Source organism: Peromyscus californicus, unplaced genomic scaffold (assembly GCF_007827085.1).
Source record: "Peromyscus californicus insignis strain IS unplaced genomic scaffold, ASM782708v3 Scaffold_14__1_contigs__length_90479793_seg_2, whole genome shotgun sequence".
Classification (NCBI taxonomy): Eukaryota; Metazoa; Chordata; class Mammalia; order Rodentia; family Cricetidae; genus Peromyscus; species Peromyscus californicus.
Genome location: NW_026294436.1, coordinates 57,384,187 through 57,527,340, shown reverse-complemented (window position 1 = coordinate 57,527,340; position 143,154 = coordinate 57,384,187). Strand labels below are relative to the sequence as shown.

The 143,154-nt window shown below is 43.1% G+C and overlaps 4 protein-coding genes, 1 long non-coding RNA gene and 1 pseudogene across 12 annotated transcripts in view; 2 read left to right on the top strand and 4 right to left on the bottom strand.

The window, feature by feature from the left end:
• Positions 1–46,378, bottom strand: part of Dcaf8 (DDB1 and CUL4 associated factor 8) — a 48,396-nt gene extending 2,018 nt beyond the window's left edge. The window contains exons 1-15 of one of the 5 annotated variants that reach the window (XM_052737653.1): positions 46,184–46,347; positions 45,190–45,262; positions 30,938–31,123; positions 30,782–30,836; positions 30,475–30,551; positions 23,503–24,155; positions 22,412–22,552; positions 20,037–20,131; positions 15,201–15,311; positions 8,003–8,075; positions 7,461–7,518; positions 6,850–6,957; positions 5,426–5,556; positions 1,275–1,394; positions 537–653 (exon numbers count right to left, since the gene is read on the bottom strand). In XM_052737653.1, the coding sequence (XP_052593613.1) occupies positions 537–653; positions 1,275–1,394; positions 5,426–5,556; positions 6,850–6,957; positions 7,461–7,518; positions 8,003–8,075; positions 15,201–15,311; positions 20,037–20,131; positions 22,412–22,552; positions 23,503–24,155; positions 30,475–30,523 (1,656 nt within the window). In that variant the 5' untranslated portion in view covers positions 30,524–30,551; positions 30,782–30,836; positions 30,938–31,123; positions 45,190–45,262; positions 46,184–46,347. The other 4 variants (XM_052737652.1, XM_052737655.1, XM_052737651.1 and 1 more) reach the window with 4 other exon arrangements.
• A 10,864-nt stretch (positions 46,379–57,242) lies between these two features.
• Positions 57,243–64,872, bottom strand: Pex19 (peroxisomal biogenesis factor 19). 3 transcript variants are annotated; one of them, XM_052737647.1, is made up of 8 exons: positions 64,777–64,872; positions 62,900–63,009; positions 62,315–62,480; positions 61,655–61,740; positions 61,294–61,455; positions 58,747–58,923; positions 58,484–58,528; positions 57,243–58,390 (listed from the first exon to the last, which is right to left on the bottom strand). In XM_052737647.1, the coding sequence occupies exons 1-8, from the start codon at positions 64,844–64,846 to the stop codon at positions 58,304–58,306; spliced, it is 903 nt and encodes a 300-aa protein (XP_052593607.1). In that variant the 5' UTR covers positions 64,847–64,872; the 3' UTR covers positions 57,243–58,303. The 3 variants fall into 3 exon arrangements, with proteins under 3 accessions (XP_052593607.1, XP_052593608.1, XP_052593610.1); XM_052737648.1 differs by having other exon boundaries at positions 57,243–58,323; XM_052737650.1 differs by lacking the exon at positions 62,900–63,009 and having other exon boundaries at positions 64,777–64,871.
• Positions 64,873–64,945: 73 nt separating this feature from the next.
• On the top strand, positions 64,946–65,565 carry LOC128109471 (uncharacterized). The gene is made up of 2 exons (XR_008217823.1): positions 64,946–65,093; positions 65,411–65,565. It is a non-coding gene; the product is annotated as an uncharacterized LOC128109471 (long non-coding RNA).
• Positions 65,566–72,369: 6,804 nt separating this feature from the next.
• Copa (COPI coat complex subunit alpha) lies at positions 72,370–120,591 on the bottom strand. Of its 2 annotated transcripts, none has more exons than XM_052737643.1 (33): positions 120,432–120,591; positions 114,310–114,423; positions 112,984–113,057; positions 110,661–110,741; positions 108,502–108,578; positions 107,378–107,487; positions 101,752–101,861; positions 99,251–99,350; positions 97,799–97,934; positions 96,821–96,903; positions 92,745–92,895; positions 91,779–91,845; positions 90,680–90,755; positions 88,675–88,757; positions 87,374–87,513; positions 86,734–86,819; positions 86,492–86,657; positions 85,455–85,617; positions 85,214–85,360; positions 83,922–84,111; positions 83,708–83,803; positions 81,076–81,164; positions 80,766–80,889; positions 79,235–79,324; positions 78,952–79,061; positions 77,827–77,904; positions 77,594–77,662; positions 76,595–76,731; positions 76,149–76,335; positions 75,954–76,064; positions 75,523–75,684; positions 73,625–73,819; positions 72,370–73,391 (listed from the first exon to the last, which is right to left on the bottom strand). In XM_052737643.1, exons 1-33 carry the CDS (start codon positions 120,469–120,471, stop codon positions 73,332–73,334), a joined length of 3,702 nt encoding a protein of 1,233 aa, XP_052593603.1. In that variant the 5' UTR covers positions 120,472–120,591; the 3' UTR covers positions 72,370–73,331. The 2 variants fall into 2 exon arrangements, with proteins under 2 accessions (XP_052593603.1, XP_052593605.1); XM_052737645.1 differs by having other exon boundaries at positions 86,492–86,630.
• LOC128109528 (60S ribosomal protein L35a-like) lies at positions 113,438–113,891 on the bottom strand (annotated as a pseudogene).
• Positions 120,576–137,073, top strand: Ncstn (nicastrin). The gene is made up of 17 exons (XM_052737646.1): positions 120,576–120,782; positions 122,083–122,187; positions 126,710–126,833; positions 127,213–127,334; positions 127,767–127,912; positions 129,654–129,804; positions 130,108–130,217; positions 130,417–130,569; positions 131,127–131,231; positions 131,371–131,448; positions 132,762–132,934; positions 134,118–134,220; positions 134,330–134,425; positions 134,731–134,818; positions 135,054–135,208; positions 135,491–135,703; positions 136,283–137,073. The coding sequence occupies exons 1-17, from the start codon at positions 120,698–120,700 to the stop codon at positions 136,403–136,405; spliced, it is 2,130 nt and encodes a 709-aa protein (XP_052593606.1). The 5' UTR covers positions 120,576–120,697; the 3' UTR covers positions 136,406–137,073.
• The last annotated feature ends 6,081 nt before the right edge of the window (positions 137,074–143,154 follow it).

The following is a 143,154-nucleotide window of genomic DNA, read 5'->3' as shown; positions in this document are numbered from 1 at the left end:
AGGGTGACCTGTTACTCCCCAGTAGCTAGAATTATAGGTGCTTACTACTGTGCCTGGCTCAGAATTTTTCTTAAAGGCCAGACTGTAAATATTTGTGGGCATATGGTCTCTGTTAGAACTGTTTAACTCTGCCTCTGTACCATGAAAGCAGCTACAGATAATACAGGGAACGAGTGTGGCTGCATTTTCAATAAAAATTTGTTTGCTGACCCCTGCTCTCAACCCCTTTTAAAAAGCATGAAAGTTAACACAGGTCACCCAGAGCAATCATTATTTCTTTTCTACTCCTCCCCACCCCCTCCTGCCACTGAAACTGTAAAGATAACCCACTGTATATATAGTGACAGAGAACAAAATCATACAGGGCCTCCTTTATACTAGTTGCTCTAATAGAGATAAATAAAGGCCAGTGGATAAGACACCCAACCAAGACCACTCCATTCCTCTTTAAAGTAGTAAGGAAGTGTGCCGTGAAACTTTCTAGCCTTCTTTAAAGGCACATAGTCCTTGGGAACTCACTTCCAACTGAAGCTTACCCGATGATGGCGTCTCTGTCTCAGGTGATGCATAAGGAACCAAAGCATGTGACTATCAAACAGGTCAGTGTGATGCAAGCTATCTTCATCCCGTTCTCGCTTGTTCTTCTTAATCACCTGGAACCCAAAAGAGTTAGAAGTGATAGTAATCAACAGGAACCCTGGGCTTCATCAACAGGACTGGTGTTGCTGTCTGCATATGACTGTAACCCAGCACTGGAAGGTGGAGACAGGAGGATCACAAATTCAGGGCCAGCCTGAGCTACTTGTTAAAAGCTTGTTTCTGAAAATCAAGAGCTAGCTAGATTGTAGCTTGGTAGTAGGGCATGTGCAAGGTCCTGGGTACAATCCCCAACACTGTGTGTTTTGGGGGGCAGGGGAGATAAGCAGACTGTGTCTTTCATCCCAATAAAGCACTCCTTCAGAAACCATTAAGCTGGTGTAGAGCTGGCTTAGACTAGGAAAGGACGCTCGAGGTCAGTCAGTGAGAAGGTCGGACACTTTACATAAAACAGCGTTTTCCTAAGGACGCCTCCTAACTACGAAACAGAAGCACTTCAGAGCTGCTCTGTGGCTCCCGACTGGCCCCACAGAGGCAGCGAGGGGAAAGGAGAGGAGGTGTTAGATCAATGCCTTTAAAGAACTGAGCAACAAGGTATTCCTTCTTATGGCACTGAAGAATGGTAACAGTTACAGGCACTGGTTTCTACAAATGAAGGCCTTCAGTCAGTCACTTACATCCTTTAACCCCGTCAGCTCAGTGGAAGCTTCAGCTGTGGGTGCCCAGATCTTCACATCATGGTCCAGGCCACTAGTGGCTAAAACAGGTAGGTGAGGATGGGGTTCGAGACAATTTACCTGGTTTGGGAGGAAAGAAAGCAGAGGCTCAGGAGTATATGGGAGTGGAGTTGAAAAACTATGGTGCCTTGAGCCAACAGTTGCCCTTGATCTGGGCTGAAGCAGGACCACCTACCTGAGACTACACCAAATAGCTCTGGCAGTAGAGGAGATACAAAGTGGCTATAAAATCAGCCTACCTATCATTTCCAATATAAAGATGAGGGTAGGCTGCATCCCTAGACATAGCCCCAGGAGGTGAATGATAGGCCATGCGTATTGCAGCTTCATAAGATAATGACCTCATTCACTCCAGATTCTAAAGCTCCAACTTTTCCGAGGCTGGAAAAAAAGTCTTTCAGTGGCTTTCATCAGTGACAATTAAAAAAAAAAAAAAAAATTAGGAAAGCAGCAGCTGCCCCTGTACTTCCAGAGAAAATGGAGAACAATTATATCCACTTGGTGCTGCTTACTAACTGGAGGATGGGGAGGCTGAGAAGAGGATGAACTAAAGGGGTGGGGGGAAGGGAGGTTTGTGTCTTTGTGTTTAAGAACCCTTAGCACAGAAGGCAACATCCTGCTATCTGCCCTAGGGGCATAGTAAACTCGGCTACAGGGAAGCACTATGTAGTCATGCAGTTTCTCCACGGAATCAGTTTCAGTCACCCTCATTCACTCAACAGGAGAAAACCAGTGGTTGGCAGACATCTGGTCTCAGACAGTTTCCTTTTGTCTAAAAACACCCATGCCCTCTGCTGTCTAACTCAAAAACATGAGCTTCCTTACAGGGCAGGGCAGTTCCCATCACCACCGGAAGAGCCAGTCCCAGATCTAGCTGCTAAAGCATTTTTAGACATTTAGTCAGATGAGGAACAGATAGGAAAAGCACCCCGCCTTGCTTCTGCTCTATAGTCCAAGAAAATAAATCCCTGGCCAAAAGCCTCTTCTAGTTCTCTGTGGACGAAGCTTGGCTGCTGGGCCTGCACACTCAGACCACAGCTAAGGAAAGGAAAGGGGGGCACAGAGACTAGAGACTTCACTTCCTTTACCCCGAGTTTACAAAGAAGACAGGCTCAGACGGCCAGATCTAAGTCTGAGCCTAAGAGTAAGAGAAAGCCTGGTTCTCTTCTGTGCTGATCTCCCACGGGAGCTCACTGCAGTTTGTGAGGCTGTGTACTTGGGAGCCTGAGCAAGCACTAGAGAACAAACTCTAGTACAGATGTTACCAACAGATACTTGACAATGCACACACCTCAGTCATCCATTTCCTCATGAAATCTTGCTAAAGACCTATACTCTTGAGCTTCCAACAAGAGGATAAAATAAAATAAAAAAGCATAAAGGAACAATTCTTTGGGACTTAAGCCTAAGGACAAAGCCAATGGCAAGAGGACAAGAGAATAAATGACATATAATACCTGAGTTGGAACCTGCAGGGGAAGCTGACAGAGAGCTTCTGGGCCAGGGGACCTGGTCACCTCACCAGACCTGTCAATAATGCTTGAGCACAGAAAAGAACTCAGGCCTTAGAAGACTGGGCTGGGGGATGCAGGGAATGGGATAAAGCACCAAGTGCTCTTCGGGAGAGTAAGGCGTTGTTCCTTGACATCGTCTCCCACTCTTGTCCCTGTGAAGCCGAATGGGTCAGGAGACCTAGGCAAGGTGGGCAATAAACTCTAAGATCCCTCTGATGCTAACATTCTACTTTATTTCTTTTAATTTTTATTTATTTATTTATTATTTATTTATTTATTATTTATTTATTTATTTATTTTGGTTTTTTCGAGACAGGGTTTCTCTGTGTAGCTTTGCGCCTTTTCCTGGAACTCACTTGGTAGCCCAGGCTGGCCTCGAACTCACAGAGATCTGCCTGGCTCTGCCTCCCGAGTGCTGGGATTAAAGGCGTGCGCCACCACTGCCCGGCTATTTATTTATTTTTTAAAGATTTATTTATTTATTTATTATGTATACAATGTTCTGTTTTCATGTATCCCTGCAGGCCAGAAGAGGGAGCCAGATCTCATCACAGATGGTAGTGAGCCACCATGTGGGTGCTGGGAATTGAACTCAGGACCTCTGGAAGAACAGCCAGTGTTCTTAACCTCTGAGCCATCTCTCCAGCCCAACTAACATTCTACTTTATGATACAGAAGGCTTTATCATCTATATCAAGCCTGGTGACCTCCACTGCTGAAAGGTTATAACAAAAAACAAAACTATCTTAGAGGGAACCAGGTAAGAACCTCATGGATAATATATTCGGCTGACATAAAGGCAAGAACAAGTAAAGAAACTCTTCAGGGAGCAGCCACTCCATCTCTTAGAACCATCCCTTAGAACTCTAGCCTGGGACCCACCCATCCCAAGAAGATACTCTTTCCCCCTGAGCACTGGATTAATCAACAAACCCTGGTACTGGCTGAGCTGAAAGCAAACTGGCCAGCAGAATGCTTTTGGAGAAGAGACAAGTGTTGGTTGGGGAGAGGGCATTTTATGCCTGCATCTTTCTAGAACAGAATGCAAGGTAATAGTTTATGACCAAGAAAGGACTTATGTGCCTATTGCAGAATTTTCATTAAGATTCCAACATTTGAACCTGTTAACTACAGGTGACAGGAGGGACCTTTGAAGGAAAGAAAATACAAGCAGAGAAGAGGAAGACACACCTTGAACTTAGAGATTCCTCTCCTCTTATATTCAGGCTACAGAAGCTTTATATGTATGTCCTAGGTTCAAAAGATTTAGAAGAAACAAGAATAAAATACGAAATATCCTCCTAAGTAGACCAAGAAAACTGCAAGAAGGAATGGGATCCTGATGTCATTTTACACTCTAAAATCGCTCTCTGGTAAGCCTTATCAAGTCATAGCGGAGCTTAGAAGGATGAAAAGGACGAGAACTTGGGTAATTAGTAAAGTGTAATCTTTCAAAATGTCTCTCCTTTCTTCAGTGGCTCAAAAAACCTTGTTATAGCAAGCTATTTAGAGCCAGGCGATGGTGGCACACGCCTTTAATACCAGCACTCAGGAGGCAGAGCCAGGCAGATCTCTGACAGTTCGAGGCCAGCCTGGTCTACAGAGTGAGATCTAGGACAGGCACCAAAACTACACAGAGAAACCCTGTCTTGAAACTCTTTCCTAATGCTGGATCTTAAAAAACGAAAAAAAAAAAAAAAATATATATATATATATATATATATATGTGATTATAATATATATATATATATATATGATAAGCTAGATACATCATAAGAGCTGACCATTCTTTACTCTTTAACCTGATTTTTATGACTCTTTCTTGAGCCATTAACACAGAGGATGCTTGCAAAACTCAAAAGGACAGGCAAACAATGATATGACCACATTATCTAGTAGGCTGTTCAGCTGTTCAAGAAAAATATGTATTTTATTACATTTGCTTTCCTTTCTACATATATACAGGTACATTATGTGTATTTATATCCATGACAATAGGTGTGGTACTTTCTCCCTAAATACAGCATGCATCTGTTAAGTACAAGGATATTCTCCTAAACAGTACATCAAATAAATTAAATATTGAATACCATGTCGTAAGTTACAAACCATACTTATTTCCCTGAATGTTCAAAAAATGTTTCTTCTAAAAATAAATACAAGAAAAATAAATGTGCTTCTCTAGCTTTTCTCTGCCGATCCAGGAGTCAGCCAGGGTCGCTGCCTGGCTTACTTAGAGCCAAGGCAGGAGACATTTTGTTTTGACATTGTATAGGAGGGTTTGTCCTGAACTAATGTCTTCTTTTTTGGAAAAAGCCCATGTGTTTGTTCAGGCTATAAATTCTTCCTAAAACCCTTTCTTCTTTTCAATAAACTATGCCTTGTAAGGGCAGAAGGAAGGAATAGAAGAAAGTATTCCATCAAAAACCTCTGCACCCACAAGGCATAATACCTTTAATTTAGCTGTATGGAACTCTAAAACATGGGACCATGTAGTGAAAATCCAGTGGTCCACATAAGACCTACCTTTTTGACCTAAGAAACTAGGGCCAGCCAGTCCAGCGACACCATACTTACCACACCTCCCTTGTCTCCCTCCATGAACTGAATGATCTGGCAAGAGGACTTCTCCCAGAGGAAGATGTGCCCGCAGTCACTACCGCTCACCACAAACTCACTCTTGGGGCCATAGAAATTGACGCCTTTTACTGAAAGGATAAATGGGGAAGAGACCACATAAGGGTTGGCACTGGGCCTGTATTTACTTACCTCACTGAGAACTTAGTAATTTACAAACTGAGTCAGCTGAATGCCAAATAACTCTTTTCATTTCTACAAAATAAATCAAGAGAGTATGTGTGTGATAGATAATTATACTAAGAATCACACCATCCCAGAGACTATCTTCCAAAGAGATCTATCAGGAGTCTTCTGTCCATGGGCAACAGTCTGCTTCAATGATACTTTATCAGGTATAGGCCTCAAACTAATGCCCTATCTGTCCCAACCTGATTTATTTCAGCTCTTCCCACTCTTAGGCCCTAGGATTATTCTTGGTATACCCAGTCAGTGTTTCTTAGGTCATCAGCTGATCTGAGATTAACGAAGGTACATGGCACAGTCACCTATAAGAAGCACCTGATTATGCTCACTATCAGACTTCAGTAAAAGGGCCCAAATCTTTAGAATTTGTAAAAGACAGGAGTCCAACTATTAGAACCAGCTCCACATACCCGCCACAATACTGACACTTTTCCTTTTGCTTGCCCACATAATGAAATCCAAATACAGAACTCTGCCCCCTTTTCCTTCTTACCAGTCAAGAGAAAGAGTTACTCCTGTCTCCACATTGAATGCTGACAGACAGCTGGGAGGAGTGGTACCAACCAAGTGCGGTAACCGCCTACCTTCTTCTCTACAGTAGAACCCATCAGTACACTCAAAACTACAACGCTCCAGCTGAACCCAGCACCAATTGAATCAAATGTGGGGGGGGGGGGGGCGAGACAGGCATCAGTGCTCTCTTATTAAGAGACCGAGGGGAGTCCAGTGAGCCCAGTTTTTGGGAACCACAGACAGAGAACTACAAAGCCCTCTTCACTGGAAACTTAGGCTAGATACCACCACTGTTCCTCCCTACTTTGCTTTATTCAAAAGAATCATTCCTTTCTCTCCCTCTAAAGATACCATCTTACACAGTCTATGTAATTCAGCACTACAGCTTTCTCTGACTTTCTAAAAGGACCTCTGTGCCTACTCTATAGTACGTGAAATCACAGAAAGTAAAGTCTAGCTTCATGCTTAACCAACTGGAGGCAACATCACTGCCCCGAATCACACTGGAAAAAAGAAAATTCCAGCCCAACTAGGCATAACCTCACACTGCCCAAGTTGACTCAGGCAGCCTACTCCTTAGGTAGTTCCCATCTACACAATGGGAATAAGATAACGTAGGTTTTCAATGTGACTTGAGTCACAGAAACAGAAAAAAGCAGACTCACCTGTCGCATTATTTCTATGACCTTTATATCTCTTAATATACTGGGCCCCATCACTGTGAGAAGAGTTGAAAAGGTAAATGTCTTCATCATTGTAACTGGCCAGGAGCTCTGCCAAAAACAAGAACACAGCAGTGAAGGCAAAGGCTGAAAAATGCAGAAACTAGGAGATTTGTGGGGTGGGGGTGGGGGGTTGTCTGAAATGGGGCTTCTTGCTGGTAGTGGGTCCTCTTAGCACCCATCTTACTTAGTTTGGAACGGCAGGCAGGTAAGGTTACATAGGGTCTACGATGAACACATTACCAGCCCTGGGGTACCAGTAGAACACTCAGGAGATCACACCCTCTAACTTACTAAGGAATCAAAGGCATTAGAACCTGCTTAGGCTAGTAGCCTAGGCTTCAGGACAAGCCTGTGAAATGTCATCTGAAGCATTTCCAAGGGTCGTCTGCTGTATCCTCCCACTACATGCTCACCATCAGGAACTAGTCTCAGCGGTTCCACTTGGAGCTGCAGTACAGTGGTGAACACTGCAGAGCACATGCTTCACTGACTCAGCAGCTCCCTCGACAGGGGAGGCTTGCCAGCCTAGGAGCTGGGCCCTGCTCACGTACCTGTGCCGTCGTGGCTGTACACAAGACAGGTGATGTTTGCTTTGGACTCACTGTTCACCTGCAATAAGGAGCAGATACTGACTGATGCCCCCACCCCCACCCCATTGGTTTTATCAACTTCAGGAACAGGTGTTTCTAGAAACTCCCCTGTATTTTTTCCCAGAGATAGACAAACAGGAGATAAATAGAAAGAAGGAAGGGAGGGGTAAGAGAGAGTAAGAGTGAGGTACATAACTGAGGAAACATGTCCACCTCAAGGAGTCTTAGTGAGGCCCTGTCTTGGCTCTCTTCTGTGTGCTAGCCATTTCAGATGCATTATCTCATTAGGCCACCATGACAGTGCCAATCTCCATTTTGCTGTTGAGAACACTGAGGCTAAATTAGGTCAACTGGCTGCCTAAGATCAGAAAACTTGTAAGAAAACCAGAATTACAATCTGTCTGACTTCAAACCCCAAACTCTTCACATTATGCCAATAAGTTTGGAGGCAGCTCAGGATGAAGTCTAGGAAGTCAGGAGCCACTGGTCTTCATGGATCTTACCAAGTGATGAGGGCAGAATTTCTTTAGCACTCCATTATTCTCATTCTCATCAATTTTCCTCTGGTCATAAATCCTTTAATGAAAGAAGCAATGAAAGTGTCAAAACTTACACAGTCATCCCTGCGGAGCTGTTAAGACAGAGGCTCTTTCCTAATCAAGCTTGCGCTTTCTTCTCTTCAGGAAACGTGTTCCCCTCTCTAATCTATTTCCAAACTTTGCCTTATCCAGGTATTTTTCAAAAAGCAGTAATCCTCAATTACATCCATTTGGAGTGGCTTGTCAAGTTTTACATCATTGACTGTTTATTTTAGTGGTGGTATGTTTCATGTATGTGAAAGCCAGAGGACAACTTTGGGTGTCATCCTTTGGAACACCATCCACATCCTTTACAAAAGGGTTTCTCATTGTCCTGGAGCTCATCAATGATGCTAGACTGGCTGGTAAGCAAGCCCCAAGGATCCTCCTGGCTCTGCTTCTCCAGCACTGGGATTGCAAGTAAGCACCATCATATCCCACATTTTATAGACGAACTATCCATCACTCAAGCCCCATTTATGGTTTAATTTCACTGAAGCAATTAATAATCACACTTTTATATATATGTTACTTATCTCAAAGCATTTATTATTCATGAGCAAAGGCCATATTTTATGTAAGTGGGTCTTAAGTCCTTTGAAGTTTTTTTTATTTATGTGTATGAGTGTTTTGCCTGCATGTATGTATGCATATGCATCACATGTATGAGTGCAGTGCTGCAGAGGCCAGAATCGAGTGCCAGGCTCCAGAGAACTGGAGTTACAGATGGTTGTGAACTGCCATGTGAGTGGGAGAAACGGAACCCAGATCCTCGGAAAGAACAGCAAGTGTTCATAACTGCTGAGCCATCTCTCCACCCCTCCTTCCTTGAACTTTTATTTGGCTAGTTCTCCCTCTCATAGGCCACAAAAACTAGCCCCAAACCACCTGAATCTCCTGAAGTTACCTGTAGTCAACTAGTCAAAATGCTGAATGAAAAAGTCCAGAAAAACAAAACAAAACAACTCATCAGTTTTAATAACTTTCACTACAGTATTTCTTTTCTTTTTTTTATTTTTTTTTTGGTTTTTCGAGACAGGGTTTCTCTGTGTAGCTTTGCGCCTTTCCTGGGACTCGCTTGGTAGCCCAGGCTGGCCTCGAACTCACAGAGATCCGCCTGGCTCTGCCTCCCGAGTGCTGGGATTAAAGGTGTGCGCCACCACCGCCCGGCCTATCACTACAGTATTTCTATAACACTCTACTTTACTATTAGTCATTGCTGTTCATCAATCACTATGCCTAATTTACAAACTATCATAGGTATAGATGAGAAACAAAGCAAAACAAAAACTAGTACCTTTCGGGTTTATTACTATCCAGGGGTTCAAAGCTAACACCAGGGAATACATCCTTTATAGATATGGGGAAATTACTTCTGATGAGGAAATTCTATTAACATGCTTTAACTACCGCTAGCTCCTTACATCTGGAAACCTATTTTAAAGGTTTTACTATTTAACCTATTTTAAACCTCTTACTCCAGACTTAACATCTATAACATCTACTTAACAACCACATATTATACTAGGTTGCCCAAGCAAACTCGTTTTCCTTCCAAAATTAAACTCTCTCTAAACCTATCCCTAACCCCTCAATCTGTTAATGACACTATCCTTAACACAAATGACCACACCAGATACCAGGTCTCTGTCTCGGTCTCATTTAAAACTTATTTTTATGTATTTGATGTGTTTTGTTTTTTATCGTATTCATCCCCCACTCCTCCCCAGGTCTTTTCTCTCTTGTATAAATAATTTTCTTGTCAGTTCCTCCCCTCTGGGTATACTGTTTTGGTTCTATCTGCTTTTCCCACTTACTTCCATCTTATTTTGCTTACACTACTGTTGATATTCCTTTTGATTTTCCTGCTCATGTTGCCAACATAATTTTAAACAAAATGCAAAACTTTATGTAAGTTCCCTGTTTAAATCTCCTCAGTAATTTCTGAACACTTTACTGGAAACAAAAGCTCAAACTTCTTAGAATGGTTACCTATAGCTTCCTCAAGACCCTACACATGACATCCAAACTATGACTTTCTCAAGATCCTATCCATCACTCCCAAACAAACCAAAGGCAACAACAAACCTATGGTCAAGTTAGAGTGGTAGCCCACACTTACTATCCCAGCATGTGGGAAACAAAGGCACGAGTAAGAGTTTAAGGCCAGCCACAGCTACACAGAGTACAAGGCTAGCCTGAGATATATATATATATATATATATATATATGAATATGACACTGTCTCAAAAAAAGAAGGAAGGAAAGCCTTTTCCACGTTTCTTGCAATTACACTGCCACAACTTAATTACTACCATAGCTCTACCTATATTGTTCTTTTTACCTAAAATACTAATTACCCAATTGTCTTTAATTCTTTCTGTAGTTAGACTTGAGTTAAATATTACCTACTATTTACTCACTCAAATAATACTGGGTAAGTTACATGTACTTTACATATTTTCCTATACAATACATGCTAATAAATGAATCAATGTATCCCTGGCAATAGCTAAACATTTGGCATAAAGAGAATACCCAGGAAATGTTTACTAAATGAAGCCACAAGCACCAACACAGAAAAGTGGTTATATTACTCCTAAATAAATTTATCAACTGTCAATTTTTTTCTTTCAACTAAGTTTAAATCAAAACTCTTAAAAAAAAAAGGTAGGCCGGGCGGTGGTGGCGCACGCCTTTAATCCCAGTACTCGGGAGGCAGAGCCAGGAGGATCTCTGTGAGTTCGAGGCCAGCCTAGACTACAGAGTGAGTTCCAGGAAAGGTGCAAAGCTACACAGAGAAACCCTGTCTCGAAAAACCAAAAAAAAAAAAAAAAAAAAGGTAAATTAACAGAGCTCAAATATCACTAACCCATTAAAAAATTCAGTAAATAGCCCGGCATGATTGCACATACTTTAATCCTAGTAATCCTAGTACTCAGGAGGCAAAGGCAGGCAGACAGATCACTCTAGCCAAGGCTACAGTGAGACCCTGTCTCAAACACACACACACACACACACACACACACACACACACACACACACACACTCACACACCAAATTTAGTAAGTCAGCAAATTAGTGAAAAGTATTAAATACTCAAGGTCCATGGGATGCTATATGGTAAATGGACTACTTTGGGTTCCTCAGCACCCAATATTCTTTGTTCTTTGTCTTTTAAGAGATACTATATTTTTCTTTTCCTCCAATCATAAATAGGATGCTAGACCAGGAATTGGCAACCCCCCCTCAGACAGGGTTTCTCTGTGTAGTTTTGGTGCCTGACCAGGCTGGCCTCAAACTCACAGGGATCTGCCTGCCTCTACCTCCCAAGTGTTGTGATTAAAGGCATTCACCACCACTGCCCCGTTTGGCAAACTCTTAAAGAGCAAGACAGAAAACCCTGGCAGGCTACCAAGTCTATCATAACTGAACTCTGCTACCTGACCACTACCATGCTGATGGGCAATACAAAAATAAATAGTCATGGCTGTGTTCCAGTAAAACTTTCCTTAAAAAAAGATTTATCTTTAATTATGTGTATGTGTGTATGACTAGAGTGGGTATGTGCATATAAATTCAGGTGCCTACAGACACAAGGGCACTGGATCTCCTAGAGCTAGAATTACAGGCAGTTGTGAGCCACCCAGCATGGATGCTAGGACCTGAACTGTAGTCCTCTTGAAAAATGGCATTTCACTCTTAACCATTAAGTGGTAAAACTTTACTTCAACAACCACCACCACCACCACCACCACCACCATCCGGAATAAGAAGGCCAGCACAATTTACCAGGCCCTGTACAAGATAGTAGTATAAAAAAGATGAGTACAAAGTTTTCTGCTATTTTCTGGACCTGGGCTTGCCAATTCAGTTGGAATGGACAGATAGCAAGCCCCAGGGATCTGTCTGTCTCTCCTCTCCAGTGCTGGGATTACAGGTGTGCACCACAACATCCAGCTTATGAATGCTGAGGATCTAAACTCAAGATCTAAACTTGCTTGTGTGGCAAGTACCTTAGTAACTAACTATCCCCCAGCACCCTTCTCAAAGCCTATACTGCACTCTCTCTGTAAGCTTCCTGGCAACCACTAACTTGCTACCCTAGACCCCTCTCCCCTATTAGACCTTAATCTGATGTTCTTCTAATGCGTTATTCTCAACCTAAGGACATGAGGACTATGTATTAATTGTGCCTTATGAACCAGAGCCTAGCTCAAAATCTTAGAACAATAAGTTTACAAATCAACCAAGTAAACTATCAAATTTACCTCCAAACTCCCATATACTTTTCTTTACTAGGTAAGTATATTTTTTCTTTCTAATGCTGGGGATCCAATCCAGGGAATCAAACATGATAGACAAGTGCTCTATCACTGCACTCCTCTAAACTCTTCAATCAATCTAAGTAGAATTTAATAGTAGGGACTCACACTCATATTGACTCCATTTGACAATTTCTTTTCTACATTTGTTAACTTCTTTTCTTCTTTGTTTTTGTTTGCTTTGGCTTTAGGTCAAAAAGTATGCCTCCCTAAACCTTCCTTTAAATGTGTTTTCATAACCCTAAAATAAAATAATAATTATGTGAAACCTTGAGGTCGAGTAGGCTATCTCTCTGTATTCCTTGCTTCTTTCTTGAAAGAAAATTGCAGTAGTAAAAGCAATGGTGTCATTACATATAGTATTTGGTACAAATCTTTTCAAACTTGTATCCGAAAATAAGTGAACTCAACATTCAGCTAGCCAAACTGAAAAAGTACCAGAGAAGTTGAGCTGAGTATAATATCAAAGAAGACCTAGGTGCTGATAGGACTCTCTACTCATGTAGAAATCAGTGTGGCTCAAAATCTGTATGTACTCCTGACAAGGAAGTAGGCTACCATCTGCTAGGAAACTGGGGCACACAAAGAGACTGAAAACACGGAAGCTGATAAAAGGAAAGATCTGAGTATTTTATTCCTCTGCTGAAATACTATAACAATTCTCAGCCCGGAGCTGGAGAGATGGCTCAGTGGTTAAGAGCACTAACTGCTCTTTCAGAGGACCCAGGTTCAATTCCCGGCACCCACATGGTAGCTCAGAACTATCTGTCACTTCAGTTCCAGGGCACCCGATAACCCTCACACAGACGTACATGCATGCAGGCAAAACACCAATCCACATAAAATAAAAACAATTCTCAGCCCAACTTTAGCTTTGGGAAATTATAAGCTGTGGAATAGGGCACTGGAACTTTACTAAGATCTTCGGAATAAGTCAATACATCCAACTCATCATTTTCTCTTTAAACCTCTTGGTCCTAGTGATTAAATTCTCCATAACAGAGACTTTTCAAGCAATCTATTTCTCCAAAAAAAAAAAAAAAAAAAAAACCCCAACTAGAAGTTAAACTTGGCTGGGCGGTGGTGGCGCACGCCTTTAATCCCAGCACTTGGGAGGCAGAGGCAGGCGGATCTCTGTGAGTTCGAGGCCAGCCTGGTCTCCAAAGCGAGTTCCAGGAAAGGCGCAAAGCTACACAGAGAAACCCTGTCTCGAAAAAAACCAAAAAACCAAAAAAAAAAAAAAAAAAAAAGTTAAACTTGGAGTTTAACCCAGAAAGCTCTGACAACAGCCTTTTTGATCAACAGCATCTTATATAAAAATAATAGGGGGCTAGAGAGATGGGCCAGCAGCTAAGAGCACTAGTTGCTCTTGCAGAGGACACAGGTTTGATTCCCAGCACCCACATGGTGGCTCACAACCACCTACAACTCCACTTCTAGGGGACCCAAAGCCCTCTTCTAGCCTCTCTGGGCACCAGGCACACCATGATGTACACACAAAATAAATACACAAAATATTACTATATATTGAAAGACTCTTGACTGAAAGAAATAAATTTTGAAAGAGTAACAAATTATCCAGAACTCTTGAACAAAGTAGGTCATATATGTTCTGAAAACTTATCTCATCATTCTAATTCATACAGGTAATTTAAAAATAGTTTAAAAAAGTGTGCTTTCATTCCAAAAGAAGATGTCACTTTTCAACTACCAGCAGAACAGAAAAACAAAACATAATTTTTCTAATTATGCCGTCCCTCCTTTTTCAAACTGACAATCCCAAAGAAATGTAGTTAAAATACAGCAGCTGGCTAGCTAGGGAATAAGGTCAGAAGGAAAACAACTGGTACAATGGGGATTGAAAGAATGATGATGTCTGTTTTCCCTTAGGATGTGTCTCAATAGCCAGTATGAAAAACAGATGTTCACAGTAACAAAGATATTACTACAGATAAAGAAAAGTGGTTCAGGACAACAGAAACACAAACCCTCAGTTACAGAGTGCTCCCAAGCCAATTTTTTACTAAATCTAACCAGTGCTCCAATTGCTAGTGCAGAGCTGTCAAGATGATTAACTGGGTAAACACACTTGCTGCTCAATGATGCAAGCCTCACAACCTGAGTTTGATTCCCCAACAAGTGTAAAGGACAAAGTGACTCCCAAGTTGTCCCGTGACTTCTACACGCATGCTAATGTGCACTATAGCACACACCCCTCATATATACATCATACTCACACAGATAATACTAAAATTAAATTTAAATTATTTGAAAAGACTGCTAGTACAATGTTAATTTATATAGGAAAATCGTGGAAAACACATATGAGTTTATGTCTTAGCCACTATGTGGGACAAATTTATCAATCTTCTTTAAAATGTGATAATCCCAGGGCTGAAAAGATGCATAGCAGTTAAGAGGACCAGGTTCAATTCTCAGCACCCAAACAGTGCCCAACAATCATCTCTAACTCCAGTCCCAGAAGATCCAACACTTTCTTCTGGCTTCCTCGGGCACCATTCATGAACATGGTGCCCAGTTATATACAAGCAGACAAAATACAAATAAAATATACTAATTTTAAAAAACAATAATCCCCATAATATAAAATTCCTCAGGCTGTTGTCATAGGGATCAAAATGTCTCAGAAGGTGCTTGAGCATTTCCAAAAGGATAAAAAGATCAACATGGTAGTTAATGAATTCCTACAATTTGCGAACTTAGCACTGGGGAGTATCTGGCAATATACACCATGCCTGAGTCTCCAACTCCCAAAGACACAAACGACCGACACTCACCGTACAAACTGGTCTCGCCCGCCGACTGCGAACTGGTGGGTATTGGCAGGGTTCACATAGATTGTATACAGCCCCACCTTCTTCTCCTTCTCCTTTGTCACCACCAGTTTCCTTCAAAGAGGAAAAAAGGCATACAGTCAGACCCAGATGGAGCTCAGCACGGTAGCTCAGATCTGGAATCCCAGCACTCAAGTCAGTCAGCATGAGCTACAGTGACTTCCAGGCCAATCTGGGTTAGTGAAAAATGCCCCTTTCCCCCAGCAAACCCACCCCCAAAACCTAAAAGACCCAAGATGGTCATGAAAAACGAAAAATCAGCAGAGCAAATGCAGACATGACTAATAAGAAATCAAATTCTAATCTGTACCAAAAAAAGTAGGTGGTGTTTTTTGTTTTGTTCTGAATAACAAAATAAAATGCACCATGCTATTTTGAAGACTGGGGGAAAACATGAAGTAATTTTCTAGTGTTGTCTGAGGAGAGTAAGCTGGAAATTATCATGGTAAGTAATTAAACCAGTCATAAAGACATACTGCATGCTTTTCTCCATGATGAAATAAGAGAAAAAGAAAACACAAGAACGAGAAAAGGCTGCCATCACGGCATGTCTGTAATCCCAGCACTTAGAAGGTAGAGGCAGAAAAATTTTGATTTCTCAGCCAATGCACAGCCATGACTTCAATCCTCAGCACCACATAATCTGGGTAGGTGGCACATGGCCTGTAAATACCAGCACTCAGAAGATAGAGGCAAGATCAGGAGCTGAAGTTATCCTTGGCCATCTAAAGAATGAATGGCAAGCCTGGGTCCCATGAGACCTTGTCTTTAAAAAAGGAAGAAATATGAGGAAGACTATGAGGGAAAGGAAGATGCTTTAGGGGGTAAGAGAAGAATCTAGAGGTGACTTTGATTGAAGCACATTATATGTACTTGATGTAATAATGAATCCATCATTTTGTATAATGTATATGAAATAATAAAAAATACAAGCTGGGGCTGAAGAGATGGCTCAGTGGTTAAGAGCACTGTCTGCCCTTCCAGAGGACCTGAGTTTGATTATCAACACCCACATAGTGGCCTACTACTGTCTGTAACTCCAGTTCTAGGGGATCCAATGTCCTTTCTGGCCTCTCCAGGCACTGCACATATGTAGTAAACAGACATAAATGTAGGCAAAATACCCAAACATATAAAATACTAAGTAAATTTTAAAAATTAAGTGTAAGCTAAAAGCATGTGAATGAGTGTGCTATGCCTTAGAGAACATGAAACCAGGTACCTGGAGACACAAGGAGTGCTGGAAGAACCACAGCAACAGTGAGCTAAAAAGTCCTAGAGATCAAAGGCTAGCTCCCAATTTTTAGGGGGAAAAAAAAAGGTCACCAAAAGCCTGGCTTTGGGTTTGGAGAGATGGATTCATTAGTGAAATGTCTGCCATACTGAGTTCGAGCCAGAGCTCCCACAAAGAAGGCGGCTAGATGTGAAGATGTGCACCTCTAACCCTAGTGCTGGGGAGGCAGACAAAGGGCGATCACCACCAAAGCTTGCTGGCCAGTTAGTCTTGCCAAACTGGTGAGCTCCAAATTCAGTGAGACCATACAGGAAGATAAGATGGAAAGCTGGCAAATGGCCCAGCGGATAAGTGGGCTCACTGCCATGCTTGACAAACTGAGTTTGAGCCTCAGGTTCCACATGGTGGAAGAAAAGAAGAAACTCCCTCAAGATGTCCTCTGACTTTCACATGCACACCTTGGCACAAATGTGTATACACATAAATAAGTACGCAAACAAAGATAATTAAAAAAAAAAAAATGGGTGCCAGCAAGACGGCTCAGTGGGTAAGAGCATTTGCTACCAAGCCTGGCAACCTGAGTCCGATCCTCAGGACCCACATGGTGGAAGAAAAGAACCAACTCCCTCAAACTGATGTCTGACCTGTACATGTGCATTACGCATGCATACACACAAATAAACGCAATTTCAAAATTAAACCAACACATACACATTTAAAAACTGAGCTATCGATTTCTAGAACATAAGTAATCCTAAAGAAAACAGCATCCTTTCCTCTCATCTGAAGCAAATTAGCAGAGAATGGATTTATGAAGATAAATATGTATAAACTAAAAAAGCACTTCAAAATTCCTCTGGTTGCAACACAGACGATCCTTCTGATGATCCTCATGTCACCGGGCCCTAAGAGAACCCCTTGGTTACAAGAATTTAGCTAACCAGCCATAATTTATCTCACATAAGAGTAGTTCTTACAGAACTTGTCCTAGATCTAATTGTCAATTTACCAAATATGATATCATACAGATTAATAAACTTACAGGAAAGACATCAAGAAACTATTTATTAAGAGGAACCTGGGTTGGAGAGATGGCTCAGAGGTTAAGAGCACTGGCTGCTCTTTCAAGGAACCCGGGTTTAGTTCCCAGCACCCACATGGCAGCTCACAACTGTCTGCAACTCGTTTCAGGGGATCTTGACACTGTCACACAGACATGCAGGCAAAACACCAATGCACATAAAATAAAAATAAATAAATCATTAAAAACAAAAAGAGGAACCCAACTCAGCTTTTTTTTTTTTTTTTTTAATTTTAAGCTTTTATTCATTTTGGAATAATGGAAATGGAAACAAGAAAAAGACAGCCGCCATAACAAATTTCTTTGTAAAGAAGTACTTTTAGCATTCTCTCTGCCTGGTCAAAGTCACTCCAGCCTAGAACTGTTCTGGACAATGAGATTTTGATTTTAAAATCTATACAGCTTTCCATTAAAAGAATACAGATGCCAGGCATGGTGGTATACATCAAGTAAGATCATCAGGAATTCAAAGTCATCCTTGAATAAACTGTGAGTTCTAGGCCAGCCTGGGCTACAGGAGACTTTATCTTTACGGGGGGGGGGGGGGGGGGGGGGGGGGGGGGGGGGAATTATAGAGATCATGGAAAAGCAGCTACTAGGAGGAAAAAGTCACATATACTCACACATAACCATATTCAAGTGACTGGAAAGCATTCAAAATTACTAACAATTTTTATCAATAGCTAAAAAAAAATGGGAAAAGATACATAGGGAACATTTCTATTGTGTCTATGTATTTTTATTATGAGTTTAAGATGTAATTATTGTAAAACCAACAAAAATGAAAACAGACAACATATGTATGCATGTATGTATGTATGTATGTATTATGCAATGTATGTATGTATTACAGGATTTCTAGAAAGGGAGAGAGATATAACCAAAGATACTGGAATTCAGAAGATTATATAAAGTTATTTAACTAGTAATGACTAGATTGAGATTTGACTTGGTGTTTTTCAACCAGAGAGATGGCTCAGTGGGTAAAGGCACTTGATGTGCAAGCCTGGTGACCTGAGTTCAATCCCTAGAATCCACAGAAAGGGAGAAAGAGAGAACCAACTCCACAAAGTTGTCCTCTGACCTCCATATACCATGGGACATGCGTGCGCACAGGTGCGTGCGCGCGCGCGCGCGCTGCGCGCGCGCGCGCGCACACACACACACACACACACACACACAAAATAATAGTAAAATAAAAATTACCAAAAAAAGTTGCTTTGTTTTTCTATGGCATTACACAGTTAAAAGGGAAAAAGGATTTCCATGTACAAATTGTCTATAGTATAACAAAACTCTATTACAGCATCGATCTTATTTTCAAGACTTACCCTTTATTTTTCTGTATGTAATTTAACTGAACATTTACAAGACTATACCTCTAAGCTAGACTGTGGAGTAATGTGCTTCTTCTGGTAAGCTAAACGGAGGTACTAAGTGAGTGGAGAACACAAGATTACCAAATTATTAAAATCTACCTAAAAGCCGGGCGGTGGTGGCGCACGCCTTTAATCCCAGCACTCGGGAGGCAGAGCCAGGCGGATCTCTGTGAGTTCGAGGCCAGCCCAGGCTACCAAGTGAGTCCCAGGAAAGGCGCAAAGCTACACAGAGAAACCCTGTCTCGAAAAAAATCTACCTAAAAAAGGGAGCTTTCTCTGAAAATTAAGGTAGGGTAGACATTTCATGCTAAGGAACAGACACGGGGCTGGAGAGATGGCTCAGAGGTTAAGAGTACTAGCTGCTCTTCCAGAGATCTTGAGCTCAATTCCCAGCACAACTATCTATAATGAGATCTGGTGCCCTCTTCTGGCATGCAGGCACACATGCAGGCAGAACACTATACATAATAAATCTTTAAAAAAGAAAGAAACACACAGGAAGTAAGGACCTCTCCAAAACCTGAAGCTATCTCTTATCAAACATAGGCTTAAAGGTACTATATTTTGGTGAACCTAAGAGTTCAACATTACTATGACATGTGGAACATTTTTAAGGCCAAGAAATAAGCATTCTGCAAAGAAAATGTGACTACCAGCTAGAAAGATGGCTCAGAGCTTAAGAGTACATAATGCTTTTGCAGAGGACCAGAGTTTGGCTCCCAGCATCCATGTTGGGTGGGTCATAACCACCTGCAACTCTAGCTTCTAGGGTAATGTCTAGAAGCCTCTGGCCTCTGTAAACATCTGTACTCATGTGTACATACCCCCACAGAAACACCCATATACAAAATGGAAAATAAAATAAATCATCACTTCTAGGCCTTTTGGCTAAGATCAAGTATAAAAATAAAACAAATCTGTGTAGCCCTGGCTGTCCTGGAACTTGATCTGTAAACCAGGCGGGCCTCGAACTCAGAGATCCACCTGCCCCTGCCTCCCGAGTGCTGAGATTAAAGGTGTGCCCTACCACCACCTGGTTAAAACTACAACAAATCTTCAAAAAAAGGTATTATGGCTAAACTTACGAAGCTGGCCGGTCTTGTCTCAGGTCAATGGTGAAGACAACAGCATCTTCACCAGCTGACAGGAACGTACAGGGAGAGTCTGGTTCTAGGGCCAACTGAAGGAAAGAAAGGGAAAGGGTGTGGTTTCTAAACATTAGAGGGAATCTAGTTCACTGACTTACCTTTCAGAAGGGAAGCAATTAAAATGTCTTAGCAGGCCAGGCATGATAGGTACACACCTTTAATCCCAATTTGGGAGGTTCTAGAAGGAAGATCTTTGTGAGTTCAAGGGCAGCCTGGTCTATATAGTGAAACCATGTCTCAAAAATAAAAATAAAAAAAAGTCCTAGCCAGGCAGTGGTGGTGCACGCCTTTCATCCCAGCACTCAGGAGGCAGAGCCAGGCGGATCTCAGTGAGTTCGAGGCCAGCCTGGTCTACAGAGTGAGATCCAGGACAGGCACCAAAGCTACACAGAGAAACCCTGTCTCAAAAAAAAAAAAAAAAAAAAAAAAAAGAACAAAAGTCTTAGCAAGTAAAATGTGTACTTTTGTTTGTTTGTTTGTTTTTATAAAAATCCTAAGAAGGGAAGAAGGGGGCTGGAGAGAAGACTCAGCAGTTAAGAGAACTGGCTGCCCTTCCAGAGGTCCTGAGTTCAATTCCCAGCAAGCACATGGTGGTTTATAACTATCTGTAACGAGATCTGGTTCCCTCTTCTGGTGTGCAGACACACATTCAGGCAGAACACTATACGTAATAAACCTTTAAGAAATCCTAAGGGAAATAATTTAGGCCTCACTCACTCTTACTGTGTGAATTAATAGTACATTTATTCTATACAGGACATAGGACAGGTAATCTGTTATTTTAACCAAATCCCAAAAGCAAAGGAAAACAACTATTAAGAGAGATGGAAGGGGTTGGGAATTTAGCTCAGTGGTAGTGTGCTTGCCTAGCAAGCGCAAAGCCCTGGGTTCAGTTCTCAGCTGGGGGGTGGATTTAAAAATTAGATTAAAAAAAAAAAACAAACAAACAAACAAAAAACATTCAATTTATTATGGGGCTGGAGAGATGGCTCAGAGGTTAAGAGCACCCACTGCTCTTCCAGAGGTTCTGAGTTCAATTCCCAGCACTCACATGGTGGCTCACAACCTTCTGTAATGAGATCTGGTGCCCTCTTCTGTATACACAATAAATAAATAAATCTAAAAAAAAAAAAAAAAAAAAGAGAGAGAGATGAAGAGATGACTCAGCTGTTAAGAACACTGACTGCTCTTCCAGAGAACCTGAGTTTGATTCCCACCCATCTATAGTGGGATCTGATACCCTCTTCTAGAATAAAGGTGTACATGCAGATAGAGCACTCGTGTACATAAAATAAATAAAATCTTAAAAAAAAAGTTTAGTCTAAGCGAGGCATGGTAGCACACACCTTTAATCCCAACACTCCCGACATAAGCAGGTGAATCTCTTTGAGTTCAAGGCCAGCCTGGTCAACATAGTAAGCTCCAGGACAGCCAGGGCTATACAGAGAACCCGTCTCAAAAAACCAAAAAGGACTTGATTCTAAAATAAAGTCCATTACATTCAGGCATGCAGACAAATAATATAGAAATGCCTTTCTTTTTCAGTCCCTGTATCTTAACTCTAAAACTTAGTTACCTAGTGGGTGGGAACTAGACTTAAAAATCAAAGAAGTGGGTATTTCTCTTGAGCCTTCTGGTCTCCTCCAAATTTTCTTAGATTTTTTTAAGAGTATCATCCTTTGCAAGGAAAAACACAAATCTATCCTGAGGCTGCGAAGCTCTCAGCCTCCCTGGCTACCACCATGACTATCCATTCTGTACTCAGAGCTCTACATAAAGCTTCCTATAACATGGCTATTTATAGGCTACTACTGAGCAGAAAAACCAGGAATCTTATCAGAGGAACCCAACCACCAGCTCCTGGGAACCATTAAAATGATCTAAAAACAATCAGAGTGAACTTCAGAGGTTTAAGAATGACACATGAACTCCAGGATCTCTGAATTAACCACTCTCAGCTTGGGGCTAGGTTTGTTTATTTTGGGGTTTTCAAGACAGTCTCACTCTGTAATCTAGGCTAGCCCTGACTCACAGCAATGCTGCCTCAGCTTTCCAAATACTAGGGTTACAGCTGTAAGCCACCACACCCAGCCAGGGGCTAGGGATAATCAACCAAATTTTGTAAGCATATGAGCTGAAGGTCTTTGAAACACTTGTTTTTCAGGAACTCTAGGACAGTCGGTTTTGTCCCCCTCTTAACAAACCTAGGGGCTGCACGAAGGCGGTGAAGACAACAGAGGGGACACAAGAGAAAACCTGGCTGAGACCCAGAGGCTCTGGACCCACAACCCCGGGAACAAGGGCTTTCTTACCTTGTGGGATGCTCCCTTGTGCTGGGCCACACGCTTTGTGTTCTTGCAGCACTGTGTAGCAGAGAGTTCCGCCACACGGACCTGTCCATCCCGGGCGCACATAGCCAGGGTGGAGTCACCACTGTTAGGAAGGAACTTGGCCTGGAGCATTAAGAATGAAAAAGGGACACAAAAGAAATTAAAGAGGTAAATTTAAGAGAAAAATGTGTTGATGACCCCTTGTCACTCTTCCCTCGTACAGCTGGATGTACCTTTCCTACTCTGTACAGACAGCTAAGCCCAAATCCTTCCAGAATTAAAAGGAAGAGAAAGGAAGCCACTTCTGACATAAAAGAGAATTCTGGATGGCTCTGGAACGATGAACACTATGTGATTAAACACTGGTAAACTGCAACTATGCCTTACAGGGGGGAAAAGCAAGGAACAAGGACAAATCTTCATCCACCAAACAAACATAAATATGCCACAAGGGGAAAGGAACCTGGAAAGAAGAAAGAAAAAGGACATGCTTTTGGATGAGTGGCTAGTATATATGGACAATGGGACTAAGGTGTAGTATCTCCATAGAACAATCATTATTAGCCAAATTTTATCAAATGCATACCAGCCATGAATCAAAAGTGTTTAGCTCCCCTTGTTTTCTTTTTCCTGAGTACTGGAGAGTACTCAAAAGTCTTAGCACATGCTGTTATTTAGTGCTGATAAGATGTGTTACAAGCCCTATTTCATAGATACATAAACTCAAAGTACAAAGTAAATAACTGTACAGACTTACATAGGGCTAGGATCTGAAAACTAAGCAGTTTGGTTCAGGAGCCTGTGCACTCTACTACACTGCCTTGTACTGATACACCTATAGGAGTTTCAAGTATCCTACCCATACTGGGACTTAACAATAGTCCTTATGTGCAAGGAAACAAAAGGCTGCCATAGGGCTCTCAGTCTATCACTATGGAGTCAAGGCTGGATCAAGTCCTTATATCTAATTCCAATCACAACTTGCTACTAGCTTCTGCTCCAGGCAGCAACTCAACTTTGTCTACCCTCATGCTTGATTTTTATCAAGTTGCTATTACATCTTTTTGCCTTACCTGGAAGACATTACTCTTGTGGCCACTCTCAAAGTCCAGTACTGGCTGCCGCCGCACCCAATCCCACACCACCACCTTCAGGTCATCACTGCCACTGGCCAGCCAGGTCCCACGCTGGTTAAAGTGCAAGGTATTGACACAACCGGTGTGGCCCTCCAGCCCATGCTGCAGGCGGAAACGCTGGACAAAGACTCTTGCCCCACAAGCCTCATACACAAAGCGGGCACTTGAACCCAGCTCCCGCTCCCGAAGGGCAGGAAGGGCTTGCCAGCGAGGTCGGGGCAAAGCTGTTGTCTCTGAGGATACCCAGTCCTCCAGGGCTCGCTCATCATCAGATGAGTCCTGATCACGGCTGGCCCGTTTGCGCTGTACGCGGTGCCGAGGCTGTTCCTCTTCCTCTTCCTCTGAGTGGTCATGAACTCGGTTTTCATCGTTGATGGAATAATGGCCAGTGTCCTCCATGCTATCGGAGTCCTTTTCTTCACCTGAGCTCTCTGTGTCTGTGCCTCGACTTTCTGTGCTGGTGCGGTTGGGGCCACCATCATCCCCAGTCAAGCTCAAACTCAAGTCTGAGGCCTCTACTTCAATACCTGAGGATGTTTCCCTTCCCTCTTCAGCTCCAGACATCTCTTCTGGACTGCTAGACAGGCTTCCTGGACATTAATGGATAGATGCAAAGAAAAAAAATGAGGAAAATTAATTAGGACAGTGATCAGAAAGACTTTCCACTTTGGTCTAAGAAACTATTACCCCAAAGACCAAGAAACCAATTTTAGTAAATGTGTTTACTTCCCAAATGCTCATAAAGAATAATTGCTGCCTGTAACTCAAAGTCATCTTCAGCAAGTTGGTTTTGTTTTTTGGTTTTTTTATTAATTTATTTAACTTTATGTGCATTGGTGTGAAGGTGTCAGATCCCCTGGAACTGGAGTTAGACAGTTGTGAGCTGCCATGTGGGTTCTGGGAATTGAACCCAGGTCCTCTGAAAGAGCAGTCAGTGCTCTTATAACCACTGAGCCACCTCCAGGTCCTCTTCATCAAGTTTTAAGGGCACCCTGGGCTATATGTCTCCAAAACGTGGAATGGCAGAACTTCTGAGGGGAAATCTTGGTTTTATTTATTTATTCATTTATTTAGGTTTTTCAAGACAAGGTTTCTTTGTGTAGCCCTGGAGCTCACTCTGTAGACCAGGCTAGCCTGAAACTCAGAGATTCTCCTGCCTCTGCCTCCCAACTGCTGGGATTAAAGGCGTGTGCCATCAGCGCCCAGCTGTTTGTTTTAAATAAAAGATTAAGATCAAAGCTGCACAGGCGGGACTGGAGAGATGGCTCAGAGGTTAAGAGCACTGGCTGTTCTTCCAGAGGTCCTGAGTTCAATTCCCAGCAACCACATGGTGGCTCACAACCATCTGTAATGAGATCTGGTGCCCTCTTCTGGCCTGCAGGCTGAACACTCACTGTATACATGATAAATAAATAAAATCTTCAAAAAAAAAAGCTGGGCGGTGGTGGTGCATACCTTTAATCCCAGCCAGGCGGATCTTTGTGAGTTCGAGGTCAGCCTGGCCTCCAAAGCGAATTCCAGGAAAGGCGCAAAGCTACACAGAGAAACTCTGTCTCGAAAAACCAAAAAAAAAAAAAAAAACCAAAAAAAACCTGCACAGGCACTGGTAATTCCCATACTCAGAAAACAGAGGCAGGAGGATTACCCCAAGTTCAAGGCCAGCCAGGGCTATACAAAAAGATCAAGTCTCACAAAACTCAAAACCATACTAAATAAGAAACACAGAGCCAAATACAGGGATAATAGCCAAAGAAATCAGAGAAATAGAGTCACCAGCTAACCTTAGCTTACCTCGCTGCTGTAGCTTCCCAAGAGAACTAGCTTCTCCCTGTCTAACCTGCACCTTTATTGCCTTGCTGTTCTGCCTTCTCATTGGCTCTTAGCCCAGCCACCTCATTTCCTCATCACTGCCCGTCTGTACAGACCTCCAGGTCTCTATGGTTAGTACTGGGATTAAAGGCGTATGTCACCATGCTTGGCTGTGTCCTTGAACGCAGAGACTCTGCCTGCCATGTGATCGGATTAAGGGTGTGTGCTACTACCACCTGACTTCTGTTTATGGCTGGCTCTCTATGTCCTCTGATCTCCAGGCAAATTTTATTTATTAACATACAAATAAACTATCACCACAGGAATGCTATATGAAAGTGTGCCTAGAGGTGACTTAGGTCCATAAAGACACACATCACATGTACTCTCTCTTGTGTGGATCCTAGCTTCAAAATTTTACATCTAGATGTTTAGTTTGGAATAGCTATAGAAGTCAGAGGTAGGCGGATGTCTCTGAGTTCAAGGCCAGCCTGGTCTACAAAGTGAGTTCCAGGACAGCCAGGACTGTTACACAGAGAAACCTTGTCTTGAAAAACTAAGGGAAAAGGGGGGGTGGGGAGGAGGGGGGGCGGGCACACTAGGAGCTAAAACACATGCTATATGAAAGTAGTGGGGATGAAAATATTGAGGATTAGAGGCCTGAGGAAGGATGGGGGCAGAGAGGAGGATGAGGGATTGGAAGGTGTGTGAACTAACACTAAAAATATATAAAGAGCCTTATAGGAACCCACTATTTTATAAACTAATTAAATAAACACTTAAAAGAAAAAAATAAAATGTTTTGAATGGAGATGCCTTGCTTGGGTAAGGGTAAAAAAGCTTAAGACATAGATTATTAACACAAATCTCAACGCCAATTCTGGTGTTCCTCCCTGTAATTTCGAAGTCACGGGATGACCCCCAAACAACACAGGCTATTGCTGTTGGCTGTCTACTAAAACTAGACGGTAAAAGCCTATGGCTAAAGAAACCAGTTTCTTTGTAGGACATAAAAATATCAAACTGGAATTGACCTGGCTAGTTTTCTTAGAGCCAAAAGGAGAGTAAGTGCTGGAGAGAAAATATATCAATGGGCTGGAGAGATGGCTCATCAGTTAAGAGCACTGACTGCTCCTCCAGAGGACCTGGGTTTGGTTCCCAGCATCTAACAATCATTTGTAACTCCAGTCCCAGAGGATCCAATATCCTTCTTTCCACTCAGGCACTGCATGTACATGGGATACCGACATACATTGAGGCAAAACATCCATATACATAAAATACAGTAACTACCCTCCCTCATTTTTAAAAATATACCAATGGCAAAAAAAAAAAAAGTGTGTGTCTGATACAACTACCTTAGATTCTGCCCTCTGTTTGAGACAGGCTCTCCCAACATAACCCTGGCTAGCCTAGAATGCATTAGACCAGGCTGACCTCCGATTGTGGCAATCTTTTTTTACTTCCTGAGTGCTGAGATCACAGGCATACACCACCACACCTGGCTTTAGGCTGTGTTGTTTCACAGGCACCTACTGATTACAGCAAATAACTTAACTATCTATTAAAAAATCTCCAGCAGTAACAAGGCACTATTTCAATTGAAAAAAAAAATCAAAAGAAAAAGTATCTCAGCAAGATCTGACACAGCCATCTTCTCACCGGATGATGGTAACTGACAAAAAGCATCTGGCTATGCCGTTTCCCAGGTCAGGAAGGCACCTACCTCCTGCTGCTTAACTGCTAACTTTCTCTCATAAACATTTTGTATTACTATGACAGTTATTTATTGGGGGGGGGGCATGCCACAGTGAAAAGGACACCTTGGATGAATGAGTTTCCTCCTTCCACCATGTGGGTTCCAGGATCAAATGCAGACATCAACCAGGTGGCAAACAAGTTTATCCACTGAGCTCCAGTGCTGGACAATTTATAAGTTCTTAAAACCCAGGAATCATGGGTTGAAGGATTTTAAGTTGGTCATTATGATCACTAACACAGGTTTTCACTTGCCCTATTCTAGCAAATGTATTTTAATTTACTTCAACTAGTTAGCTTGTTTTTAGATATGATGTCATTATGTAGCCCACACTGGCCTCAAACTCACAAAGACTCTGTCTCAGCTTCTCAAGTGTTAGAATTCCAGGCATGAATCACTAAACATAGTTTAGTAAATAGTAATAACAATAATTTTTTTTTCTTTTCTTCCATGTTTTCAGGGATTAAACTCAATGCCTTGTACTTGCTTGGCAAGAGGTCTACCCCTGAAACTATAAACCCAACTCTAGTTTAAAATTTTCATACTAGGACACATATTTTCAGTCTCTTTATTGAGAGATGAGACAGTTTTATCAAGAAGCACTCATGAAGCTGATAGAAGGCCCACTACTTTAAGTGGATCTTGAGAGGCTCAGCATATTGTAGTCTGCTATCTTGGCAGTGACATAACTGGTCACTTTCAGTGGGTACAATTAAATGTTGCACTCTTGTCTAGTAAAGAAATCATTGCAATGAAGACTTGAGCAATGTTCACATTCAATACAATCACAATTTCCAACCTAAGGTCCAGGTACGGAAAAAAGAAGGGAAGAAAGGCTTTTAAAATACTGTTTACTTTGGTCTCCTCTCTGAAGATAGTACAAATTTTATCCTGCTACAGGTAAAATCATCAGAGAAAGGTAAACCAGTTGTGTGACTCTAAGATATGCTATTTGAGTCCAATAATGTTTACTCATGTAAACCTGGAACACTTTATACTGCCCGCTTGTCTGGGTTGGAGCACTGATTTGTAAGACTGCTGAAGAAATAAGACCTCCTTCCAATGAATTCTCAGGCAAAGTCCAACACAGAAAACAGATACAAGTGTTTTGTTTGAAGTAACAAGAGAAGCTTGAACAACACAAAAGCACCCCACCAAACAGCATAATAGTAGGAAAACTGGGCTAGGAGGCAGAAGAAAAATGGGGCGGGGATGGGGGGAACCCACAGAAATCTGAACTTAGGAAGCAGATTTGCTGAGAATTACATATGCTGAGAAAGTATACTAGATGTGTTTAAGTGCAATTGGGCTTAAGCTTGGGGTTGGTAAGAAGGGATAAAAACACACCTAGGGCAGGGTATACCCTAACGGTAAAGCACCTGTTTAGTGTATACAAGGTTATAGGTTAGATACCTGGTATACTATACCCCTGCACACAACACCTGACAGAGCCAGCCCCAGACTCTGGGAACTTACTGTTAAAATTATGATCAACAAGAACCAGCAAGATGGTCCGACAAGCAAAGGTACTCGTCACTAAGCCCTGAGAACACAAATTCTGATCTACCACAGGGTAGAAGGAGAACCTGATTCTACTCAAGTATCATGGCACCCGTGAACACTAAATAAATAAATGTAATATAAAATTTAAAAAGTTGTGATTAACAAATTCAAACTGTGACAGTGGTAGCACATTAAAATAAGAGACAGAGTATACCACAAGCTGGAAGAAGGGGCTTAGTAGTCATTGACCAAAATCTACCTTAGGCTCTTGCAATTTTTTTTCCTGTACAGGCCCAAATGGTCAAAATGTTAAGTTATATAAGACCATTTAAGACTGTCTTAACTATTGACCCTCACTTGCACTAAAGTAACTCATAGATACTACGTAAATGGGCATGACTGTATTTTGGTGAACCCTTCTTTACGTGTGTGTGGTGTGTGCATGTGAGTATATGCTATGTTCCTGGGAGGAGGGGCACATACATATGTGCAGAAGCCTAAGGTTAACATCAGGAATCTTGCTCAATCACTTTCCACCTTACTGAAATAGAATCTGTCAAGTGACCCCAGAGCTTGTTGATACAGCTATTTTAGCTAGGTAGCTAGCTTCAGGACCTCTCCTGTCTCCACTTTCTGAGCACTAGAATTACATGTGGACCACTATGTCCACCTGGCATACACACACACACACACACACACACACACACACACACACACACACACACACACAGAGACATACACTGAAATTTCTCTAGAATCCTGTCCCTTTTAATTAAGTGCAATGTAAAGGGAGGGAAGAAGACCTGATTCTGGATAGCTTTGGTTTCATCTTTTCTATCACTGAGGCACACTCCCAGATCAGTAACTTCATTTCTTATCACTCTCTGAAACTATTATCTACCATATAAACAGACCTCTCAATTAAGTCTTCCCCGTAACTCCCTCCACCTTAATTTTCTTCTTAGTATTTCATTAAGTATGCCCTCCCTTTTGTAAACAGGCTTCCAAAAGTCCAAACTACTTCACCAAAAGGTCAATATATTTTTGGGGCCAGAAATGGCTTAGCAGTTAAGAGCACTGACTGCTATTTCAGAGGACCCAGGTTCAATTCCCAGCATCCACATGGTGACTCACAACTGTCTGTAACTCTTTATATTTCTGGATGTTTTTGTTTGTTTTTTGAGAAACAAAATAATTAATTTTAAATTTTTTAATTTTTTGTTTTTTGTGTAACAGCCCTAGCTGTCCTGGAACTCACTCTGTAGACCAGGCTGGCCTCGAAGTCAGAGATCTGCCTGCCTCTGCCTCCTGAGTGCTAGGATTAAAGGTGTGCCCTCTTCTGGCCTCTGCAGGCACCAGGCACAAAAGTGGTGCATATAAAAAAAAAAAAAAAAAGCCGGGCGGTGGTGGCGCACGCCTTTAATCCTAGCACTCGGGAGGCAGAGGCAGGCGAATCTTTGTGAGTTCGAGGCCAGCCTGGTCTCCAAAGCGAGTTCCAGGAAAGGCGCAAAGCTACACAGAGAAACCCTGTCTCGAAAAAAAAAAAAAAAAAAAAAAGTGGTGCATAGACATACATGCAGGCAAAATAATCATACACATAAAACAAAAATTAAAAAAGAAAGAAATATCTCTATATTGATCTGAAAACAATCTGATAAAATTTGAAGGAGCAAAAGATTGAAGGCAACCCAAGATGATTCCTGAGTGCTTTCCTGTACTCAGACAGCAGACAAGGGCTCCTTTGTTCCACTAAAATTCAGGTCTCCATTCTCCCTTAGGGAAGCAGGGAGACCTCAACTGATAGTAAAGAGAGTCTGACCTTTTTTTCAGTCCCTTACCATTAGCTAAATCTGTTCTGCCATCTGTGCTGCTCCCTTTGCTGGACATCTTGAAAATGGTATTTGCTGTATCCAGCCTGGATTTGGGAAGAAGGAAATAAAATAATTAGAAAAGCTTCTGGGAAAGACAATAAAAGAGACAAGGACATTCAACAATACATAGGTTTTACCATTTTCATAAGAATTAATCTTTTGTGTGGGTACACTTAATATTAACTACTCAGTTGCTAACCCCCACCCCAGCTTCCCTGAATGTAACACCATAAAGAGACATACTTGGGGGGGAGGTCAACTGCCAACTCTTTACCTTCTTTCTTAAGTAGCTGATAGTGTGTTTTGGTTGGTTGGTTTGTTTGTTTTTCCTACATGGGAAAGAAGGAACTGAGATAAAACTTGAAACAGGAGGTGCACACCTAATAACAAACTGCTAGCTAAGAACCTCAACTTAACACAAGAAGGCTACCTTCAGCACTGCTGAGCAAGATCCTCCCACTGTAAGCAACACATTTCCACAAACTCTGTGAAGCATTTGTTTTCACATAACGAATACATGGGTCAAGATTCCGAATCTCATTTCATGCACAAATAGACAGAAATCAAGCTCTTGCAAAGCACCCTGGTCTTTGGTCACTCAGCTGCAGTGTCAAGCCTATTAAAAGCAAAGACACATAAGATTATAAACAGAGCCACGTGGTGGTGGTGCACACCTTTGATCCCACACTTGGGAGGCAGAGGCAGGCAGATCTCTGTGAGTGCCAGATTGGCTATACAAAGGTATGTAAAAGAGAATCCCCACTAACCCATCTTAGCTCATTTTACATAGTGGCAAACATTACTTCAGCTAATTCTACTAATTTTCACCAGACTTACCTCTGTAGCAAAACCCTATCTAGAACTAGGGAATGTATCTTATTTCTTTAATGCTGCTATAACACTCCCATCCCTCTCTAGGACCTTATCGCCACCTCCAGCAAATTCCAAAGAGCAAAGAATAATATTATTCAGGCTAGAGTTTTGTTTAGCCCTTTCAGTGTCTTGAACAAAAGGCAGTGGTAAAAGACAAAGTATGATTATGATCTAAGACCGAGTACCCAGGCACTGTCCTCCAATCTTTCAACAGCCCTTTCATTCCCCTAACAATTATCCTAGAAGCCATCCTTATCCTCACCCTCTGCTTCTCTCCTTTACAGAAACTTGTACTGTTTCATAAAAACTGTCCTCTGCAGAGACAGTTGCCCAAAGAATGCTTGTAGCAGGCCACAGTGGAGTAGTTCTGACAAAAAAAAAAAAAAAAAAAAAAAAAAAAAAAAAAAAAAACCGGACCAAATCTGAGAAAACACCTGGAAGAGCAGTGACGAAAGAAGGTGCCAACAAGCCGTCAACAGCCGTGTATACACGCTGCTTCCGGGGTAGACTACTTTCTTCCTCTAACTTTTTGTTTCTTTGGTTTTGAGATAGGGTCTCACTCTGTACCTCAGGCTGGTCTCAAATTCATGGGGACCTTTCTGCCTCAGATTCCCCAGAGCTGGGATAACAGCTGTGAGCCACAACTGGCTTCTTTTCCCTCCTCTGATGTGTAAGTTTAAACAAAGATTTATGTAGGAGGTTTTTTGCCTGTATGTATGCATGTATGTATTTATGTGCAGCACATACGTGCCTGGTGCCTGAGAAGATCAGAAGATGGTGTTGGATCCCCTGAAACTGGAGTTACAGATAGTTTGTGAGCCACCATGTAAGTGCTGAGAAATGAACCCGGGTCCTCTCCAAGTCGAGTAAGTGCTCTTAACCTCTGAGCCACCTCTCCCACCCCATTTGGATGTATTTTGCTAAATCATTTCCTACACAGCACTTGGCTTTGTCTCTCAATAGTCACTATTTATATTCTTTAACATCTCAGTAATCTCCCCAACCCTGAATCTACAGGTTTAAAATTAATTATTGTAAAAGTCCTATAAGGAGGGCTGGAGAGATGGCTCAGAGGTTAAAAGCACTGCTTGCTCTTCCAAAGGTCCTGAGTTCAATTCCCAGCAACCACATGGTGGCTCACAACCATCTGTAATGAGATCTGGTGCCCTCTTCTGGCCTGCAGAGATATGTGCAGACAGAACACTGTATACATAATTAATAAATAAATCTAAAAAAAAAAAAAAGTCCTATAAGGAAAGTTATTTCATTACTAGTCATAAAGCAGACCATTGTATGATAGTAAATTAAGAGTAGCTGAGATATTCTATTTGTAGAATTAAACTGTCTACCATGTCACATGCCCACCCCACTATTATCCACTTCCAGAGGATAAAACAGCAGCTCTTGAAAACCTTTCTTGTAACTAAATAGCATCCTCTCTGGGAGGTTGGGAATGTGTGAACTTGTCATAAGGCTCTAGAAAAGGCTTGCCCAGCCTCTATGACCTGCTCTGAGAGTGGGGGAAAAGGAAGCCATGATGTTCATCTCATCCAGAATTCACAGGACAGTCTTTTAAAGGAGAAAATGGCTTAAGGATCTTTAAAAAATGGACCTCCTTTTTGAGATAAAATTGACAGACCTTATTACTAAATTCAGAAACATAAAACCCTGTGAATGCTTATGAAAAACATTCACACCGGGCGGTGGTGGCACATGCCCTTTAATCCCGGCACTCAGGAGGCAGAGCCAGGTGGATCTCTGTGAGTTTGAGGCCAGCCTGGGCTACAGAGCAAGATCCAGGACAGGCACCAAAGCTACAGAGAGAAACCCTGTCTCAAAAAAAAAAAAAAGGTAAAGAAAAGCATTCACACAGCAGATAGTTTCTAAAGATCACATTTTAGCAAAATCAGTCCCAGACTAGAAAGTAAAAGTTCAAGATCCCAGTGAATGAGTGAAGCCATTCATACACTGTACCCTGATGAGCCCATGATTCTCACTAGATTTTGCTTTTTTCATCTATAAAGTAACAGACAGAAAGCTGGACATGGTAGCACATGCCTGTAATCCCAGCGCTTAAGAGGTAAAGGCAGAGTCAGGCAGATCTCTGTGAGTTCGAGGCTAGCCTGGTCTACAGAGTGAGTTCCAGGACAGGTAGGGCTGTTACAGAGAAACCCTGTCTCAAGAAAAAAAAAAAAAAGAGGTGAAGGCAGGCCTATGAGTTCAAGGTTATCCTCAGACACACAGCAAGTTCAAAGTTAGTGTGGGCTACATGATACCCTGGCCTGAAAAAAACATAAAAGACTGAGTGTCCCTAATTTAAGTATCCAAATGACTCCAAAATGTGAAACTTTCTGAGAATTAACATGATCCTCAATTAGTTTCAAATTTTACAACATTTCAGATGTTCATATTATTTATATGCAAACATTCCCAAATCCGGGCTTAAAGTATAGTTTAATCATGGGGCCCTGGGCTCAATGCCCAATACTGCAACAATAAATACTAATCTGAAAAACTGAAATGTAAAATAATTCTGGTCTTGAACATTTTAGGGAAGGGACATTCAACCTGTAGCTATTCCAGAGGTGTTACACATTAGTAGAATTTTATGTTAAAACCTATGCAGGAAGGTTTTATTAGTGAACTTCAATGGAAATTTTGGGCATCTACCCTCAATATGCATGTATACACATACAATCAGATTGCATTAAACTTAAGGTTAGCCCAACATGGAGGCACACATTGGTAATTCCAGCACCTGAGAGGCTGAGGCAGGAGAACTGCCAAGAGTTAGAGGCCAACCTGGGTCACATGCAGAGTAACAGCCAGCCAAAACTACTTAATATGACCCTATTTCAAAAATACAAAATAGGGGCCTGGAGAGATGGCTCAGAGCTTAAGAGCATTGGCTGCTCGTTCGGAGGACCCAGGTTCAATTAATTCCCCAGCACCCACACGGCAGCTCACAACTGCCTCTAACTCAAGTTCTAAGGAACAGGATGCCCCTCTTCTGGCCTCCACAGGCACCAAGCACACAAGTGGTGCACAGGCAGGAAAAACACCCATACACACAATAATAAAATAAAAATAATTTTTAAAAATATAAAATAGGGCTAGCAAGATAGCTCAGTAATGTACCTGACATGGCAGCCAGCCTGCAAATCTGAGTTTGACCCCTGGGACTCACATAGTGGAAGGAAAACAGACTCCAACAAATTGTCCTCAGACTTCCATACATGCACCATGGCACACACACAAAATAAGAAAAATGTAATAATTTATAAAATGTTTTTCTGGAATATAGGCCAAACAAATAATCAACATTCTTTTCTATACACCACTGGATCATCTTATATATCCTTTAATGAGATTATAAATTCTCATTTTGGGAATTATTTCTCTAGAAAACCAAGAAATTATGGGCTGAAGAGATGGTTTAGTGGATGAAGAAAGTGCTTGCCATGCAAGTGTTAAGGATGAGTTAAAATCTCAGGTGCCAGAGAGAAAGCAAGATATGGTAAGTTCATATCTGTCCCGTCAGTGCTCCTAAGAAAGAAGGGAGCTAGAGACAAGAGAATTCCCAGAAACTTGCAGTCTAGTTAGCCTGGTATATACAGGTATAAACAACAAAGACCCCACCACAAACAAGGTGGAAAGTGAGGACAGTCACCTGAGGTCGTCTCTGCCCCGACACGCATGCTGTGGCATACGTGTACATGCAAGTATGTGCACGTATACATACTTACCCTCACACACACACAAATTATGACAAACACAACTACTCTTGAGAGAAGCTATAGTTCTAAGTTTCAGTCAAAATTAAATATAACCAATTCAACTCTAGTACAGAAACTATAGTAACCACCTGCTATGTATATATGGAAAGCATAACTTCCAATGTGATAGCATTTAAAGATAGTCTTTTGGATACAATCAGGTTTAGATGAGGTCATAAAAGTGGACAGCCTCATGATAGGATTGTTACCTTTGTGAGAGACAGAGTTCTTTATTTCTCCCTTTATCCCCAGCATGTGAGAGCAAAGTGAGGAGGCAGATCTCTGTAAGCTGAAAGACATCCGTGACCAGACACCATCCACGTTACTGATACGTTACTCTTAGACTGTACCCTCTAGAATAAGAAAATGAAGTTCTGTTTTTTTTTTTGGGGGGGGGGGTTTCAAGACAGGGTTTCTCTGTGTAGCTTTGTGCCTTTCCTGGAACTCACTTGGTAGCCCAGGCTGGCCTCGAACTCACAGAGATCCGCCTGGCTCTGCCTCCCGAGTGCTGGGATTAAAGGCGTGCGCCACCACCGCCCGGCGAAGTTCTGTTTTTTAAGCCACCAGTCATTGGTATTTTGTTCTAGCAGCCTGAGCCATCTTAAGATACTTACTGTCCAAACTAAAGCAGGCAGCAACACTTTAACTGTGCCCTACAACTTTAATACCATAGCCACTGTAGAATGTAGAATCTTTTCCACTCATCAACAAAATAAAGACATTTTGATTCAAGCCCCAATCACCTTTTTTCAATGCATTACATACTCCAAAACTCCATTGTTTCCACTCTGGTCAATTAACATGTAAAATATGGTCCAGAGCAAACCATGCTGAGCTGAAAGAGCTGATGGGGTCACTGTCTCAGGTAGCTGGAGGAGTTTAGTTTAGCTCTACTGCCTATACCCTAAAAATAACCATGACTCCTGCCAAACTGAAGGTTAAAGAGTAAACTATTTGAGGATGGCGGGGAGATCCAGGTGTTATTTCGAGTTCAGTAGTAAATCCCAGTGATCCAGTTTGTTTTTTCTGTTTTAGTAATAATAGGCCTTAAGTTTCTAGCTAACTATATGACAAACTATTAACTAAAAGTCAAGCAGAAAAGTAACCAAGAATCTTATTTAAAAATTGTTGGTGGCCAGGTTTGGTGGCACATACGCCTTTAACCCCAGAACTTAGGAAGCAGAGGCACAAGATCTCTAAGTCTGAGGCCAGCCTGGTCTACATGTCTTATTTCAGGGCAGTCAGGGCTACATAAGAAACCCTGTCCCTAAAAACAAACAAATACAAATAAAAACTAAATAAAAAGTCAGGGCTTCCCTACTGATAAAAGATCTGTGTAACAAACACACGTGCTAGAACAACTGGCTATCACAACATAAACCACCTTCACTCCTAAACTGCACAATACCCCTAAGCTAAAAATGAGGCATAGCATGGAGATGATGGGAGAGCACATGCTTAACACACAGAAAGTTAAGAGCACTGGCTACTCTTTCAGAGGTCCTGAGTTCAATTCCCAGCAACAACTTGGTGGCTCACAACCATCTATAATGAGATCTGGTGCCCTCTTCTGGCATGTGTAGATGCATTAAAAACACTGAAAATAATTAAATGTTCTTCACCTGGGTCAGAGATAAACATACTGGAGTATGTCTACACAGTAAGACTACTAAGAAACACTGGGCGGTGGTGGTGCACTCTTTTAGTCCCAGCACTTGGGGAGGCAGAGGCAGGCATAAGTTTGAGCCCAGCCTGGTCTACAGAGTAAGCTCCAAGACAGCCAGGGACACAAAGAGAAACTGTCTTGAAAACCAAAACGAAACAAAAGACTACTAAGAAACAATAAGCAGAAATGAGCTAATGTTACAAACAGCAATATGGATAGAGCTCAGATACATCATGCTACTATGTGTAAGAAGCTGAACTCAAAATATCATTTGATATTGGGTTATCATAGGATTCCATCTGTGGTACTTTCTGTAAAAGATGAAATTATAAGGACAGAAAACAGATTAGTGTTTGACAAGGGCAGTGGAATGAGAGTGGAATGCAACTGATCCTAAAGAGCATGAGAAAAGCTTTAGGTACGGTGATAACGTTCTGTTTTCAATTGCAGTGGTGTTACATGCCTGTGTTTGTCAAAACAGGAAACCTAAAAATGTAAATAAATACATTTTACTATATGTAAATTACACTTCAATAAATATCGTACATAAAAAAGAGTGAAGAAAAAAACCATGGAAATTGCTACATAATACTCAATTATTAAGCACATTAAATTTGAAGATATCTCAGTGGTTTAGAGAACACATTGCTCTTGCTGAAGATCAGAGTGTGGTTCACAGAACTACACTGCATGGCTCACAACCACTTATAATTACTGTGGGAACCAATGCCTCTGGTCTCCATGGACACCTGCATTCCCCACATAGACACATACACATAATTTTAAAAAATAATTTTTTTTTTTTGCTTTGGTTTGTTTTTTGAGATAGGGTTTCTCTATGTAGCCCTGGCTGTCCTGGAATCACTCTGTAGACCAGGCTGGCCTCGAACTCAAGAGATTCGCCTGCTGGGATTAAAGGTATTGGCCATCATTGCCTGGCTATAAACTGTTTTGTTTTTTTAAAGCCACTACATTCAAGGTTATATTATTATCCCTATTATTACTCTGGTGGTTTATTTGTTTGAGATAAACATAGCCCAGGGAAGCCTAGAACTTACTATATAATATATAACCCAAGTTGTTTTCAGACTTGCTTCTGCTGACCAATACTGGGGTTACACATACATGAGCCACAATGGCTGGATAAAGCTATCATTATTAATATAAATTTATGAAAGTGGTCAATGTATCATAGCAAATGAGTAAAATGTCACATTTTCTAACCTAAAAGTGAAAGTGCTAAAAGGATTTGTGCCTCAGTTCAAGCACTTATTTATCAGCAACCAACATAAATGGCAAAATGAATCCAACATAACATCAAGAGCCTCTAACTTTACTGTTTTGGTGAATACTAAGAATATTCAGCTTAAAATAATTCAATGTATTGCTAGTAAGTGAGCTATTAATCTGAATCTTTACTGATGCTAGAGATGGAGCTCAGGGGCTTACACGGGCATTATAAACACACACTACCACTGAGCTACACCTCCTTCACCTTTATATACATATTTCTTTAACTTCCCTTAGATTCAGCTTTAATCCTTTGGTGTCTAGGGCCTATAAAAACTGGTCTGATGACCCTACTTGACCTTGGGCCTGACAGAAACATTTAAGTAACATTATGATGGGTGCTGTCCTTGATCCCTTTATTAAAAACTTGGTTTCAGTCAGTTCTTATGACATATTTTCCAAACATTCTCTCAGGCCAATCCGTATCTCATTCTGCTATGCAGTTAACAACTCTCCTATATAAATATCTATATATAGATGAGGTAAGGTTTTAGAATTTTTTCTGAAACCGAAAGGTAATGCTCCAAAAGTTCAATTATTAGTAAGACAGATATTTGCAAGCCACATGGTTCTCAGGTTCCACTGAGAAGACAGATCTCCTATACAGCTTATAACTGAACAGCTGTTCAAGGCTAATCTCCACCCAAAGTATGAATCTGCTTTTCTGGATCCTATCATCATCTGGAATTAATCCTCCGTTCCTTATTTTCAATTCTTGTTTTCAAACAGAAATGGCTCATTTACAATTCATTTTCCTCCAGCTCTTATACTCTGCCCCCACCCCAGATGATCCCTCAGCCTTAGGCGCACTAAGTGTGTTGCAGATGTATCAACTGGAACTGGGCAGCACATGGCCACCTGTTCTCTACTGTGAGATTACATCTAGAACCTTCTGAAGCTACACTCATGAAGTATCATCAGTGTGGCTGCCTAAACAAGACCTGAACAAGGACAACACCAATAAACACGCTACCATGGAATGGGAAACCTCACCAGGCCCCGGCCCTAGACAAAGAATAGGAAACAAAGGAACAGAGGCGAAAAGGGCAGTGGGAGAAGAAATAGTCTTCCCCAGGGAAAAGCCCCTAATTCATTATCCAATACCAAGTGATCAGACCTGAAATCATATACATACAAGTGATGATATTAAACAAACTCAACAGTTATACTTATATATTTAGAAGTGTGGTGTGTAAAACAATAATTAAAGAAAAAGAGGCCATGAATTTGAGGGGAGGAATACAGTGAGGGGTTGGAGAGAGAAAAGGAAAGGGAGAACATTATGTAATTATATTAATTTTAAAAAATAAAGATACTAGTCAGGTGGTGGTGGGACATGCTTTTAATTCCAGCTCTCGGGAGGCAGAAACAGATGGATCTCTGAGTTTGAGACGAGCCTGGTCTACAGAGCAAGTTCCAGGACAGCCAGGGCTGACAGAGAAATCTTGTCTTGAAAAAATAAACAAACAAACAAACAAAACAAAAAAAAAAAAGAAAGAAAGTGAAGTGCTATTTTCACTTTTGGGAAGAAGGGAAAACAAGCTTTTAAGGCACTTGGAAGGCTGGATAAAATTTCAAAGAGGAGAAAGAAAAAGTCGAAAAAGAAGAAGATGACAATGATATTCTGACTGCCCAGAAGGAAAAATAAAATGAAAATTAAAAACCCGATAAATTCAAGAAAAACATGTAAGTCAGCTTTAATTAACTGTAAGAAGAGCTAGTCAAACAGGGAGGCTCAGTGGTACGGTACAGTGCTTGCTGAACATCTACAAGGTCCTGGCCTGAGACCTTCTCCCCATACTATGAACAAAACTCAAGAAGAGCACAGTGTGTGCGTGTCATCAGGGAGGTTATTTTGTCAAAGATGGTAAGACGGGCTGGAGAGATGGATCAGAGGTTAAGAGTACCTGCTGCTCTTCCAGAGGTCCTGAGTTCAATTCCCAGCACCACATGGTGGCTCACAACCATCTATAGTGGGATCTGATTCCCTCTTCTGGTATAAAGTCAATAGAGCACTCATAAAGTAAATAAATAAATCTTTTAAAAAAGTAAGCAATCTGAAATAGAAAGAGAAATAAGTTTAAAGCTATTACAGTTGCTAAGAGCCTATCTTAAGATTGGTGGCACATGGAAATAAAGGGAGGGGACATGAGAAACACTATAGGGTAGACAGTGTTTGGCTTCATAAACAGTTCTAAAACTAAAAGTTAAAGATACATTTTGAGCACAGAAATCAAATGCCACAAATGACAAGCTGGCACCCGGAAGACTAATTCTAGTATGTTTAAATCCAAGCTGACATGTTATGAAGGTAGTGAGAATCAATGCAGTACATGTAGAACTTAGAGCCACGTGGTAGGAGATAATCATCTCCTGCAAGTTGTCCCCGGGCTTCCACATGTACATCATGGCAAATTACCCACACACATACATACACCCACTCAAAATAAGTAAAAACAGACTTTAATTTTTTTAAAGAAAGAAATAAATTAGGGCTAGATATATAAACTTACAAATTATCTAAATAGAAATTTCAAAATCAGATACCTTGTAAACTAAACCTTACTAAGAACAAACCAAATCAGTACCTAAGAGTATCTATGTTCTAGGTATCTAAAAAGGGAAGTCCGGCCGGGCAGTGGTGGCGCACGCCTTTAATCCCAGCACTCGGGAGGCAGACACAGGCAGATCTTTGTGAGTTTGAGGCCAGCCTGGTCTACAGAGCGAGATCCAGGATAGGCACTAAAACGACACAGAGAAACCCTGTTTTGAAAAAACAAAAAACAAACAAAAAAGGATTCTTAGTCTTTTCCTTTGGGGGGAGGGGGACAAGGGGAGCACTCAAGGTGGCAACATTGGCCTTGAAGTCAAGATACTCCTGCCGCAGCCTTAAGAATATCTGGTATTATAGGCATATATACCTACCTTTACCTTATTGAAAATTTTCCTCTTTTCATTTAAAGGAAACATTTACAACTGCTCTTTGTAATTTGAGTTGCAGGCACCAATATTCTTACATTTAGGGGCCATTTACTTGAACACAGACACTAATATAGCAGGAGTGGTTTGATAACAGGTAATAAGTAACTAAGCGATGGCTAGTGGATACAACTTACGGTACCTGATTCATGTCCCAGGAAAGCTGGGATAGATTACATCTTGCTAAACAGAAAAGCACACAATTTAAAACTCATAAACTGTTTAATTCTGTACTTCGCCAATTAATATTTTTATTCCATGGTTGATCAAAAAAACAAACCAACTACAAAAACAGGTCTTACTGTGCACACAGTTACAAGACTTCCACGCCTGCTACTGACCTCACTCACTCAGGTCCTTGAGTTCTAAATAGGGAAGGTGAAAAACAGATTATCTCGGCTTACTGATAATCTAGTTAAGGAAAGAAAAAGGCAAATTCAATCCCAAAGACTTTTTTTTTAAAAGACAGGGTATGGCTGCATAGCTCTGTCCTGGAGTTCACTGGCTTCCAAACTCAGAGATCCGCCTACCTCTGCCTCCTGAGTGCTAAGATTAAAAGTGTGCCCCCCAACACCCAGCACTTTGGATCCTTGCTAGACATGTTTAGAGTAACTTTTATACAGCAAAAATAATACATTAGTAAATCTACTGATAGTATAGTTTAGTCTTTTGATTTTAAAAGCCTCTAGTCTAGAGTCAGGCATGGTCACGAATACCTATAATCTTAGCACTCAGGAAGTTGAAACAACAGTAGTGGTGGTGGTGGTGGTGGTGGTGGTGGTGGTGGTGGTGGTGGTGGTGATGGAGGTGGTGGTGGTGCAAGTTCAAGGCCAGTCTGAGGTACAAAGTGAGTTCAAGATGAGGCTCGGCTAGAGTGAGATCCTGTCTCAAACAAATACAACCAGGATGGTGGCACATGCTTGTGATGACATGAAGGCAGAGGCTACCTAAGACCGGAAGTTCAAGGTCATCCTCAGTTACATACTGAGTTTGAGGCCAGACGAGGCTACATGAGAGTCCATCTTTTGAAAAGAGAGAGAAAGAAAAACAACAACAACAAAATTCTTGTTCTTTGGTAATACTTTGAACCCTGAAATATCCTTAGAAGGAGAAGAATTTTACAGCTGTGATAAGACTAAAAATATGATTCAATGCATACAAAGACGTTACCTAGAAATCTTTCCTGCAGGTTTGGGGAGTGGGTGGTGGAGGAGCATCCTTATCCAGAAAAACAGGAAGTAAGGGAGAGTCAAGTTATTATTCTTTCAATATATTTCCTTTTCTCCTCCACCATCCTCAAGCAACAAAAACCTCCAGATCTCATAAAATGCAAATGCCTAACTCTTGACCACTGTCAAGAGTCTTGACATTACAATAGGAAATCTAGTCCCTGGGTGGTAGTGATAAAAGTTAATCACCCCCCCCCCAAAAAAAAAAAAACAATCACTGGTCTGAATGAAGCTGTCTTTATACTGTGCTGTCATCAAAACTTCAACTTCTATGAACCTTGACTCTTCCAAAACAGATGTGGAAGAAAAACAAACCAAAAAAGTTTAAAAATTCTTCATTTGCACTGTCTTAAGATGGTATAGCTTCAAGATGAAAAGATCCCTGATTCACTTTAGAGAAAGTATTTCCTCGTCATATTCTTAATAATCTGCTGGTGAGACTCACCACAGGGCTCACCATCTTAGAGAAAACATTTCCCTTTTTGTAGCAAAAGTGAATCACACGGGGGATAGTTAGAGCCCAGAGAACAACATTTCAGCAGAAAGGGAAGGAATTAGAACATACTCTGACAAGGTATGCTGACAGACCAAGAGGAAGAAATTAAGGAACAAAGAAATTATTGGTGACTGGGCGGTGGTGGCTCATGCCTTTAATCCCACTCAGGAGGCAGAGGCAAGTAGATCTCTGTGAGTCTACAGCCTGGTCTACAGAGTGAGTTCCAGGACCGTTACACAGAGAAACCCTATCTAGAAAAACCAAAAAAAAAAAAAAAAGAAGAAAGAAAGTAAGAGTTTAAGAATGCATTTAGAGCCTGCCTGGTCTACAAGTTCCAGGACAGCCAGGGCTACACAGAAGTAACCTGGGGGGTGGGGTGGGAGTGGGGGGGGGGGGAGCTTTTAGAAAATATACATCTACAAACATTTCCTATCCCTATACTCAGAAATCAGATTTAAAAAACACCCTACATGAGCATTTATAAAGCAAACATCTGATATCAACAATTAAGACTGAATGTGAAGGGAGTGGAGCTGGCTCAGCAATTAAATGCTTACTGCTCTTGCAGAGGACCCACAGGATAGTTCACAACAGGCTGCGGCCCAGCTCCAAGGGACCTGGTGCCTTCTTTTGTTGTAGCCTCCACAGGCACTACCCTCACATGCATAAACTCCCACACAGACACAGATACATAAATCTTAAGGATGAATCCGAGGGACTGTGTCTCAGTAACAGAGAGCTTGCTTAGTATACCTGAGCCCTAGGCCCAGTTTTTGTTCTTTTTTGTTTTTTTTGTTTTTTTTTTTTTCTTTTTTGAGACAGGGTCTCACTTTGTAGCTCTGGCTGTCCTGGAATTCACTTTGTAGACTAGGCTGGCTTCAAACTCAGAGATCTGCCGCCTATCTCTGTTTCCAAGTGCTGGCATTAAAGGCATTCGCTACCACTCCAATTCTTAAAAAAAAAAAACACAAAAAACTGGAAAAAAGATGAGTGCTAAAAAACGCACACATGAAACTATTAACCTGTGCACTGTGCCTCACATCTGTCCACCAGGCACTTGGGGAGCTAAAGCAGGCTTACAGTTTGCAAGATGAGCCTGATCTACACAGGGAATTCCAGGCCAGCCCGGGGTTAAATTGAGTCTCTATCTCAAAAATCAAATAAATGGGCTGGAGAAATGGTTCAGTGGTTAAGAGCACTGGCTGTTCTTGCAGAGGACCCAGATTTGATTCCCAGCACCCACATGGCAGGTCACAACCACCTATACCTCCAGTTCTGGGGTATCTGACACCGTCTTCTTCTTCCTCCTTTATCAGTCATGCAAGTGTTGAGTAGATAGCCAGGTCGGTAAACACCCATACTCATCAAACTAAAAGCTGTACTTTTATTCTTAGATCTTACATATACACATCAGCATTAAAATTTTTATTTTAGTTCATAATGAACATTTTCTAGTTTGGGCACTGTGTGGAATAAAACTTTAACACAGTCACACTCCAATTTTTCCTACTACAAATCATAAAGATACTAAAAATTGGTCAGACCTACCTTACAGAGCCACTTAGCTTTTCTATTAAGTCTCAGTCTCAAACACAGTTCTACTCTCTGCTACCAGAAACCTAAAAGCCTTACAAAAACTACATTTACAACTGGGTTCTGACTCCTTCTTTGGCTTGGCCCATGTTGATGAAAGCACGTGATGCTGCTTCTACTAATCAAAAATTCTGCAAGCTAGCTATAAAAGGAGATACTTTTTTTTTTAACCAAAAATTTCCCACTGCATTTTGAAAAGTTGGACCTCCGAGACTAACTGGGCTTAGACACCTACTAAATGGAGAATCAATCACTAATCACTCCTATGGCATGTAACTGTCTTTAATCCCAGCACTTGGGAGGCAGAGGCAGGCAAATCTCTGGGAGTTGGAAGCCAGCCTGATCTACAAAGCGAGTTTGAAGACAGCCAGGACTGTTACACAGTGAAACTCTGTCTTGAAAAACCAAAATTAAAAAAAAAAAAAAGAAAAGAAAAGAAAAAAGAATGACTAAAGATAATTCAGGCAAACCGATTCTCCATTTTTAACAGTACAACACATGATCCATACAAAGACAAAACACAATGCAAATGAATAAAGAAAACAAAAAACAGGCAGAGTGCTTAACTCAATCATTTGAAGACAAACATTAATAGTTTAGGGCAGCAGGTCAAAACACAGCCAATTAAGTAATTTAGTCAAAGCTGGAATAAAGTTACAAACAATACCCAAACTTTTGGAAATGGTAGTAAAATTGTTAAGAGTTTAGTGGTGTGCTCTTGAGCATCAGGAAAGAGACTGTCTTGAATTGAGGAATTAAAAGCCTTCTACTCGCACTCACCTTTTCTCCTTTTATCAATGATGTAAGGCCAGGCTGGTTCCTGAGAAAACTGGTCTGGAGGTTCACTGAAGAACTGAGAAAAGTTAAAGTTTACATGGCAAAGGTGTCTCTTCTTCTGAACGTAGTCAAAACACTTATGACCACACTTTACTGTTTTTTCAGTCCTTCTCAGAACTATTTAAAACCAAAATAACTTACTAATTCATTTCTGACTACTGAACAAAACCCATACACGGAAAGTAAATACAAAGAATTAACACAAGATTTAAACGCCAAGCAAGTTATCTCCCAGCTCCACCAACACTAAAAAGTCGTTTATGAGGAAAACCTGCATCTTTTCAACTCTAAACCAAACCACCTCTCATCCGAAGCTACAGAGCGCGGGGGAGGGTAGGAGGGGGGAGAATCCGGGGGAGAATGTGATAGCGCTAGTGCCGGTTTGTTTACAGACTCTACCAACAATCATGAGTCAGAAATTCAAGCCACCAGATGCTTTCCAACTACTAAGGACCAAGTGGGGCCGTCCTAAGGTGTCCTAAACGATTTCGGGACAGGGGAAAGTACACTAAGAGAATTATATCACAAAGCGTCCAAGACCAGACCTCAAGTACACACTGCCAGTTTCTTGGACCTCGGCCTTCCGTACAAGGTGCTGGGCCTGAGAACTTGGGATGGGGGAGGGGGACACATTGCGCGGTAGCCCTGAAAGTGACAGGGAGACGTACACAGAACCGGGTCCTCAAATTAGAGAGGGAGAAATGAAAGCATACAAATGGGTCACCGGTCGAACCGAAAGTCCCTGCGAATTATGGGGGTAGCCCGAGGGGGCAGCCCCGGGACTGACCTGGGCAAAGGACAAGCAGTCCTCCCAGCACTGACTCGGGTGAGGGGAAGAAGAGCTAAACCCCGGGAGCTTAGGAAAGGGATCGGGCCCATCCTGCGGGGAAGCGGTCAGGGAGAGGGGAAACAGGCCGAGCCGGAACGAGACACGGACCGGGTAGGTCAAGGGGAGGGCGTCCGGCTGGGACAGTTACAAGCACGGGAGCCGGCGAGGCTCGGCAGCCCGCTTCCCGTCTTGGGTCATCCTTCTGCCAGCGGATGCTCCGACTGTTCCAGGCCCAGCCGCCCCGTCCACTGCCGCCACCAACGCCGCCGCCATCTTACACTGGCCAGCGGCAGCCACCACCGCCGCCTCGGGTCCCTGCGCCTGCGCCTGCGCCGACACGCTTTCCGGCCGGGTTTGCGACGCTGCGCTGGAGGGGACTGAGCGAGAACGGTCGCGCGAGCTCTCGGCTCCCAACCCTCCCGGTGGCCGCACGAGGGGCGGGGCTTAGGGCCAACCGAAGCAGTGAGGGGCGCGTGCGCGTTGCGGAGGATTCAAGCTGTTTCCGTAGTTTCAGAGTAATGGCTTGTCTCCTGGTATTCAAAACACGTGTGATTTAGGGGTTCCTTAGCGTTGTGACGGAAAATGGACCCGACTTCCAAGGGACTTGCATGCAAATCACTAGGCGTCCTCCAATCCTGAGGTTCTAACTCTTGCCACATTTCTTTTTTTTTTTCCTCCGAGACAAGGTTTCTCTTTGTAGCCCTGGCTGTCCTGGGACTCACTCTGTAGACCAGGCTGGTCTTGAACAGAGATCCGTCTGCCTCTGGCCCCCAAAGGCTAGGGTTCAAGGTGTACGACACTGGCAGAATTTTTTAAGTTAGCATACAAACAGGTTTCACGCTGGGCATAGTGGTGCACGCCTAGCACTTAGGAGGCTTGGGCAGGATATGCGCAAGTTGGAGGTCAACCTAAACTAATTCATCCCCAACACACACACACACAACATATACACAAAAACAAAATAATAGGTTTCCTTGTGGTATTTTCATACATACGTGTCATACTTGCTGGTCCCCTTCCCCAATAACCACCTTTCTCCTTGTTGGATACCTTCAATTACTCTTAGCTATCATGACAAGTATATATTCCATTCCTTTTGTTTGTTTTTCAGCACTGCCTGTCTTGGAACTCGATTTGTAGACCAGGATGGCCTCGAACTCACAGAGATCTGCCTGTCTCTGATTAAAGGCGTATGCCACCACCTTCAGGCTCTTATCTCCTATTTTCCTTTTTCCTTTTCTTCTAGTTTCCTTTTCTTATCTCCTATTCCATTCCCTCTCTATATCTGTTCCTTGCCTCTCAGGCTCCTTTCTACTTCCCTGTTAAATACAAATAAATATGTGTAATGTATACACACACACACACACACACACACACACACACACACACATTTAAATCCAGATTCTGCATATGAGAGAGAACATGTCATATTTGTCTTTCTGAATTTGGTTTATGTTGCTTACCATAATCCATTCTGCAAATACCATTTCATTCTTCATAGCTGAAAGACTCCATTGTGTATATATTCCATACTTTCTTTACCCATTCATTTGTGTATGGACATCTAGGTCTATTCCATAATTTAGCTGTTGTGAAACTGCAGCAAAAATATGGATATGCGCCGGGCGGTGGTGGCGCACGCCTTTAATCCCAGCACTCTGGAGGCAGAGCCAGGCGGATCTCTGTGAGTTCGAGGCCAGCCTGGGCTACCAAGTGAGTTCCAGGAAAGGCGCAAAGCTACACAGAGAAACCCTGTCTCGAAAAAATAAAATAAATAAATAAATAAATAAATAAATAAAAATAAAATAAAAATATGGATATGCAAAGTAACTCGGCAGGTTGATGGCTTCAGGTGACTTTTGTATATTGTTTTGTGCTGACACCTAAAGAAAGCCTACACAGGATTCTAAATTAGTCCCAGATAGGAGGCTGGGACCGTTATTTGTTGCTAAAGATGTTGTTTTAGACAGAGTCTCCTGCATCTCAGGCTGCATTCCAACTCACTGCATAGCTGAGGATGACCTTCTATTACAAATCCTCCTGCCTCTACTCCAGAGTTGGGATTACTGGTGTACATCACCACTCCCAGTTTATGGAGTGCTAGAGGTTGAGCTGCAGGGCTCTGGACATGCTGAGACATGTTGAGAAAGTACTCTACCAAGTAAACTACATCTTCAGCCTCTTTTTCTTTTAACCAGAAGGTCAAGGTACTAGGTTCAGACTCCTCAACGCTGACCCATTCCAATACCATTCCCTCCCTCCCTTCCCCACTTCAATTCTTTGTTTTTGAGACAGGTACTTAAGTAGCCTAGAATAGCTTTAAATTAACTTCTATAACTACTGACTCCATCTCCTGAAGGCTGGGCATGCACCACCATGTCTGATTTTATTCATCATTGGGAATCAAACTGAGGGCTTCATGCATACCAGGCAAGCACTCTACCAGCTGAGCTATGTTCCCAGCCACATTCTATTCCAAGCTGTCTCTTGCTTAACTGCTTGCTGCAGTAGACATGTGATTAATACTGTTAACTTGACAAGATCCATAATTAGTTAGGAGACAAGCCTGTAGGCATGCCGGTGAGGGATTACCTAGATTAGGTTAATTGGGGTGGGAAGACCTACCTTAACTGTGGGTGGCATCATTCCATGGGCTGGGGGTTTGACTGAATAAAAAGGAGAAAGTGAACTCAGCACCAGTATTCATCACTCTGTTTCTTGACTGTGAACATAATGTGACCAGCAATCTCACACTCCAGCTGCCATGCCGTCCCCATCATGATGAACTTCCCCTCAAACTATAACCTGAAATAAACCTTTGCTTAAGTTTCATAGTTGACATAATTTGCCCAGCAATTAGGAAAGTAAATAATACAGCTAGTTTGTCTATTAGTGCTTTGATGCAATCAAACATAAAACAGCCAGAGTGTCTTTAAAATGTAAGTCAGGTCATAGTCTCCTACCCAAAACATCCAATACTTTACCATCCCATACTAAAAATCATAATTATTGGAACTGGAGAGATAGCTCAGCAGTTAGGAGCACTAACTGCTCTTCCAGAGGATTCAGGTTCAAGTCCCAGTACTCAACATGGTGGCTAACAAAATCCATTTCCAGGAGATGATGTCCTCTTCTGTCTCTGTAGGCATTTACACAAAAGTGGTACATAGGGCTGGAGAGAAGGCTCAGAAATTAAGAGCACTGGCTACTTACTCTTCCAGAGGTCCTGAGTTCAATTCCCAGCAACCACATGGTGGCTCACAACCATCTATAATGAGATCTGGTGCCCTATTCTGGCATGCAGGCAGACATGCAGGCAGAACACTATACATAATAAATAAATAATCTTTTTTTTTTTAAAGTGGTGCATAGACTTATATAAGTGCAGGGGTGGCACATGCCTTTAGTCCTAGCACTGGGGAAGCACAGGCAGGTGGATCTCTGTGAGTTCGAGGCCAGTCTGGTCTACAAAGAGAATTCCAGGACAGTCAGGGCTACATAGAGAAACTCTCTTGAAAAAAAATTTTTTAAACGAAATTATCACAGGTTCTGCATGATCTGGTACCTGTCTTATTTCTGATTTTATCTCTTCCCTGGCTCCTTGGATCTGCTCTAGCCTCATTACCCTTCTTGCTATCACAAAATTCACAGTATGTTCCAGCTCTAGCTTGGTGTTTTACCTTGGAATATTCAGCTATAATATTAGACTGCATCTTTCCTCTTAAGTCAGGTCTCTATACAATTGGTACTTCTGAAGTGAGGCAGCTCTTGACTATTTGGAATAACATATCATTATCTAGCTCTATCCCCATCCTGCATTATTTATTTATTTATTTATTTATTTATTTATTTATTTATTTATTTATTTATTTAGAGACAGGGTCTCACTCTGTAGTTCTGACTGGCCTTGAACTCCTGAGTGCCTCTGCCTCCTGAGTGCTGAGATTAAAGGAATCCACACCTGGCTCTGCTTTTATTTTTAAGAGAAGAGGTCTCACAGTTGAGTGTGGTGGCCCATACATGTAATCCCAGCACTTGAGAGGTGGAGGCAGGAAGATGAGCACTTTAAGGCCATCCTGGGTTATACAGGACCCTGTCTGAAAAACAAGGGGAAAAGCAGGGAGTGGGCAGGCCTCCACTCTTGGGCTCAAGCGATCTTCCAGCCTCAGCCTCCACAGCTGGAGTACAGATGTACACTACTGCACCCAGTCTGCATTACTTTTTCATGTTTTACTTTATAATACTTAACCTATATGTTTAATTTAATGTGCATGAGTAGTTTGCCTGTATCTCGGTGTACCACTTGTGAGTGCAGTGCCTGTGGACGCCAGAAGAGGGCAGCAGATCCCCTGGAACTGGAGTCACAGCTGCTCGTGAACCGCCATATGAATGCTGGAAGTCAGACTGGGTCCTCTGGAAGAGCAGTCAATGCTCTTAATCACTAGGCCATCTCTCTAGGCTCCAACTATGTATTTTAAATCTATGTTATTAGAATGTAAGTTTCTGAGGACAGGAGCTATCCCTCTTTCATCTTTGTAACCTTAACACCTAGAAGGCTAGTGAGCAAAGTAGTTAATGTCCTGTCATCCCACTTCATTCTTCCATCAGCCAGCAACTACTTACTGCATCCCTATTACATGGGAGGCCTTGATCTTGGCACTCCAGCAGGGAATAAAACAAACCAAGATTCTTTTGTTTACACAACTTTTTAGTGCAGGGGTTGGGAGTGCAGGGGGAGGAGAGATACACAGAAAATAATAAAAAGTTACGAAGCTTGTTTTGAAGTTAAACAAGGCAAAGGCAGGTTACCAGCTCACCAGGTTACCAGGATGGGTGTGCTCTTTTATCCTGGGAGTTTGGAGAAGGCCCCTTTGCTGAGGTGTGCTTTGAATACGGAGTTGAAGTGAGAAATTGAGCTATACACATCTGGGGGCAAGTGTCAGTCCAAAGGACAGCAAAGACCCTGATGGTCGAGTGTGTTTATATAGGAAGCCAGGTGGTACAAGAGAAGGATATAAATAAATAAACAAATGTGGCATGACTTGATTTATAACTGAAGTTCACCCTAGCTGGTTCCCTTAACTGCCTCAGGGAGGCAGAACAGAAGCTGACAGACTCGTTCGGAAGGTACTGCAAAAGGCCTGCAGGACTAGTATTGCAGTACAGGTGGTGTGAAGCAGCTGCATGGAGGATGTACCTCAAAGTGGCAAAGAGGTCAACTTGCTAACAGACTGAACTCTCAGATTCGAGAGAAGAGGAAAAACGCATGGATGTGTTGGCTTGTCTTAACTAAACAAACAGTAATGCCTTTCTCTGAGGTACACGTTGGGGAACAGGAGCAGGTTTAGTGAGGGGAAATGTTTAGCTCTGTTTGTCAAATCCCAAAGCATGGAGCTTTATGCTACAGAATTAAACAATCTTACTTCTCATTGGCAAAGACTGTTGATTGTAATGGTTCCTAGTTTGGTTAGTGTGTTTGAGCCTAGTTATAATGATTTAAAATTCATAATCCAAAACCACAATTCCTGTTGCATCTACCTAATAAGATGGACCACATTAGTACCTGCCCAACCTTATGGCTGGGTTAGTGTGACAATAACCGGCTCTGAAATGGAGGAATCTGTTAAAGTCAGCCACCTTTCTTTCTAAGGGAGGAAAGGTTTATTTTGGCTTAGGATATCAGGATTCAGGCCATGGTTGCCTGGCTCCATGTGCCTGGGCAGAACATTATAGCAGGAGGTGGGGTGGAGGGTATTCTTGGCTTCTTGGCAAACATGTAGCAGAGAAATGGGATAATATGGGAAGAAGCCAAGCAGATCTACAGCCTCAAGGGAAGGTAGTGACCTACTTCCTCCAACTAGGCACCACCCTGTCCTACCTTTTACCACCTCTCAATAATGTCATCGTATTATGAATACAGTAAGTGAAAACTCCGTTGATTACATTAGAATCCTCAGGATCTAACTGTTTCTGGAAAACCATGCTATTTCACTCACCCCTAAGGTATTTTCATTAACATTTTAAAAATATATTTTGATCATGTTTTCCCTTCCCTTAATTACTCCCAGATCCTTGCCACCTGCCTACGCACCTAACTTTATATCCTGCTCCCCACTCAAAAAAAAACTCAAAGCACAAAAAGCCCCCACAAAACCCACAAAAATGAAAATCAAAATAGTCTAAGGACCAGTAAGACCCCCCCCCCCCCCCGCAAAAAAAAGCCAAAACAAAGCAAATCAAAACAAAATCTACAAAAATACCACTGGAGTGTGGTTGACATACCCAGAGTCACCTAATACTTTAGGCACTGAATTTCAACAGCATGTCAAGAGATGCTATTCAAATGATAGCTTTGTTTGCTAAAGACACAGCCTCACTCCAAAATCATGAATGTTTAGATTCCATACAGATACCCCTAGTACCATATTTTTCAGGTCACATGCCCCACCCCCATGACTGGGAACCTGCTACAAAACTTTGAATTCCTAAGTGCAGACTATGCTGTCTCCAAAACTGTAACTGGCCTTTCACTTTAGAGGAAGGAGGCATGTTCCAGCATGCTTCAGATCACCATCTTCTAAAAGTTTCACCAATGTGGCAGTTCCTGAAACTTTTGCAGGATGTATCTCCCGTCCTGTCTCACCAAAGAATGGAAAAGTAGCTGCACTGCTGGGCCATCATTTGGCTAACATATCCTTAAGACCTAATTAGCATAATCTTACTGAAACCAACAAATATGATATTCTGCAGAATGTCCAGGTCCCCTTGGATAGCCTAGAGTGACAATGTACATGTTCAAGGTTAAGGCTGTGATAGACTGTCACCTATCCCTTATGAATACAAACTACTTCTGATACTTTCTGATGGGAACTGAGAGCATATGTTCACTAAATTGGATTTGTGAGCTTCAGTTACTAAATATTTTAGGCTTTTCAAGTCATACTGTCTGTCACTATTCTATGTGGCCAAGGTATCACAAAAGCATTCAAAGACAGTTTATAAATGATCAAGAATGTCAATAAACCTTTACAAAACCCAGGCAATTGGGCCTGTGATGGCTCACTATCAGTGGGTAGACATTAGCTAATAAGGGTGGAAGGAGAAAACTGACTCCACACAGTCGACTTCTGACTTCCACATGTTCATGGCCTCACCCCACCAACTACACACACACACAATTTTTTTAATTGGGGAACCACATTTGACTTGTAGGCTGTAATCTGTTGACCCCTATGTAGCTGTCACATAACCTAAACCAGATGTTGTGCTATTCTTTTCAATAAAGAAAACATCTGACATAGCAGTGCCTTGGGGACTATGACTAGCTTTAGCTTGCAAGCTGTCCACTGTAATCCACCAGCCAGTTTTTGCAAAAGCCAGAAAGACTAAACTAAATGAGGATCTGAGCTACCCTTTAAGGGTGATCTAATCCTTGCCATTGCCCTCACAATATAGCATTATTTTTATCTTGACAGAGGTGGCGATGCAGTTCCAGGATTTTCTGCTTGGTCTTTTTGCTAAATGCTGGGCATCTTCATTGGCAGGTCAAAGAGATACACATTTGGATATTGCCGAAATGATCAGAAGAAAGAATATGTAGATCTGTAAGGTAGGTTTAGTTCAGCATTCCACTTATTCTATAGCCCGTTATTTCCCTAAATGGGGAATGTCTGAAGAAGAGACATTGCTGTGGTGCTTTGAATCTATGGATATCAATGTTAACATAGAGCTGTCATCTGTATGTGATTTTTAATTTGTGTGTGTTATGAGTGTTATGCCTGTGTGTAAGTGGACCACATACATGCAATGCCCACAGAACCCAGAAAAGGGCATCAGATGCCCTGGAATTGGAGTTACACACAGTTGTCAGCCACCATGTGGGTCTTCTGCAAGAGCAGCAAGGACTCTTAACCATTGATCACAGTGATGGTTTATCTTGATGTTAATTTGAATCTGGAATCTGCCAAGAAACACACTGTGGGAAGGTCTGTGAGGGCATTTTCTGTGAAGGACTGAGAGGGGAAGGCCCTCTGCCAACTGGGAAGCACCTTCCAGCTGAAAGCATTACTCGCCTGCCTGACTGCCTTGTTGTTGTTGTTTTTCGAAACAGGGCTTCTCTGTGTAGCCCTGGCTGTCCTACAACTGTCTCTGTAGACCAGGCTGGCTTTGAACTCAGAGATCCACCTGCCTCTGCCTGCCGAGTGCTGGGATTAAAGGCGTGCGCCGCCGCCGCCGCCGCCGCCGCCGCCGCCGCCGCCGCCGCCGCCGCCGCCGCCGCCGCCGCCGCCACCACCACCACCACCACCACCCGGCTTGCCTTGATTCTTATAGGTATGTCTATCCCATTACTGTTGTTGCCATCAGAACTCAGCTCCTTTAGTGTCTCAATGTTTCCGCTCTCCAGAAACTTTCTAAGTAGGCCTTAAGCACCAGACTGGGACTACGGAGGCATCTAGACTCCTTAACTGAACAAGCTCCTAGTTCTTAACCTCTCCATCAGGTTAACAGCCACTGCCAGACTACTACTTCCATGTCATGTAAAGCCATCTAGTAAGTTCCCTTTGAAACTTGTAATACATTCATTCTCTGGGTTCTGTTCCTCTAGAAACCCCAGATTAACACTGTATTCCACCTTTGGGTGTTCTTTCTGAGTGTGTTGGTAACTAAATGACCTTTCAATTGACAGTTTGTAACTCTGATGCTGAGCAGAACTTAAGAGCTTTTCTTTGACCTTGATTTTGAAGGTCTTGTTTCTATTTCTTGGTTGCCCGTCTGTCCTGCTCCTAAGACCACCTGGCTCTATTAGCGATCTCCACTCGATCTGTTTCCCTTGTAGAAAAGCTGCCACTTGGCTTTTGACAGTTAAGTGCTGCCTTGACTTTCCAGAGGAACATGACTGTGAGTTCTTCAGTTCTACAGCAAGCACCGTGTCCACTTCCTGAATCCTTTTTTGTACATTTTTGTATTATCTGCCATGTCTACTTAATGTGGGACAGGGATGGAAGAAGGCTCAGTGGTTGAGAGCTGTCTGCTCTTTCAGAGAACCAGACTTCATTTCCCAGCATCCACATCTGGTGGCTCACACACATACAGATTAATAATAAATCTTAAGAAGTTTTTTTTATGTCAGATGGTTAATTTTTTTTTTTTTTAATGTGGGCCATTTTCTCCAAGCTCCCCAAGCTTTCTGACAGGCGTGTTCTAACCTGTGGGGCCTTGAGAGCATGTTCGAGGGTCACAGGAAAAGGACATTATCATACATTTTGTAATAATTTGATTCTTGTTTCAAGAAGCCATCTATCCAGTCACAAATTTGTTACCCGAACACACAGAATTTTGGAAGGGGAGTTCTTGTAAACTTTGAGTACAGCTTAAATACTTCACTAAAGTTATGCAATGGTTATTTTTAGTTTATCAAGAGAAGCAAACTAGAAAGAGTGCTAGATAACCATATTGTGACACAGTTTTTGCTTAAGACCAAGTCTCCACAGGTAACACATGGGAAAGGACTTCAAGTATGTAAGTATACATTTGCCTAGGACCTATAAAGAGACTAAGGAAAGTCCAGAACAGCATTATTACCATGGAGCTGTTTTTTTGTTTGTTTTTCCAAGATAGGGTTTCTCTGTATAGCCCTGGCTGTCTTGGAACTCACTCTGTAGACCAGGCTGTCCTCAAACTCACTGAGATCCACCTGCTTAAGCCTCCCAAGCACCACCCAGCTGAAGTGGTTTTGTTTTAATCACTGTATCAACTTGTGACATTAGGTACCAGAAATACAGTGTCTAAAACTTTAGTATTTGATATTGCTGTGAAATTCAATTATATGACTGGTGGGCTTAACCTGTTAATGGAGTCTAGATGATTTAGGTGTTTTCAAATTTTCATGGCAGGCTGTATACAGTCTCAGCTGAATACCTGTCATGGGCAACAGATCCAAATATTGATGCATGAGGACTAGATGTTTAAAGACAAAAATCTCTGGTCCTTTACCACACATAATTTGACAAGGACTGCCCTAGGGCACCAGGTTTTATTCAGCTGTAAGTCTCAGAGTATTTAGGAAAAAAAACTAATTAATCCAAGGTCAACTGGCTCATATTCAAGGAAAATAAAAATGAAAGAAATGTCTTGGAAATAGCCATGGTGAACCATGGCATCACCACGAGAAGTAAGAATAAAGGACAGATAGCATGGCATTGAGCACAATTCCAAGGGCAGGCCATTCTTGTTCCTGTCTCCTCACCTATCCTTGTCAAGCTTTTGCAGAAGTGTCAACAAATTATTGGCAATTCAGGCCCCATTCATCATCACAAATCAGCTTGTACTTTTTTCCTTTCTTAGTGCATGGAGGAGACTCAAATTCAGACCCTGAGTCTTCTGTCTGATGAGCTGTGGAGGCTGAATAGTCCCCACAGCCTGAGCTCAAGCACATTTCCTTTCACAGAATGTGTGGGATCTTTTTTGAAGGGAGGGGGGAGGTTTTGAGACAGGGTTTCTCCATGTAACAGTCCTGGCTGTCCTGGAACTCGCTTTGTAGATCAGGCTGGCCTTGAACTCACTGAATTCGCCTGCCTCTGCCTCCCAAATGCTGGGATTAAAGGCGTATGCCACCACTACCCGGCTGATGTGTGGGATCTTTAAGAGTGATTTTAACCCAGGAGGGGGAAGTGATGTGTCATGAGCTCAAAGTGACTCAAATGATAAATGTGAATTTGTTTTTGAAAAAGTTATTTTCCAGAGGAGTGGATATGATCAAAATACATTGTATACATGTATAAAATTCCCAAATAATAAATTAAAAATATATATTTAAAAAGTTATTTTCCAAGTGAACCAAGACAGCTAGTTGGGCTAGACTATCCATAAAATATATGGCGACCACGGTCCTTAGACCTACTGAGGTCAATTTAAAATAGGTAATTTAGAAAACATGTTAACAATATACCATTAACATCAATTACAATGTAAGAAGTTAAGACTGAAATACCAAGGAGATGATGACAGTATCCTTTTACCAAAGGAAGGGCAGCCTGAGCTGGAGGGCAAGGCCATGGTAGAGCTTAGCATAACATTATACAGAACTATCTCCTAACACTTCCCATTCTGCAGCTTATAGAAGCTCAGCAAGATTAGGAGCAGACCTGGATGAAAAATAACCCACACATACGCTCAGAATATTTATTAGATACTGTCCCCCGGGGCTTGCAGGAAAAAAGACTCAGGCCACATCCCTTTCCCAAGCACCTTCCTGAACTAAGGATTCTAGGGAATCTGATGTCCCAAGTAAGCCAGAATGTATCTGGGTAGAATGGCCATTCATTTATCAGATCTGACACTACAGTTATGTGTTGGCCAGGGAATGGAAGGGTCCAGTGAGAATGGCAGAGGTACTAGATGAAAGGAAACAAGATTGGCCTTCATCAATTACAACATTGGTTCAGAGGGGCTGGAATAAATAAGAGTCTAAAAAGAGAGGGAAGAGGACAGCCAGGGGGCAAAGGAAGGTCAAGAGCTGGGTTCACCTAAATCACAGAGTTGTAGAAAGAACCAGGGTAGCAACTTGAGTCCTCAGGAGGAAACAGGAATTAAGAGTGCAGCACCCAGGGAGAGGAAAAGCCCAGGGCTTCTCTTCCAACTTGACCACAGGTAAGTGCAAAGTTCCTTTCCCTTCAGAGAGTTCAAAATGAAGGTAAGGAGATGTGGTGACATACAGCCCCAGGGCAGGCTACATTTCTCCTCATTCCCAGAGGCCCTGCCTAATGGAAACACCAAGTCTGAGGACTCAGCTCCTGCTCCCGAGCTCCAAGAGAGGGAGCAGAAACAAGGCACGAAGTCCCTGGGAATCAAGGGGACATGAGTATAGTCATATATAACATTACTTTTGGGAGCAGGAAGAAGTGAAATGCCCCAAAAGGGATGCCTTCCTTCACCTGGCAATGAATTGGCCCGTTTCTAACAGCAGAGCGCATGATGGAGTAGGGCTCATAGAAATGGCCTAGAGAACAGATCCTCAGCTGGTATGGCACACAGTCTTGAAGGGGATGTAGAGAGTGGGAGGCAGCTGGCTCCCAGAGACGACACTCCTGACTCAGTTCCCAGTGGTTCTGCTGACTCTAGATGCTCCCCATGGCTGGGACTCAGGGAGGAAAACGTGTTGTGTTTCACATGATCAGACACTGTTCGCCGTTGGCACCTGGTGGGCCCGACAGATTGAGGGTATCCAGGTCAAAGTTGAGGCCAGGAGGCTGGAGAAGAGATGAAGGGCTGAGAAAACCACTCGTATTTCAGGTCAGAGCTTCTGAAGGTCCATCCCTGGCAGCACAATGATCACCTTATATGGATTAACTAGGGATTACTGGAGTCTGCAGACTGGGAACTGGGTTAAAATGTAGAAGACATACTCACCATCTCCCCAGCCAGCTCTTTTGGAGGATGGCCCAAGTCCTGTAACTAGAAAATAAAAAGAATAAGCAATCATAAAATAAAAGTCACAGAAAACATCACAAAAAGTAAGAAAAGGAATGTGACTAGTGATCTGATTCCTCTGACCATGGTATGCAGCCTTGTGTCCCCTCCACCCAGGCTTAGTCGTGTAGCACCCTTTCCAGACATCTCTATTCAACCAGCGTGGACAGCTCCAGCAGGAAGGCAGTGAAAGGAGGGCTTACCTGCTGCATAAGGTCCAGCACCGTCTCGAAACGAGCCCTGTGAGTAGCCTCACTGTCCGTGGGTGTCTCTGCCTCAAACTGCTCACATATTTTGCCCATAACAGTGTGCTGCTCCTGATACTTTTCAAACTGCTCTGGAGGAATAGATTCCTGGTGACTCTGCAACCATTCTGGATACTAAGGAAAGAGGGGATGGGTGGGAAAGAATTAAGTGAACAAGGAGAGAAAGGGACTTAAAATGTGAAGAGCATGAAGAGGAAAAAAAGGCTACATAAGCAAGTTCATTGTGAAAAGGACAAAGTACTGTTGACTCCAACAGACCATCTGGATATACTGGTACTTACGGTAACTGCAGATTAGTAAACTATGTGTGAAAAGCAAGAAAGTAATCATTTTAGGCTCTCAGGATTGTTCTAGTTTCATTTCTGTTGCTACGACAAAACATCAAAAACAACTTGGGGAGGAAAGGGTTTATTTCATCTGATACTTCCAAGTAACAGTCTATCACTGAGGGTAGGAACTCAAGCAGAGACCATGAAGGAGTACTGCCTACTGGCTTACTTTCTTGCGTGTTTTTTTTTTTTTTTTTTTTTTTTTTTGCTTTCTTATATAGTCTAGGCCCATCGGCCTAGGGATGGTGCTACCCACAATGGACTATGCCCTTCCAACACCAACCACCAATCAAGACAATTCCTCACACACATGGCCATAGTCCAATCTGATCTGGGCAATCCCCCAACTGAGACCCCCTCAAATGACTCTGGGCTATGTAAACTTGACAGCTGCAGCTAACTAAGACATGGGTCACATATGATCTCTGTTGAACATTGTTGTTCTCTGTTATTTTTTTAGATTTATTTATTTTTATTTTGTATTTTACCTGCATGTATGTATTTGTACCATGTGCATATCTGGTGGACTTGAAGGTCAGAAAGAGGTGTCAGATCCCCTAGAAATGGGAGTTATAGATGGTTATGAGCTACCTACCATGTTGATGCTGGGAACCAAACCTAGGTCCTCTGCAAGAGCAGCAAGTACTCTTTAATAAGCCCGCTCTGTTGTTGCTTATAATTTTTAAAAATTCTATCAATTTTTTATATGAATGTTTTGCCTGTATCTATGTCTGTGGACCATGTGTGTGTCTGGTGCTCTCAGAAGCTGGAAGAGGGCATCGAATCCCCGGAACTGGAGCCACAGACCATTGTGATCTGCCATGTGGGTGCTGAGAATTGAACCCAGATCCTCCAGAAGAGCAGCCAGTGACCTTAACTGCTGAATCTCTCTCCATTCTTGTGTTTTTAAACTTAAAAATATAAAAACCAGGTCTAGGGAGATAGATAGCCTAGTGGTTAAGAGTACACACTGCTCTTGCAGAGGACCCCAGTTCAAGTTCAACTGCCAGCACTCATGTTAGGTGGCTCACTGCCAGTTGTAACTCTAGTTTGAGAGTGGTCTGGTGCCTGTAGCCTCCACAGGCACCTGAACTCTCTCTCTCTCTCTCTCTCTCTCACACACACACACACACACACACACACATACACTCACTCACATACACACTCCTAATTAAAAAATAAGGGGCTGGAGAGATGGCTCAGAGGTTAAGAGCACTGACTGCTCTTCCAGAGGTCCTGAGTTCAATTCCCAGCAACCACATGGTGGCTCACAACCACCTGTAATGAGATCTGGTGCCCTCTTCTGGCCTGCAGGGATACATGCAGGTAGAATACTGTATACATAATAAATAAATAAATATTTAAAAAAAAAAAAAATAAAATAAAATAGTAGTAAAAATAAAATTTTATGTGAACAGCCAGGCGGTGGTGATGCACGCCTTTGATCCCAGCCTTTGATCCCAGCACTCAGGAGGCAGACACAGGCAAATCTCTGTGAGTTTGAAGGCCAGTCTGGTCTACAGAGAGAGTTCCAGGATAGGCTCCAAAGCTACACAGAGAAACCTTGTCTCAAAGAAACAAAAAAACAAAACAAAACAGCAAAACAACAAAAACGAAAACAATGTAAACAATACTCTCAGCTTGAGAGTTGGACTTAGACTTTACAAACACTGGTCTGCAGACTCCGGGTGTTGCTACTCATTTCCCACTCAGTCATCTGTTGCCCTGTGATGCCGAAGAGCTTCTCTTTCTCTACTTCATTTCTCCAGTGAAACCATACGCTTTTTAAAGCAAGAACTATCATTGAAACTACTCTCAAACTGTTCATACCACCACCACAAAATCCTGTGAGTTCTTACTAGAAATACAATAAGGAATGTATCAGTCAAACTCAAGAACCTTGAACTAATTCAGAGAAAACTAAAGCTGAAGAATTTCCCCTTCTAACTCAGACAGTCCTGGTGTGAACAAATGATCAGATCACCTATGTACCTTTATTCTCTCAATAACAACTTCTACCTTCAACAAACAAATGAGTTTAAAAAAAATGTACTTGTACACTCAAATTACCCTTTTTCTATGCATAGTCTGAGCAAAGTGCCCACAAGTTGATATAATGAAGCAAGGCGAAAAAGCAGAGTAGAAATTCACAAACCTTTTCCGTGATCTCCTTCAGGGATGGGTACAGTACATCCTTAGACAGTAGGTTCTGCATGATACTCTGCATGATGGGGAGAATGTTCCCTTCCCCATCCCCTTCATCCATGCCCAGCCCTTCCATGGCTTTGGTCAGCTCCTCTTCAGACATGCCCGAGTTCTAGACAAGATAAAGAGAGGCGAACTGGTTACACTGCCTTCCTGGAATGCTTATCACACTTTCAGATGGAAAGAACAATCTGATGTGCCTGTAACAAAAATCAAGGCAAGGTCAGATTTGGGGAGATCCCCAAGAGCATCTACTTTGTGAGACTGCTCAGGATGCATCTGGGAGTGGACCCCTACTCCTTTCCCTTTACCTGAAGGTCAGTGGCATTTTTGGCTAGCCCACTTAATGTCTCCTTTAGGCAAGAAGTAAATTCTTGTTGAGAGTTTGCATCACTGCCTAGGAGAGATGAAAAGAACCAAGATTACCTAGGATTTGAACTGTCAGCTTGTCTAGACTGACCTACTTACCAACCTGGATATAAAAGATTTACTAGCAAACCACTACCACTTCAAAATCTTAACCACTCTTTGGCCATCTTCATGGTCATGCCATAAATCTGTATAGATAATGTGTTAATTGTTTTCCACGGTAACACTGTCCTTTAAAAGGGTTGGTCTGGAATAATCTTATTTATTTATTTACTTTTGAGACAAGGTCTCATTATGTAGTTCTAGCTGTTCTGGAACTCACTATGTAGACCAGGCTGGCCTCGAACTCACAGAGCTCCATCTGCTTCTGCCTCCCAAGGGTTAAAGGAATACACTATTATACCTGGCTGGAATAATCTTTTCTTTATTACTTTCCAAAATATCCTAACCTTTTCTTTCAGCAAGCAAGATTCCCAGACCTGTTTCTCTTGCCTTGTCCCACTCCATCGCTGTGACACTACAATGGTTATCAATTTTACAATCCTAGTATTGTCAAGCAATAAAGAGGTCTGTCCAGTATTTTTTGTTTGGGGATTCCTCACCCACTCTCCCAGCTGCTTCTGAGAGCTTTTGGAACTGTTCCACCAGGTGGGGCTCTTCTTCAGCCAGCTCCTTCATTGCCTTCTCAAACTCCGCAGTGGCTTGGGAAGCCAGCTCACTGTCAAACAGTTCCTGGAAAAATTTCTCTTGGGAGGCGAAGAGGGCATCCTGCAGGGGAGAGGTGGACAAAATTCACCTCTTACAGAACCACCCTGAGTCTAGCCTCCTAAAGGAGCTCAGGTAGTCGTTTTGGGAAATGAAACATCTCCCCCACAAACACCTCCATTTAACATTCTATCTGCCTCTTCTCAGGGGGCAGCAAGCAAAGAATCTGGCCACTGAAGGAATAATAGGAGGGAACATACAAATCCAATCACTTAAAACTGCTCTTTTCTCAAGACACTTCCTTTTCATCCCTCAGTACAAGCCCAGGTCCTTGTTTCACAGGAGCTGAGGCCTGAAAGAACACTCAGCAGTGTGAGGCAAAGGCATCCTCCCACCCACCCTTCTGGCCCACAGGGGCCTGCCCCACCCCTGCTCTGAGCAGCATGTCCATCCCCCCTCCCTTAAGGGGGTGGGATTTATACTTTGGCAGTGTCTCCTGGCGATCTCTTCTGGGGCCCTGAAGCATCAGGGGCCGAGGTGGTAGGAGGGGGTGCTGGGGAGGGTTTGGCTTTATCGAAATCATCAAGAGCACCTTTGGAAACAAGAGACATGGTGGATATGTTGGGGATGGATAAGGCTAGAAAACTGTGTGATTCTGAGCAAACTATCAGGAAAATAATCATATAACGCGCCAGATCTCCTGAACTTCTCTCTTCTTGGTGTCTCTCTTGCCTGGTCCACTGATCAACAGGCTTTCCACCTTTCCTTGGGAATCACCTAATTTATTGTGACCAATTGGTAAGAAAACCCTTTACATAGAACCAGTGTTCATCCCAGAACTAGGAGGAAAGGATTAAATAAGCTGTGCAGAGATTTTTTTTTTTTAACATTTTTGAAATATTTATTGAGTGCCTAATAGGCCAGATACAGAGGTCTAAGGAACTTGATTGCTTGTGAAGAATGACACATGAATAAACCTGTCTGGCATGTAAAATTATTCAGAAACCCAAAAACTAGAGGAAATGCCTAACTGGTAGAATATCAGAGTGAACTGTGTGGTCAAGCGGCAGAGAAATCTTTATATGCATACTATAAGATTCCCTAAAAATCCCACACAGTTATCTAACATGAGTAGAGGGGAGAGATAGGGCTTATTTCTTTGAACTCACTTTGAGGCCCTAAAGGCAGTAACCTCTTGTAAGAAAGCACAGGATATCCCACCCAGCTTTCCATGGGTCCTAATACAAACTCCACCCGTTCTACAGGAGGGTATTAAACGCTTAAATTACGTTCCAATTTAGTTGTACCTCAGCAGGCACCTACAGCTCCCCTTGGCCTTACATGCAGTAACCCTGGGCCAGTCGAGTCCCTTGGCATGCCTCACTAAATCTGTTCATTTTCTGCCCGCCTACATCGCTGTGACTGAGCCACAGATAAAAGGTTCACCTTTGCCCTGAAAAGCCTGTGTTGTCACACCACCACTCTGCTTGCCAGAGCCAGGGAAAGGGCACTGGCCTCACCCTGGGCAGGAAACCAGAGAGGAGGGCAAGAGCGAGAAGGAGAGGAACATCCACCATTATTTCAGGAAGATGAAATGTTTTCCCCTGGGACTGGCTCACTCTCAGTTTCTCCAAAGGATGAAAAAGGATGTCAGGCATGGTGGTGCCATGCTGGCACCGGGAGGCAGGGGCCAGAAAAATCGTAAGTTCAAGGCCATCCTTGAGTCTCAGGCCAGCCTAGACTACAAGAGACGGTCTTTCAAAACAATAATTTTAGAAGTAGTTTCCTTGAACTACTGACACGAAAGAACTAAGGGGTCTGGTAAAAGAATGAGGAAAGATTGTGAGGTAAAGAAGTTAAGAAAGATATGATCATGGACATAAGGGCCCTTGGAGTCGAAGGTTATTTTGTTCTGTGGATGCTGCTGACAGGAGAGGAGATTTCAATAATTTACTAAAGCCGGTCCTGGAGGCTCCAGCCTGTAATCTCAGCACTCCCAGAGGCTAAGGCAGGAAGACTGTCGCGAGTTCAAGGCCAGCCTGTGCTACAGGGTGAGCTACTGCCTCAAAAACAGTCCGACAGTCTAAAGCAAGAGAAGTTTGGGGCGGGGAGGGGTGGGTCACGAAACATCTCATTACAGTTAGTTTTCCCCTCCACAGTAAGATTTGCGGTCTGGACTGATCAGTGACCAAGGTGAACACCCAGCTCCCGCAATTAAGGAGGGCCGGGGTCGAACTCAGACCACCTCCCCCGCCAACCATTAGAGAGTCTCCCGCTCCGCCCCCAAATCTCAAGTTCATTTAACCCCAATGGGTCCTCGCCCCCGACCCCTCTAGCCCTTCCCATCATGGGCTCTTACTTTCCAGAAGCTCCTCCAGTTCCCGGTCCGCTTCGACCCCAACATCGCAACCTTCCTCAGCGGCCGCCATCTTGCTGCCTCCGACTTGCCGTAGGAGGTGGAACCACTGGCGCACCACATGTCCCGCCCCTAACCCCGCCCCCACGACTTGGGCAGCCAATGATATCGTTCTACTGTGCAGGACCGCCATTTTTAAAGGGACAGGAAACGTGGGTTTTGTTGTTGTTTTTGTTTTTCTTCTGGGAATCAACCTAGGTTCTTGCACGAACTAAGCAAGCACTGCACCCCTGGAGCTACACAGCCACAGCCGTTACTAGGTAGGTTGCGCAGGCTGGTCTAGAAATCGGGCTCCTCCCTTCTCCATTTCCCAAATGCTTGACCCACCAGGCTCAGCTTGATGTGGGGGCCAGGGTTGGGGGCAGAAGAGGTGAGAGAATTTATTTGCTTTCGTTTTGTTTGTTTACTTTCCCTTTCATCTGAAACTTTTAGTCTGGAGATGTTTTGTTTTCAGTCAAATTCTTCTAATCCTACTGCCTCCACCTTCCAAGGGCAGAGAGTACACCTCAAGGCTCAGCTAAATACAGAGCTATAAAACTTCTGGTAATGTGCTTTTTTTTTTTTTTTTTTTTTTTAGGCTAAGACAGAATTGCCAAATTGAGGCAATCTTGGTTTCATCCCCAGAGCCTGCATGGTAGGAGAGACTTCTACCACGCACTGAACTCTGACTGCCACCTGTACTGCTTGACACATACACAAAACAGATGAACAAAATAAAGATTACCAAGTCTATTTTCAGCAAGTAGCAAGTATCTACAGTTGTATACAATCTTATTCTGGGCACAACGAAATAAACAAATAAATCAGAGTTGGTCCTACCTGTAAGGGTTGACTGGAGGTGGAAATTGGAAACACAGATGGTAATTAATAGAATTAAGACAGACTCAAAACCAAACATAATTCTTTCTCTGAATTAATTCTGAAAGATTGTGTATGCGTTTGTTTTGTTTTGTTTTCTCGAGACAATATTTCTCTGTGCAGCCCTGGCTGTCCTGGAACTCAATGTGGACCAGGCTGGCCTCAAACTCAGAAATCACCCTGCTTCTGCCTACAGAGTGCTGGTACTAAGGGCATGTGCTACTACACCTGGCTCTGCTTTCTATTCTTACTATTGATATCCTTAACATCCTATCTTAATGCTAATTTACCCTGACCGACCACTCTTTCTAACTTCCTAATATATTGTGAATAGTGACAAAATAGTATTTTATAGCTTTCCCCTCCCCTTTCTTGCTTGAAGCGGGGGCTCATTTAGCTCAGGCTGGCCTAGAACTCCTTATCCTGTTGCCTACACACCCCAAGTACTAGGGTTATAGATACTCACCACCATGCTCTATTCTGCTCATAGCATTTTTTCGTCTTGTTTAAGGACTTAATGTCTCTCCACTGCTTATTGATTAACTTCAGATTCTTGACATATTCACAATTATATATATCCATTCCTCTTTCCCCACTTAGATAAGTGACAAGAAGCAGAGATTGTCAACTTTGCTCACAAATTCACTTTAGATTGTGTACAATTTTGTGATTTAATTTGTAAACTTATAAAAAAAACTTTTTTTGTAGACAGGGTCTCACTATGTAGCACTGGCTGGCCTAGAACTCACAGAGATCTGCCTGCCAAGACTGAAAAAAATATTTTTTCTCAATTTTTCCCCCATTTTTATTTATTTATTTATTATTTATTTATTTTTCTATTATCAGCGTGATACAGTATGAATTCTTATCCTAATAGTGAAATGTTTGATTGAGGCTTGCCCAGTAATTGAGTAAAACCAAAACTTATTATAAGTCACAGTCATCCTAGGGTCCCCCCTGCTATGTAGCCTTCCTGGTTCTGTGGGTTGCAGTCTGATTGTTCTTTGCTTTATATCTAGAATCCACTTATGAGTGAGTACATACCATGCTTGTCCTTATGGGTATGGGTTACCTCACTCAGGATGATATTTTCTAGTTCCATCCATTTGCCTGCAAATTTCATGCTGCCATTGTTTTTCTCTGCTGAGTAGTACTCCACTTTGTATATGTACCACATTTTCTTTATCCATTCTTCATTTGATGGGCATCTAGGTTGTTTTCAGGTTCTGGCTATTACAAATAGTGCTGCTATGAACATAGTTGAGCATGTATCTTTGTGGTATGATTGAGCATTCCTTGGGTATATGCCCAAGAGTGGTATGGCTGGGTCTTGAGGTAGATTGATTCCCAATTTTCTGAGAAACCACCATACTGATTTCCACAGTGGTTGTACAAGTTTGCATTCCCACCAACAGTGGAGTGTTCCCTTTGCTCCGAATCCTCTCCAACATTGACTGTCATTAGTGTTTTTTTTTTTTTTGTTTTGTTTTTTGTTTTTGGTTTTGTTTTTTTCCAGAGCTGAGGACCAAACCCAGGGCCTTGCGCTTGCTAGGCAAGTGCTCTACCACTGAGCTAAATCCCCAACCCCTCATTAGTGTTTTTGATCTTAGCCATTCTGACAGATGTAAGGTTACTCTCAGAGTCGTTTTGATTTGCATTTCTCTGATGATTAAGGATGTTGAGCATTTCTTTAAATGTCTTTCAGCCATTTGTGATTCTTCTTTTGAGAATTCTTTGTTTAGCTCTTTAGCCCATTTTTAAATTGGATTGTTCAGTATTTTGATGTCTAGTTTCTTGAGTTCTTTATATACTTTGGAGATCAGTCCTTTGTCAGATGTGGGGTTGGTGAAGGTCTTTTCCCATTTTGTAGGCTGTCTTTTTGTCTTACTGACTGTGTCTTTTGCCCTACAAAAGCTTCTCAGTTTCAGGAGGTCCCATTTATTAATTGTTGTGCTCAGTGTCTGTGCTGCTGGTGTTATATTTAGGAAGTGATCTCCTGTGCCAATGCATTCAAGAGTACTTCCTACTTTCTCTTCTATCAAGTTCAGTGTAACTGGATTTATGTTGAGGTCTTTGATCCACTTGGACTTGAGTTTTGTGCGTGGTGACAGATATGGATCTATTTGTAATCTTTTACATATTGACATGCAGTTATGCCAGCACCATTTGTTGAAGATACTTTCTTTTTCCCATTGTATAGTTTTGGCTTCTTTGTCAAAAATCAGGTGTTCATATGTGTGTGGATTAATTCGATTCCATTGGTCTGTATGTCGGTTTTTATACCAGTACCAAGCTGTTTTTATTACTATAGCTCTAGAGTAGAGCTTGATGTTAGGGATAGTGATGCCTCCAGAGGTTGCTTTATTATACAGGATTCTTTTAGCTATCCTGGGTCTTTTGTTTTTCCATGTGAAGTTGAGTATTTTTCTTTCCAAGTCTGTGAAGAATTGTGTTGGGATTTTGATGGGGATTGCATTGAATCTGTAGATTGCTTTTGGTAAGATTACCATTTTTACTATGTTAATCCTACCTATCCATGAGCATGAGAGATCCTTCCATTTTCTGATATCTTCAATTTCTTTCTTTAGAGATTTAAAGTTATTAACAAAAGGTCCTTCACTTGTTTAGTTAGTGTTATCCCAAGGTATTTTATATTATTTGTGGCTATTGTAAAGGGTGATGTTTCTCTGACTTCTTTCTCAGCCCTTTTATCATTTGTGTATAGGAGGGCTACTGATTTTTTTGAGTTGATCTTGTATCCTGCCACTTTACTGAAGGAGTTTATCAGCTATAGTGGTTACCTGGTAGAATTTTTGGGGTCACTTATGTATACTATCATATCATCTGCAAATAGTGAAAGTTTGACTTCTTCCTTTCCAATTTGTATCCCTTTGGTCTCCTTTTGTTGTCTTACTGCTCTAGCTAGAACTTCAAGTACTATATTAAATAGATATCAAGAGAGTGGACAGCCTTGTCTTGTTCCTGATTTTAGTGGAATCTCTTTGAGTGGCTCTCCGTTTAATTTGATGGTGGCTGTTGGCTTGCTGTAAATTGCCTTTATTATGTTTAGGAATGTTCCTTGTATTCCTGATCTCTCTAAGACCTTTATCATGAAGGGGTGTTGGATTTTGTCAAAGGCTTTTTCAGCATCTAATGAGATGATCATGTGGTTTTTTTCTTTCAATTTGTTTATATGGTGTATTACATTGACAGATTCTCATATGTTGAACCATCCTTGCATCCCTGGGATGAAACCTACTTGGTCATGGTGGATAATTTTTTTTGATGTGTTCTTGGATTCGATTTGCCAATATTTTGTTGAGTATCTTTGCATCAATGTTCATGAGTGAGACTGGTCTGTAATTCTCTTTCTTTGTTGCATCTTTGTGTGGTTTGGGTATCAGGGTAATTGTAGCCTCATAAAAAGAGTTTGGTAATTCTCCTTCTGTTTCTATTGTGTGGGACAATTTGAAGAGTATTGAAATTAGTTCTTCTTTGAAAATCTGGTAGAATTCTGCACTGAAACCATCTGGTCCTGGGCTTTTTTTGGTTGGGAGACTTTTGATGACTGTTTCTATTTCTTTAGGGGTTATTGGTCTATTTAAATAGTTTATCTGGTCTTGATTTAACTTTGGTATGTGGTATCTATCTAGAAAATTGTCCATTTCTTCCAGATCTGAATTTTTTTTTTTTTTTTTTTTTTTGGTTTTTCAAGACAGGGTTTCTCTGTGTAGCTTTGCGCCTTTCCTGGAACTCACTTGGTAGTCCAGGCTGGCCTCGAACTCACAGAGATCCACCTGCTTCTGCCTCCCGAGTGCTGGGATTAAAGGCATTCGCCACCACCGCCCGGCTGAAAAAATATTTTTAATTATTTAAAATTGTGTGTGCATGAACATACGCTTTCAGGTATGTGTATGCACTTGCACTCAGGGACAAGAGGTGGCAATCCCTCTGGAGGTAGACTTACAGGTGGTTAGGAGCTTCCAGATGTGGGTGCTGGGAACCAACCTTGAGTCCTCTGCAAGAGCAGTATTTGCTCTTAGCTGTTAAACCGTCTCTGTAACCCCCACGATGTCTAGTTTTTGAGACAGGGTCTCACTCTTTAGTCAAGGCTAGCCTTGAACTTGGGGCACTTGTGCCTCAACCTTCCAAGGATTTGACTTATAGGTGTGAACCCCCATGTCTGATGTTTGCCTGTACTTGCAGGATGTTTAAAACTTGAGAAAACATTTTCATAGTACACAGACTTTTGAGAAAGCAATCTTAGTTTGAAGATTATATTTAAGAAAGTAACTCTTAGATCTGAAAACATAAAAGTCCTGTACTCTTTTTTTTTTTTTTTTTCCGAGACAGGGTTTCTCTGTGTAGCTTTGCGCCTTTCCTGGATCTCGCTCTGTAGACCAGGCTGGCCTCGAACTCACAAAGATTCGCCTGCCTCTGCCTCCTGAGTGCTGGGATTAAAGGCGTGCGCCACCACCGCCCGGCCAAGTCCTATACTCTTTGAAGCAGGTATTCCTCTTGTAGTTCAGCCTCAGGTACACTTCCCCCACCCATACAATGTATGTTCAAGTTTATTTATTGCAGCAATGCTGGTAATTGCAAAAGGTTGCCCATAACCCAGATACTGTGAAAAGCTTTCATAACTCACAATAAAATATGCACGGAGAAAAACTGAAAAAAAAATGGGTATGTAGGAAAATACTTTAAAATGTGTATTGAATGAACCGGGTGTGGTGGCACATGCCTTTAATCCCGGCACTCGGGAGGCAGAGGCAGGTGGATCCCTGTGAGTTCGAGGCCAGCCTGGTCTACCAAGTGAGTTCCAGGACAGCCAAGGCTGTTACACAGAGAAGCCTTGTCTTGAGAAAAACCCAAAACAACCAAAAGTTTAAGGTCCTTGGCTATACAGGTCACAACCTGTCTTAAGAAACAACACAAAGAAACTAATATATACTTTGTACATCTCTCCCCCCCCCCCCCCGCCCCGCCCCCATGGATATAGATAGCTCAGTAGTAGAATGCTTGCCTATCATGTGCGAGATCCTAGGTTCAAATCCCAGTGACTAACAAAATTCCTGCATTTCTCTAGTTTTTGAGAAAGGTGTGTGCTACCATATGTAGTGCTAGGAACTAAATCCAGGACCCTGTACATACTAAGCCAGCCAGCACTCTACAATGAAGCTACATCTCCAGCTGTGTATTTATATGCATCCACATGTTGGTTTATGCTTGTGAATGCAGGTGTTCATGAAGGCCAAAAGAAAACACTGGCTCCCCTGGAGCTGGAGTTACTGGTGGTTGTAAACCACCTTGCCTGGAACTGAACCCAGGCCCTCTGGAAGAACAGTACTTGCTCTTAACTGCTGAGACACCTCTCTACCCTACTTTGTTCTTTTTGAGATAGGGTAGTCCAGGCTGGCCCTGAAATAGCTGGGGTTATCCTGAACTTAAAAAAAAAAAAAAAAGATTTTGTGGTTGAATGTTTTGATGGGTGTGTAGGTTTATGTACCATGTGCATGCAGTACATGTGGGTACCAGAAGGGTGAGTTAGATGCCCTGGAACTGAAGTTACGGATGGTTGTGAGCTACCATATGGGTGCTGTAGAATTGAACCTGGGTACTAGAAAGAGAGATGGCTAACTGCTGAGCCATCTCTCCTGTCTCTGGTCTTAAAACTTTTTTTCTAATTTTAATTTTTTTTCCTTTTTTTTTTTTTTTGACAGGATTTCACTGTGTAGCCCTGGCTGACCTGGAACTCACTATGTAGAATGAACCAGGTTGGTCTTGAATTCATAGATTTGTCTCTGCCTCCCAACTGCTGGGATTAAAGGCATGTGCCACTAAGGCTGGCTGGTCTTAAACCTTTGATCCTGTTCCAACCCTGTTAGTGCTAGAACAGATGGAGCCACTAGGCTGGGCCTGAATGTATTTTAAATCAAGGGAGTAATACATCATTTAGCCAATTATTCTTAGTATAGAAGCAAAATGCCCTACTGACAGTTGTGACATTTCTATCAATTTGACATCATCTAGAATCACCTGGTAGAAGGACCTCAGAGAATGTCTGTGAAGACTTATTATAATTGATATGGGGACACCTGCCCACAGTGGGCAGCAGCACTTGCTGGGCCTGAGGTCCTGTTTAAAGGAGAAAGCTCCCTGCCTCTGCCTCCAGTGCTGGTATTGAAAAGAGGTAGACTTTTCTTTTTCCTCCAGCCTCGTCAGTTCAGGGCCAGCCAGGGCTACCTAGCAAGTTCCAGGCCAGCTAAGTGAGATCCTGTCTCAAAAAACAAAAGAAAACTCAGTTGAGTACTGGCAGGAGTACTTGGATTCATTGTTCTCTGCTCTCGACTGTGGATATAGTGTGATTAGCTGCTTCAGATCCCTGCCCCCTTCACTTCCCTGCAGGGATGGACTGATTGGAAGCTGGAATGTGAGACAAGTAAACCCTTTCTCCCTGAAGTTGCTTTTGTCAGGGTGTGTTATCACAGCAATGGGAAAAGAAGCCAAAACAACTATGTATTGATTGTAAATATATAATTTATTACATACTAATCATCTTCTGTGTGAATATAATATGTCAAATACATAGAACAGTGATGGATACTGATAGGTGCTCAGCAAATATTGGCTGTAATTAGCAACAGATAGAAAGCTGCAGTAAAAAATGGAACAGAGAACTTTTTAAAAAAATTTTATTTTATTGGTGTTTTGTTTGCATGTATTTCTGTGAGAGTGTTGAATCCTCGAGAACTGGAGTTACAGACAATTGTGAGCTGCCATATGGGTTCTGGGAATTGAACCGGGGTCCTCTGGAAGAGCAGCCAGTGCGCTTTAACCACTGCGCCACCTCTCTAGCCCCAAGAGAACTCTTTTTACCATTTTCCAATAACACAGATCTATGCTTCACAAGTCTCTTAAGAAAACAATTTCTCCTTGCAGTGTATATTAACTTAAAAATGTATATGATGAATATAATAACTAAAACATGATTCTGAAGCAAAGAATCTGCTCTGGTGAGAGAGCTATGTGGATGTGAACAGGGGCATGAAAGTAAGTGTCCACCAAGTAAATGGCAAGCTAGGGAATTCCACAGAAATTTACTTTATTTAGTGTGAGCACAAAACATAAGAACAATGGTTATAAAGGACAGAAACAAATCAGTGAAAAATGACACATTTTGAAAAAAAAAAAGACTTCTTCTCAGCCTGCAAGTGTCTGGGCCCACAGAGGGAAGGAACCTACTGATGACATGTGGCTGAGGAAAAACAGCATGTATTAGATTCCACTGTTTTCCAGTGGCATGGAAACAAAGGTGGTGGGTGAGAGAGGAATAAATACTGAAAGAATCTGCTAAACAAATGTCCAGCACAAAGTTTTCATTTGTTCCTTGGAAGACCCAAGTTGAAAGTCAAAGTCATCTATGATCACAACCAATCATCGTCAGGAGAGAGGTTGCAGGAGCAAGAAAGTCCAGCGTGAAAAGTCTGATTTGCCACAGAAGAGAAAGGACATGAAGTTTTAGGGAGAACCAGATGTCAACAAGCTGAAGAGTGAATGTAAGGGGAGAGTGGCGGCTGGGGGCTAGAGACTCTGAAGGGAGGGACAATAAGTGATTAACCCATGCACATGAAGGGGCTTTAGCGAAACTGAAGAGGACTGATCCTCAGACCAATCACATCTTTGCCAATCTCTGTCACCTGTGGAAGTAGAAAACAGGATCAAGTTAGAGATCAATAAGGCTGAAAACCCCAGAAAGCTCATGCCCTACACCCCCCAAAAAGCTTGGTACTGAGAAGTGGAACAGTGGGTAGAAGCTCTAGCCTTCTCTAGTGTCACTGCCTCAAGAAGCTGGGTGAGAAAACAATCACCATGCTTCCTTCTCCTCCCCTCCCCTCAACATCCTAGACACATTCTTGAGGATAGTACTCACTGTGGTGACCCGGCAGATTTGCCCCTTGAACTCGGGGGAATAGCAGGCCCCACTGAGTGGACACTTCTCCACCGGTTTGCCACGGTAGATGGGCCGGTAAGATGCAGCACAAATGTCAAAGGGGTTGTGCATGTCGTAATTGAGCTGGCAGGCATCTGTGGGGTTTTTCTCACAGGCAGACAGGATTTTCCTGGTCTAGAAGAAGGAAGGAACATTTTATTTGAGAGGACAGAAAGCAGCACAAATAATCTCTGATACAAAATGCAACTATATGCTGGGCATGATGTTCTAAGTCTATAATCCCAACACTTAGGAGCAGAAAGACCTCAAGTTCCAGGCCAGCCTGAGTTACATACTGAGACCTAATCTCAAAAAACAGAACACAACAATAAAAGTAACTACACTACAGGATCACAGGTCCCATCCTATGTATAGGATGTATGTGAAAAATTAACAACTGCCATTGCTGCTGAGTGTAGTGGTGCATCCCAGTACTCCAGAGGCAGAAACAGGAGATTCAGGAGTTTGAGGGCCAGTTTGGGATACACAGTGAAATCTTTCTCTTTCTCCAACATGGCTCCATTGCTCTAAAGCCACAATTTCAACAAAGTCTGGGGATTAGATTATCAGGGTTGGGCCCCGGAAAGAGTTAAAACAGATTTCTATTGCCCAAGAAGATTGTTTTTGGATGACATAGATAATGGAATACATATGAGACATTCAAGAGGTCAAGATGTGTCACCTGGAGCTTAAAGACTGATGCATTACCTGCAGGTGCACTGGAGCTTAAGGACAGATGCATTATCTGAAGGAACACTGGAACTTAAGGACAGATGCATTATCTGTAGGTGCACTGGAGCTTAAGGACTGATGCATTACCTGCAGGTGCACTGGAGCTTAAGGACTGATGCATTACCTGCAGGTGCACTGAGCTTAAGGACTGATGCATTACCTGCAGGTGCACTGGAGCTTAAGGACTGATGCATTACCTGCAGGTGCACTAGAACTTAAGGACAGATGCATTATCTGAAGGAACACTGGAACTTAAGGGCTGATGCATTATCTGCAGGTGCACTGGAGCTTAAGGACAGATGCATTATTTGTAGGTGCACTGGAGCTTAAGGACTGATGCATTACCTGCAGGTGCACTGGAGCTTAAGGACTGATGCATTACCTGCAGGTGCACTGGAGCTTAAGGACTGATGCATTACCTGCAGGTGCACTAGAACTTAAGGACAGATGCATTATCTGAAGGTACACTGGAACTTAAGGGCTGATGCATTATCTGCAGGTGCATTGGAGCTTAAGGACAGATGCATTATCTGTAGGTGCACTGGAGCTTAAGGACTGATGTATTATCTGCAGATGCATTGGAGCTATTCTAGATTGCAAAGCCATGGAGCAGTAATATGCAGCACAAATGTCAAATTAAAAATTAAAATCAAGCTGGGTGTGGTGGTGCATATTTTTAATCCCAGCACTCGAGAGGCAGAGACAAGCAGATCTCTTTGAGTTTGAGGACAGTCTGGTCTACATAGTAAATTCCAGGACAGTCAAGTCTACACAGAAAAAAATAGAGCCAAACTTGGGCAAGGTATTTTACTTCCCTGTATTGCTTTCTCATTACTAAAATATAGTTATAGGATCTATTCCATTTAAACATCTATATAAAGTATTTTAGAATGTCACTTACCCAATGCCATGTCTGAATAAATTATTGCTTTAGTTTCAAGGGAAAAAAAAGAAGCCCCAAGGTCAGAAGGTAGCCAGAGGGTGGCATTCCATTGGCTTCTTTTGGGTTGAATGCTATTATACTGTTTTGTTTCAAAGATAAGGATCTTGGGCTTCTACTCTTTCCATTTGGTGCCCCTAAAGTCACTGATGGAATTCCCTTGTACCTGTTGGGCCACTTCAGGCTTGGGCCCAAGTTCCAGTAGGCGCCGGGCAAAGGTGGCCGCTGTCTTGAAGTTCTTGAGCTTGAAGAAAAGGTTGAGGGCTGTCCGAAGCACCAGGATCATATGCACAGGCTGCAGGTTTGAGTGTGTGAAATAGGCTGCCATCTAGTGGACAGAAAGGAACACAAGCCAGGCTGATGCTCAGCTGTTGTTTATAAACAGGTACACAATCATAAAAAACAAAACAATACAAAGCGAACATGACTGGCTATAAGACCGGGATTAGTTCTACCTATTCTCAGGAGTAAGGGTGGAGAAATGGAGTACCTCTTTATGGAGATGAACTCCAATTTCTCTTCCTGCCTGAAGCCAAGAAACATCCGAACCAAACAATTTAGATGGTGCCTTTGCAGTGCTGGCCCCACACATCTTACCTCACAGATGCGCTTCTGCTGGTCTAGGCTTTCCTTAGGCAGCTTCTTCCTTTCTATCTCCATGCACAAACCCACAATGTATTCACGGCAGATGGTGATGAGCTGCTGGGCCTGAAGACGTAGCAGAAGACAGTCATGACATACACAAGAATATGGAGGTGCCCAGGACCAGGCAAGTGGCGAGATTCTTCCTACCTCTGCAATCTCCTGTTTATTGTCCACAACAAGAAGAGGCACACTGAGCAGGATGGAACGAAATTTTTCCACAGCTTCTTCAAACTTGCCAACCGTGGTAAGCTGGTAGCACAGCTGCAATCGCTGGATCAAGTCATTAAGCTTTAGGCCTACAGCTGGTACACCATTCTTTAGCCCTGCATCCTTCCTGGAAAGGGAAAATTAGGAAGAAAATAGGATAGTCAAGAGTTACGGACTCATACTCTGTTTCTAGCAAACACAATCACCAATATCCTACTGTGAAAGTTGCTGGGAATAGGATGAAGCTGGTATAGATCAAACTCCAAAGTAACAAGCCACAGATCTTTTCTTCTGGAAACCTTAGCTCCGGGGCAATTCCATGTCACTGTGGCTAACATTCGAAGTGGCTACTCCAACTTGGAACAGCAAGGAGCAAGGGGACTTACCAATTACGATTGGGGTAACTATACATGGACGGCAAGCAGGGCAGTGCTTGGTAGGTGGTACGGCCTCGAGCATATGTCTGTAGGAACAGTTGCTTATAGGGGCCAAATTGGATTACTCCCACCTGGTCATGAAGAAGCTAACAAACAAGAAAATAGAAACATAAGGATTTGTTTTCTTTCTGTTTTGGTTTTTTCGAGATACGGTTTCTCTGTGTGGCCCTGGCTGTCCTGGAACTCTCTCTGTAGACCAGGCTGTCCTGGAACTCGGAGATCCACCTGCCTCTGCCTCTAGAGTGCTGAGGATTTGCTTTCTACCAATTAAAAATTAAGTCAAAGCCAGGTGGTGGTGGCACCTGCCTTTAATCTGGGAGGCAGAGCCAGATGGATCTCTGTGAGTTCGAGGCCAGCCTGGTCTACAGAGCGAGATCCAGGAAAGGTGTCAAAACTACACAGAGAAACCCTGTCTCAAAAACAAACAAACAAACAAACAAACAAACAAACAAGTCAAACCTGGGCAAGGTATTTTACTTCTCTGTATTGCTTTCTCATTGCTAAAATACAGGTGATAATAGGATCTACTCCATTTAAACATCTATATAGAGTATTTTAAAATAATCAATACACAAAAATAAATAGACGTCGATGGTTGTTGCAGTTGTAATTGTCATTATAACACTTGATAGTGTGCACAATACACACCTGTGCGAGAAGTGGTACTGATTTTTACCAATGTAAGCCAGAAAGAGTCTATAAAGCTGTGGAAACGGCTGAAGATCCATCTTAAACGCGCTTACTGACAAACACAGACCAAATGGAGAACCGGGAAGAGGCCTTTGTAAAGCTAGTTCCTTTAGCAAGGCCAATAACTTCCATGAAATATACAGCTTGGCCCTTGTGGGTCAGACCACTCCCATGTGGTTAAAAAGACTGAGTCAACCATTCTCCTGTGACTCTGGAATAGACACTCAAGAGTAAGGGCCAAGGTTTTTAAAGACTTACCCGCATAGCTGTTTCAAAGGAACCTGCCAGGATGTGATCAACTGGAAGCTGAGAGTTATTACACCAGATCTAGGAAGAAACAGAAAACCTAAGCCAAATGAAAAATTTCCTTTCTCTTTCCAATTCTCCTCCTCCATATCTGTTAAAAGTAGCCAATATTTTTTTAACACAATACTCAAGTATTAACCAGCTCAGAAGCACTCATCCCTGTATAATTTTGTTTTCCTGCTTACTTGAGTTGGGCTCGTTCCCTTGGTTGGAGGCACAAAGAACCCATCTTCAGCACCACTGGCAACCCCAGAGGGTACATCCTAGAAGAAGAAAAAAAAAAAAAAAAAAAAAAACCTAAGGCTTTATTTATTTGTTTAAACAGAGTCTGACAAAGCCTCAGACTCTTCATGTAGCAAGGATTGAATCCTCCTGCCTCAACCTAAAGGGCTAGGATAATAGTCATATGCCACCGTGCCTGATTTATATATTGTGGGGATCAAAACAACAGCTTTGTGCATTCGAGGCAAGCACCCTACACCTGAACCATGTTTGCAGGCCCCAATCTAAGACATTTAAAAAAGCTGTCCAGGTACTGTGTTCTGATGAATTCAAGACACAACCATTTAGATGCCTACCTTTGCTCAAGGAAAGAGGTGATGGTTATGGGAGAGACAGAATGGGAGCCACCTCACCAAAGACAAAAAGACACAACCTTTTAGATCCCTACTTCTATAGGAGAAAGGGTGATGGTTATAAGAGGGATAGAATAGGGAGCTAGCTCACCAAAACAAAAATGACATACCAAAAGCTCCAATTCAGATTTTAGACACTCCCCACTTTCAAATGGAAGATAAGCATCAGATTAGAGACAGGCTGTTCATTCCCTTCTCTTATGCTACAGAAGAATGGAAACACGGCCAGACTCTGGCTCTCCTCTTTCAAAATGTATCAGATTAGGAGGCTGCTCTGGATCCCTCCCCCGCTTTGTGGAGACTTCAGGATAGGCACAGTGTAAGAGGGTGTGTGTGTGTGTGACAGAGAGAGACAGGGACACACAGAGAGAGTGCACCCCACCAGTTTTTTTTTTTTAATATTTATTCTTTTTTATTTATATGTATGTGTCTGTGCCTGTGTGAGATTATGCGCACTATGTGCATACAGGTGTCTGGGGAGGTCAGAGAGCATCAGATCATTTGGAGCTGGTGTCACAGGCAGTTGTGAGTCATCAGATATGGTTGCTGGGAACTGAACACTGAACCTCTGGAAGAACAGCAAATGCTCTTATCCACTGAATCATGTCTCCAGACCTTCCACCAGTTTTTATAGGGTGAAAAGAAGAAAAGTTCCAGAGCAGGAACTTCACATACCAGCTCTGGTGGGAGCTCCAGATCTTCTTCTACATCCCAGCCACCTCCTTCTTCTTGTCCCTTGCCAAGAGCATCCTCTCCCAAACCTTCTGAAGCCTCCACAAATCCATCTATAAGGAAAATCCAGGATCAAAGTAGATTTGGGTGGTAGCATACCCAGAAAAAAAGCAAAATATTAAGAATCTTATTGACTCCATGAGTTAGAAGCTTACAGATTGCTCCACAGATAATTTCCTTCCATGGAGCCTAGCATCTCAGAACAGTCCTAAACCAGAATTCTTACCTTCATCTAGCTGCAGTTCCGCATCCTCTCCCCAGCCTTCAGTACCAACAGTGTCAATGTCAATGTCAGCAGCCAATGCTCCTCCCTTCCCTACCAAAGGAAGGACAGAAGGGAGATGGTTAGAGGCTAGCAAGTCTCAAGTCCCGTCTCCTCTACAGACAAGGTACATGCTTTCCTAAACAGTTGCTCAGGGCTGTGTCCTCAGGAATATGTGCTCTCCACTTACAAAGTGGTAACTCTGAATGTCAGTAAACATGTTTTATTGTATTAAGTCTCAAAACAAAAAAATTCAAACCAAAAACCAACAATAATTGTCAAGGTTCTGTCCTGCTCTGCTCTGTCCATGCCTCTGTGTGTGTGTGTGTGTGTGTGTGTGTGTACACAATTCCAGTGCTGGGAATCCAAACTCAGGCCCTCATTCTTGCATGGCAGGTTTTGCCGACTGAGCCATCTCCAAAGTTCCCATTCATATATTATGAGTTATTGGTTTTGTTGTATATATGCTGTGCTAACTTGCAACAGATTCTGCAAAGAGAGGAAATAGAAGAGATAACCAGACCCTGGGTTCAATTTCTGTTCAGGGAGGAGAGAATTAACTTCCTGTTACTAAAACCTGGCTATCTCTGGCTGACTACTCTTGGAACTTCTTCCTGAAATCTTTGCTAAGTCACCATTACTGCAGTCTGTGCAGTGAATAAGGAGGCCGAGGAAAGAACGGAGCCAGACACAAAATGCCTGAAGTCTGCTTAGGCTTTTACATAAAGGTGAAGTAGTGGAAATGTCCAAGCAAACAGGAGGGCAAGGATGGCAGTAAGCAGTGGTTGTTCGTAGATACACACATAGCACATGATAAACAGGAAAACAATGAGTGGAGATGACTGCATGTACGGTGAACTAGAGAAACACACCAAAGTGTTTACAGATGTCAGCGGCAGCACAGGCACCCACCGACATCATTGGGCGGGTAAGGGGGTAGGGAGTTGAGAAAGGGTTTCATGTGACCCAGCCTGACCTTAAACTAGTTATATAATGTGTGATGGCTGGTTTTGAACTCATGCTCCTCCTGCTTCAACTTCCTAATTGCTGAGATTCCAGGTGTATGCCACATCTGGTTCAAATTCTCTTTAATGATCTCAAAAAGCTTTTCCTCAGTTTGTGAGACTACATCCTATCCCCAGCTAGCCTTTCAGTGCTCTGTGAAACCTCACACAGAAAAAAGAACAGATGAAACTGTTACTTACTGGTACTTTCTAAGATTGTTTTTTATTTGTTTTTAAGACATGTGTAGTCCAGGCTGTCCTAAAACTGACTATGTGGCCAAGGATGACCTTGAATTTTTGATTCTCTTATCTCTACATCCCTAGCTGGTATTACAGGTGTGTGTCAGTTATGTGCATAATGGCAGGGACTGAACCCAGAGTTTCATACACACTGAGAAAGCAATCTACTAACTGAGTACATACTCAGATCCATTTAGGATAGTTCTCTATAAAACAAATAACAAAGCGCTATAGGAGAAATGAGCACTTACCCTTGCTGGCAATGGAGCCTTCAAAGAACCCCTTGGACACAGTCAGTAAGGGCCAATTAGTATCCAACGGCATGATAGGTGCAGGCGGCTGGAGCAGCTTGGCATTAGGATCGATGTCTGGGATCTGAGAGGTGGAATAATAAACACGTTAAACATCAACAGCTCTATCATTCAGCTAAGGTTAGGCTGCTTCCTCTAGACAGCTTTAAGCCTCTCTCTGCAATTTGCTGGGAGAGTGAAATTTATGGTTTTAAATTATGCCAAGATGAGAATGAGTCGTTTTACCAGAGACACCTGTGTAAATACTCACTGTCTCCTTCTCGGGGTCAAATGTTTCCTTCAGACTCTCAGCTTCTTCATCTAAGCCATGTGTAGCAGCTGTGAGATAGGCCAGGGACTCTAAAGAAAAAACAGGCTTTGTGGTGTAAGTACTTTTCCAAGAGAATGCTATTTTGGTAGACTTCTGAGGGAGAGGGTGACCCCTATCTCCTAGTATCCAAATGCTTCCATATTACCCGACCGTAAGTGCAGACTCAAGCTGTTAACTAGCCTCTAATGTCAAGAGTATGTCAGAACCGACGAAACGTCACAACCAGATTAGCTTACAGTAACTGTGGATTCTATTTTGGGTGTCATCTTGTTTACCTGTTCTGAGGGAAACCAGGAGACATGTTGTGAACTTGTGATAGAGAAGGTTACATGGCAAGATGACACTGTCCCTCAGACAAAGGGGAGCAAAGACCCAAGTAATGGCCACACCCATAAAGTGAGTGTGGAAATGCACTCTTCTCCTGTTAGGTCTTTGAATGTCTATACTCCTGAACAACACTCTGAAGGCAGCTTCAGTAGAAACCCTGAACCAAAGTTAAGCCACACTCTAAACATGAGGAGATGTTTTATTTACTAATGTTTTTATGTTTACTGTGTATGTATGTTTGTGTGGGAGTCTCACAGCACACATGGAGAGGCCAGAGGACACCCTGTTGGGAGTTGGTTCCCTCAGCTGTTTTAGAATATAACTTGGAAAGGGGCAATAGACACCACAGATGTGGCAAGAGGTCCCTGAAACAGCAGAAGAAGCATGCTAAAAACATGGATGAAAAAGTAGGGCTTTTAAATAAAAACAAAAAGAGAAGAAACTTGAGGAGCTAAAAGCAAAGGCCAAGGGGGAAGTAAGAAACCTCGTCTATCCAGTGGTTCCTGGCCAGTCGGGGCTTCATAGTGAGACCGTCTTTAAAAAATCTGGTAAAAAGAAACATGTTTTTGTGCCTGACGACAGTGACCCTTGATTCCATTCCTATTTAGACATCTGAGTTCACTGTCACGTCTTTTGCCACTTACTAGAAGTGTTATATTAGAGTCTATCATAAATTAAATATTTGTTAAAAAACAATTATAATTTAGGTATCCTTTTTTGGAAACTAGACCATAAATGTTTCAGATTTCAGAGATTTTCAGATTTTGTAACTTTTGCATAGAAATTACAGTAGGAATATCCTCATAAGGAAATAGGAAATCTGGACCCTCAAGATGGCTCAATAGATAAGGGCTCTTGCCACCAAGGCTGGTAGTCTGAGTTCAATTCCTGAAAGGAAAACCAACTCCCATAAATTGTCCTTTAAATTCAGAAACTTCTTTTTTCTTTGGTTTTTCAAGACAGGGTTTCTCTGTGTAACAGTTCTGGCTGTCCTGGGACTCACTTTTAGACCAGGCTGGCCTCGAACTCACAGAGATCTGGCTGCTTCTGCCTCCTGAGTGCTGGGATTAAAAGTGTGCACCACTACCAACCGAATTCAGAAATTCCTAAGCATGTATTGACATTTAAGAAGCTGGATTTTAGCTAGTAAGTTCCAGACTAGCCAGGGTTACATATTATTTGGATTTTGGAGCATTTCAAATTTTGGATTTCATTTAGGAATATTTACCCTCTACTAAATTTTAAGGTAATTTTTTTCTTTCTTTCTTTTTATTTTTCTGGTTAGGTATGTGCCACTATAGCTCATCTCTTTAATTTTTAAAAATTAAATTTTTTTTTTTTTTTTTTTAGATGGAGTTTTTCTGTGTAGCCCTGGAAGTCCTGAAACCCACTCTGTAGACCAGGCTGGCCTTGAATTCAGAGATCCACCTGCCTCTGTCTCCCAAGTGCTGGGATTAAAGGCGAGCTCCACCATTCCCAGCTCTGGGCTGGTAATTTCTTACAAAGCAACTAGTTCATAATTAACCCAGTTACTTATACTTAAGCACCATCATCAACGCTAATAACAACCTTGGACTTATCCCTGACTCCTCTCTATCACAGTCTATATCTACACGTAGTACTTAAATTTTTTTACTAGATTATTATATTTTGTGTGTGATTGGCCTGCATGTATGTATGTACATCATGTGCATTCCTGGTGCTCATAGAAGTTAGAAGGCATTGGACCCCCTGGAACTAGAGTTAAGTAGAGTTGTGAGCCCCCATACAGGCACTAGGAACTGAACCCAGGTCCTCTGCAAGAGCAACAAGTGTTCTTAACAGCTGACCCACCTCTCTAACCCCTTGTTTTTTGAGACAGAGTCTTACTCTTAGCCCAGGATGGCCTCAAACTTATGGAAATCCTCTTGACTCACCGTCGTCCTGAGTGCTTAGATGGGAGTCACCATTCCTAGAATTTGTTCCTTAATGGATCTCAAATTCTAGCATAATATTTAGCATTTAGTGAGTTGTCAACAAACAATAGCAAGAACAAATCAAGTCATGTGAACTGCATGAGTCTAATCTCCACAGAGAAAGTTAAGGAAGCACCAGGACTCCTTGTCTGGCTCTACCACCATTTGGTTTAGAAGAAAAATTTTAAACATAGTATCATACAATGTGAAAAATGTACAATAGAGGGCAATTCCCAAAAAAGACTTTTCAAGGTGTCAAAGGAGTTGGTGAGTCCTGGATAGATACTTACTCTGTCCACAGTTCTTCAGGATTCGCACCCTCTCTGACACATCACCCAGGTATAGGGCATTTTGATAATGGCCACTCATGTCCTTTCGGATCTCAGCTGCATCAAATCAACGAGAAACCAACTTAAGCCTTCTTGCTAAAGATCTCTCTCCTTTATTTACCTTCCTCCTTCCCCCAAGTCCCACACTTCCCAGTCTTAGTTTTAGGGAACTCACCAATCTTCATCATCTTGCGAAGTTTCTCCAGGTTGCCGGTAATAAGGTACAAGAAGGAAAGTTTGTCGAAGTTTTTGGTACGCTGATAGCACATTTCTACTATCTGGTGATTGCCCTGTAGCAGGGCCACTTCTCCCAGCTTCTCCCAGCAGTTCTTGTCATCCAGGGCTTTGGCTGCTTCTAGAGCAATCTGAAGAATTCCCGTGGTCAGGGTTTAGTGTGGGCACTATGACTCAAAACCAGCGGAGTCCATCAAAGCATTTGTCTCCAAAATTTCCCAAGGACTCTCTATACTTGCAATCACTACTTCCACTCTATTTCGATCAAGAATTCTGCGTACAGTGAGACTGGCTCCACAGATGGAGACTCACACCATCGTGCTCTCACCCTCTGAATTCTCCTTGCACAGTACAACCACCTGTCAGTTACACAGTCCACAGAGACAGCCCTTACTTGTGCTGTCCTATTTCCTATCTGCTGGTTCTGAAGCTCCACAGAGGAAATAGGAGAAGAAATGAGACGCAGATGGAAAAGCAGCTTTCCTAAGTCCTTTCCTCCTGAAACAATGCCCGTGCCCTCTGGGTCTCAACATTTCATAAGGACTTCATCCAGCAAGATCAAGCATCAAGGAAAACAAACAGATTCTTTAGATTTCTTACTATCTTGCTTCTATACTAGAAATTCTTTTTTTCCAGACAGGGTTCCTCTGTGTTTCAGTCCTGGCTGTCCAGGAACTCGCTTTGTAGACCAGGCTGGCCTTGAACTTGGAGATCCATCTGCCCCTGCTTCCTAAGTGCTGGGATCAAAAAGTGTACGCCACCACTGCCCAGCTTAGAAATTCTTAAATTCAGTTTGAAAACAGTAACAAGGGGCCATTTCCTGGGAATCCAGGAGTGGACCTAGCCAGAGTTCATCCTCCTGGCTGGTATTTGATTACAGCTTGCTTCAAATCTGACCAAAAGGAAAGAGAGAGAGAGAAAGAGAGAGAGAGAGAGAGAGAGAGAGAGAGAGAGAGAGAGAGAGAGAGAGAGAGAGAGAGAAAGAAAATAGTCACAAGAGTGGAAATACTGTGGCAGAAGAAGAGACTGGAAGAAGCAGAAACAGAAACGAAGACAGGAAAATGGCTCAATTTCACTAAAACCATCCTAATTTCCATTCTGGCTAAGGCACAAGCCCAGGATAACACTTCCTGGAGACCAGCCTGACACCTAGCATCTACTAAGTGACACTGACTCTAAGTGTCTCCCTTTCTCTACAGCTTTCTGGGACAGACAGCTGTATATTCCTCTCACCTCTATGTTTCCGCACTCCAGAGCCAGGCTGAAGCGAGTTTTCTCATCCTTTACAAAATGCAGGGCCACTTCCGGATAACCCTTTTTCTGGAGATAGGCAATGATTGACTGGCCGACTAGCTTGGCGTTCCTCACCATGTGCAGTACCTAGACGTTTGGTTTGGGAAGCAGGAAACAGATTGCTTATAAGGAAAAGGTGCACTGCCTCTTATACTTTTTGTTAGGTTTCCTTGCTTCCTACCTCATCATACTTTCTGTTGATCAGGGCCAGCTTGAACTTGAACTCAGTGGGGTCGATGGTGAGTACCCGAGGCCGACACTCCCTGTCCAGGCAGTAGACATTGTTGCCCTTCACTCTTGTGACATAGATGGGTAAATCCAGAGTTCGGATGATGCCATGGTCCCTAGGAAGAGGGGTAGAAGGCACAATTCAGGAAGCGAGAGGAAATCCAGCTTTTAAATAATGAACAAAGTTAGGACAGTCTTTTCTTGTTACCCTTTCTTTCATCAAGCGCTACTTAAACAATGGTACAACCAGAAGTGTTTCAAATTGATTTTATTCTTTTCTATGACAGAACAGATGCTATGGACTTTTTATTTTTATGTTTTGCAGTATAAGAGATTGAACCTAGAGCCTTGGGCATTCTAGGAAAGCACACTACCATTGACAGCCTCCTTTAAAAAATAAAAAAATCATTATTATGTATGTGGGCAGGATGTGGTGTAGAAATGTGTGCTGCAATGCATGTGTGGAAGTCAGAGGACAGCTCTGAGGAGTTAGTTCTCTCCTTTCACCTATAGAAGGGTTCTGGGGTCAAACTCAGGCTGCCAGGCTCACATATAAAGCATTTTTTTTAACCTGCTGTGCCATCTCACTGGTCCCTCTAGTCCTTTATAATTTTTTCCTAAGTTTTGAGAAATTTTTTATGTATATGTGTGTTTGTATGTGTATACAGTGCGCGTGCGTGTGGGAGTTGGAGGAATCTGGAGATTGAACTCAGGCTGTCCGGCCTGTGAGAAACTGCCTCTACCCACTGAGGCATCACACATACACACATACACACACACACACACACACACACACACACACACACACACACACAGAGCCACATACACACACTGCACCCCCCTCCTCCATGAATGTCTTTAGCACACATATATACCCTGTTAGTTTTTTCATGGAGAATGTTAACAGAGAACTGCAGTTATATCTCTTGAGTTAGTACAGTGATTTCAAGAAGACACCTTCTCCCACTATGTCCCAGAGAATTAACTTACCCAGTGGTGACGGCATATTTGATGTGGTTGCTTGTGGTATAGATAAACACCCCACTCTCATCCCAGGCCCCACTCTTGACACGAATGTTCTCATGAATGTTACATAGAGCATCCAGCTTGCGGTTACAGATCACAATGGCTGTAAGAGGCAAAGGGCATGAGTGCTCTGTTGGACAGGGTGAGTGCAGTAGACTGGCAGGGGGGAAGTGGGTTCTAAGACGGTGGATATAATGAAGCCTTACCATGTTTGGCCAGTAGCGCTACATGAGACATGTCTGCTGACCAGATAACATATTTCACCTTGGAAATCTTCACTGATGCCAGAGTCCTGGGATAGCAAGAGAAAGGTAATCACGAATGGGCCTAATCCCTTGTCTCAAGCTATGACCTATGTCTTTTTCCATCTTTAATTAATGTAAAACTCAACTTCTCAATGGAACACCAAGGGAACATTGCTCACTGTAGGCCAGTGAGCTCAAATGTTTGGGCTCACACTCTGCACTGCCCCTTCCTTATTCCTTGTCCCCATCCCTCCTATAGGCACTAACATCTATCAGTTTCACCACTAGAATTACAAAATTCCTTAAGAACAGGAACTGTGCTATTCACCTTTGTGTCCTTCTCATTCTAAGACCTGAAAGCATTCCTTGTCCAGGTAGGTACTATAAAAATACGTAAGTACACAGCCCCTTGCTACCCTGCTGTAGTGCATGCACAGGGTGGGAGAGCAGCCACGGAGGGGAAAGAGGACTACTAACAGTCTTAGAGTTAAGTGTACAAGAAGCAGCTAGGCCACATGCAAGCTGAGGAAAACAGCTCCTAGGAAATATTTCTACTCTCCCTCACTACATCTTTGTCTGTCAGGGGCATCTGTCATGTTACCGCTTTTGCTGGACATCAAAGAGTGTGATGGAATCTGCATCCCGAAGCAGGAGGTTGCCAGTGCCAGCATAGAAGATTTCATCACAGTTGGGCACCTGGATTTTTTTGGTGATCTCATTCTTCAGATTCTTTATCAGAAGCTGAAATGAGTACAGATGGAGTTACAAGAAGTGAATGAATAAGGTGACAGCTAATGACGTGCCTCAGCAATTGTTCCTTCAATGGAGAATTTTTTTTCCCCTGTCCAAGTCATTTACACATCAGGTTGATCACTCCAAGACTGTCTCCAGGGCCTTATTATTAACCTCTGTCTTTTCTCTCTTTTTCCTTCTCCAACTCCCTCAACATTTATTTATTTATAAAACTTCTGTGTGTGTGTGTACACACATATCATGGTGTCCATGTGTGGGGGTCAGGGACAAATTGAAGAAGTCAGTTCTCTCCTTCTACACATGGGTCCCAGGGATTGAATTTAGGTCATCTACCTTGGTAAGGGTCCTTACCCACTGAGACATCTCAATGGCCTCTAACCTCTCTCTTAAAAAAAGAAATCCTAAGAGGCTGGGCCAGGACTACATACCCTGTCGGGGCTACAGAGAAAGTTCATTGCCACTCTACTCAGATCCTCACTAGTCTTAGTGAGATCCTCAAAATTACACAATAAAGAAAAAAGTTAATTATAGTGGCAGAGCACTTACCTTGCATGAGCAAGGCCCTAAATTCAACCCCCAGGACTTAAAATTCAGCAGACAACAAAAAAAGCTACTCACCTAAATCTGAGTTTCTTAATCAGTTAGAAAGAAAACAGCCAGGAATTAAGCTTTAGTTGTGTTTTTTATTGGGAGACCTTCGCTACCAACCTATCTATCTATCTATCTATCTATCTATCTATCTATCTATCTATCTTTTTATCTATCTTGAGGTAGGGTTTCTCTGTGTAGCTCTGGCTATCCTGGAACTTGTTCTGTAGACCAGGACTACCTCAGCCTTAAAGGTGTGTGTCACCATGCCTGACTCTCTAAACTTAATCCATTTTAAATACCAATAAGGGGAGTGGGACAGGGAGGAAAACCTGTGTATATGAACAATATAAATATACTTAAAGTCTGATGGTCTTAGCTCCTCTAAATTCAGAAGCCCAGAGCCCCAGTGACATCCACCCAATCAAATCAACTTGTCCTCCCTAAGGGATTAGCCTAGGGTTAGAGGGAGATCCAGTGCCCAAGGATCACAAGAGTGCTCTTTACTGTGCACTGCCATCATCCTCCCTAACTGGGTCTCCACTTTTAGCCTTAACTCACCGAATGCATGCGATCTAGGACAGCAAACCGATTCCGAGCAACCCAAACCGCCGTCAGGCCTGAGGATCGTTTCCCTTCAGGGGCTGGAGAGAACAAAACCAAAGTGTGGGATCATGTGGTGAGCCGCTAGCAGGTGACAGAGTCAGGTGCCATGGAGCTGCCATTTTGGCTTTGCCAGTTCAGCTGCCTCCTAACTAATTCAGCCATAACCTCAGGCTACTGTCAGGGACTTTTCCCCACCAGTTCCCTCCAAACTCCAGCCCCCACCCCTGCCAAGCCTCTTATCTCTAGGCCAAGTGGCTGCATTTCAGCCAGCACCACATACTGGCAGAAATGCTGCCCATCTTGGGAGACAGCACACTCCATCAAGCTAACGAGCAGGGCCTTCCTGGCCAAGCTGAGGCACAGCAAGCAGCCTGTCAAAGTCTCAGCCCTCCTATCCACACAAGCTGGAGAAGTGACAGAACCCCACCCCAGGACGCAGCTGCTCTGCTGCTTTTAACATGCTAATGCCGGCCCCCTAGCCAGGCAGGGTGGGACATGGCACTTCCAGCTAAATCTTGACAGGCTCAGTGCTGGGCAACACAGCATCAAGCTGTTGCTCTGTGAATGTCAATTCAGCATTATCGCCCTGAGGAGAGTCATAAAATGTTCCTCAGTTTGCAGCTGATTAGAATTTTGAAATGGATACTCCACTCTCTGAGAAACTTGTAAAGAATATATTCAAATAGTCTTATCTGTTACACCAATGGAAAACAACAACATGCTGGCCAGCCTTGCTTTGTACTTTTCTGGTACCTGGAATGCCAAAGAATTTGCAAAACAAATTTTTACCACAACCTATACTACTCCGGCTTCTGCATTCTCTCTGGTGTCCACCACTGGGCCACACCTTCATAATTATTATCCCTCTTAAAGGATGGATAACAGAAGTTCTACTGACTGTTAACAGATATGAAAAAAGAACAAAACCAAGGTGGGCTGGGAGGCACTAAATCACAAATTTAGTTAGGGAGGCTTAGCTGACTAATTTGTGAGGGAGACTTGACTTTACGGATCCCAAATATATATAGGTTTCCTGTTTCTCTCATCATCTCACCCTGAGCACATTTAAAAGGGTAAAATGAGTTGGCATAATGTGTAATTCCAGTACTAAGGGGAACCATAAGTTCTAGGCTAATCTGGGTTATACAGTGAGACCTTGCCTCATACACATACACACTCCCTCCAAAAAAGAAAACAAACAAAAGAGAGTATTACAATAACAATGACCTGTTGGCACTCACAAAAGGGACAGACCTAACAAAATATTTCTCAGAACTTTGGAGGATATAAAATATCAAAATGTACTAGTAAAAGGCAGGGTCTGTGGAATAAACTTTAGACTGGGTAAGGCCTGTTAATCCACTGGAAGAACTACATTGCAAAGAGCATAAATGAGATTCCACTGCATTCTGAGAATGGTTTGTCAGCAAGTACTAATAGTAAGGACATCAACAAGGGATGGTGGTGATGAAAGAGGCAGGCAGGGGTCTCAGCTGGATCCTGGGATCCCAGGTGGGTCATGGGACTGTTAGCAGCCTCATCTTTTTGACATGCAAAAGGAAGCAAATCGGATCTGGATATAGATAGGCGAGAATAAATCCCCAGTCCCAGGATGAGACATTGTAAGACTGGAGCCACATTTTTAAATAAATGAAACTACCAGGGTGAAAGTCATATCAGCTGACAATAATCTAGGATAACATGCTATGCTGAAAGAGAAAATGGAGAGTTTCTAATAACCAAATTATAAAATATATATATCTAGCTGGGGTAATAAAATGGAGGCAGAACATGAATATTTCACACTACAATTGCCTCTGGTGCAACTGTCAGCAGCACCTGCCAACAGACATGAGTGATGTCGCCACGGCCTGCGGATGGGATGAGAAAAACTTGAAAAGAAGTGATGATACGGGCGAGGAGAGCTGGAAGCAGAGCGGAGGAGACAAAGAGCACCTACCATCAGGATTCTGGGAGTCTGCATCCTTGGGGATGGTGTATAGATCGTAGGTACTATTCTCTAAATTGCTTGCTCTCTGTAGGGGAAAAGGGAAACTTGTTTAGTGAGTGGCACTGAAGACACTGTTTTTTTTTTTTTTCTGACAGAGAAAACTGCAACACAGGCAACATTGAAGGTATACTTCCAATTACCTGCACCAGAGGGTCCTTGAGTTATTTCCTATGTAAGATTTATAATGCTCTTAGCCAAACAACCAAGCACCGATGGCACTATTCTCATTATCCTCTAAAAATACAGATACTATCTGAATAACAACAAAGACTTCTCTCTATTCCACAAATTACAAGATGAGGAACCTGGTGCCTCATCTGAATATACTTGTCAACTTAAAAGTCTACTTGAAAAAAGAAAAGGAAAACAAAACAGATCTGAGAAGACATTCAAGAAAACTGTCATGAGAATATGGTAGTGTTAGATACTAAAAGACCAAGATTACGTATAAAAAGCTATATAGGGAAAGCAAATTTCATTCAGCCACCAGGATACTAAAGTTAGAATGCCATTTCTTCATTTTTTTTTTTTAAGATTGTGTGGCAGGAAACAGGGAGGGCCCCGATAATTTGGAAGGTGACTTCACTAAAAAGAACCAGCTTTCCAACACAGGTCTTCTATGTTCACCTGAGCAGAAGGGACAGAAAAGGCACCTCCTGTGTACAACAAACAATTCCAAACATTCCTTCTGACCACTTCACAAACCCTTAACAGGTTTACGACAACTGAAGCCATTTAGTGTGAGCTCTGAGTGTCCACTGGGTTAGCTCTTACAAAATATCAATTAAGAGATCCATCAGGAAGACACAACTTGCCTAATTTAATTTTCAGTACTGGGGGAAAAGGGCTTTTAAAAGGCCATTAGAGGCCAGGTGGATCTCTGTGAGTTTGAGGCCAGGCTGGTCTACAGAGTAAGTTCGAAGACAGCCAAAGATACACAGAGAAACCCAGTCTTGAAAAAACAAAAAATGCCATTAGAGGTTCTCTAAGGGCAATAAGATACTTAGAGAAACTGAGAAGAACCTAGAGAGACTCCATAATTACTTACAGTGCACAGTAGGACTGCATTTTCTGCTGGATTGTATGACATGTTGAACACTGGAAACTTGGAACCACTACATAAAAAAGGAGGAAATAGAATAGGTATAAGAATAGAAAAGAATTATCCCTTCAAAGTCCAGTATACATACACTCACTACTTCTATACTGAGGAAAAACAGATACTCTTTCCATTAAAACTTGACTACTTAATAGTTCAAATGGCAAAGAGGAGCACTAGCCACATTTTTATCAGAAGGTGGTGAGTGGTGATAGTTTTGCCTGGTACAAATTCCTATGCATAATTGCAGTGGACACCACAGTGTGGCATGATGTGATTTCTCTGCCTGTTTTCTTCTGTCCCTGGGACTGTTCACATAAACCCATCTTTTTGTCACAGTGAAACTAGCGGGTGGTTATCAAGCCTGCATGCCAGTGTTTGCTACCATGAATGTTTCAGCATGATGCAGCTGGCATTCAAAGCACAGTTCCTTTGGCCAGGCATCTTCCAGAGACACAGTTCTGCTTTTTAGAGATGTGGTATTTTGCTGTAAAGGTAGAGTTCTGATAAACTGTAACTCTTCTAAAAAAAAAAAAATCATTATTTTCTTATTATTCTGAACTGTAGTCATTTAGGTCTATCACTCCACTCTGACACAAGGTTCCTCAAGGCATTAATGACAAAGGCCAAAACTTATATTACCAAATTGGGCTACTCTCTATCTAGGAGCTTTCTGTGATATGCAAGAGTTGCAGACATTAGTAGGAAAATATCTATGGCACAAGGCCACTAGCAGTCCCAATAGGGGACCTCCCATTCTCCTCATGGACACCTCTGTATCTGCCATAATGGGATTTAAACTGAGGAGGTTTGTTCAGTGGGAATCCATATTTGATAGCTAAGACATAAAAGGCTGGTTAAAGAGCCCTGCTTGAGGAAGTGCAACAGATAGAAGAAGAAATGAGTCAGACTTGCCTCCTCAGTTGCATCACAGCTACATCTTTGGAACTGTTGAAATCCAGCTGACGTAGGAATCGGTCCTTTACATAATGCAGCATATTGCCATGCACAGCATAAGCTGGACGCTCACGTTCCAGCTTAAATACAATCATCCCACCATCGTGGCCTAGATAACAGAGAGAAGAGAGGAAACAACCAGCTGCAGGCAAAAGGACTGCTAGAAATAGGAGATACACAGAGGAATATATTCTCATGCTAAAAGGGTCGGGGGCATCTACTACAGTGTGGAGATGGAGTGTGCCTCAAGGGTTCACACGTAGAAGCTTGGTGTGAGATGCTGAGGTGGTAGAATCTTTAAGAGATGAGGTTAGTAAAATGTTACTAGGTCATTAGAGAAGCACCCCGGGATTCATGTTCTTGCAGGACCCTGGTCAGTAACTTGGGGAGAATGTTGCTATACAAAGAGTACCCTGAATTCTCACTGGATTTCTACCTGGTCATGTGATCTCTCCCTCTTGAACATTCCTATCATGATGCTGTGTCATACTGTGATTGAGCCAAAAGAACAGTCATCAAAGGACAAATGGTTGGGCTGCTCAATCTTGGATTTTCAACCTCCTTAACGGTAAATAAAAGAAACACCTTTTCTTTTTCAGATCTATTTATTCTTATTTTATGTCTACATGTAAGTACCTGCATTCACATTATATGCACATTGTGTATGCCTGGTGCATGAGGAAGCCAAAAGAGGGTGTCAGATCCCCTGGAACAGGATTAATAGGCAGTTGTAAACTACCACGTGGGTGCTGGGAATGGAACCTTAGTCCTCTGTAAGAGTAGCAAGTGCTCTTCACCCATGCGGCATCTCTCCAGCCCAAATCTCTTTTTTTAAGTACCCAGTGTAAAGAATTTTGCTACAGCTATAGATAACAGAATAATACAACATCTAAATGCATTCCTAAACTCTCACAATTCTTAGAACCTTTTTCCAAGTAATTTTCTGTCACTCATCTCCTTGCCCTTTCTTCTTGAACCCAGGACCTCATACAAGCTAGGAAAGCACTCTACCAGTGAATTATATTCCCAGCCCTGTCAATCTTCTTAATATTATTTCATACTACCATATTTAAGTACATTCCTCTGTGTGTTCTCTGAAGGAAGAATTTATACTATTTTTCATTCTTTCTAGTCCTTAGCAAATAAGAAAATCATAAAAACTATCTGCTTAAAAAAATGAATGTTGGGCTGGAGAGATGGCTCAGTGGTTAAGAGCACTGGCTGCTCTTCCAGAGGACCTGGGTTCAATTACCAGCATCTGCATGGCTACTCACAACTGTCAGTAACCACAGTTCCAGGGGATCCAACACCCTCATGTAGACATGAATTCAGACAAAACACCAATGCACATAAAATAAAATTAAATAAAATCTCTAAAAGAAAATGAATGTTGTTAACTTTTTTCTACACTTATTTGTTCACTGGGTGAGGGCACATCATGATATATGTGTGGAAGTTAGAGGACTACTCACGAGAATCAGTTTTCTCCTACCCTGTGGGTTCTGGGTAATAAACTCAGGTGGTCAGGCTTATTGGCAAGCACTTTTGCCAGCTGAGCCATTTTGCCTTTACATGAAAGTTGATTTAAAAAGCCTTTATGAGCCGGGCGGTGGTGGCGCACGCCTTTAATCCCAGCACTCGGGAGGCAGAGCCAGGCGGATCTCTGTGAGTTCGAGGCCAGCCTGGGCTACCAAGTGAGTTCCAGGAAAAGGCGCAAAGCTACACAGAGAAACCCTGTCTCGAAAAACCAAAAAAAAAAAAAGCCTTTATGAAATAAGTAAGTAAATTAAAAAAACAAAACAAAACAAAACAAAAACCTTTTTGTTTCATTTTTTTGAGACAGGGTCTCTCTATGTAGTACTGGCTATTCTAGAAGTTACTCTGTAGACCAGGCTGGCCTCAAATCCAGAGATCCTCCTGCCTCTGCCTCCTGTGTGCTGGGATTAAAGGCGTGGGGTACCATGCCCAATGTAATAAAAAAGCTTTTATAATTGCTTTTAAGAAAATGTTTCCAGGTGGTAGTGGCACACGCCTTTACTCACAGCACAGTGGAGGCAGAGGCAGGCAGATTGCTGTGAGTTCGAGGACAGCCAAGGCTACACGAGAAACCCTGTCTGGAAAAGCAAAAAACAAAAAACAACAACAAAAAGTAAAAATAAAATGTTTGTACCTTCCCGATTAGCATCATCCACCCCTTAAATAATCTCATTTTTATATTCCAACTGCCTGCCCACATATAAACCGGCTTTATTTTCATACTCAAAATCTTCCAGTGGCTTCTTTTAAAAACTTGATTTTTTTTTTAATTTTATTTTTCTGTGTATGAGTTTTGCCTTCATGTATATCTGTATACCGCATGTGTGCCTCAAAAGAGAAGAGAGCATCTAATCCTCTGGAACTAGAGTTATGGATGATTGTGAGTCATCTTTCTAGCCCCTTTCCAGGGGTTTTTAATTCATTCGGAATAAACTTTGTTTACTTTTGAGGAAGGGCTTTTCTGTGTAGCCCTGGCTGTCCTGAAACTCACTCTGTAGACCAGGCTGGCTTTGAACTCACAGAGATCCACCTGCCTCTGCCTCCCAAGTGCTGGGATTAAAGGCAGGTGCCACAACTGCCCAGCCAGAATAAAATAAAATAAAGTTCTAGACATTGTTGTGGAATATTAGTTTAAGATGTGTTACATTTCTTTATACTGTGGAATATGTTTAATGATGCCAAGATGTGTGGCATTCTTTGATGTTGCATTTGTCTAACTCTGTGAAGCTGTGTTACTGTGCCTGCCTAAAACACCTGATTGGTCTAATAAAGAGCTGAACAGCCAATAGCTAGGCAGGAAAGAGAAATAGGTGGGGCTGGCAGGCAGAGAGAATAAATAAAAGAAAAAGAGAGAGGAGGGAGAAAAGGAGGAGACGAGGATGCCGGGGGCCAGCTACCCAGCCACACAGCCAACAACAGAGTAAGAAGTAAAGAAAGACATATAGAATAGAGAAAGGTAAAAGCCCAGAGGCAAAAGGTAGAGGGATAATTTAAGAAAAGCTGGCTAGAAACAAGCCAAGCTAAGGCTGGACATTCCCAAGTAAGAATAAGTCTTCGTTTATTTATTTGGGAGCTGGGTAGCAGGCCCCCAAAGAGCAAAGAGTAAAAAAAACAACCAACTACAAGCCATAGCCTATAAAATCAAGCAAAATCTGATGTAGTCTTACTTCCTACTACTTAATGCCTTATTATATTTCCACTGGCATCTCTAATATTCCCCTACCATGCTAAGAACTTCTCTTTTTTATCCATTCCATGTTCTTTGCCTATAACAGCCTTCCTTTCTCATTCATTTTTCTGAACACTCAATATCAACCAGGAGTACACACGCTGTCATCATCTTCCTTTTTGCTTCATTTTTGTTCAAAGCATTTTCAAACACACATCACTTTATATACTTACTGTTTATAGTCTATTTCCCTTAAAGCTCCATCAAGACAGGGACTCCTGTCCCCGTCCCCGTCCCCCCCCCCCCCCCAGACAGGGTTTCTCTGTGAAGCTTTGGAGCCTGTCCTGGATCTCACTCTGTAGCCCAGGCTGGCCTCAAACTCACAGAGATCTGCCTGGCTCTGCCTCCCGAGTGCTGGGATTAAAGGAACGAGCCACCATGCCTGGCAAGACAGGGACTCTTTTATGCACTGCTTTGACACCAGCACCCAGAGTAAGGTCTGATATTTATAATGTATTTGACAAACAAATGAATTAGACTTGGCTTCTAGTTTCTCAGTCTGAGAACTCTAAGTGTTCAATACAGTCTCCTATGAGCTCCTAGGAGCACATCCAAGTGAATGAGCTGAAGGTTAAACAGATCTGGGTGGACTAAAGAACACTATCGCCCAAGAATAAGAGAGGTAAAAATGAGAAGAGCTTCAATTTCGTGGCTCTGAGAGTTCTGCTTCTTTTTGTCATGGACTGGAGACAAAGCCAATGGAAAATCACTTTCAAACCTTACAAACATTTAACTAAATCAGAGGGGTAGGAGAAGACACGGTCTTTACCTGCTGCAAACAGGTTAAGGTTGGGATGGGCAGCTAGGACCCAGAAACGATCATGATCCCTGCGGAAAGTCTGAACCCCAGTCCTAGGAAATGAAAAAGTACACAAAGAAAACTGTTAATTAAGAATCTTCAGTACATCATACACAAGAAAACTGAACAGGAAGCATATAAGCTGACTTTAAAAGTACATCAGGCACAGAAAACAGTGTAAATGAAGTTATGGATCAGGATACAGTCTTCTTCAAACAAATCCTTTATTGTGACTTGTCAGTTTCTCCCTTATCATTTCCTACTGTACTTTCATCTCACAATTCTTACCTCCTTAGCTAAACATTCAAGAGAAGGAAAAAACTCAGACAAGTTTAGAGAAGAAAAAGAAAACATGGAGAGCTCTATGTAATAAATGTGTTGATATTTCAGTCTTCAAGGTTTGTTTATTTATTTTTTATAGTAGTGGGTATTAAATTTAGGGCCTCATGCACTATAAGCAAGCATTTTTACCACAAAGAATTATACCCTTCAAATTTTCATAATGTAGGACTTGATTTTTCTTCATGCTAAAGAGAAAAAAAGAAATATTCTAACTTTTCGATTTTCTTTTTAAAACAGTATTATTGTAGAAGATGTGTGTGTGTGTGTGTGTGCACATGGCTTACTCGTGTGGAAGTCAGGACAACTTTTGGGAGATGACACACTTCTACTGTAGGTTCAAGCATGCCATCAAGCTTGTATGGAAAGCTGAGCCATCTCACTGGCCTTTTTTTTTGAGACTGGGTCTTAGGTAGCCTTGGTTGGCCTCCTACTCACCATATAGCAGAAGATGACCTCGACCTGATGATCCCCTTGCCAACACCCAAGTGCTGACATTACATGTATGTGCTACCATGGTTGGTTTCTAATCTGATTTTCAAAGACAGACTAAGACAGAGAAGGGACCTTCTCTTGAGTTTGGTCACATAACATAAATAATTTCCTTACCGCTTAGACATATCCCAGACTCGAATACTCTTGTCCTCAGAATTGCTGAGGATCAACTCTTGGCGAGGGTGGAAAACAGCACAAGACACATTGTTGTAATGGCCCCGGCAGGTGTCAACCTCCCATGCCTTTGATTCTGAAGAACAAAAGGAATTATCGCAATTCTCTATAACTCTGGGATCTATAAAGCCAACATCCTTTAAAGAAAAAAAGATTTTATTTGTATTTTTAATTATGTGTGTGTATCTGTGTGTGGGTTTGTACACCTAAGTATAGAGCCCGTGGAGGCCAGAAGGCGGCACTGGATCCCCCAGAGCTGGAGTAACAGGTGGCTGTGAGACACCCGACGTGGATGCTAGGAACCACAATCAGGTCCTCCGCAGGTCCACTGAGCCGTTTCTATTGCCCCAGTGTTTTGAAGAGACAAGGTTTTGCTATGTGGCTCAGGCTGGTCTTGTACTTGTAATCCTCCTGCCTCAACCTCATACATGCTGAAACTGCAAGGATATACCGCCACATGATCTATAGCTAGCTGTGATACTCTTACAAGTGCTAAGTACTACTGCAAAATATTAATTTTTCCCCAAATGGGGCAATGGGTTTTTTTTGTGTGTAAGTCACTTCCTTTTTATGTATTTTGTTTGTTTGTTTTGTTTCATTTTGTTGTTAGTTACTCTGGCCCCAACACCCTCTTTTTTGAGGTGACACAAAGTTTTGCTTTGTTGCACAGGCTGGCTTTGAACGCCTAGGAACAAATAATCCTACGGACTCAGCCTCTTGAGTAGCTGGAGCTACTATCACATGCTATCTCAGCTCTAAGTTTCCTAGTTTTTCTGTACATTTCTGTTCTTTTATTCTGAGCCCTTACTGACTGCAATACTTATATTAAAAAATTCTTTATGCTTTTATTCTATTTTATCTTCTTGGTATATATCACTAGCTGGCATTTTAGAACAATATAAACTCTATAGCATGGAGTTTTTTAGTCACAATAATATAAACAGAGTCCTGAACACAATCTAAAAAAATAAGTTACTATTTGTCAAATGCTTGCATGAATTTTTACTCTTTTTTTTTTTTTTTTTTTTTTTTGGTTTTTCGAGACAGGGTTTCTCTGTGTAGCTTTGTGCCTTTCCTGGAACTCACTTGGTAGCCCAGGCTGGCCTCGAACTCACAGAGATCCGCCTGGCTCTGCCTCCCGAGTGCTGGGATTAAAGGCGTGCGCCACCACCGCCCGGCCGAATTTTTACTCTTAACTATGCTCATGTCTCTCAAAATCAGGTAACAGTCATGGGGGAAAATGGAAGAGATAATGACTATGCACTTAGAACTAGCAGGAAATAATCACCTAAGGCAAGAAAACAGATCAAAGTCCAGAGAACCTGGCTACTTTCCCTTGCTAGCCAGCGGTCACTTTCTTGGATATGGCAACACCACCGCCGCCTTACTCACCATTCATACGCCAGATCTTCACTTGCCGGTCGTCTGCCCCAGATACAATAAGGGGCATAGTGGGGTGGAAGGCAGCCCAGTTTACTCCACGATCATGACCCTGTTAAGAAGAAAAGGTGGGTCTTCCAAAACAGCTTTAGAGACAAAATTCGCAGCAATCATGCTGGTGGTTTCTTTTTCTGCATATGGGCACTCTAGTTCAGGGCCTTGCACATGCTAAGCTAGCACCCCACCACGGAGCTCTTCCCCAGCCCTCTGAAACACTCTTCAAGTAAAGACTCAAGGGACTGTGCCAATGTAAAGTTCGTTTGCTGTTGTTTTATTTTCATTGGATTTGGTTTTTTGAGACAGGGTCTTGTCTGGGTTTGAACTCCAGACCTTTCTGTTTCAGTCTCCTGGAGTACAGATATGTGGCATTATACCTGGTTTATTGTAAAGGTCTGGACATTAGAATAACCATGTCAATCTGTCCACTACTACTTCAAATTCTCATGGGTCATTCCAAAGATTTCCACCAGGAAATTCAGTTTTATTTGTATCTAGGATGTTTTACCTTCCTTTTTACTTGTCTATGCATGTTTTATTTCTCTAAGTAATTGTAACATCTTAAGTATAAAGACCTATTTTATAAGATAATGCAGAAGTTTTCAAAGTATGATCTGGAATCCCTTGGAAGAGTTCCAAGATCCATCTGGAAAGTCTGTAAGTTCAAAGCGATTTTCCTAATCCTAAGACTTTATTTGCCTTTATTGTTATTATCTATGTTTTCCATAGGATACATGATAGGTAATGACATCAGTGTTCTGACAGCTAATGAGATGTATGCTGACAAAGTCCATAATGTTAAAGGTTCTCAGTTTTAGGCTGGAGGTGTAATTCAATGGTAGAGCATGTGCTTACTGTGTGCAAGGTACCAGGTTCAATTCCTAGCACAAAAATAAATAAATAAATAAACAAACAAAGGAAGGAAGAAAAGAAAAAGAAAACAAAAACAAGGGGCTGAAGAGATGGCTCATAAGCTAAGAGTACTGACTTTTCTTGAAAAGGTCCCAGGTTGGTTCCCAGCAACCATACACAACTGCTCATAACTGCTGCCTACAACTCCAGTCCCAAAGGATCTAGTGCCCTGTTCCAGTCTCTGAAGGCATTCATATGGTACAGATATATTTGCAAGTAAAAAACGTTTTAAAAAAACCTGTTTTATTTCAAGTATGGCTAAAATTGACAGATATAACACATAAATAAACTCTTTGGAATTCTTATAAAAATTTAAAAGAGTATAAAGACAAAAAGTTTAAAGATGATGAGTTCAAGATAGCCTCTACTCTATTTACATAGCCGTACTTCATTCTTTGAGAGAATTATGGATAAGGTAGTTGATTCAGAAGCATTTTTTTTTTTTTTTTTTTTTTTTTGGTTTTTCGAGACAGGGTTTCTCTGCGTAGCTTTGCACCTTTCCTGGAACTCACTTGGTAGCCCAGGCTGGCCTCGAACTCACAGAGATCCGCCTGCCTCTGCCTCCCGAGTGCTGGGATTAAAGGCGTGCGCCACCACAGCCCGGCAATTCAGAAGCATTTTTTAAGGGTATTATTTATTTGTAAAAGCATCTGGTTTCCAAGTTAGAGCCACGTTTGGAGCCCAACGTTCTCTGCATACACCTGGACTTCGGCCAATTGTGTGATTTCTCTAAATCTCATTTTTTTTTCCATCTGTGAGATTAAACAGTACACATTTAGTGAGTAGTTATATGGTTTAGACTGTTTTTTTTTTTTTTAATTTAAAAAAAAATCTAGTTTCTTCTTTCTTTTTTGACAGGGTTTCTCTGTGTAACAGTCCTGGTTGTCCCAGGTAGACCAGGCTGGTCTTGAACTCACAGAGATTTGCCTGCCTTTGCTTCCCGAGTGCTGGGATTAAAGGCGTGCACCACCACTAGAAAACCTAGGTTTTTTTTTTCCTTGTGCTTTCTATTCCCCATCGTGAACAAAGTTTCTTATACATACTGGTTCTTGGTCCTTCTCATGGAATTTCTTTAGGATCCCTCCTTCCACAAGACCTAAGATTGGGCTCTGCTTTGTGACAGTGACAGAGCACATGTCCAGCTTTCTTCTTTTCTCCCCACTGGATTTGTAAGATGACATAACACTCCCTGAGATGACACATAATCTCCCTTTCATTGTTGGCTTACTTTCAGTTCTATTCTCCCAACCTCAGATAGTGTCTGGCACTGAAATCCTTGCTGAAAGAATGAAAAATATGGGCCACCGAGATGGCTCGGTGGATAAAATGCTTGCTCCCTAAGCCACAGTTCAAATGCTGGTACCCACAAAAAGATGGAGAGAACCTATTCTACAAACTTGTCCTCTGGACTCCACACATGTGCTGTGGCACACATGCCCACACACATCACACATTCATACAGAGCTGAAAATGAAATGAACAGCATACTGAGATGCTCCCCTAGAGGGTAGCACATACTCACCACCACCAACAGAGATAAATACCTCGAGTACATGCTTCACCACTGCATCTGTGGTTCCGAACAGGTCAACCCCGGTTATTCCTCTCACATCTGACTCCACAGCACCAGGAGACAAATTTTTTTTCCTTAGACCTTTGGAGGGTTAAGGAGTGGGATGAAAGATGCAAATATAATGTCATAAGAGCAAAGTAGCAGAACCACACAAAGGTATACTGAAAGACTAAGATAAAAAGAAACAGTGGCAAATAAACATGGAAGGAGGACAGGGGCTCATAAGCACCTACCTATGTATATATACACTAGCTCCTTCCTTAACTCTTAGAAGACCCCCTACTAGGAGCCAACCCAAATTTCCAACACAACTCAGTTCATTAAATCTCACCTCAAAGTGCTGTCTATTTCAGATTAATAGCACTTTCCATTCTTCAATCTTCCCCAAACGTGGCCTCAAATGGTAATCATTCAATGTCTACTTTCCCATCATCTTAAAATTTTATTTTTTTACTTAAAAAAAAATGTATTTTATTATTTGATGAGTATGGGTGTTTGCCTGCATGTACATCTGTGCACCACATGCATGTCCAGTGCCCTCAGAGGCCAGAAGAAAGCTACAGATCCTCTGGAACTGAAGTTACAGATCTTTGTAAGCTGCCAAGTGGGTGCTGGGAATTGAACCCCCAGGTCCTTTGGAAGAGTGGTCAGCGCTCTTAACCACTGAGCCATATCTCCAATTCTCATGATAAAAGCAATGTAAAGAAATGCCCCAGGGGAGATCGCATTTCAGTGTTTTCCAAACTGGAAGCAAGTACAGAGATGTTGCAGATGCATTGCAGAACTTCACATATTAAAACAGCTATCTAGTATGGAAGACCAATTACAAATACTGTGAGAAGATACAGCAATAAGTTACTAGCAAAAAGTGTACTCACACTTGCCCCTTGGACAGGACACCAAATAATTAAAACTGTTATGATTTTTCATGTTCTTGCATAAAAGGCTACTTATAGATATAAACATATGTATTTTTCCATTAAAACATATAGCTGCTAGTTTCACTGGGAGGAATTATTTTTTGCTGATAATTTTTTTATTGTTTTGTTTGTTTTTTGAGACAGGGTTTCACTGTGTAGCCCTGGCTCTGCAGGATCTCACTCTGCATACCAGGCTGGCCTCAAACTCACAGAGATCCACCTGCCTCTGCCTCCTGAATGCTGGGATTCATTCATGAGCTGCCACCGCTCATGGCTGATAATTTTTAAATGATAGGCAAAAGACACCAGGATAAGAAGTGTCTTATTTGTGGATGACCCATGTTTATGATTCATCTACACATCTTTAAAAGATGACTACTTGAAGTAAGGTGTGGTGGCTTATACATGCAATTTTTGCACAGGAGGTAGAGACAGGAGGACTGTCACAAGTTAAGCCTGGGCTACGAGTAAGTTTGAGGCTAGCTTGGGCTTCTGGGCAAAGCCCCATTTCAAAAAGCACGGAGGGGTGGGGGAAAGCTGACTACTTGTGTTAAAACCAGAACCAAAATTATACTATAAAGTACCAGTATCAGATTGAATTCTGATAACAACCCTTAGAGATGGGCAATACATGTATATCATACCAAATTATATATAACAAAACAAAATTGGGATGAAAATCCTTTTAAAATATTTGGGAGAAAAAAAAATGATAAGATAAAGTTAGCTAACATTTGTTAAATTTTTTAAACAGGCACTATTTTAAAACAGGGAATAGGGGCCTAGAGAGATGGCTCAGCGGTTAAAAGCACTGGCTGCTCTTCCAAAGGTCCTGAGTTCAATTCCCAGCAACCACATGGCAGTTCACAGTCATCTCTAGTGGGATCTGATGCCCTCTTTTGGCATGCAGGCATACATGCAGACAGAGCACTCATACATAAAACAGGGACTAAATAAAGCATATCACTGAAAATAAAACCTAAGAAGCTTCAGACTAAAATGTGGCATCTGTGGAGAAAGAAAAAAGAGGTTAAGGTCAATGACTGCACTTGCGCCATTGCTGTAAACTACACTGTATTTCTCTTGTTAGGACAGTACCTAACTTCAGCACTGGAGGAGCAGTTTACATTAGCTAATGCCTAACTCAAGAGAACCCTTGCAGGTATAAGTGAGGAAAAGAGAAGCACTCTCCTCAAGCTTCATAAATACATGACCACAAGTATGTCTTTTACTTATGTCATTTGTTCCTCTAACAGGATCTGTCAACTTTTTCTAGTGAGGCTAGTGTATGAAACAGGTTCAAAGAAAGATACAAAAGCAGACAGCTGTGAGGAATTTCACCTCCAATAAGCTTCAACAAACACATTAAACAGAAAGCTGGACGACAGAATTGAAGCCTTTGTTGCACTTGCCTGCAATGATCCAGGAATAGGGGAAGGGCGAAACAGATGAATAGTGACAGGCAGTGAAAAGATACTTAGAGAAGAAATATTTGAGCCTTCAACAAGCCAGTCACTAAGACTGAGCGACAGATGGAAAATTTCTACAGCAGCTACCCAAATCCAGAGGGAGAGGAGAACACTCTCAGAACGGACCAGTTATTGTATGCCTCCCAGTGGGGACCAGAGGAAGCAGGAAAGAGAGAGGGATGAGAAAAGGATTTGGCAGCATATTAATATATTTTAGTGGATATTTCAAAGAGTGAGCCTGAATTACATGGGCTTGACATGCAAAGGTGTAAGCATATTAAAATAATTTAACTGACAGTTTACTTGGAAGCACAAGCTAAAACAGTAACCCATCTTCCACAGCTAGTTTTTAAAACTCTTCCTCTAAAAACAAATGATTTTGCCAGGCTAACAGAATATTCAGGTTACAGTAAGCTCCAGGGGTTAAATCCACATGGGAGAGGAGTTAAGGGATTGCTTTGCCTTTAAAGAGCTCTACATTCTCTTGTTGATACCCACTAACTTAGAGTGCTCTTTTCAAGAGAGCCAAAATAATCAGAAATGTCACGGTCCCCTAAATTTGGGAGCACTCACGTCCTTTATTCAGAAGGTGCTTTCCTGTCTTGGAAATATTGTCAGACCCTAAGAGATCTGAAAGCTGTTTTCTCTTACTGTGTTCAGACTTACCTGAACTAAAGCAAAATGGAATTCTGAAGAGTATGCTAATTTTGAGGACAGGAAGATGTAAGTGTAAAAAGTCTAACCCAATGCTCTTCCACTTATTTAAATACCAAAGCATCTCAAAGGGATTACTTTAAGTCAACAGAGTCAGCAGAGAAATGATAAAGAGCATTCACATTAGTATAGCAAGTTAGTACAATATTCTCACTATAACATTTACCAATTATAGCAATTGCAATACCACATAGCAATCCATGCAATTCACACATTCAAGAGCAACACAAAGCCCACTAAGGTCATACTCTCCCTCACTCCTCTAATCTAAGGTCCTTAATTTTGATGTAAACATGTTTTCTGCCTGTAAAAAGTGAAGAAAATACTTCTTGCCCTGGGCATTTCATGGTCACAAATGAGAACCTAGTCACTTTACTTCCCCAAATTGCTTCTTATTTTAATTAACAGATTTATAAACATATATTTATTTCCTTAATCACTTTAGCTAGACCACAGGGAACATGCTGTGCTAGCAGCAGGTGGCACAAGTGGTTCTTTTACAGTGGAGCAGCACAAGGGCTGAACATTCTCAACCAATGCTTTAGGGACGAACCCCTAATACCTAAAAACAACAGTTTGGGAATGAAATCAACGTATGCTCTAGGACAGAATTAGCTGTACACCATTCCTGGGAGAACTGAGAAAAGTCACTCAAGATACTTCCTCTAGGGGCTGGAGAGATGGCTCAGCAGTTAAGAGCACTGACTGCTCTTCCAGAGGACCTGAGTTCAATTCCCAGTACCCACATGGCAGCTTACAACTGTCTGTACACAGACATGTGCAAGCAAAACACCAATGCACATAAAATAAATTAAAAAAAAAAGATACTTCCTCTAGCATCTTTCTCACAGAACTCAAACTGTTCTACATAACTTTCCCTGATCAGCGGGGACAGCATGAGCTGGGGGCCAACCTCATTAGGGACATATATCCCAAGACAGAGAGTGTCTTGAATGTGTGCAAGGAGAAACCCTATGGAAAGCCACAGCTAGATTACTACAGAGTGAATGCTAAGCTCCCCAGTACTGGCAGTGAGGAGAGGGCACAGGCTCACAGTGCCTGTACTGAGCTCCTCCTGTTGGCATGGCTGGTCACATCTGGGTGTACTTCAAATAGCCTAGTCAGTCTGACGGAAAACTGCAATGGCAAAGCCCTAGAGGATGAACATAACTGCCCTATCTCCAAAACAGTCTTGTTTACACCACTGTCTTGCAATTCTAAGCTATTGAAAACTGCAGAGACAGCATGGTACAATGACACACTCTCCAACTGCCCACCTCTCTCCTTGACTTGCTTCGTTTTTTTTTTCCCCTTTTGGTTTTGTTGAGAAAGGGTCTCATGCAGTCCAGGCTGGCCTTGAACTCATTATGTAGTCAAGAATGACTTTGAATTCCTGATCCTCCTGTTTCTACCTCCCAAGTGCTGGAATTACAGCATGCAAGACCATGCCCAATTCCCTTGGTACAATACATAAATTGTAATTGCTACTAAAATGTTCCAAATGTTGTATTCAGGAATTCATTCTTTTCACTTGCTATTCACTAATGGTTTATAAAAACAGCGACTAGTAAATGCTCCTAGACCAGCACTGTCAGAGAGAAGCTGGGTGTTTACCACTTTAGTAGTATAAAGAGAAAGCTAACTCTTTTACTTCCACAGAGAAGCAGGTAAGGGCCCACGAGAGCCTTCCTGTTTTGGGAAGAAACACTGTTTTGCAGTCTCATGACTTTCCTAAGAACTCAATCACTTAGAATAGAAGTGGCAAAAAAAGATAATTCAGTCAGTGAGTTTTTGGTTTTTTTTAATGTAACTGGGTAGAGCAGCACAGCATTTTGAGTCTCAGTTCCCTATTCCAACATGAAGCCCCTCCACACATGCCATAGATAGAATCTTCTCTCAGTATTTAAATTCTCTGTGTGGCAACATTTTAGATCTCTGTATGACATTAAACTTTCAATCTTTATCTCAAAAATCATTATATATAAATTATGACAGGAGGAATTGGCCTAATTATCCAAAGTTCTTAGAAAGCTTATTGAATAAAAAATTTGCCAACTCCTTCCCTCTCTATGTTCTTCACTATAGAAGAAATCTAATAGGGAGACATTTCTATTTATAAATAAGACAACAGGGTTCACAAATCCTGTTTATTTGCATATTCTCATTTTTCTTTTCTTCTTTTTTTATAAAATGTGTATCTTATTTGAGGGAAAAGCTTGGTTCTTAATCAAATAATTTAAATGTACATATTTTAATGAAAATCTGAGCTAACTAAAGAAATCAAATTAGCTTCCTAGAGTAAGCCACTTTCACAGGAAATACTGCTAACATGAAGAACATCAAAGCAGATTCAATACCTTTAAAAACAAAGATAATATACAGGAATGGAATATTCTGAATTTTATTGTTCTAAGCCAAATACCCTTGCTGTTTTAAGCAATTGCAGTTTTGCGCCAGACATAACTAGATTGTCCCCTGAACTTGGGCAGCTCACCAGAAATATCCCAAACGCGAACAGTCTGGTCCAGGCTAGCTGACACCACCAGGTCTTCAGAGGGGTGGAACTGAGCACACATTACGTAATGGTTGTGTCCCGTTAACACACTGCAAGGAAAAAGCATGAAATTAAAGGGAGAAGTCAACAGGCTCCTAAGCTAAACACCTTTCTTCACAGTCAATGGATGCTTTTCTGATTATGTTTTTGTGGCAGCAATGCAAGTCATCCTAACCATTCTGAACTAGTAATAAGCAATGCCACCTGGGCAAACAATGGTTCCTTTTTTGTTTGTTTGTTTGTTTGTTTTGGTGGTTCTTTTAATCCCGAGTGCTGGGATTAAAGGTGTGTTCAGCTAATAGCTCTTTCTGAAATTATATATTTTTTGGCCAGGCAGTGGAGGCACATGCCTTTGATCCAAGCCAGGAGGCAGAGGCAGGCAGATCTCTGAGTTTGAGACCAGCATGGTCTACAGAGCGAGTTCTAGGATAGCCAGGGCTACACAGAGAAACCCTGTCTCGAAAAACCAACCAACCAAACAAAAACAAAAACAAAAAAACTCAGACAAAAAGGTTTTTTGTTTTTTTAATTAGTATTATTTTCTTATTAGGGAGCGGCAGCAGTGGGTGCCACGTGGAGTTAGTTCTCTCCTTCCATCTTTACATGGGTCAAACTCAGTCACCAGGCTTCTGTGGCACCTCTCTGCCTACTCCAACAGTTCTCTTTTCTGACACTAATTGTTTAGTATTTAAATATTACTAATTTCATGGAACTGAGATTACATAACTCTCAGATTAAAGACTTATGAAGATATGAAAATAAATGCAATCTTAGTCCAAACACTAAGATTCATTGTCTATATCCCAACTCAAGCTCTATGGGAATAGAACTGAACAGGAACTAAACCTTCTACTCCAAAAGCCTAGTTATATGACCTACTCTTCTTGTTATCACAAATCCAGTCTGATATTATTATATTTAAAAGAATCCTACAAATATGATCAGTAATTAATCAGCAGACATGGCCTGCCTGGGAAGGAAGATGACTGACCTGAGAAGTGGCTGATTATAAATACTTAGAAAGAATCAAAACCCTTTTTTGAGGCTACTGCCTCTTGGTTTACCAGACACAGGTTCTAGATTGCCAGTTCCACACTCGAATGGTCTGGTCATCTGAGGCACTCAGAATCCAAGGATACTCCTGGAAGACATTTCAGACAGGGCTCTAAACAATTTTGTTCTGTCAGGCCAGAGCCTTATGCACGCTTGACAAGTATTCTATTACTGAGTTACATCCCCAGCCCTTGTTTTTTCAGACACTATGTAGTTTAGGTTAGCCTTAAACTATGTAGTCACAAGTGCCCAGCTTCTTATTCATAGTTGTAGCTCTAGTTTTTAGTAAAGAGACATATACATACTTTCAACCTTTCTATGTGGCCTTGGCTGATCTGGAACTCACAATGTAGATCATGTTGGCCTCATAGAGATCTGCCTGCCTTTGCCACCCGTGTGCTGGGAGGCATGCCTTTAATGCTAATCCCAGCACTTGAGAGGAAAAGGCAGGTGGATCTCTTTGAGTTTGAAGTCAGCATGGTCTACATTGTGAGTTCCAAGACAGCCAGAACAACATAGTGAGACCCTGTTTCAAAAAACAAAACAAAACAAAATCCATGTCCCTAATCCCTACCCAACACCTTTAATTTTTTAAGGAAATAAGTAAACTCAATCAGTAAATACTTGCTTACTTGAATTATAGCACTGAATTATAAGGAGATCTTAGACATGACGGGATTAGACTAAGAGGCCAGGCATCTCTAATTACTCTCTAATCTACTATCAAACCAACAAATGGCAAGGCATGATGGCTCTCACCTTTAACTCCAGCACTTGGGAGACAGAAGCCAGGGGGTCTCTGAGTTAAGGGCCAACCTGTCTATATAGTGAGTTCCAAGGCAGACATGGCTACATAAAAAGCCCATTGAGAGAGAGAAAGACTTGAGAGATTAAAGAAGGAAGAGAGCCTAAGCCTGGCTAAGGGAACAGGCTCCACCAGATCCCCAAATCCACAGAGGAACCTGATTTTTTTTTTTTTTTTTTTTTTTAAAGATTTATTTACTATGTATACAGTGTTCTGCCTGCATATATGCCTGCAGGCCAGAAGAGGGCACCAGATCTCAGTACAGATGGTTGTGAGCCACCATGTGGTTGCTGGGTATTGAACTCAGAACCTTTGGAAGAGCAGTCAGTAAGTACTCTTAACCGCTGAGCCATCTCTCCAGCCCAGAAACCTAATTGTTAATACTTCAAAATGTTTATTAGTTCATCCAAATGGTGTGTTACTTTAACCTTCTGGGCCTATCTAATGCTTAATAACAACACCATACATGGGATCAGCCTACTCACTTTTATTTGACAGATCAGCAAACAAAATAAAATCCCTACATTTCTCTACAGAAAAGCAATGACTCCCTCTCAGAGCCCACTGGATCCAATTAAACTGAGTATAACCTCAGTTGTCTATCTCTGTCTCCCTAGCACTGGTATTACAACTCTGTGCTACCACGCTTGGCTTTTTATTTTTTTATTTTTTTGGTTTTTCGAGACAGGGTTTCTCTGTGTAGCTTTGCGCCTTTCCTGGAACTCACTCTGTAGACCAGGCTGGCCTCGAACTCACAGAGATCCGCCTGGCTCTGCCTCCCGAGTGCTGGGATCAAAGGCGTGCGCCACCACCGCCCGGCGGCTTTTTATTTTTTTATTTTTATTTCTTTTATGAATGTTTTGTCTGCATGTATATCTGTTTACCACATATATGCCTGGTGCCTGTGAAGGTCAGAAGAGGGCATTGGATCCCCTGGAACTGGAGTTACAGGTGGGTGTGAGCCACCATGTGGGTGCTGGGAACTGAACCTTGGTCCTCTGCAAGAGCAGCCAGTGCTCTTAACCACTGAACCATCTCTCCAGCCCCCATGCTTGGCTTTTTACATGGGTGTTGGGGATTGAACTCATATCCCTATTTTAGTGAGGAAGCACTTACCAACTGAACTATCCCCCTCAACCCGAAAGCATGGTCTCCTGAGGCTACAGAGACTACTGCTGGGATATAGCTCAATGGCAGAGCATTTTGCTGGTATTCACAAGACACTAGGTCCAATGCCCAGCACGGCAAAAAAAAAAAAAAGGAAGGAAGGAAGGTTGGTTGGGTGGTCAGTTGGTCAGATCAGGCATATAGATTACTATGGAGAAATTACAGCACGTTGCATAATGAAGGTCAACAGCCACTTACATGATGAAAAAATGTGGTACGGATATAATCCAAGTGCCCAAGCAATGTGAAGAGACAACGCCGGAGTTTATAATTCCAAACCTGGAAAGACAGAAATTCAACCAAAGAATAGGATGTAAGCATCTTAGACTTCTCAAAGTCTCATCAGGTTCTTCTTCTTTGCTTGCTTGTTTAAGACAGGGGTTCACATAGCCCAGGTGGTCCTCACACTTGCTATGTAGCCAACAACGACCTTGAATTGCTAATCCTGCCTCCAATTCCTGAGTGCTGAGACCCAGTTTTATATGGGGCTAAACCTCAAAAACATTAGATAAGTATTCCACTTAAATGAGCCACACCCCCAGCCTTGAAATCTATTCTTGGAGAGATAAAGTTGCTGCACTATCTTTTACCTTTATTGTAATCAACCTTCAAAGAACTGCCTATTTCTATTGACTAGCTCACCTAGCATTAAGGTGCTGCTATTACTAATAAGCTCCTAACTTGACAATCTAAAGGTTTCTTCTTAGTCTGTATCTTACTCTGACGACTTCATCTTTCCCCAAACTGCCTTCTTCCTTGGCTTTTCCTTGGTTTATCTCCAAACTATAAAATTACTCTTTCCTACAATACTTCTTTTCTCCTTTAAGTAGAGTTGGGGTTTAATAAAGATATCTTAATGCAGACTTAAGCACAAGGGATAAGAGAAAGAGAGGTACTCAGAAGAAAGTAAGACACATCCAAGAGCGTGAATATAGGTTTCTCAAAGGAAAGTCACAGAATGTAAGACATATCCACACATGGGAATGGGCTCAAGGGACTGCTGTCTCTCTCTTTCTTAGATTATCATTTGTCTATCATTCAAACTATTCCCTGTGCAGCATCTTCGACACTAAGCTTTAGCTCCCTCCTTCCTGCTGACAAATTCCAAATATCTTCAGTGAGTCTCCTAGGTACCTCAAGCACATTAGAACCAATACAGAATGATCCATTTTCCCAAACTCCAGAAAACTATACCTACTACAGATTTGTCTTTCCAAGTTAATGACCTATTAGGGCTGGGGATGTAACTCAGTGGTAGAGTACTTGCCAAAGACACATTAGGCCCTAAGATCAATCCCCAGCAGTGAGGAGAAAAATACAGCAATGGTATCTCATTCACCGTTCTTTATCATCCCTCCAATATCCACCATCAACAACCACTGGTTCTTTTCTTAAGCTCTCATATCCATCTCCTTCTCTCCATTTCAAATGGTATTGCCTAAGTTCAGGCTCTGGTCACTTTCCACAAGCACTTATAAAACAGTTTCCTCATTGGTACCTATGTCTTTAGTCCTTCCCAATTCACCCAATCTTTTCTTTGTTATTATTTGAGTAATTAAAAAAATTAAAATCAATTTAAATCTTATACCACTCCTCTATATAAGCCCCAGTATTGGTTCCACGATTGTGTAGTACCAAGAGAACTCCCGAGCACTGCAAACACACTCATGATCTCACCTATCTTCAAGGTCCATCTATTTTCTGCCCCCTCATTTACCATCTCTAGATTTTCTCTCTCTAACAGGAACTGGAGATTCTCAAACACATCGAGCTATGTCATGTCCATCTCTGAACCTGGGATGTTCTTTCCTGTTTTGAGTATTTATTATATCATTCACCAAACTATATGTCTTAGTTAGGGTTTCTATTGCTACAACGAAACACCATGAGCAAAAAGCAAGTTGGGGAGGACAGGGTTTATTTGGTGACTACTTCCACATCATTGTTCATTATAGAAGGAAGTAAGGACAGGAACCCAAACAGGGTGGAAAACTGGAGGCGGGAGCTGATACTGAGGTCATGAAGGGTGCTGCTTACTGGGTTCCTTCCCTTGGCTTGCTCAGCCCACCTTCTTATAGAACCTAGCACCACCTGTCCATGGATGGCAGTACCCACAATGGGCTGGGCCCTCCCCCATTGATCACTAAATGAGGAAATGTCTTACAGCTGGATCTCATGGTAGCATTTCCTCAACTGAGGCTCCTTCCTCTGATGACTAGCTTGTGTCAAGTTGAAACATAAAACCAAGCTACAGGCTATCATTTGAGTATACATTTATCTCTTGTATTAGAATAAAGGCTCCTTGAGAACAAAAGTCACTTTGTATTTATCTATTCAATTTCCACACAAAAGAAGTTTCTGATATATAAATATTCAATAAGTGTTTGCAGGATAAGTGTTTTGGATAATGTTAGAAGTCTAAGTTCTATAAAATGAATTCTCCTGTCTTTCAGTTCCTTAATTCCCAAACCTTACCACATTCTCCTATCCATTATTCCCAGCTGTGACAGATCACCTGTACCTTAATCTTATAGTCATCTCCTCCAGAGACGAACAGTGGCTGCTGCTTATGGAAGTCAATGCCTCGCACTGGACCTAAGGAAGAAGGCAGGCAATGTAGGTTAAGGGAAATTATCCTCTACTTATTTGTGTATAAGTGTGTGGTGCATGTGCAGAGGTCAGAAGACAAGTTGCAGAGTTAATTCTCACCTTCTACCATATGGGCCGTGGGGCTAGAACTCAGGAAACTCAGGCTTGGCAGTGCTTGTTTATTACCCTCTGAGCCATCTCACCAGTGCCTATTAAGAATCTTTTCCATTTAACGAAAGTACAGACCCATTTTTATTTTTTATTTATTTTTTTTATTTTTAAAAGATTTATTTATTTATTATGTATACAGTGTTCTGTCTGCACACCAGAAGAGGGCACCAGATCACATTACAGATGGTTTTGAGCCACCATGTGCTTGCTGGGAATTGAACTCAGGACCTCAGGAAGAGCAGCCAGGGCTCTTAACCTCCGAGCCATCTCTCCAGCCCCCAGACCCATTTTTATATATTTACTTTTCATTAGCTTAGATCTTTGAGGGGTACACCACCACATGGATTCTGTGTCCAATGGCCTTTGCGGGAAGGTTGCTTCAGAATTTGGCATGAACCATGCCACTGTTTCTATACCTGAGTGTCCTTTCCCCAGATCACTCTGGCTTTTGGTTTGCCTCCAGGAGTCATATGTGTGTGTGTGTGTGTGTGTGTGTGTGTGTGTGTGTGTGTGTGTGTACACACATATGCATTCATCTCTTTTCTAAGTAGAATTCAGTTTTATCTCGGCCATAAACACCTTCAATTTTAAGAAGAGCTGTGTGCTCTCTTTGGTTTCAGACACCTCACTATAGCCAGCAAAAATAATCTTGCACCACAGCCTTCCAGACAGATTTGCCTTTTAGAAGTTCTGTACCCAGCAGGCCTCCACAGGTGCCAAGATGGTGGAAAATGCCCCAGTAAGATTCTTCTTCTTTTTTTTTTGGGGGGGGGGTGTTGAGACAGGGATTCTTAGTTGGGGAATGATTAAATCACCCTACAGGATGATAAATACTCAGCCTTTAAGAAATATTCATCTTCATTATGTGCATATGCATGTGCACATGTGAAGTACTAGTGGAGGCTGAGAGAGAGAGAGTACCAGATCCCCTAGAGCTGGAGTTACAGGTGGTTGTGAGCCCTGGATTGATGTGGGGCAGGGAACTGGACTCAGGTCCTCTGCAAGAACAGTTAGCACTTTCACCACTGAGCCATCTCTCTAGCCCCAATAATTATATATTTCAATTTTCCCCTAGAAACTAACTTACCATCATGTTCATCAAACTTGTCAATAAGAGTACACATCCGGTAGTCCCATAACTGGATGACCCCATTGTGTAAACTGGTCAGGATCCAGGGTCTTTTGGGATGAAAACTAAGGCCTGGGGAAGGGTGAAAAAGCAGAAAATTATACAATGAGGTAAGGTCCCTGATGTCTTCTTTTGTCAAGTCTGGTAAAAAAAGGAACAACTAGATTAACCAGAGGCTGGCTATCCATCTATTCCTTCAACATGCTTGCTAACTTTTCCCCTAATTTTTTTTCTTTTTTTTTGTTTCTAAAGATTTATTATGTATACAGTGTTCTGCCTGCAGGCCAGAAGAGGGCACCGGATCTCATTATAGATGATTGTGAGCCACCATGTGATTGCTGGGAATTGAACTCAGGACCTCTGGAAGAGCAGCCAGTGCTCTTAACCTCTGAGCCATCTCTCCAGTCCTCCCCTAATTTTTAAAGTATGTCTGTGTAGCCCTGGCTGTCCTGGAACTCACAGAGATCCGCCTGCCTCTGCCTCCTGAGTGCTGGGATTAAAGGGGTACAGCGTCACTACCCAGCTGATACTAGCTTTATATTGGATACCAAATACAATAAATCTTATTGTTAGGCATTTCTTTAAACATTGCTGGGCTTTGTTCTGAGGTCCATCTTAGCTGGAATCACCTGACAGATATGACCTTAAGTTTGTTACTGTGAATCTACAGCTGCCTTTATAGTCTAGGTCTAATTGGAACCACTGCTAAGGGAATACCCACCAGAGGGTCTCTAGAGGATGTTCAATAATGGCAGGAAATCCATTTCTCCAGCCCCACAAGAAATCTTTGTTTGTGGGCACAGACTATTTTCAGCTTTGTGTGAACTCCAGGGATAATTGCTCTGCTTTCTCTTTTCATTCTTTATCTAAAAGTTATTAAGATTCATTTTTGTGGGGCTAGAGAGATGGTTCAGAGGTTAAGAGCACTGGCTGCTCTTCTAGAGGTCTTGAGTTCAATTCCCAGCAACCACAAGGTGACTCATAACCATCTACAGTGGGGTCTGATGCCCTCTTCTGGTGATCACTCACATATACATAAAACAAATCTTTAAAAAAAAGATTGTTTTTGTATTATTTTTAATTATGTGTAGGGGTGTGTGTGTGTGTGTGTGTGTGTGTGTGTGTGTGTGTGTGTGTGTGTATACACATAAGTGCAGGTACCTATGAAGGCCAGATGTGTTGGATCCTCTGGTACTGGAGTTACAGGTGGTTGTGAGCCCCCTGACATGGGTTCTGGGAACTGAACTTGTGTCCTCTGGAAGAGCAAGTGCTCTTAACCACTAAGCCATCTCTCTAGCCCTCAATTATCATTTTTTCTCTTTTTAAAAAAGACAGACCTCACTCACTCTTATGTCTAGGCTAACCTAAAAATCACAATCTTACCACCTCAGCCTCCCAGTGTTGGGATTATAGGTATGTATAACCACCATAACTACCTCAATTTTTTAATACTTTTTTTATGTGTACGAGTATTTTGCTTGTGTCTATGTGCACCACATGCATGCCTGGTGCCTATGGAGGTCAGAAGAGGGTGTCAGATCCCCATTTGTAACTGGAGTTATGAGCCACCATGTGGATGCTGAGAACTGAACCTGGGTCCTCTGCAAGAGTAGCAAGTGTTCTTAACACCACTGGGCCATCTCTCCAGCCCCACAAACACCTCCTGATGGCTCTTTTCTAATATCTTTTCTTGGATATTTTTCTCACATGGATGTACCTATCAACACTCTAACAAAGGCCTGAGGGAACCCATACAGACCTCTAGTGCTCTCCCTTTTCTGGTATTTTTCAAGTATATTTTAGTCATCTTTGTTGCCCCAACTACTAAGCTCCTATTCCTCAGCTAGACCACAGGGTTCTTCCCTCTTCCTTCATTACAGCCCGGAATCTCGCTCTAAGCAATAATCTAAACAAACACAGGACTCACCCTGTTTATTTCCCTTCCCTAAAGAAATAATTTCCTGTACTCTTCACTGACCAATGTCTGAAACCTTTGTAGTTCTGTTTAGTCGTTCAGTGATTTAAGGCGGGAAAGTAACAAATCTAGTCCTTGTTACTCCACCAGGATGGTAAGACGACAAACGAGAAGAAAGAGCTGCTGACAGTCTGAAGTGCGTCCGGGTTTGTAATGCAGCAACATATCAACACAGGCCTTACTATTTTATGGACATGAAATTATACGATGCTATTTTGTAAACCTTTCTCACTTAAATACATGACATAAATCGTTTTACACTTAACGGAAACTCATTCTTTTTTCTTTTTTAATAACTGTAAGGAACAAAGGCACCAAACTTAAAACTTTTAATTACATTTATTTATTTACTGGGTGTATGCACATGTGTTTTCATGTGGGTACACACATACCATGGTGCATTGTGTGGAAGTCTGAGGACAACCCGTGTGTGTGTGTGTGTGTGTGTGTGTGTGTGTGTGTGTGTGTGTGTATGTGGGCTATATATCGAGACATTGCCTTGAAAAAAACAACAACAAACTGGCAGGTGTCAGTTCCCTCCTCCTACCATATGGGCCCTGGGGACTGAACTTTGGTCACCAGGCTTGGTGTAGAACTTTAACCACTGAGTTAGCTCACTAGTCTAGCACATCTTAAGCTGTTTTGGAATTGGAGATTTACTTCAGTGGGAGAGGGGTGGCTTGTCTAGTGCCTTAGGCGCGTGCGCGCACGAACACACACACACACACACACACACACACACACACACACACACACACACACTCACAAGCTGAGCATGGTGTCACACACCTGTAATCCTGGCATCTGGGAGGGTGAAGCACAAACATTGTGAGTTTGAGGTCTGCATGGGCTATAAAGCAAGATTTTGTCAAAAAAAAAAAAAAAAAGAAAGAAAAAGAGACAAACAAAAATAAAAACACCTTACTCTTAGAAAACTTGTAAATTTCACCTCTAGTTTCTGGCTATCAAAAGCATCTGCTAAAGCTGGGTGGTGGTGCACACATTTAATCCCAGCACTCGGGAGGCAGAGGCAGGCAGATCTCTGAGTTTGAGGCCAGCCTGGGCTACAGAGTGAGTTCCAGGACAGCCAAGGCCACCCAGAGAAACCTTGTCTCAAAAAATAACCAAAAACAAAAACAAAACAAAACAAAACAAAAACCTCTTTAGACTAGGCTGGCCTTGAATTCAGTTTGTTTTTTTAGTGAGAACAATGGGAAATTTTATTTAGTTAAAATATTCAATAGTTTTTCTATAAACCTTCTGGCTATATGATCATGTTCCTAGGAATTTACCCGAATGGTACATTAATAAAGACAATACACTATTCAATAGTAAAAATAAATGACCTACAGATAAATGCTATGTTTGGGAATATTTGATCACATTGTGAACCCCAAGTTAAATGTTTGGATGTTTTAAAACAGGGTCTCACTTTGTAGTTTAGACTAGTCTCAAACTCAAGAGATCTGCCTGCCTCTGTCTCCTGAGTGCTAGGATTAAAGGTGTGCACCATCATATGGCTTCAGCAAATCCTTTTGAAAGCCAGAAACTAGAGATCTGCCTGCCTGTGCCACCACACCCATGAATGTTTGGGTTTTTTTAAAACAGGGTCTCAAACTTGTAGCAACCCTCTTGCCTTAGCCTCCCATGTGCTGGATTACAGGTGAGAGCCACCACATCCAACTCTGGTATCTATTGCTTAGTTGTAAAAACACTGTATGAATATACTCTATCAGCAAGTTTATGAAGGCACCTATTTTGCATGGTGTTTCTTTTATTTTTATGACATACTGTTAACACCTCCCTTTTTTTCTTTTGCATAGGTCTCACCATGAAGCCTCCAATTCACAGCAATTCTCTTGCCTCAGCCTCTCTTGTGCTGGGATTTACAGACATGAACAACAGTGTCCAACTTAGCACTTAATTTTTTTTTTTATTTTTAATTGGGTGTGTGTTCTAAAATATTATTTTAAGGTGTGTTACTTTTGCTTATGTTGCATTTGTTTAACTCTATGAAGCTGTGTTACTGTGCCTGTGTAAAACACCTGATGGTCTAATAAAGAACTGGCCAATAGCAAGAGAGGAGAAAGGATAGACAGGGCTGGCAGTCAGAGAGAATATATAGAGGGAGAAGTCTGGGAAGAGGAAGAAGAAGTAGCCAGAGAAGGAGGAGGGCTCCAGGGGCCAGCTACCCAGCTACACAGCAAGCCACAGAATAAGAGTAAGATTTATAGAAGTAAGAGAAAAGAAAAGCCCAGAGGCAAAAGATAGACGGGATGATTTAAGTTAAGTAATGCTAGCAACAAGCCAAGCTAAGGCCAGACATTCATAAGTAAGAATAAGCCTCCATGTGTGATTTATTTAGGAGCTGTGTGGTGGGCCCCCCAAAAGAATAAAAAATAAACAACAACATGTGTGTCTGTATGGGGGTTATGTGCACATTAGTGGTGCAGGTGCCTGAAGAGGGACAGAGAGGGGACTCGAGCCCATGGAGCTGGAGTTATACGCAGTTGTGAGCCACATGACATAGATGATGGGAACCAAACTCTGTATGAACAGCATGCACTCTTAATCCTGATTCAGCACTTTTCATGAACTGATTCCCCCACACCTTTCTACTGACCAAGAAGACATCTGAAAAGAACTAATAGGAAATGAAGACTTATTTCAACTACTCAAGTACCAGCAACTGGTTTTGTTTGTTTGTTTGTTTAATTACGTTTGGGCACATGTGAGTTCAGGTGCCCATAGAGCCCAGAAAAGGAGATCATCTGGAGCTGGAGTTGCAGGTGGTTGTGAGCTGCCAAACATGGGAACCTGGAACCAAACTCAAGTCCTCTGCAACAGCAATAAGTCTTGCTAACAGAGCCATCTCTCCAGGCCTAGAACCCTTTTTTGGGATAGTGTCTCACTGTGTAGTTTTGACTGGCCTGGAGCTCACTGTATGGACCACGCTGGCCTCCAACTCACAGAGATCGACCTGCATCTGGCTCCAGGGTGCTGGGATTAAAGCCACCATAACTGCACCAGAGATGATGGTTCTTTTCTTTCTTTTTTGCCATTTTGAGACAGGCTTTCTACATAGCTATGGTGGTAGTAGGAATTCTTAATGGTACCCTTCGTGACCAAATTTCTCATGAGACTTAGAACTGCTCAGAATATAGCCTCGTATTAAGTAGCCTCCAGTTTTTGAGTTACTGAGTCTGGCCAGGCATTATTATAAACATATTTAATATACTTTCTCATTTTAATTATTTTTATAAGAGAATGTTAATTACTCTTATTTTTAAAAATAAGAATATAGAGATTTAGAGATAGTAAATATGCCGTCTAAGGCCATATAGGTTGTAAGTGGATGTTTCAGAATTCCTAAGCAAGTACACGTGACTCCAAAGAACAAATTCCAAACCATTTCACTATAATGCATTTTAGGAAATAGTCCAGATATATTTTTAACCAGATTCCCGTAGACTTAATTCTCTGCTTTTCTAATTTCAACATTCTGAAAGCGCGTGCTCTCAAGCCTTTGTCCTTCAAAAATTATTACCAAAAAACTGTTTTATCTGATATTCAAACCTTGTATTTCATTGAACAACCTTAACAGTCTCAGGACTTTACGGGGCTGTAGGCACATAGGCAATAAACTCCAACGTTTGCACTGGACATTGAGATGGTGCAGACTGGCTAATGGATTAGCCCAGTTCCTGACTCCAAAAAAAGCGACAGTGACAGAGGCTGAGAACCAATCCCCAGAGGTACTCCATATAACACGGTCATCAAAAAGCATGAAAGTCAAAAGGCCTTCAGAACAGAAAGAATAAAAGCCGGAGCACAGCCCCTAGAAGAGGGGGGTGGAAATAGAAAGCGGGCCTCAAGGATCCCCCACAATGCAGGAACGATTTCACGAATAAATCAAAGTCCCAGCCCTCACTAAGAAGCACAGAAGACTGCAGAGACTCCACTAGCCCTAACCCGCCTCCCTCGGGTATTCCTCTTGGTTCGAGTGGGCCCAATTCGATCGACGAGTCCGCCCATTCTCTCTTCCCTAGTGACAGCACCGCCCCTAACATCCAACCTCCGTTGTTCCCCTTTTCTTCTTCACTACCTTTGACCCGCGCGCTCTTGGTCTCGAATTTGGTTAGCATCTTTCAGGCCTCCGGCTCCCAGGTCCGATTACCCGGTCCCGCCGCTCCCGGTTGCCCTCCCAAAGGCTCCACGTCAGCTACCGGAGGCCGTGGCTCCCGGAAGCTCCCCAGACACTAACTTCCGGTCTTTGCAGCGCTGGACCACAGAGACGGTGCCGGCGGAAGCCTAGAGAGGCCGATACGAGACTGGAAGGGACCCGAGGCTTCCGCCCAGCGGAGAGGCAAGATGGCTACGGCTAGGGGCGGCTCTGGGCCTGACCCAGGAAGTCGGGGTCTTCTTCTCCTTCTGTCTTTTTCCGTGATCCTGGCAGGTGAGGTCACCCCACCCCGGAGCTCCGCTCTGTAAGGAGAATCGTCCGGATCGGCCCATCGCAAGTGCAGGCGTTGCCCTTCTGGTTCCCATTGCCCCTCTGTCCCCCCGCCCTGTAAATCCTTCTTGTCTTTCGTTCCCATGACATAAGTTCCCCCTTTGCCTGGACCTTCATTTCTTATCTCCCGAGGCACGTCGTTTCGCTTATTTGTCTCTAACCTTTTTCTGGGTTTCCAACCTGATCCCTTCCCTTCTACCTTATAAGCATGCCTAGTTTTCTTTAAAGCCCCAGCCACCCCACCCACATTCAAAAGGAACAGGTGTAAAAAGCTCAGCCTCCTTTCTCTGGTTTAGTATTTTTGAGACCATAAGTCTTGTTTTGTGGGCACTTTTGCAACACTGAAAAAAAAAATGAGAGCCCTCATTTCCTCCTGTTCTATACTAAATGTGTGTTCCTTATTTTCTTTACTTACTAAAGTGAGGCTAACGTGGGCTTGGCTGCTTTAAACTGTTAAGAGGAGAGTCACGATTCAAGGAATTTTAGACGTTTAATGTATATGCATATTTAGTGATTTTGCAATTATTAATTACAATCACTAACATCTGTAATTCTTTATAGTGTGTTCAACTAAGAATTGAGCAAAGCTATAAATGTTTTCTTATATGTATATTGCTTTCTAGTTAAGCCCTAACATGCAAACAATCCTGTCTATAACCATGACTATATCTTCCCCTACATTAACATTGGTTTTGACCATCTTCAAGGAAGAAACAGCAGCTTCCCCATACTCTAGGTGTGCACACAAATGATCTGATGTTTGATTAACCGAACAGATGTGTGACGTAAGGTTTCTCCTAGGTCTGTTCAGATTTTTAGCTGGGTTTTGTTGTTGAATGCTTTTCTTTGTTTGGTTTGGTTAATCTATATTCTTAGACCAGAGGTCTTTTGCTAACTAATTAGTAATATACATACAAGATAGAAAAGCAGAAGTGTTTACCCATGCAACTAGATGCTGACACATCTAAAGTCAAAGACTTTTCTTTTGAAAAATCATTTTTTAGATTTATTGTTAATTGATCTTCATGGAGTTTAATAACTTCCTAAGATACATAGCTAGGTGCTTTTATGCAACACTTATGTTCCAATAATGTGACCAAGAAGTGAAAACAATGATCATTAATCCCATGCTAGAAAATATTATAGTGAATGATTTACCTAAACCATGAATCAAGCTAATGATGATAGAGGCTAATACCAAATGTCTTTCACTTTTTCCTAATACTTTTTATCTTCTGGTCAGGATTGTGTGGGGGAAACTCAGTGGAGAGGAAAATCTACATCCCCTTAAATAAAACCGCTCCTTGTGTACGCCTGCTCAATGCCACTCATCAGATTGGCTGCCAGTGTAAGTTGAAATTGTGATTTGTATTTGTGGCCATTAATAATTCAATCTGTATCCTGGATACTCAGAACTACTCATGTCCTGCTTAGGAATCTTGGTATTCAAATCAGAGTGTATGTGTGTATAGGAGGTGATTATCATCTGCCAAACCAGGCAAGATAATTAATAAGAGCTTAAATTTAGTAATATGTGCATTTTATTTTTACCTCTGCAACAATCCTTGTTATTAACATTGTACAAACGATGGAACTAAAACTTACAGAAATTGCTTAATTTCCCCAGCATCATCATGATAGTAAGAAATCATGCTAGGATTTGAACCCTGGTGGGACTCCTAACTGTCTTACCATAGAGTTCTCTAAGGAAAAAGAAACCCCATATTCTGTGAAATCTAATCATCACTCTGGCACTCTGAGTGATCGTTTTTGAACCAAAAGAGCCTTTTTTTTTTTTTTTTTTTTTTTTTTAATTTGAGCGGAACCTTGCTGTGTAACCCAGTCTGGCTGTAGCCTTCTGCTGAGTTCTGGGGCTGCAAACATGTACCACTACTTGTCTGAGCTTTCTGATGTTATTTTGTGATTGAATCCCTACCCTCAAGCTAGTATCCCCAACCCCCAAAACCAGCTTCTTCAAGGGCAGTATACTAGTTGAAGAAAAGACATTAAAAATGCTAAGCAGGGGCCTGGAGAGATGGTTCAGTGATTAAGAACTTGTTGCAGGGGGCTGATTTTTGGTTCCCAGGGCCCACATGGTGGCTCTCAGCCATCCATTACTCCAGTTCTAGGAGATGTGATGATGCTTCTAACCTCTGTTGGCACTGAGCACACATGTGGGTGCACATACATACATGCAGGCAAAACACTCACATATAAATAATTTTTAAAAAATATTTATATACGTATGTGTTTGTTTGTTTGTTTGTTTGTTTGTTTGTTTGTCTGTTTTTGACAACTAAGGGCTGGGGACATGGCTCCCTGGGTAAAAAAGCTCTTGGGCATGCGTGACAATCTGAATTTGAACTCTAGAACCCACATTTAAAAAAAAAGCTAGAGGCATAATGTGACTGCTTATAATCCTAGCACTCCTATAGAGAGACAGTAGAATCCATAGAAACTCACAGGCCAGGTAGTCTGTTGTGTACAGCAAAAAAACAGCAAAGCGATCCTGTCTCAAACAAGAGAAGACAAGGACAGATAGCTGACGTTGTCTTCTATCAGGCATTTGCACATAGGATGTGCACACACGTACACATAATGCCAAATAGGGACTGGAGATGTAAGTAGTCGGTAGAGTGCTTTCCTAGCAAATAGAAAGTCCTGGTTTTTGTCCCTAGCACCATATGAATTACATATAGTGGCACTTCTATAATCACAACACCCAGGAAGTAGGGTGCCAAAGCCAGCCTGAGCTGGAGACCCCGTTGCCCATCCCATCCACCAAATAGTTGTAAGAGAAATAAGGGAAATATTTGGACTTACCCTTATGCTTTGTAAGTGTGTTCCAAAACAGAATTCCATGACAACACTACTATTCTCAACACTGTATAAATTGCTGGAAGTGTAGCTCAGTGGTAGAGCACTTGCCTAATATGCACAAGGCCCTGAATTCAATCTCTGGGTACTACACATATTAAAAAAATAAGATAAAAATCACAGCCTGTTTTCTGCTTAAGCTATCTATTATCATCAGATTTTAGTCTTCCATGAACGGTAGCTCTGTCAGGATATAGTTTTGTAGATAAACAGGGTCTGATCTTGGCTTTATCATCAAATCGATCATTTCTGAATTTTAGCTTATGCTTTTAATAATGGCTGGAATAGTGGTACACAAAGCTGAAAGTCAAAGTATCTTTTTTTGTTTTTTCTTTTCCCATTTTTTAAGACAGGATTTTATTATATAGCCCAGGCTGGTCTTGAACTTGTGATCTTCTTGCCTCAGGCCTCCTAATGCTGCAAATGTAGGCATGGTCCTCCATTTCCTGCTTCAAACACTTTTCAAATAAATGTCTGTTGTTGATGTGGAATAAAGTATCAAACAGTATTATGTGGTTGCCGGAAACCTTCCATCTTGGTAAGAAGAAACTCAGTTACTGGAAAGTAAGGAATTTGCTCAGGGGTAGTTAATACTTTTCTACCTGTACTTCTGTGAGCTAATTGTCCCATGTCTCCCATACAAGAAACAATGCTAGTATATTCATTAGTTATAGACAGTCTTAAGGTTTTTGTTGGATTTAGTTTCTCATCTGAGTTGTGGATGAAGGAGAACTAGGTCCAGGGTAGAATGAGATCAGACTGCTGGACATGCCCGACCCTGACTGCAAGGACCCCATCCTCCTGAAGCTGGGCTCTAAAAACTCTGCTTTGGAGATGAGTCATTGCATTGCATATTCTTCAGGCAGCCCTGTGGGAAACAAAGCAGTAGCCTCTGGAGATAAAGCCACAGCCAGTGCAAAGAGAAGAGGGAGGGGCTGGACTCTGGCCATTTCCTCATTAGGATCTTGTTTCCTTTCAACCTACTTATTCTGAGTCTTGCTTCATCACATCTGTCCATTCCTTCACAGGCAACGCCCTTTTTAATTAGGGTTGGGAGCATAATGAAACTGAGGAGAAAATTTGAGCTCCAGATTTGATTTTCTGATTATTATGACCTACTTCTATTGGATCCTTAAAGTGCTCAAAGAGAGCTACCTGTAACTTTGTTTGCCCTCTATCCCCACTGTAGAAGATGAATAGGGATAAGAAAACTGTCCCTTACTGAAGATCCAGAGAAAGCAAACACGTTACTTAAAACTATGCAATCACCAGTTAGGACCCAGATGCGAATCCAGGTTTCTTCAGTCCAGAATGCACAGTTGTCTCTTCCCTGTCCTCCCTTGAGCTGAAGTTACCTTTATCTATCTATTTTCAATTTACTACACTAGCTTTTCTTTTTCTTGTGTTTTAAGAGCTTTAGCAAGTACTATTTTCTTCTTTCTATTGTTTTACTTAAAACCTTCGTTAGTATCTGGAGCTTAACTGGGGCTGTCCCCGACTCTGCTGTTCTTCCATGTTTTATTATTGCTATGGACATGATCCTGTGAAGTGTTCACTATATATAAGCCATAGGTAAATGTTGTAGACTGTTCCTCTGTATTTACTTTTTATTAGATGTCCTGAGAGAAGCATTCTGTTTGGTTAGCAATTGGGAAGGAAGTACTTGATGGTTTTCAATCTTCTGCCAGTTTGCAAGTCTGTTTCAGTGCTGTGGTCTAGAAGCGTAGAATTACATATGGTAATTTTAGCAAATACATATATCCGGGTCCTACTGAGAGAAGGCCTAGGCATTTATATTTTCTGAAATTCCAGTGGCTGGGAGTACAGCTCATTGGTAGTGTGAGTATTGTCCACAAGGCCTCTGACTCAGTCCTAAAAAGCAAAGCAAAGAATACTTTCATTGTAATTGTACTCCACAGTTGTGCTGAATAACAGGTTTAAAGTAACTCTTGAAGAGCACATCCAGTCTTCCCTAGGATGTCTCCACGTGGATCTCTAGAGACTCAGGGTATCATGTCAAATTGTAAACACCCTGGTCTGTGGGTCATCCATCCTCTGAAGCAGTACTTCTGGTCTTTGTCACATAATGAGATGCATAGAAATATTAGATTTATTATTCATAGGTCATCCTGGGTAAACAAGGAGTCTACCCTTGAGGGTCTTTTGAGATCCTAGATTCCCAGGAAGGAGTCCGGTGGTTATCAGCATGTCTTCAGTCCATTCCAGGCCTATCAACTGGGAGGCTCTGCTCTAGAGAGCTCAGAGTTCTAGATTAAAATCACCTAAAACTGGCCAGGAGCAAATAAAGACATTCCCAAAGGAGGCTGGAGAATGGTGACCCAAGAAGGCTATTGAGATCTTGGAATCTGTGTCTTCTCAAAGGAAGATCAAAGCTAGACGTTGGAGCTGGAAATGGAGAGTGGCACTTTCTGGAGGAAAAATCAGATTTTGAAACGTGGATGTCTAGTGTTCTAGAATCTTGTATATATGGTTAAGTGAGGTTGTTGGAATTGGGCAAAAAGAAAATGACAGTTTCAGGGCCTTTCCAGCATCTAATGAAAAGGCTGGGAAGGCCAGCAAGAGGACTCAAGGGTAAAGTGCCTGCTGTACAGTCCTAATGACCCAAGGCCAAGCTTTAAAAAGCAACTCCCACAAGACTTCTAATGAGTCCTCTTGGGCTGTTGTTCTCCTTTTCCTCCTTCAAACGGGTCATTCGGCTCTTCAAGTCTAGAAGTGGCGGTGTTTACCCTAATATTTTGTGACACCCTTAGAGATAAAAGATCTGCAGAAGCTGGAGGTGGTGGCCTTGAATCACAGCACTTGGAAAGCAGAGGCAGGAGGATCACTGCAAATTCAAGGCCAGCCTGGTCTACACAGTCAGTTCAGGTCAGCCAGGGTTACATAGTGAGACCCTGTTTAAAAAAAAAAAAAAAAAATCTGCAGAATTATCAACTGTGGGAGGAGCTTTAATTAGACCCATTCTGTCCCGGCAGCTTCAATTAGTGGGGATACAGGGGTTATCCACGTAGTGGAGAAAGAAGAGGATCTGCAGTGGGTGTTGACGGATGGCCCCAACCCCCCTTACATGGTTCTACTGGAGGGCAAGCTCTTCATCAGGTGAGAACTGTATGTGTCTTCCTGGGACTATATGTAGAGAGAAAGATTTGTTCCTTGACTGATGAGTGGCGACTTCTGTGGGGTAGGAAGCAGCGTTTATATTCAGAAAAGAAGAGATAACATCAAAAGGAATCATCTTATTGATCTCAAAATTAGACCTTCTTCAGGGAAGAAGGAGGGGTGTCCAAAAAATCACTCAGGGACAAGGTAGATGAAACCCTGATCTCAGGCTGGACCATGGTCCAGACTCAGAAGTTAAGCCCCAAAAGAAAAGAAGTAAGTTGGTAGTTCTGAGTCCCTAATTCTCTAGTTGTTTCCATCCTGAGTATTAATCTGTCTGATGTCTTCCTGTCTTCTTTCATGTCCTTCTCTGTTCCAGGGATGTGATAGAGAAGCTGAAGGGGAGAACCAGCAGAATTGCTGGTCTTGCAGTGACTCTGGCCAAACCCAATTCGACTTCAGGTTTCTCCCCTAGTGTGCAGTGCCCAAATGACGGGTTCGGTAAGGGCCTCAAAAGAGCATGAGAACCTTCTGTTGTACAAAGCACATGGTTGCACCACTGTCAAGTGTCGGGGGCAGGGGGCATATGTCTGTAGACTGTGTACAACTGACTCGTCCCTACTCCCCACCCTCCATCCCCCCCCTCACCACATACACCCACATACTTCATCCTCTTTCCTCTTCCTCTTCCACCATTCCTTCTTGTCACATGCTCAGGTACCTAATCTGCCAGCCTAGGGTTCCCTGATCCCGGTTTCTGTTCTAGTGGGACTGGTGAATGACTGACTGATGGCTGCCTCTTAGAGTCATTGCCTCCTCCTGTACTCTCAGCCCCAGCCTCTGACATCCTACCCTTCATACTTCTCCTGGTCCCGACATACTTGGTGCCTCAATAAACTGTTCCCTACACCCCTCCCTGCTTCCTTCCTTCAGGTATTTACTCCAACTCCTATGGGGCAGAGTTTGCTCACTGCAAACAAACATTGTGGAATGAACTGGGCAATGGCTTGGCTTATGAAGACTTTAGTTTTCCCATCTTTCTTCTTGAAGATGAGAGTGAAACCAAGGTCATCAAGCAGGTACTGACTCTGCCAGCTTCTGGCAGTCCCAGTGAGAAAGGATTAGTTTCATGTGCCTGCCCTGTTTGGAGGGAGGCTTGTTCTGCTGGTGCACACCTTGAAAGATGGCTCCTCAGAACAACAACCAAGGAGTTTGGTCAAGTGTGATGGTGCATGCCTGAATCCCAGCATTCAGGATTCTGGAACGTAGCTAGTTCCAGACCAGCCAGGGCTACATAGGAAGCCCCTGTCTCACAAACAGAACAAGAACTAAAACGTTTATTGTTTAGTGTCTTGACATTTCCCTCTACCATTGCTTTCTATCTGATATTATAGCAATGAAAGCTTTTAGACTGGACAGAAGTACATGGAAGAAGAATATGAAGCAAGGTGTTCAGCCACGGTTAAGAACCAGATAAAAAGCTGGCAGTGGTAGCACATGCCTTTAATCCCAGCACTCTAATCCCAGGCAGAGGCAGGCAGATCTCTGAGTTCAAGGCCAGTCTGGTCTACATAGCTAGTTCCAGGACAGCCAGGGCTACATAAAAAGAACGTTGGAGCCGGGCGGTGGTGGCGCACGCCTTTAATCCCAGCACTCGGGAGGCAGAGCCAGGCGGATCTCTGTGAGTTCGAGGCCAGCCTGGGCTACCAAGTGAGTTCCAGGAGAGGCGCAAAGCTACACAGAGAAACCCTGTCTCGAAAAACCAAAAAAAAAAAAAAAAAAAAAAAAAAAAAGAACGTTGGACCAGGTGTGACGCCTCATGCTTAATCCCAGGCACAGGCTAGAATAGGTCAACCTGACCAGTACAGTGAGACCTTAGCTGATACAGAACAAAACAAAAACACAAAGAGAGCACTGGACTAGGAGTTGAGAGATTGAGTTCAGTAAATCCCTGAGGTTCTTTCTCTCTGCGTGTGTGTGTGTGTGTGTGTGTGTGTGTGTGTGTGTGTGTGTGTGTGATATGTATATATGCACATATGTATAAATGAGAATATAATGTAAAGGCCAGAGGAAGACATCTGATATCCTGCCCTATCACTCTCCACCTTACTCCCTTGAGACAGGAAACCTGAACTTAGGCTGGCAGCCAGCAAGCACCTGCAATCCTCTTGTCTTTTTCCCAGCATCACGGGTTACAGGTGCATGCTCGGCCATGTCCAGCTTTTTACATGGGTGCTAGGATTGGAACATAGCTTTTCGGGTTTACACAGCAAACATTCTTACCCACTGAGCCATCTTAGATCAGTTGTATACAGCTCTAATACGTCTGTCTAGTCTAGCATCTTCATTTTAAGTCAAGAGATTTGTCTTTAGAATGACAAAATGAGTTGCTGGCCATGAATTTTTGTTCTTTATTTATAGCCAGTGCTCCTCATATCAGGTCACACTAAGAACAGTGGCTGGAGCCCGGCATGGTAGCACACACCTGTACTGTCAATGCTGGGGAAGCCGATACAGGATTATGAGTTTGGGGCCATTGTAAATTGTAGCAAGATCCTTTGGTGACTGCCGCTTGGACCACACCAGTTAGAATCGGATAAGTTCATCTGCTCCAGCCAATCTGTTGAGTCCATGCTGTTTGTACTGATTGAGGAATTTTTCTCTTTGACCTTATATGGTTATCCCAGGACACTTGTAGCTTGGGGACTTATGTCTCCCAAAAGGGAGTGGCTTAAGAATGGAGCTGGGCCTTCCTCTTCCTGAAAAGCGAGAGAGGGCCTCCACAGCTAGCTGTCTCAGTGGGGTCCATCTCCTCTCCAGTGCTATCAAGATCACAACCTGGGTCAGAACGGCTCTGCGCCAAGCTTCCCGTTGTGTGCTATGCAGCTCTTCTCACACATGCACGCCGTCATCAGCACCGCCACCTGCATGCGGCGCAGCTTCATCCAGAGCACCTTCAGCATCAACCCAGGTAGGCAGAGCCAAGCCATGCAGGCCAACTGGGGTGAGGGAGGTGGACCCAGCCAGGGAGGTTGGTGAGATCATCCAGGGAAGAATGGGCCCGGGCAGTAGGCACTGGATGGGAGAACTTTAAAGAGATGGCAACCTGCACCTGAAATGGATGGTGGTAGCGAGCCAGAGCTAGAGCTGTTGAAGGTGGGGAATGTGGTCCTTGGAGTTCATGGGGACTGAGTCTAAACGGTCTTGAAGGCCTTCTCTACAACTACCCTCTCCCTTAGTCCTATTGATCTCTCACTGTTTGTGTCTTACTCAGAGATCGTCTGTGACCCCTTATCCGACTACAACGTCTGGAGCATGCTCAAGCCTATAAATACATCTGGGGCATTAGAACCTGATGACAGGGTTGTGGTTGCTGCCACCCGGGTGAGTGTTGCCCCTGTGCAGGATGGGCAGGGCTCTGTAGATATGTCTGATTTCAGAGTGAACACACTGGGGAGCCTTAAATGGAGAGGGAGCTGGGCTGTTGGACTCCTTGGCTCCAATACTTACCCCAAAGAGAAGGCTTGGCTCTATTGGTCCAGTTCTAAAGCACACCACCCTATCTTGTCTTCTGCTATTCCAGCTGGATAGCCGGTCCTTCTTCTGGAATGTGGCCCCAGGGGCAGAAAGTGCTGTAGCCTCTTTTGTCACGCAGCTGGCTGCCGCTGAAGCTTTGCACAAGGCACCTGATGTGACCAGCCTACCCCGCAATGTGATGTTTGTCTTCTTCCAGGGGGTAAGGGCCTTTCCCCTAGGGCAAGATGGCAAGGAGGAAGGGGATGGTAGTGGTGGGAGAGGAATTATTGACCTGAGCTGTTAATCGGTTTCTGCATGTGTCTCTGTTTCCCCCTTGGAATCCTCTGTTTTAGGAAGCTTATGTTTCCTGAATCAATGTGTCACCCCTTCTCTCCCCCAATAACAAAACCTGTTTGAGCCTTCCTTTCGTGTTTACTGTCCCAATCCCTGTGGTGCTACAGCCTGGCTGAAGTGTAAGGTAATAGCAGCCAGAGCTGTGGAGATAGAGGAGACTCAAGAAGGAACTGTGTAACACCTGGTGTTTGCTTTGAGCCTTTACAGAGGCTGCTTTCCCCACTTCTAGGCTCAAAAAAAAAAAAAAAAAAAAAAAAAAATCCCGTGATGCATGCATGTGAGAGACAGCTGGGACGTTGTTGGGGGTGGTAGGTCACATGGCTGTAAGATGACTGTTGGCTGAGATGACCCAAGAAAGCAACCCGCTTTGTTGACCTCCGACTGCCCTATCCCTTGGGAATCTCTCCTGTCTCCACCCCTCAGGAAACTTTTGACTACATTGGCAGCTCAAGGATGGTCTATGACATGGAGAACGGCAAGTTTCCGGTGCGGCTAGAGAACATTGACTCATTTGTGGAGCTGGGACAGGTGTGAGCCTCTATCCTCAACCTCTTCCTTGAACTTAAGCACCCTGTTCTGCAGACACCGCCCATCCCCTGATGTCTGTCTCCCAGACATGGGTCACAGCAGGAGACAGATCATACATGTTGCTCTTTATCCTTCCCAGGTGGCCTTAAGAACTTCACTAGATCTCTGGATGCACACAGATCCCATGTCTCAGAAAAATGAATCTGTGAAGAACCAGGTAACCCAACAGATAAGAGAAAGAATAAAATTAGGTATTGGCTAAAGATGAACACCACTGCTTTGTGAAAAGAATCATAAACACGGTGGTATCTCATTGGTTCCCTGGAATAGGTAGTTCTCTGTGATCATTCAGCACCTAAATACTATCACTCCTGACAAGTGAGTGACCCTTCTCTTTTTCTTCTTTTCCTCCTCCTCCTCTTCCTCCTGCTCCTGCTCCTCCTCCTCCTCCTCCTCTTCCTTCTCCTCTTTTTCTTCTTCTTCTTCTTCTTCTTCTTCTTCTTCTTCTTCTTCTTCTTCTTCTTCTTCTTCTTCTTCTCTCTCTCTCTCTCTCTCTCTCTCTCTCTCTCTCTCTCTCTCTCTCTCTCTTGTTTTGTTGTTTTTCAAAACAGGGTAGCCTTGGCTATCCTGGAACTTACTCTTTAGACCAGGCTGGCCTTGAACTCAGAGATTTGTCTGCCTCTGCCTCCCAAGTGCTGGGATTAAAGGTGTGACTTGCTCCTTCTGTTCTAGTCTTGCTGTCCTATGGACCCAGTGGTCAAGGCTACCTGCTGGAGTCCCGCCTGCATTAGGCTCCTGCCCAATTTTCCCTCCACTTTATTGGGGGAGGGGGAGCGCGGACAGATTTATTTTATTTTATATGTATGAGTATTTGCCTGCACCATAATGCACCATATGCGTGTCTGGTGCCCAGGGCGCTCAGAAGAGGGCAGACCCCCTAGCACTGGAATCACAGATGGTTATGAACCGCCATGTTGGTACTGAGGGTCAAACCTGGGTCCTCCGCAAAAGCAACAAGTGCTCTTAACCAGTGAGCCATCTCTCTGCCTGGCCGACCTCTTCCTTCACGCTTAGTCATGGCTTCGTCCTCCCTACCCAGTGCGGCTGTACGCCTACTTTTCTCCTTGGAGCGCTCTTGCTGCCACTCCTGTCGGCCTCTGCTGTCGGCCTCTGCTGTCGGCCTCTGCTGTCGGCCTCTGCTGTCCCCCTGCTTTGGTCCTGCAGCACTCAGAGAATGGCTTACAGAGCTGGCATTCTGTTGTTGATTGGCCCCTCCAATTCTGCACAACAAATGATACGTGAAACACCCACTGAGAGTAAGGCCGAGTCCGAGGACAGAACTTACCTGAAAATGTGGAAAAACCAGGCCTCTTTGCGCTCTAATTTCCTAACTGTGGAAAGAACCATGGGAACTGTGGGAAGTTCAGTCTGGGTTCCAGAGCGTTTGAAGACTGTATCTAGGAGAGCATAGGCCGAGAGACCCCTCCCCCCCCCCCCACTCCCAGCAGTCTGCTCCTGTTCCTTCCTCAGGTGGAGGACCTTCTGGTCACTCTGGAGAAGAGTGGTGCTGGTGTCCCCGAAGTCGTCCTCAAGAGACAGGGTCAGTCACAGGCCCTTCCACCATCGTCTCTGCAGCGGTTTCTTCGGGCTCGAAACATCTCTGGTGTAGTTCTGGCTGACCACTCTGGTTCCTTCCATAATCGGTAAGTCCCCTGGCCCTATACCTTCTTCGTTTTCAGAGGCAGTCTATTCTGTAGTCTGGGAGGAAGATTGCTGTCTTCTCCCACCCCATTCACTTCCTCCAAAAACTCCAGGAAGTTTGGAGTCTTCATCCAGCAGCCATTCAAGGAGGCCTGGAAGGCTGCTCCCTAACCTTTAGCACTCTCTATGCAGTCATTCTCTGCTGGGACCCCACTTCTCCCGGCTTCCCAAGGGGCCACAGAGGGAGATGGAGGGAGTCCCTCGGCTGGAGGACAAGAGTGACTCTGTCTGGGGTCCACAAGCAGTGTTCTTAGTCTGAAATGTAACATGTTCTCACCACGTGGTAGGTGCCCGTGGCTGAGTGTACGAGGGGACTCTGAAGGTAAGAAGGCACCAGTTACCTTTCTCCTGGTTCTGGAGGCCTTCACGTTGCTCCTAACTTGAGGCCAGGGTAACAGGATTCTCACTCAGGCTAGGTGGCTCGCTCTCTAGCCTCGTTGGGGCCAAATGAGTTTTTAAATAAAAATGCTTAAACTTTGATTCTCTGACCCTAGCAAAGATCCTTTCTCACTCACTCAGGGGGTGACGGTTCTAGATTACTGTCAGCTTTCCAAATCCTTTTGTGTGTGTGTGTGGGGGGGGGGGGTGCTGTGGGGTAAGAGATAATTCACTTGATTATGTGGTTGACTTGGCTCTGTATGGGGCAGCAATTTATTCCTGCATAAGGGGCATTTGAGTAGGAAGGCTAAGGGTGCTGTTTAAAATCTGTTTTCTTGGAGCTCATGGGGACAATCACAGTGACCTGATCCAATGTCTGTATTTGTTTGTGAGCACACCTGATCTTAGCACCGACAGCTCCCCTCTGTCACTGTGAGCATTCGTGAGAACACTCATGCACGGCGCTAGCTCTCTGAAAAGCCAGCCAGCCTCCTGTGTGTCCAGTGCTTAGGGCTGGCTTACTTTTTATACTTGGTCCAGCAGCAGAGGATTCAAATTTCTTTACCCCAGCGTCATTCCTACTTCCTCATTTCTAGTACTCTTCAATAATGGAGCCTACTTTTCTCTCTCCGTTTCCCACTGGATGATGAAAAATGAGATAGCAAGTTCCCACATGAGGACATTTAGGTGAGAAAGGCACGAGGACCTGGCTTATCTAGCCAGGGCTCATGCTGACTTTCCTGGCAGGTATTACCAGAGCATTTATGACACCGCTGAGAACATTAACGTGACCTATCCTGAGTGGCAGAGCCCAGAAGAGGATCTGAACTTTGTGACAGACACTGCCAAGGTAGCACTGACCTGGGCTGAGTGGGAGCATGGGGAATACAGCAGAAATGCTACAAGTGAAGCCCTGGGAGACTGGTGAGCCATCTAGCCCTTCTCCTCACCTGCTGCAGGCGCTGGCGAATGTGGCCACAGTGCTGGCACGTGCATTGTATGAGCTTGCGGGAGGAACCAACTCCAGTGATTCGATTCAGGCTGATCCCCAAACAGTAAGAAAAGATGCCCCCCCCCCCCCCCCGGTCCTTTTGTTTCTGTTAACACAGGCTGTCCCCCTTCTCTGTGGTCCTCGTCAACTTTCTAAACTTTGGAATTTAGCATGCCTGTTCATGCCTGCAAGGATGATACCCTTGAGAGTTCTTGAATGGGCTTCATCTACATCCTTACATCCTTGTGAATTGGCCACTGTCTCCCAGCCCGGGTAGAGTCCCTATCTTACAACTCATCTCTGCTCATTGTTTTCCTGGTCTTGCTGCTCGTCACAGCCTTTTTTTTCTTCTCGGTGTCCCAACCCTAGGTAACACGTCTGCTCTATGGGTTCCTGGTTAGATCCAACAACTCATGGTTTCAGTCTATCCTCAGACAGGACCTCAGGTCCTATTTGGGTAAGCATCTGCTGTGAGAAGGGGGATCCCTACCTGACACAGCGCATAGAGAAAAAGGCATCCTTTTGGTTTAATCTTTACTCTTTTTTCCCTCTCTGCTTTCTTTCTCCCTGTTTGCCTTTCTTGATGTTTATTGGGTCCTTTTCTGTTAACCTGCCCCCTTCTGGCCCCTGCCCATTTCTGCCCACCTTGACCTCACCTTCCACACCTTCCTTTCCCTTTGGCCTGCAATCAGATGACGGGCCTCTTCAACATTACATCGCTGTCTCCAGCCCTACCAACACGACCTATGTTGTGCAGTATGCCTTGGCAAACCTGACGGGCAAGGTGACCAACCTCACCCGAGAGCAGTGCCAGGATCCAAGTAAAGTCCCAAATGAAAGCAAGGATGTGAGTGGCGGTGGGTGTCGGAGGTGTCCTGGGGCCTCTTTCCCTTGAAAGAGTTGGAGATCTGCTGGGCAGATGTGGGGATTGGCGTGGCAAGGGAGAGGGATACGGTCCTACAAACCTGCGCGTTGAGGAAGCGGTAGCCCGGGTGAAGTGAGGCCACCTGTGGGATGAAGGGTCAGCTAGGTGATGGAGTTGGCTGGAATATGGTGCTAATAGGGGCACAGGGAGCAAGTGAGAGGAATGTCATCTCAGCCCTGTGCTGTGGCCTGTCTTCTTGTGCAGCTGTATGAATACTCCTGGGTACAAGGCCCTTTGAATTCCAACAAGACAGAGCGGCTCCCCCGGTGTGTGCGCTCCACAGTACGACTGGTCAGGGCCTTGTCCCCTGCCTTTGAACTGAGTCAGTGGGGCTCCACAGAATATTCTACGTGGTCCGAGAGCCGCTGGAAAGACATCCAAGCGCGGATATTCCTAATTGCCAGCAAAGAACTTGAGGTGAGACCGGGCTGGAGGTGAGGTGGGGGGTTGAGTTCCGCTGGGGTCTTTTCACTACCTCTTGTCTCAGTTCTGTTAGGTTCCTTTCTGTTGTTTCTCATTTGTCCCAGAGTTAGAGCAAAACCAGCGCAAATCTGTGGCTGGTCTGCCATTGCCTCCCATTAGGAGGTCTCTCTGCACTGATAGAGTGCGTACTTATTCGGGAGAGCCCTGTTTGGATCTGAGATCTGTATCTCCCACTCCCCCCTAGCATCTACTTTATGGCCGGGCTGGGAGGAGTCAGTCGGCTGGTTATTGAGCCCCTGTTATAAGTAAGTCATGAGAATAAGTATAAAGCCAGAGGCCCAAGGCCGGGGGTCCTGCCTACCTTCAGATCTCGTAAACAAAGAACAGACACAGCTCTTTTCGCCTAAGGAGAGCCCGGTCTGCTCACTGGGAAGATGCTGCCCATGGCTGTTGCTTGTTCTTGGTACTTGAGTCTACTGCTTGAATTATGATGTTGTTTCTTCCCGAGTCACCTAAGACAGGGGTGGCACCTGAGAACTCTTTTCTTTCCTGCCCATACCTTCACCCTTGCAGTTCATCACCCTGATCGTGGGCTTCAGCATCCTCGTCTTCTCTCTCATCGTCACTTACTGCGTCAACGCCAAAGCCGACATCCTCTTCGTTGCTCCCCGAGAGCCAGGAGCCGTGTCTTACTGAAGAGGACTCCAGCTCTCCTGCCAGCTGTGGACTTCACTTCCTAGACCAGTTGTTCCACTGGGAACAAACCACTGATTTGTCACTGGACTGCCTCTGGGTCTGCCTTAGACCGGGGTTGACACACGGACTGGAGCTGTGAGTGGAGACAGGGAGAGATGGGCAAGTTGCCTCCCTTCCCCACTCCCCTTTCCTGTTCCTCCTTCTCCAATACCAGGGGTTGTGATAGAAGCTTCCTGCTCCTGTTTGACACCCCGGTCACCCACCCTCGTCTGCCCTTTCTGGGGATACCTCTGTCTTTCCATCCTGCCCTGTACCTCCCTCTGATCCCACTGTCACCCTGCCCCCACCGCTGTCCCAACCACCTGCTGGACCAGGAAGAAGGATGTGAAGGATTGAGCATCAGGATCAAACTGCCTCGAACCCTTGGGGAGAAGAGTGGGTTCTCTAGCTGAGCCAGCTGTCTTGCTCACTGTCCTTTCTCCAGGTCCCCCAGATGATATGGTAGGGTGGGCATGCTGTTAGGTGGGTATCCCACCTCTAGCCCACAGTGCTCAGTTGGACCTTTTATTATTAAACTGTAATATCTATTTTTGTTGGGGTTTTTTTTCCTTTTTTTTTGTAAATATATAAATAGCAAGTTTCATTAAAATTATCCCATACAGTTTGTACTTTTTGCTTTGTATTCTTCCCAGATCACGATGTTCAGTGACCCTGGACCAGAACACAGTGTGTGTTGCCTTGCTCTCCAGAAGTCAGATACTGTTAAAACAGATGAAGAAGGGCTTTGACAGCCCCAGAGCCTCTCTTAGAAGAACAGTATTAGCAGAGTTTCACTTTTTTTTTTTTTTTGGTTTTTCGAGACAGGGTTTCTCTGTGTAGTTTTGGTGCCTGTCCTGGATCTCGCTCTGTAGACCAGGCTGGCCTTGAACTCACAGAGATCTGCCTGGCTCTGCCTCCTGAGTGCTGGGATTAAAGGTGTGCGCCACTACTGCCCGGCTCTACTTATTTTATTCACTCTGAGCAGGTACAGGGATGAAGCAGATGCAACCCTTAGCCTTGAGGAGCTCAGGGTTGGAGTGAGAGGCAAAGACAGATCCACAACTGGATGTAACATTTAGTGCGATCAACAGGAGGAGCATTGTGATGTGCTGCAGATGGGATTCATGGCAGTGGATGGGAGTGACTGGGTTAGGATTTAGAATTCACCACACTGCAGAAGCACAACCAGCGAAGGCATGCATTTGGGAAATGGTAAGTGTACTCAGTGTGGGTGAACCATGAGGATAAGCAGGAGGTGATGAGGCTGGGGGGGCCACACCAGAAGGTTCTTGGTTGGCGTGCTAAGGAGTTCGGGCCCTCCACCAAGGGTGGACTTTTTGTCGCTCACCACATGGGTGGTTTGGGACCGCTTCAGAAAGAACCTCAGCTCTTGGAGACAAATTCCCTGCATCTTCATGGAGGCAGAATTGTAGAGTGGAGTAGAGCAGAGCTGCATGTGACCGTGGGCTGTGGCTGAGTCAGCGGAGGGTGGGAGAAGAGAGCCAGCAGGGGTGGAAGCCTATGTGGGGCTTTCTCTCCTTGTTGCTGGCCAGGAGGCTGTTGCTCCCCCATGCCTAAAGACCCGCAGAGATGGAAAACTGGTGGTTTTCACAGTTCAAACAACTGAACTGCTCCTCGGTTGAGCTGTTTACCTTTTCGAGAATCCTGCTGAGAGGAGATGATTTGTCTCCAGGTTTCTCTCCAGGCTCCCCGGAGGAAGCATGTCTAGGGTTCTGAGATAGGAAATACACCCTGCTGCTCTCCTGCCAGCCCCCAGTTGGAGCTGGAAAAGCTGTGTGTTGTGTTGGCACTGGTGGTTGCTGAGCACAGCTGCCGCCATCGGCTGGGCCGGCTCCATGCCTCCCTCGGCCAACAGGTCTCCCAGCGGACAGAGCAGTAAACTCCCTCATCCTGCTGGCAGCTTCCGGAAGCGGGGACGTGGCTGGGTACCAGAGAGGGGGCTAAATAGAGAAACTGAGGCTTGGGCAGAGTCAAGGGACTGGGGTGGGTAAAAAAGAAGAGGACAAGATGTTTCCTGATCTTAGGGAAGAACACAGACTACCAGCTCATCTTCTGTCTTCCATGCGGCCTTGCTCCATGTTGCACCGCTCTTTATTCCCCCCACCCCCTGACAGAAACAGCAGAACCCACCGAGACTGACCTTCAGGGACTGCCAGACACTCTCCCTCTCTCCGACCAGTGTGCTGGCCTCTCAAGAGCTACCCCTTATGCCCTGAAGACCAACTGGCCTGCAGCATCTTAGGGGCCACATACTCTGTAATCCCGTAGTTTTCCTTTGTCCCCTGGACAGGCGTGTGCCTTCTGAATGTGTCATTGTCTAGACCTTCTCTTCCCCGAGGGCCTTCTCTCCTGCTCCACTCTTGTCAGGCCCTTCTCTTCCAACCCAGGGAGAGAGTTGCATGAATGACCCCCCGCCCCGCCCCCCTGTGCCTCCATACTAGCCTGGCTACCCACCGTGGTGATGCCTTATCCCTCAAGTCTAACCGGGAGGCTTTCCTCCAGCTGGTGCCTTCTCCAGTCTATTTGAATAAAGGGGAGTACTATTTTCTCTTTTTAACATATTGGTGGCTGTCCGAAGGTACATTCTAGGAAGACATATCTACTCTGTGTGTCTATCTGTCTGTCTGTGTGTACATACATGCATGCACTCTCACACGTTACCATAGCATGTGTGTAGTCAGAAGACAGCCTTGGGGGGGGGGGGTCAGTTGTCTCCTCTCAGGGGACCCAGGAATCAAACGTGGGTTGTCAGGCTTTCACATAGCGAGCACTTTCATTTGCTCAGCCATCCCTTCGGTCCAGGATTTTTTTAAAAAATCTGTATTCTGGTGCCCTGTGCTAAAATCCTACCTTACTCAATAGAACTTTGTGCCTTTGAGGGAAATTAATTAATTCATTTTGAGGTAGAGTTTCACTATGTAGCCCTGACTAGCCTGGCACTTGCTATGTAGCGTAGGCTGACTCAAACTCGCAGAGATCCACCTGCCTCTACCTTCTGAGTGGTAGGATTCACAGAGTGTGCCACAGCGACCTTTTTTTTTTTTTTAAATTTTACTCTTTTTTAAATTTATTTATTTGTGTTTTATGTACATTGGTGTTTTGCTTGCATCTGTGTCTGTGTGAGGGTGTTGGATCCCCTGGAACAGGAGTTACAGACAGTTGTGATCTGCCATGTGGATGCTGGGAATTGAACCCAGGTCCTCTGGAAGAGCAGCCAGTGCTCTAAACTGGCTCTTAACCATTGGGCTATCTCTCCAGCCCTGCCAAGTTTTTTTTAAGTTAGCATACAAAGCAATGGGCGTCATTATGGTGTTTTCATACGTATGTGTTATCTTCCTCTTCCCTCATTACTTTCCCCATGCTCTGCATCCAGGGACTTATAATTTTCGAAGACCTTAGAAATCATGTGCATTTCTTCTTCTTCTTCTTCTTCCTCCTCCTCCTCCTCCTCCTTCTCCTCCTCCTCCTCCTTCATCCTTTTTGTTGAGACAGGGTTTCTCTGTGTACTTTTGGTGCCTGTCCTGGATCTCACTCTGTAGACCAGGCTGGCCTCGAACTCACAGAGATCCGCCTGGCTCTACCACCACTGCCCGGCCCTGTGCCACCATGTCCAGAGGCTCAGCTCACTGGATATGATAAATGGGAGAAACTAGCCCAGAGGAGTGATGCTGTTTGTGTAGGGGACATACAATAAGGGAGAGACCGAGGTGAGACTAAAACATGCCTTAGAGCTCTGCGGCCGTAGCAGCAATAAACATTCACTGAGTGTAGCCAGGGGAGGCGCTTTGTCCTTGCACGGTAAAAGCATAAAGAGATGCGGCATCTTTAAGATTCCAAAGTTTAGATGGAGGGAAGGGATGGAACACAGGATAACCCTGTGTATGCTCCATACTAGATCGGTCTTAGACAGGTTCTACCCAAGTGTAGAGGACAACGGGTTCGCTCCAGGCTGAGGTCGATGGACAGGAGCCTCGTGTTGTATGAAGAGCTCAGGACAGTTTTTGGTCTGCCGCTTGTGTGACATTGGGAGGGGCGTTGACCCTCTCTGGGCTCCAGAGCTGTCTCTAGAGTGTAGTCTTTGACAAGGGGCTGCTCTCTCTAGTCCACACTGGCTCTGTGATGGAACCACTGGGGTTCTAGCCGCCTCTTTCTTCTCCCTAAGCTTCTGGAGGCCAGGGGCATTTGAAAATAGGATCAACTCATGAACTCTCAAGATAGCACAAGGATCAACCCTGGAAAGGGACACTATTGTCCCCTAGCCCAGGGACAGGAGAAATTTGCTAAATTTGGCATCATTTCCTCAAAAGAAATACAGAGGAAGGGAGAGAGGGAGGAAGGAGGGGAAATGGAAGGAAGGGAGGAGGGAGGGAGGGCAAGAGGAAGGAGGGAAGAAGGAAGGAAGGAGAAAGGACAGAAGGACAGACAAAAAAAGAAATAGACGAACGCCTTTAATCCCAGCACTTGGGAGGCAGAGGCAGGCGGATCTCTGTGAGTTCGAGGCCAGCCTGGGCTACAGAGTGAGTTCCAGGAAAGGAACAGAAATAAAAGGGAAGGCTGGAGTTGTGCTGGAGAATCTGAAGCTCTTGGAAGGCCAGGGGTTCCAATGGGCTTCTGGGTAAATTTTTATTTCTCACGCATTTAAACTCAGAAGGTACTTCTGTGCTGCAGAAGGGCAGTGTAAGCCCTGGGCCCAAACAGGGAAACGCGGAGCAAGAGTGGAGGGTCATCTCAGGGGGCCTAAGGAGAAGTCATTCACCTGAGGTGATGCAACTGTGAGCCAACGTTACCATCCTCTGTCCCAACTAAGTGGTTGCTCAGGGGTTAGGGGCTGGGACCCTGGAGAGCTGGGTCTTCCCCCAACTCAAGTCAGAGATACTAGACAGGTGGGGTTAGGACATCCTGAAAAAAACAAGATTTCCGAAAGGAAACGGGAAGCTGGGTTCCTGGTAGGGCTGAAGGAGGAAGGGGAGGGAGAGGGAACTGAGCCCAAGGGGGAAAAGGCCAGGCGGGTGTGGCCAGGAGGGGAGTAGGCCCAGTGCTGGTGGCGACAGATGGGAGGACACAAAGAGGAGAGCTTCGGGGAAGACAGATGGATGGGGGAGGGAAGAGAGGAGGCTGGGGGTTGGGGGTACAGTGGTTGGAGGCTGAGGCTGTAATGAGATTGGAGATGGGCTCTGAGGTGAGTGGAGAGGAAGAAGAAAAGGGAGGCCGCCTTAGGAGACAAAGGCGGCCACTAGGCCTAGGGGGCCCGGGGCAGAGGGCTTGGGCTGGGTGCTGAGAAGAGGGGGCTTCCAGCTGGGCTGGCAGCACAGAGAGTGACAGATTGTGTAGTTAGCCCGAGTGGAGACCCCGCTGTCACCTTTTAGAGGCACAGAGAGGTAGAGACAGAAAGACGGACTGACAGAGACCATGTGGAAACCAAGAACAGAAACTGGAAGGTGAAGACACACTAGAGCAGGGCTTCCATTTCCAAGTGACAGTAGCTCCTGCTCAGGCTTCTCTCGCCTGCCTTGGCTCCTGTGACCCAACACATCTATCTCCAGTGGCTGACCAAATAACAGCTCAACCACAGCTACTCTCAGAGAAGGGTCAGGCAGTGTGGCGCAGCAAGAGTTAATACTGTCTGCTTTCCCTGCCAGCCATTTGCCTGGTTGGGTCCCCAGGGCTCCCCACATATGTCACCCCCTCTCCTGCCAAGCCCACTGCTTCCCAGCTTCTCCAGACCCTCCCCTCACCCTCAAGGACTAGCCCCAGCCCCTGTGTCTAACCTACGCTCCAAACCTCCCTCCCCTCAGAACCTCATAGCTGCCTAAGGATAGCAGGAAATTTGTGACCTACAATCTGAAAAAGAGGATGCCCATAAATGCAAATAACAATAAGCCACAAAGGTATAATCATTGTCTCCATCCCCAAAGTCTGCTCTTGTCTTCCTTTGCAAGGGAGCTAGCCCCTACACACACACACTCACACACACACACACACACACACACACATACACACACACACCCATAGCTCCCAACATGGAGAGCTTACCTCAGGTTCCCTCAGTCATATTGCCTTACATACATATATGAATGAAACTTCCTGGATCCTTTTAACCACCATGCATATGTAGAGAATTGGGGTGAACACTCCACAGTTCACTCAGCCTCCCACGAATTGTTTCACTGGGTATCACAACAGCCCAGTGGAGAAGGCAACATTATGCCCATGTTACAGATGGTGAAAAGAATCCAGTGAAGGTGGGTGACTTGTCCAAGGTCACAAGGACCTGGACCCAGGTCCAGCAGACTCCGGGGTCAGTAGATACAGTGCTTTCTATGGTTCTATGCTATTGGTTCCTCTTTATTACCTGCCTGTGTTCTTTTCAGCTAGTGCCCTAAGAGGTAAAAACTGAATTCCTGAGTGAGGCCTGGAGCTGGGGATCCCCAGAGCCTAAGATCTTGAGATGACAGATGCGGAGGAGGAAGAAATAGTCCCCAGAGTATGTGGGACAGCTAGGGCTGGATGCTTTGGGACAGAGGTTGCAGGGCTTAAAGTATCTGAGCTGAATAGCCAGCAAGGGGAGGCTGGGGACAGTTTGGCTCCCTCCTCCAGTGCCCATTCCCCCCATCATTCCTTTCGGCTCTGTGGTCTCTCAATATTCTGCTTCTGTGTTCCTCAACGTCTTATCCTTTGGGATCTCCGTC

Bases quoted from the DNA above. Each gene is read 5' to 3' on its own strand.
- Pex19 (XM_052737647.1), bottom strand. From the start codon at position 64,846: ATGGCGGCCGCTGAGGAAGGTTGCGATGTTGGGGTCGAAGCGGACCGG. The intron at 62,481-62,899 runs GTATAAATCCCA...TCTCCCCTGCAG, and splicing joins CGCCAGGAGACACTGCCAAA to GATGCCCTCTTCGCCTCCCA. The intron at 61,456-61,654 runs GTAAAGGGAAAG...TATCTTGTCTAG, and splicing joins AAAATGCCACTGACCTTCAG to AACTCGGGCATGTCTGAAGA.
- Copa (XM_052737643.1), bottom strand. From the start codon at position 120,471: ATGCTAACCAAATTCGAGACCAAGAGCGCGCGGGTCAAAG. The intron at 107,488-108,501 runs GTAAACCAAGAG...TTTTCCTTGCAG, and splicing joins CAATCTAGAACCTGTGTCTG to TGTGTTAACGGGACACAACC. The intron at 88,758-90,679 runs GTAGGTGCTCTT...TGTTCTCTCCAG, and splicing joins AGACTCCCAGAATCCTGATG to CCCCTGAAGGGAAACGATCC.
- Ncstn (XM_052737646.1), top strand. From the start codon at position 120,698: ATGGCTACGGCTAGGGGCGGCTCTGGGCCTGACCCAGGAAGTCGGGGT. The intron at 129,805-130,107 runs GTAGGCAGAGCC...TGTCTTACTCAG, and splicing joins CACCTTCAGCATCAACCCAG to AGATCGTCTGTGACCCCTTA. The intron at 134,426-134,730 runs GTAAGAAAAGAT...TCCCAACCCTAG, and splicing joins TTCAGGCTGATCCCCAAACA to GTAACACGTCTGCTCTATGG.